This window comes from Budorcas taxicolor, chromosome 11, assembly GCF_023091745.1.
Source record: "Budorcas taxicolor isolate Tak-1 chromosome 11, Takin1.1, whole genome shotgun sequence".
Taxonomy (NCBI): domain Eukaryota; kingdom Metazoa; phylum Chordata; class Mammalia; order Artiodactyla; family Bovidae; genus Budorcas; species Budorcas taxicolor.
In genome coordinates this window covers 127,789,942-127,934,120 of record NC_068920.1, presented here as the reverse complement: position 1 = coordinate 127,934,120, position 144,179 = coordinate 127,789,942, and the positions used below count along the sequence as shown (strand labels likewise).

Sequence of the window (144,179 nt, the reverse complement as noted above, 5' to 3'; positions counted from 1 at the left end):
TTGGACCTCCCACCCTTTCCACCTCTCTAGGTCACCACAGAGCACGAGATGAGTTCCCTGTGCTATATGCAGCAGGTTCCCACTAGCTGTCTGTTTTACACATGATAGTGTATATTTGATGGCGGTTATCTGAACTGAAAAGTCTGGTCCTGACCAACCCTGCAGTGAGAAATGGCAACCCATGCCAAGATTCTTGCCTAGCAAATTGCATGGACAGAGGAGCCTGGCGGGCTGCAGTCCATGGGGTCACAAAGAATAAGGCGTGACTGAACGACTGAGCACAGTGTATGTATGTTAACCCCAGTATTCCAGTTCCCCCGCCCCCATCTCCCCGCCTCCTGTCCGCATGTCCACCCTCGACCTCTGTGTCTCTACTCCTGCCCTGCGGAGAGGCTCATCTTTGCCATGTTTCTGATTCCATATGTATATATATATATATGCATTAATAGATGATATTTGTTTTTCTGATTTACTTCACTCTGTATGATAGATTCTATGTCTGTCCATGTCTCTACAAATGATTCCGTTTTGTTCCTTTTTATGGCTGAGTAGTATTCCATTGTGCCCATCTTTGCATGAAATGTTCCTTGGTATCTCTTAATTTTCTTGAAGAGATCGCTAGTCTTTCCCATTCTATTGTTTTCCTCTATTTCTTTGCATTGATCGCTGAGGAAGTCTTTTTTATCCCTCCTTGCTATTCTTTGGAACTCTGCATTCAAATGGGTATATCTTTCCTTTTCTCCTTTGCTTTTCGCTTCCTTTCTTTTCACAGGTATTTGTAAGGCCTCCTCAGACAGCCATTTTGCTTTTTTGCATTTCTTTTTCTTGGGGATGGTCTTGATTTCTGTCTCCTGTACAGTGTCATGAACCTCCATCCATAGTTCATTAGGCACTCTGTCTATCAAATCTACTCCCTTAAATCTATTTCTCACTTCCACTGAATAGTGATAAGGGATTTGATTTAGGTCATACCTGAAAGGTCTAGTGGTTTCCCCCACTTCAATTTCAGTCTGAATTTGGCAATAAGGAGTTCATAATCCTAGCCACAGTCAGTTCCCGGTCTTGTTTTTGCTGACTGTATAGAGCCTCTCCATCTTTGACCACAAAGAATATAATCAATCTGATTTCGTTGTCAACCATCTGGTGATGTCCATGTATAGAGTCTTCTCTTGTGTTGTTGGAAGAGGATGTTTGCTATGACCAATGTGTTCTCTTGGCAGAACTCTAATAGTCTTTGCCCTGCTTCATTCCGTATTCCAAGGCCAAATTTGCCTGTTACTCCAGGTGTTTCTTGATTTCCTACTTTTGCATACCATTCCCCTATAATGAAAAGGACATCTTTTTTGGGTGTTAGTTCTAGAAGGTCTTGTAGGTCGTCATAGAACCGTTCCACTTCAGCTTCTTCAGTGTTACTGGTTGGGGCATAGACTTGGATTACCGTGATATGGAATGGTTTGCCTTGGAAACAAACAGAGATCGTTCTGTTGTTTTTTAGACTGTATCCAAGTACTGCATTTCAGACTCTTGTTGGCTGTGATGGCTACTCCATTTCTTCTAGGGGATTTCTGCCCGCAGTAGTAGATATAATGGTCATCTGAGTTAAATTCACCCATTCTCGTCCATCTTAGTTCACTGATTCCTAGAATGTTGATGTTTACTCTTGCCATCTCCTGTTTGACCACTTCCAATTTGCCTTGATTCATGGACCTAACATTCCAGGTTCCTATGCAATATTGCTCTTTACAACATCTAACCCTGCTTCCGTCACCAGTCCCATTCACAGCTGGGTGTTGTTTTTGCTTTGGCTCCATCCCTTCATTCTTTCTGGAGTTATTTCTCCACTGATCTCCAGTAGCATATTGGGCACCTACTGACCTGGGGAGTTCATCTTTCAGTGTCCTATCTTTTTTCCTTTTCATACTGTTTATGGTGTTCTCAGGGCAAGAATACTGAAGTGGTTTGCCATTCCTTTCTCCAGTGGACCACATTCTGTCAGACCTCTCCACCATGACCTTCCCGTCTTGGGTGGCCCCACATGGCATGGCTTAGTTTCATTGAGTTAGACAAGGGTGTGGTCCGTGTGATCAGATTGGCTAGTTGTCTGTGATTGTAGTTTCAGTCTGTCTGCCCTCTGATCCCTTCTGTTAGTGCCTACTGTCTTACTTGGGTTTCTCTTACCTTGGACATGGGGTCTCTCTTCACGGCTGCTCCAGCAAAGTGCAGCCACTGCTCCTACCTGTGATGCGGGGTGGCACCTCTCGGCCACCGCCCTTGCCCTCGGGCGGCCGTGCTTGTGCGCCATGGCAGCCGTCTATGTACCACATCTGCTTTATCCATTCATCTTTTGATGGACTTTTAGGTTGCTCTTTGTCCTGGCTATTGTAAATAGTGCTGCAGTGAACACTGGGGTACACATGTCTTTTTGCATTCTTGCTTTCTCAGGGTATATGCCCAGTATTAAGATTGCTAGGTCATATGGTAGTTCTATTTTTAGTTTTTTAAGAAACCTCTGTACTGTTCTCCATAGTGGCTGTACCAGCTTACATTCCCAGCAACAGACAACACTGTTTTCTGACTAAGACTCAGAGCTATAAAGTTTATCTTACTACTTGGTGCCAGAGGTGAAACTGGGACAAAAATATTGGCACTGTAAAAATGTTTTTATGACTTACAGAATAGTAGAAGTAGAAACTTGTGGTTGAGGCGAGAGCAAAGGTGGGTAGTATGAATACTAGTGTTAGTAGATAGTACCCCCAGAACACGGCTAAGAGATGTACAACAGGGCCTCAAAAGTCTACACTGACCTGTAACAACAGTCAGAGTCAGTAGTCATCTCTCTCCTCTTTGAAGCTGGGGAAACTGGTGTGGCTTAGCTGAATTGGCTTAGCTCATCTTACACACTGGCTTTACCTGTCTCCTCCTCCCCTCTGTTAATGATAAGGTTAGGGGAACTTTAAAGGACTTCTTAATTGGGGGCAGGGGGTGTAGAGATCACACTTGTGTTCTTGGCTGTCCCTCCCTGTTCTCCTGTTCCTCTCTAGGTCTGTCCTTGGGCAAGTCTCTTTCCCTCTTGGAGTTCTGGCTTCCTTTCTGTGCACAAAGGACTTGAATTGATCTCTGTTGTTCCCTCTGACATTCTGTAAAGAGATTGGGGCCCCATCATCTTAACCCAGCCTGTTCATTTGGACAGAGCTTGGTTACTTAGAGATAGTTGGGTGTCATCCTTTTCTGAACAGTGTTTTCCCTTTTTTGCTTCCTCTGCCACAGAAGAGGCAATGGGAATAAGCACAAGAGAAGTTCTGTGGGGACCTGAGAAGTGGCATCTTGCCCAGACACTAATGGGCAGTGGAGACCACCAGCTTTGTAGTCTCAGTCTGTGGTTTTGAAGAATCTTCAGATTGGTCAATAATTTCTGCATGTGGTCTGGCTTTGCCCATGAGACATGATAAACATCAAGCATACTGTTTGACCTAAAAATGGCAGCCCCCTCGCCTGTCTGAGGTACTGATCCTATGTGCACTCACTTCTTTCCACTCCCGCTGGCACTGCCTTAGTTCAGCCCATCTTCATCTCTTACCACAATGACTGCAGGTCATTATGGTCATCTGGTCTTCCTGCATGCACTTTTGTTTAGCTGTTTAGCGACTAAGTCGTGTCTGACTCTTTGCGACCCCATGGACTGTGGCCCGCCAGGCTCCTCTGTCCATGGGATTTCCCAGGCAAGAATACTGGAGTGGGTTGCTGTTTCCTTCTCCAGAATGCATACACTTTAAGCCTCTTTAAGTCTTCCGCAAATATGCCTGTCTCCTATACAGCCCTGGTCATGTTACTTCCCTGCTTAAAACCCATCAGTGGCACCTCATTGTCTTCAGATATTTATTGGCAACTAATATGTACCAGTGTCTCCAACCCCTGGGGGACACAAAGGGAGACCCAGCTCCTGCCTTTGCATGACAAGTAGGGCCTTGATCACCTGATTCTAATTTCCCCATCCATCCTCATCTCTTCCACCCCACTTTTCCCACCCTCTATTTTCAATCTACATAGCCATGGCTTCTCTCTCTCCTCTGTACCTTTGCCCATGATGCTATCACTGCCTGAACATTCTTTCCTTCCCCACTTCCCCTGACCTGGTTCTATTTACTCTTCAGGTGTGCAGCTCAGGCATTACTCTTCCCTAACTCTCTGTGTGCCACCATGTTTGAAACAAGGCAGGCACACAGCAAGAAGGGCAAGTCACACTCAACACCCACACAGTGCCTCACTGTACTTGATCTTGGCTCTCCACCTCCAACTGTGAACTTCTCAAAGGCAGGGAACTGGGTCTGATTTGCCTTTGTGTTCTCAGACCCCATAGCACAGTGCTTAAAACCTCGGCGGTATTCTATGAATGTTTGTTGAGTGGGTAAATGAATAAATGAATTAACGGATGAGTGCTCTGATCTGGAGCTTGCCATGACAAGCCTGAAGAACAGGGCCCTGGCTTACAGTTTCCTCTCCTTCTAATGGATCCTCTTTTTATTCTGCGGGCTTCCCTGGTGGCTCAGTGGTACAGGATCTGCCTGCCAGTGTAGGAGATGCAGCTTCTATCCCTGGGTCAGGAAGATCCCCTGGAGAAGAAAATGGCAACCCACTCCAGTATCCTTGCATGGGAAATCCCATGACAGCAGAGCCTGGCGGGTAGCGCACATGGCTATGTGGCGGGTCCATGGGTTGCGAAAGAGTTGGACATTATTTACTGACGAAACAACTTTTATCTTGTGGTTCTCCCAGGGAGATGGCTTATAGTGTTCAAGATACAGCCTTAGACTGTTTTGCTGAACTGAATTGTTCAATGTGGGTGGAAAACCCATGGGGCAATGGGGAATTCACAGGTGATCTTCAGAGTCACAAGTGAAACAGCACCTACCATCTTATATGGTAATGCTTAGACCCCAAGTTTGTTAAATCTTGTTGTAAATTTGGTCCAAGGCTGTTTAAGACAGGGCTCTGGGAATTCCCTGATGGTTCAGTAGTTAGGACTCCGCACTTCCACTGCAGGAGCCACAGGTTTGATCCCTGGTTCGTGGCAAATAGATGGGGAAACAGTAAAAACAGTGGCTGACTTTATTTTTGAGAGAGCTCCAAAATCACTGCAGATGGTGATTGCAGCCATGAAATTAAAAGATGCTTACTCCTTGGGAAGAAAGTTATGACCAACCTAGACAGCATATTAAAAAGCAGAAACATCACTTTGCCACCAAAGATCCGTCTAGTCAAGGCTATGGTTTTTCCTGTGGTCATGTATGGATGTGAGAGTTAGACTATAAAGAAAGCTGAGCGCCAAAGAATTGATGCTTTTGAACTGTGGGGCTGGAGAAGACTCTTGAGAGTGCCTTGGACAGCAAGGAGATCCAACCAGTCCTTCCTAAAGGAGATCAGTCCTGAATATTCACTGGAAGGACTGATGCTGAAGCTGAAAATCCAATACTTGGGCCACCTGATGTGAAGAGCTGACTCATTTGAAAAGACCCTGATGCTGGGAAAGATTGAGGGCAGGAAGAGAAGGGGATGACAGATGATGAGATGAGATGGTTGGATGGCATCACCGACTCAATGGACATGAGTTTGGGTAGGATCCGGGAGTTGGTGATGGACAGGGAGGCCTGACATGCTGCAGTCCACGGGGTTGCAAAGAGTTGGACATGACTGAGCAACTGAACTAAACTGGGGAACTAAGATCCTGGAAGCTGCACAGCATTCCCAAAAGAAAAAAAAAAAGACCTTGTCTGCTCAGAATGTGTACATAGAGTCTTCCCCAGACCCCATTCCTTGAGTCGGTTCATGCCTCCTCTTTGCCTGGAAGAAAATCTACCAGTTATTAATGGAAATAGGTGATTTTCATACCAGCTTGTAAACTCTTTTGCAAACTGACCAATTTTCTGAGATTCTCAAGGACACAATCTGGCAGTGTCCCATCTGTCAACTAGCTCAGATTTTTTCAGTGACAAAACCGTGTTTCAAGCCAGGATGTCCTGACAGGAAACCTGAGAAAGGCAACACTCCTTCTTCCTGCCGCTGTGTTTTGTATGGATCTGTGGAAGCCACAATGGTGCAGTAGCTTCTGGCTACTTCTTTCAGTCTGTGGGGTTCATGATCCTCAGCCTGGTTGGGGTTTTCCCTGCGAATAAGCCATGGCAGATGAATCTCACGGTGTCATTCCTGGGGATGCTGTGCATGTGAAATACATGTGGGCCTACAGTCTCTGTGGTGCCTTCTGCTCTGTGTTCCCAGCACATTTAGCAGCACTAGCTAAATGACAGTGTTCCAGCCCAGTACTCTGCGGGGCCGGGGCAGATTATATGGTTCTAGACGCCTGACTCGCTGCCAATCTCAATGTTGCTGAGAATGACTTGCTCTTTGACTCACATTTGATTTGAGCAGAACCTTTCATTGAACGCACCTGGCATACATCTCAAATTTCCTGCATATTAGCCAAGGAATTCTAGCTACTGAAAGCTGAACACTATGACACTGTTATAACTAATTAACACCCTGAGAGGTTAGTGAATCGTGTGTGGATTACATTACCCAGAGTTTGAACTCTTGCTATGATCTTTATAATGTAAAAGCTATTTCTCAAAAGTCTTTAAAAAGAGAGAAACTAGAGAAAACCATCCCTGTAAATCATATTTCTGAACACAGCTAATCATGAAATTGTTCACAACTTAGTGATATAGTTGATAGCTTGCAAATGGATTTAAAAGAACAAAACAAATGAGTCCAGACACATTTATGAGCTGAAGATGTCCTAACGGGGGATTAGAGATTGAGGGCCGGAGCTGGGTCTCACATTTGTTTTTGTCCCCAGCACAGGGCCTCAGACAGCCATGGATACATATTAGGTATCAATTGACAGTCACTGAATTACTAAATGGAAATTTACTGGGGCTCTCTGCTCTGCTAAACTCTACACACAATTAGTCCTGCCCCGTGGGATTCTTAGCACGAGCAGATATTTTATGAGAGTTGTCACTCCGAGTTGATTGGATAGCCAAAGTGAAACCAAGGGATTGTGTTTAAAACCAAATACATTTACTCTGCTAAATTTTTATAACTGAGATATTCTACTTTGGATGAAGCTGGACAAAATGACCCCTAGCTTGAGGTTTGTAGGTTTAGGAAAATATAGTTGTTGGTTTTGTTTTGTTTTGTTTTGTTTTTTTTGAAGACACTGAAATGAACCCAGCAGGCCAGCTGGCAGGAAGTCAGACTGCGGTCCTTGCCTCAGAGGATGACACAGGCCAAAGGAGAGAAGCAAAACAAGGCAGCCTGAGCAAGTAAGTCATTTTGCAAAACTTTGCAGAGCTTTCCAGGTTTTTCTGGAAAAAGGAAGAAAAGAAAGAGGAAAGGGCAGGAAGAGGACTGGTTAACAACTGGCTACAGAAATGCTGATGAGTAGCTTTGTGTTGGTTTTGTTTTTCTAAGTTAGGAGTACGGAAAGAGGGCGTGCTTGGCCTGGCACTGCTTCCAGGCCAGGCCATCCTCCTGATCTCTGTGCTGACACTGTTGTTCCAGCCACTGGAGAAATCCTGAGGCCTACACACTCCATGTAGCTCATTGAAAAGCAGATGCAGACTGCCTTCCAAAGACGTCTAAGGCGTGTGGAAGAGCAGAAAGGACAAAGTTTTGTTTTATTTTATTTTGCTTTTAAAATGTTTATGTGTATTTACTTTTTTGAATTGGTAATTCACATACATGGCTCAAAACTAAAATAGTATAAAAAGGTATATAACAAAAAGTTGGCACGACTGAGCGACTGAACTGACTGAATGAAAAGTCTCTCTCCTGTTCCTGTACCCCATCTGCCCATTTCCCCCATCCTAAATAGAAAACTGTTTGTTACTAGGTTTTGTTTATCCACTAGTGATGTTTCTGTGCATGTGTGTGCATGCTCAGTCCCTCAGTCATGTCTGACTCTTTGCAACCCCATGGACCATGGCCTGCCAGGATCCTTGGTCCATGGAATTTTCCAGGCAAGAATACTGGATACTGGAGTGACTTGCCATTTCCTACTCCAGGAGATATTCCCAACCCAGTGATTGAACCTGTGTCTCCTGCATTGGCAGGCAGATTCTTTACCACTGAGCCACCTGAGAAGCCTTTTATGCATATACAAGCTAAAATATATGTATTCTTTACTCCATTCTAACAAATGGTGCCATGCTATACAAACCTTTTGCACCTTGTTGGGTTCCCCATCCTCCACCCCCACTTAACACTGTATCTTGGAAACATTTCCTTCTAAGTGTACAGAGAGCATTCTCAGTTTTATTTTTGTGGCTGCAGAATTTTATACTGTATGAATGTAGTGTAATTTATCTGGTTCCCCTGAAGGAGGTTTAGGTTATTTCCAATGTTTTGGTATTATGAATAAGGGCATGGTCATTAAAAACAGATGTGACTTCAAATCCTAGTCTGATGCTTGACTTTAGGCCTTCATTTCCTAATCCGTAAAGTGGGGATTATTTTATATTTTTATTATCTGTCTCATAACATTATTGTGAAAGATTAAGTAACATATATAAAGAACTTGAGAAATAGTAGGTACCCAGTGAAACCAATATATTATACCTTGCAACCAAGCATATTAGAATTTTATCTTGAAGACGAAGATACTTTGATTATTCCTAATTTGAGTAATCACATACATTTAAATACTTTTTTTCAGAACCAATGTATATTTATTATTTTTAAAAATCCAGATAAGCAAAAAGAGGAAAATACAGATAGCCTATAGTGGCGCTAGTGGTAAAGAACCTGCCTGCCAATTCAGGAGACATAAGAGATGTGGGTTTGATCCCTGGGTTGGAAATAAGAAGATCCACTGGAAGAGGATATGGCAGCCCACTCCAGTATTCTTGCCTAGAGAATCCCCGGGGCAGAGGAGCCTGGCAGGCTACAGTCCATAGGGTCGCAAAGAGTTGGAAATGACTGAAGTGAATCAGCACATAATTGTACCACTGAAAAAAATTACTTATATGTTTTGATCTGTCTTTTGAGTTATTTCTCTAACCAAATGTGCATATAGTATAAAATTCTGAATGAAATGGTACAGTACATACTTTTTTGTAACCTGCCTTCTTCAATTAACTGTGCTTGCAATCATCTCTCCATGTCATAAAATATTTTTCTCATTGTTTTTAATGACTGCCTAGTATGTCATCCTTTGGAGTTACAATAATTTATAATTTATTAAAAATTCTCTCTGGGTAGAGAATTTACTTATATATAAGTATTTAATCTCTCTAGAATTAATGGTGATTCATGATATGAGTTAAGTAATATAAATTATTATTACTTTTTACAAATGGTTAATCAGCAACTTGCCTGACATCCTTTATTGAACAAGCCACACTTACCCTACTAGTTTGAAATGCTATCTTAATCATATTCTAAATCCTTATATAAGCATAGATAGAATTGATTTTAGATTTTATTCTATTCTGTAGATTGACTTCTCTATTCTCATGTAGTAATCACAATTTCATTAAAGCACACTTAAATATCTACTGGTATAAGTCCCTCATTACATTTTTTTTTCCCAAGAATGTTTTGGCCATTTTAATTTTCTTATTTTTCTCAAAATGTTAGAATAATTTTTACAGATTCTAGAAAAGTAGAATTGGATGAAAAATTGAATTGTGTTTAATTTAAACATCCTTTTGGGGATGTTTTTGTTTCCTATGGCTGCTATAACAAATGACCAGACTTTATAGCTTAACAACAGAAATGAATTCTTGTAGTTCTGAAGGCCAGAAGTCTGAAATCTGTGTCACTGAGTCAAACTCAAGGTGTCAGCAATGCCACGCTCCATCTGGAGGCTGGAGGGGAGAATCCATTCACTGCCTCTTCTAGTTTCTGGTGGCTACTGGCCTTCCTTGACTTTGAAGATACTTTGATTGCTCCCAGTTAAATAGGAATGCGTGTGTGCTAAGTCTTGTCCAACTATTTGCATCCAGGGATTGAACCCAGGTCTCCCTTACTGCGGGCAGATGGTTTACCATCTGAGGGGACCATTTTTCAGTTTCTCACAGGGAAAAATTGACATCTTTATAATTGAGATATTGTGATTTATTATAATAAAAAAGTATATTTTGTCTTCATCCCATTTCTAAAACTGTTGGAATTTCTAAATGATAAGAGCAGGGCTTCTCTGGTGGCTCAGTGGTAAAGAATCCACCTGCCAATGCAGGAGACATGGGTTTGATCCCTGTTCCAGGAAGGTCCCACATACCACAGAACAGCTAAGCCTCTGTGCCACAACTATTGAGCCTGTGCTCTAGAGCCCGGGAGCCACAGCTGCTGAGGCCATGTGCCACAACCACTTTGCTCCCTGTGCAGCAGTGAAGCCTGTGAGCTGTGAAGCCCATGCTCTGCAACAAGAGAAGTCGCTGCAATGAGAAGCCTATGCACCACGAGAAGAGAGTGCCCCCGGTCACCGTAACCAGCAAAAGTCTATGTAGCAATGAACACCCAGCACAGCCAAAACTAAATTAAAAAAAAAAAAAATTATTAAAAAGAAGAAACACTTTCAAGTAATAAGAGCAAAAAAGGTGTCTTGATATGCATAACAATCCCCTTTGAACCACACTGGAGTTTATGTTAATGAGGTGACTTCTGGAAAGCATCTAAAGATGAGAGCTGGTTGCCAGGGGAACAAACCATGTGATTAGAAGGTTGGCACTTTCAGTCCCAGTCACCCAGAAGGGGAGAGGGGCTGAAGGTTAAATCAGTCACCAAAGACCAATGATTTAGTCAATCATACCTATGTAATGAAGCCTCCATAAAAAGTCTGAAAGGATGAGATTTGGAGAGGTTCCAGTTTGGTTAATCAGAATTTTCTACTTGCCAGGAGGGTGGCATATGCCATACTCCATGGGGACAGAAATTACTGTGTTCTGGACCCTTCTAAGCATTGTCCCCTGCATCTCTCTCTCTCTTTTTTTTTTTGTAGTAGAGCACTTTTATTTTTTTATTATTATATATATTTTTAATTTTATCTATTTATTTTTGGCCACACTGGGTTTTCATTGCTTGTGCTTAGGCTTTCTCTAGTTGCAGTGGGCTCTGGCTCCTCTTTGTTGTGGTGCTCCAGCTTCTCATAGCAGCTTCTTTTATTGTGGAGTGTGGACTCTAGGTGTTTGCGTTTCTGTAGTTATGGCACAAGGCCTAGTTGCTCCAAGGCAAGTGGAACCTTCCTGGACTAGAAATCAAATCTGTGTCCCTTGCATTGGCAGGCAGATTCTTATTTACTATACAACAGGGAAGTTTATATTAATTCTGTTTTATGTTTTGTTTTTTTGGCCACAAGGCAGGTAAGATCTTAGCTCCCCGCCCAGGAATTGAACCCATGCCCCTGCACTGGAAGGTGCAGTTATAACCACTGGGCCAACAGGGAAGTCCCTCCCGTCTCTTCATCTGGCTGTTCATTCCTATCCTTTAAAGTCTTTCATAATAAATTAGTAATCTAATAAGTAAATTGTTTTCCTGAGTTCTGTGACCCACTGTAGTAAAGTAATTGAATCAAAGGGGCAGGTGATGAGGACCTCCAATTTATAGCTGGTCACTCAGAAGCATAGGTAAGAATCTGGACTTGGAATTGGTGTCTGAAATAGGAGCAGTCTTGTAGAAATGAGCCCTTAAACTATGGGATCTAACACCACCTCCTAGAAGATAGTGTCAGAATTATTTGTTGTCGGTATCCACTGAGAATTAAAGAAGTGTTTGGTGGCATTGGAAACACAGACATTGGAATAATCATTTTTCCATGCAAATCAGAATGTTCCTTTAAATATTCTTTTAAGTCTTTGGGTAATGTTTGAGAGTTTTCACATAGGCTCTGGATGTTTTTGAGGGTTTTTTAAAAACCATTATATTTTCTAACTCTATGTTATTGGCATATAGAAAAATCTATCATTTTTTGTACATTTATTTTGTAGCTATTTTATAACTGGGATATACATAATTAACAATTTGTCTATTAATGCTAGGTGATTTTTCAGAAAATTTTCTAGTGTTTTCAGGTAACGTAGCATATCATCTGCAAATATTGATACTTTTGTCTTTCAAATATCTAGAGCTCTTATTTCTTGTCTTACTGCAGTGGCTAGAATTTATAGAAAAATGTTTTAAAATAATGAGCATTCTTTCCTTGTTTTAGACTTTAAAGGAGTAACTCTAGAATTACTTCACTAAGTATGATCAAGGGACTTCCCTGGTGATCCAGTGGTTAAGAATCTGCCTTGGAAAAAAAAAAAAAAGAATCTGCCTTGAAAGGCAGGGAATAAGGGTTTGATCCCTGATTGGGGAACTAAGATCCCACATGCTTCGGGGCAACAAAGCCTACCCACCCCAACTAGAAGCCTGAGTGATGCAATTGTCACATGAGAGTGTGTTCCTCGGTTCTTTGTCTCGTCACAACAAAGATTTGGAGTGACGGACGTCAAAGCCCCCTCGGCGTGTCACAGCTCTCAGGTCTTGGATAGACCGTGTTATAGCTCTCAGGTCTCAAATGGACCATGTTATAGCTCTAAGACAAATCAGTGTTACAGCTCAGTGTTACAGCTCTGTTTTATTTAGAAGATAGCAGGAAAATCCATCTTCGAGGCGTGAGGGCACGTCGATCTAAAGACACGAGGAGAAGAGCGCTGGGGGAGCGCGTGGGGGAGAGAGAGAGAGAGAGAGCTGGCTTTGGCTCTTCTATTTATATGTTTATCTCTCCCTGGGCCGGTTCTATGTAAATTGGGCCAGCCTGGAGTGTTGCTTGTTTTACCTGGGGTCCTCACTCCGGTCCTCGGACCTTCTTTTGTTTCATTTTCGCAGGCTTTTCCCTTCCTTGTCTTGTAGCCACCGCCATTTTGGACTCCTTTTCCCTGTTCTACCTACCTAACACAATGAAGACCCAGTGCAGCCAAAAATAATAATAATAATAAATTGAAAGTTTTTTTTTAAAGTATAATCAAACTATTGTTTTGAAAACTTTTATAAGATTCTGTGATCTTCTAATCATAAAGAGGTCTTCTATCAATGCCTTTGCTTCTAGATTTGAAATTAATTAGATCAGTTCTAAACAAGCAAACAGGTGACACTACTGGTCAAGAACCCTCCTGCCAGTGCAGGAGACATGAGATGCAGGTTTGATCCCCGGGTTGGGAAGATTGCCTGCAGAAGGGCATGGCAATCCACTCCAGTATTCTGGCCTGGAGAATCCTATGGACAGAGGAGCCTGGTGGGCTATAGTCCATAGGGTCACAAAGCGTTGGACATGACTGAAGCAACTCAGCACACACGCAAACAAACACAACTGATTCACTCTTTTCCTGCTTTGTTTTACCCTGCTTTCAAGCAAGAAGTGCCTGCTCTGCAACCTATACTTTGTTATTGTTTTAGTCATTAAGTCACGTCTGACTCTTTTGCAACCCAATGACTGTAGCCCTCCAGGCTCCCAGGCAAGAACAGAGGAGTGAGTTGCCATTTCCTTCTCCAGGGAATCTGCCCAACCAACCGATTGAGTGGGTGTCTCCTGCGTTGGCAGGCAGATTCTTTACCACTGAGCTACAGGGCCTCATATATCACAAACATATAATAAATTATTTAAAGAACTCACAGAATCTTTGCCACTTAGTATCTTGTATTCAGTGCCAGTCCAGTCCCACTTATAACCCTAAATATCTACTCTTATTACTAACTGTATTCAAACCTTTAGAAACCCTGTTCTGCATCTGTTAACCTGTGTTCTCCAAAGGGGACTGGGACAAAATGCAATGAAGGTTGTGGGTTGACTGCCTCTATGTTGGAAGATTGCTTTGGCATTCAGGGAGGAACAGACCACGTTATTATTAAGAGAAAAAAACAAACAAATTAAGGACTTCCCTGGCTGTCCAATGGTTAGGACTTTGTGCTTCCACTGCAGGAGGCAGGGATTCAATCCCTAGTCAGGGAACTAAGATCCTTCATGCCACAAAGTGCGGCCAGATACATAAATAAACATATTGAAACTATTTTTTAAAAAAATAATTGTTGAATCCTTCTTCTCAGATGGCAGAGGTATTAGTTTCCTATTGCAGCTATAACAAATTACCACAAACTTAATGGCTTAAAATGACCCAAGTTAAAAAAAAAAGACACATGTTTATTATCTTACAGTTCTGGAGGTCAGAAGTCCTAAAACTGAGGTGTTAGCAGGTCTCTGTTTCTTCTGGAAGCTCCAAAAGAGAATCTGTTTCCTCCCCTTTTTCTAATTTCTAGAGGCCAAGTATATTTCTTGGCTATGGCCCTATTCTCCATCTTTAAAGCCAGTGATGTAGCATCTTCCAATCTCTCTATCTTTCTCTCTCTGACCATCCTGCCGTCTTCTCATATGAACCTTTGTGATTACACTGGGCCCACAAAGATAATCCCCCCCATTTCATGATCCTTACCATAATCATACCTGTAAACTCTTGCCATAAAAAGTAACATGTTCACAAGTTCTGGTGATTAGGATAAGGCCTTCTCTGAAGTGAAGTGAAGTGGCTCAGTCCTGTCCAACTTTTTGCGACCCCGTGGACTGTAGCCTGCCAGGCTCCTCTGTCCATGGGATTCTCCAGGCAAGAATACTGGAGTGGGTTACCATTTCCTTCTCCAGGGGATCTTCCCAACCCATGGATCGAACCTGGGTCTCCTGCATTAGAGGCAGACGCTTTAACCTCTGAGCCATCAAGGCCTTCTCTGCCATCAATATACCATAGTAGAGATACAACAGATTCCTGAAAAATAAAGTGTCATTTCCCAGTAGTGCAGATCATCAATTTTCTTTCTTCTTCTTGATGTACTCATAGCTTACCAAATATTCACAGCATTGCACATGACAGTTTAGGAAATGAACTTTTTCAATATTAAAAGACTCATATTACTCTTAAATTTTCATAAATGTATCTATGATGTGCATAATTCTTTGTCAAGTCAATATATATATAATCCTAGAATTATAAATAGTTCCATTTTATAGAAATTAATATGTCATTCTGTTTAAACTATTTGTTAAAAATTAAATAAAAGTTTGGATTTAAATGTTTGATATTCATTAATTATGATTTATATTTTTCCTTTTAATTTTTAAAAACCTTAAAAAAATTTTTTTGGCCACATCACGTGGGATGTGGGATCTTAGTTCCCCGACCAAGGACTGAACCCTCACCCCCTGCAGTGGAAGCTCAGAGTTGTAACCACTAGGCTGCCAAGGAAGGCCCTTAACTTTAATATTTTTCAGTGTCTTGGAAGAAATATTACTTGTGAAAACTTGAAAAATAATTTAAATTTTTATATTTTACATTCGTTGAAATTTTTGAGTTACTCAGATTTTATATACTTCAAATTCATTTTAATTTTTAATCCTTAGGTCTGCACTATGCTATAGAAATATAACGCAAGCTAAAAATATAAATAAACTTTTTTTCGTATATCTTAAAAAGTAAAAGGTATAGGTGAGATTATTTTTTTTTAAGTATTTATTTATGTTTGGCTCCGCTGGGTCTTGGTTGGTGCTTGTAGGCTTTTTCTAATTGTCACAAGCACAGGCTTCTCATTGCGGTGGCTTCTCTTGTTGGGAAGCACTGGCTATTGGTGCTCGGGCTTCAGTAGTTTGGCACACAGGCTTAGTTGCCCTGTGGTTTGTGGAATCTTCCTGGATCAAACCCGTGTCCCCTACCACCAAGGAAGTCTGGTGAAATTAATTTTAATAATACATTTTATTTACCAATGCATTCAAAATATTATCGTTTCAGTATATAATAAATATATATTTCAATGAGAAATTGTGCATTTCCTTTTTTTTTCTGCAACAAGTCTTCAAAATTCATGTGTATTTTACACTTACCACACATCATTAGCTGAAGAAGGGAAAGGCTACCCACTCCAGTATTCTGGCCTGGAGAATTCCTTGGACTATATAGTCCATGGGGTCGCAAAGAGTCGCTCAGCACAACTGAATGACTTTCACACACACATCATTAGAGGTTTTGCCAAAATAAGCACAAGAGAAATAATTTCATGGACTGTATGATAATTTAAGAATTATGTTTCTGAGGACTTCCCTGGTGGCTTAGTGGTAAAAAATCCACCTGCCAATTCAGGAGACATGAGTCCTATCCCTGGTCCAAGAAGATCCTATATGCTGAGGAGCAACTAAGCCCGTAAGCCACAACTATTGAGCTTACGTACCACAACTACTGAAGCCGGTGTGCCCTAGAGCCCATGCTCCACAACAAGAAAAACCACTGCAGTGCCCACGCACCATAACTAGGTAAAAGCCCACGCAACAACGAAAACTCAGAAGAGTCAAAAAGAAATTTTTTAAAATTATTTTTAAAAAAGAATTATGTTTATTTTATTACTTTATATTGCTGGTCTTATCAAGATATACCCCCATTTATGTAAAATTAATTAAATTCAGTCGACTTCGGTGAAACTTTCAGTTGTATAAAACCATAGTTCATATTTTGTGGTTTTGTTTTGATGCAGGTATGTGGCATTTGGTAAAGGGGCCTCCATTTACACTCTTGTCCCTGGCCCCACTCATGCTAGGACTGGGCCAGATGACTGTCTCCACCATGTGACCAGGTGCAACTGGAGGGGAGAACCTTTAGGCAACTTAGAAGAAGCCTTCTATAGCAGTGCTTACCACTGTGCTTTCTTATTCCTGAGTAGCTTCTCATGTTCCCTCTGTGATTCTCCTCAACCGTTTCCCTTTCAATGAATAAATATTATTGACTAAATAAATTCACATAGGTTGTTTTTGCTATCTGTCAAGCCTTTCACATATATATCTACTTGATATACAGTAAGCATCATGAGGAAGGAAACAGCAGATAAGGAAACAGGCTGAGAAAGATTAGGTGACCTAAGTGTGACAGTTAGTAACCAGGGCTTCTCATTCTAAGTTGTTATTTTTTCTATTTCGTTTTGTTGCGATTCCATACAAGGCTCTGTGCTAGGCCCTGGAAGATGTAGCCATGGGAAATCAACTCTTTTTGCCTCAATCTTATGCTTCATTCCCTGGAGAAAGAAATGGTCTGTGTTGATGAAAAATAGAATATGTGGCAAAGGACAGGCCTGTTTTGATGAGCCCTTAGATGTCAACTTTGGGATTCTGTATTTTATTCTGGTGATAGTGTGAATCCCTGAAGAGTTTGCATACAAGAAAAAGGCCTGCTGGGAGCTCTGCATTAAAAAGAGGAAAAGTCAGGGACTTCCCTGTTGATCCAGTGGTTAAGAATCCACATGCCAACGCAGGGGACACAGGTTCAGGTAAGCCTGTGCATCACAAATGTTGAGCCCATGTTATAGAGAAAGCCCGTATGCAGCAATGAAGACCCAGTGCAGCCATAACTAAATAAAGAGTGCTTTAAAAAGTAGTATATAAATACTCAATTTGTGTGTGTGTGCGGTCAGTCATGTCCGACTCTTTGTGACCCCATGAACTGTAGCTCGCCAGGCTCCTCTGTCCTTTTCCAGGCAAGAATACTGGAGTGGGTTGCCATTTCATACCCCAGGGGATCTTCCCGACCCAAGGATCAAACCCAAGTCTCTTGCATCTCCTGCATGGGCAGGTGGATTCTTTACCACTGCGGGACCTGGGAAAATAGTAGAATATTTTTTTAAAAAATAGGAAAAGCCAGGAGCATGGAAACCAGATAAAAGTCTTTTTAATAGTCCAAGGGAGACTCAGCCAGGGTGGAGGCAGGAATGAAAATAAAGAGACATCTGTGGGACACAGCCTGGCTGTAGAATCTGTAGAAACTGACCACTGATTGGCCGTGGAAGGTCAGGGGCATGGGTAAAGTCAAACAAACCATACTTTTTATCTTGGGAAAGAGTGTTTTTGTTCACATAAGCACTGCAGTCACAAGGATAAGGTGGTCAAGAGGGGTAAGGCAGGAGCAGGTGGGAGTGATGGAAAGTTAGAGAAGTGTTTTCTTGGATTATATTGAGATACTGTGGGACATCCAGGTACAAATAACTGGTCAGTTGTTGCTCAAATCAGTTCTGTAGCTCGTGAGAGAGTTTTCGACTGGGGGTAGGATTTAAGAGACTTTTGTGTTATAAGAGACTTTTGAGACATTGGAGTTATGAGAGTGAAGGAAGGCACGAAGGAGAAAAGAAGAAGACCAAAGGAAAAAGCCTCAGGAGAGGACATCTTTGCAAACCGAGAGGGAAAAGAGGAAGTGAGGGAGGTGGAAGAGTAGCCAGGGAAAGGGGAGGCCCTTTGTGAGTGAACCTGAAGACAGACACCAGGAGTCTCACCCTTTTGTCTCCCACATCCATCACTATGCTTGGCATACAGCAGGCACAACTGAGTGAATAAAAAATGAATGAACCAGAAGAGAGATATATTCCCCCTCCCTACCCACCCACACTACCCCCCAAAACGAAAAAAGCCTTTTCAGAAGATGGTTAATAATGTAAATGCTGCTGAGAGGAAAAGAGTAATATTGACCAATAAGAGGCTCTCGGCTTTCTCCTCTTCTTTTTCTCAAAACTCAAGTGGTCACAGGAACGTGTTCCAGGTGGGACAGGGCTGACCATAGTGACCAGACAGGAGAGAACCGTCTCTGGGAAGAGCTGAACCCTGAGGACACTGGGGACTGGGGAGCTGTTGGAAAGGACACCAAATGAGGCCCACTTGGTGCATTCCCAACCCTCCACCCCACCCTCCTCTTTGGTTCATGTAGTTGCCGGTATTTGGGTGCTGGCCCTTTCCGTCTGAGTCAGGAAAGAATCATTTCTAATCCTTTGGCTGACTAAAGTGAGGGACCTGTGTTGGCTTCTTTTAATGTTGGACTCCCAGTGAATGGGGGGGGCAGGGAACACCCACATATGGAAGCCGGTTTTACATGGAGTGAGGCACGTTGATCCCTGGACTGTAACTGAAGACATCCCCAGCCCTGGCTTCTGACATAACTATCTTTTAGAATGTTTACTGAATGTTCAGATGGTTTTTCCCTCCAAGGTGGGGCCTGGAAGTGCCTCAAGAGAGGCATTTTGTGATGCAATAAAGCAGGGTTTCAACTAACCATCCTCTCTCCTATTTGGGCCCCTGAACAGTCTAGGAACTTCCTAGAAGTGTATGAAGGGAGACAGAATAGGGTCACTGCCGAAGACTGGCCAGCCAATCCACAGAGATTCCCCATGGTGTCAACTCACCTCAGGGCTTAGTCAGACTGGCCCTCAGCCTTGCCTGGCTTGAGACCTCATGTATTAACACAGAGTGGATCAGCTCTCTGGAGGCTGATTCATTAATCCTACTTTCAGATACTCGTGTACGTGCAGGGATATTTTGACCTCCTAACCAACGTATTTTTTTTTCCTGTTTCCTGTAACCCTCCCTCCCTTTGAGATGACTGCACCATGAGGCATCTTTCACCTCAAGGCTCCTGCCATAGAGCAGAATGCAGTGACTCGAAGGTTGACTTAGTCTGAGGGAGTTTCTTCCCGCAGCCCTAGATCAAGTTTTCCCAGACTGAAAAGTGCAGGACCCCAGGCACCTGTGGAGGGTCCACACTTGCCCCTTGAATATTCTCATGCCTGAGAGTGCAACAAAAAAAAAGCAAACACCATAACAGGTTGGCAGAGACTGCAGAAGAAAAGATAAAGCTTTTTTCCTTCTTTTATGAAAAAGAGATTCCACATTTTCATTTCACACTGGGTCCCCCAAATACGTAGCTGAACCTGCTGGCAGATAGAGCATTCCTGAAGGAATTAGCCAAGGTCTAAGAATATTCTGGGGGTTTTGTGGCTTAAGTAAGAATGTCAGTTAGCCCTGCCCAAATTTGGAACAATGTTGGGACTATTTCAAGGTACATGAAATGTCAACAATAGAGGTGAAGGACTGTTACCAAAGCAAATATGTAGTGACTGCACAAGGGATAAGTAAACATAAATCAAACTTGCCAAAAAGTGTTTGTGGCTATTCAGCTTCGTTTGGAAGAGGGATGAGGTGGATAGAAAGGCTGTCTGGCTAGCTTCCCCTTGAAGCCAGAACTTTGCTTGTTTACCTGATAATCTAGGAGTATATCTGAAAATTGAAACTTCAGGAAATCTTGATTTGAATAAAGAGTTGATCTCCCCACCTCATCTTCAAAATTGGGTGCCACTGAATTCTAGTTGCCAATTTGTTACTGAGCAATGGTATCATGTGTTTATTTTCATTCAGTTCCTAGGATAGCTGAACTTATTTCAAATGGGTCTTCCTTAAAAAAAAAAATCAGATATTGGTGTCCTTTTTTGAATTCTCCACTTAAATTCTTCATATTCTTATTTATTTGCAAGCGCTTCCTACATATTAAAAGTAATATTTTGCTTATCATATATGTTGCAAATAAGTTTTCCCAGTTTGTCACTTTCTTTTAACTGTCCCTCTGGACTGTCTCCAAAGCACAACATCCAATGGGAATGAATGAAGTCACAATAACAATAATACCAAAATTCATTAATTCAAATGAGTAGTCATCTAATTTACCACTAATAATCATCTACATTTACTGAGTACATACTAAATGCTTCATGCACCGTTCAAAGTGTTGGTGAAGGTACTCAGTCCTGTTCCACTCTGTGGGACCCCATGGACTATGGCCCGCCAGGCTCCTCTGTTCATGGGATTTCCCAGGCAAGAATACTGCAGTAGGTTGCCGTTTCCTTCTCCAGGGGATCTTTCCGACCCCGAGGAGATGGAACCTGGGTCTCCTGCATGGCAGGCAGATACTTTAATGTCTGAGCCAACAGGGAAGCCCCATCTACCATTACAATGACCCCTGAGGGTGGGTACTGCTGTTAGTTCCATTTTATAGATGAAGAAACAGGTGAAAGAAGACAAGTAATTTGTGTTTACACAGCCTAGGAAGGGATGAAACATGGGTCTCGATACCTGTCTGACACCCACCCCAGGTTCCAACCCTAGACTGTCCAATACAGTAGCCATATGTGGCTATTGAGAACTTACGTGACCTCCCTAATCTTGAAGCCCAAGGATGAAAGAATGAGATATATCTCACTAACTTTTAAATTGATTATATGTTGAAATAATATTTTTACTACATTGGACTAAGTAAAATGCTTTACTGCTTTGAAATTTTTGTTAATGTGGTTACTAGAAAACTTTATTTCATTTTATTTTCTTGGCCACCCAACTTGGCTTGCAGTATCTTAGTTCCCCCAGTAGAGACTGAACCTACGCCCTAGGCAGTGAGAGCACAGAGTCCTAGCCACTGGACCACCGCCAGAGAATTCACTCTTTTATTTTACTTTTTTTGTTTGTTTTCCTTTTTTAAAAAAAATAAATATGAATCACTTAACATTTTTGTTGACAAGACAGTTCTAACTGCTTTCCTCCACTTCCATCCTTCACTTCGGTGTAGTCCCTTGATTATTTTCCAGCTGCAATCTGTTGGCTTCTCTTTATTTGATGGTGTAAACAGCGAACATTTATTTCTCACAGTTTTGGAGACTGAGAATTACAAGATCAAGGTACTAGCAGATTCAGTGTCTAGTGACAACCCTCTTCCTGGCTTGCAGATGGTAAACCATCTTCTTGCTGTGTCCTCAGATGGAGGAAAGCAAGCCTTTTTATAAATTTGTTAAATTGAAATCTCTAGGATTTTGTGTATTTTCTTCATGTTTGCCTTTTATTAATTTTTAAAATGTGCATTAAAATGGTAAATTTTAGGTTGCAAAAAAAAAAAAGAAAGTCCTCATACACAACATGAGTGAATCTTTAAAACGTTATGCAAAGCAAAATAACCTGACGCAAAAGGCCAAATATTGTGCGATTCCTGACAGGAGATATCTAGAACGGGCAAATTTGTAAAGATGGAGAAAGTAGATGAGAGGTTACCAGGAGCTGGCGGGGGGGGGGGGGGGGGGGGAGGGGGATAAAAAAGAAAAAGGGGGTGTGGAACAAAGGGCTGCTGAGCGGCCGGAGAGCGGGGCGGCGGGGCTCCGCGCCCGAGGCAGGCATCTTTGTCCGGGCGGGAGGCGGCGGCAGCCCGGCGGTGGGAGGCGCGGGGCCGAGCAGAGGAGCGGCGGCCGCGGGGGAACGCCAGCCCGGGCGCAGGGCCCGGCCGACCGGCGGCGCGACAGAGCGCGGCAGGGCCCCACCCGCGCACCCTCCCCTGCCCTTCCGCAGGGGCCGGCGGAGCACGCGCCCTGCGCTCTCCCGGTCCTCCTTAACAAAGAGCCGGGAGGAAGCCCTTAGCGAAGCCCAAGAATTGGAAATAAAGCTGCCGGGCCCTCCCTCTGCTCTGGTGCGCCTCGGCCTGCGCCCCGGGCTCCTTGGCCTCAGGGACTTTACCGCGGATCTCGGGTACTGGGTGGTGTCTGCTTCTGTTTAGCACTTGCTCCTTTTTACTGTGTAAGTAGGAAGGAGTGCCCCCTCTCCCTTCCTCATCTTCCACTATCCCAGTTTTAACCTGTATACTTCCGTGATTTTCCCCATGACCACGTAAAATCTCTCTCTCTCACTCACACACACACACGGTACTCCGTTTCACACACACACACAGATGCACGCACACACGAAACTTCCTTTTGTTTTCCAAAACGGCATCATATAATATACACCGCTCTGCATCTTTTCTGTTGCTTATGGAAACCCCAAATCCCAGTTGGGATTCACTTAATATTAATCCACGGCATGAAGGGACCTCCTGCCATGCTGGTTTACTTAACAGTTATGTCGTTCTACCACCGTCAATAGTGCTGACTTGAATTGCAGGAGCAATTCCCCTTTTCACCAGGGAGATCTGAGAGGTCGTTCTCCCCAGGTCCACGAGCGTGTTGCCGGCCCGCCGGCTGTCAGTGTCACACCCGCTTTCTGAGCAGAATCCGCAGGCAACACTCCCTCCATTTTCCTCCTGCCCACCCTGCTCTTCCTAAATGTCTTCCTCCTCCCTGGCAACCCAACTTCCTCGGGGGCCTCGGAGCTTTCTCCTCCCACTCCCGGGCCACGGTTCACTATCCCCTCCCCCTCACATTTTCAAGGTGCTCGTCTCTCCTTCCGAAGGAAAAAAGAACCATGACTCCTTTGTGTTATTTTTCTTACTTCTTTGCTTCCATTTTCTATACGACTTGAAAACCTTTTTTTCTAATTATTTTGCTATTAGATAGTACATGCCCGTGGCTCATCCAAAGGTATATCTGAAAGGGAGAGACCACAGACAGACCCCTGTCTGTTAACCACCCATTTTTCTCCCAAGGCTGAGTGATACCACTTTTTTGTGTATTTTTCCAGAACAATTACAGGAACGTATATATCTTTCACAAACTGTAGCCAGAGGTGCAGACTGCTCTGCAATGCTGCAGGATGTTTTGGAAGTCTACCTGGTCTCTCTGGCTCCTCACTGACTCCCTCCCCGCCCCCCCCGCCCCCCCCCCCCCCCCCCCCCCCCCCCCCCCCCCCCGCCTCGGCACACCATCAAGCTGCCTTCTCTGAGGGGCTGGAAACTCAGATCTCGTCCCTTCTCCATTCCCTCCCTTATCTGATCAGGTCCTGGCTCTGTGACCTTTGCAATATTTATCTCTCAATTCCTCCTCTTTGTTCCTCTGACTCCTCCTTCCTCGGACCTCCTCTGTCATCTTGCCAGGCCACTGCGGTAGCCTCCTGGCTCTCCTCCCAAGGTCTGGTGCTGATCTCTCATTTTGCTTCAGGTCCTTGATCCATTGCAAAGACTGTGCCACGGAAATGGCCCCTTAGAGTCAGGAGATCGATCAAGTTTATTGCAGGGAAGAAGCACTGGCTTGGGTGACCAGAGGCTAGGGTAGAATCAAGAACCTGCCCTTTCCTCCCCTCCTACTGCCTTCAGCAAATTCCTTCCCGTCTCTTGTTTCCTCAGCAGACGAGTTCCAAGGCCCTCTGGCTCTAACCTCTGTGAGGCTACAATTACCATTCCATTCCTCTCAGCCCCACCCCACCTACCCGTCTCTGGGCTGCTCCTTTCCGCAATCAGCCATACTTTCCTTTCGCTCTCACAGCGCCTCTGGAGAAGTCCTCCTTCTTACGCTAAATATCCAGATCCTACTCCTCTTCAAAGACCTGACTTTTAATCATTTTTCTCCAAAAACCTCCACAGTATCCCCCATGAGAGAAACTGCTTTGTCCTTGAAAGGCCCCTGTTGCTGCTACTTTACCTGTATGTCTTCAGTGGCGTGCACCACACTGCTTTGTAGAGTTACATACCTGTCCTTCTACTGCTGTCTGTCCATCTCTTCCCCCAGGACACCCTAGCCTAATACTTTGCATATTGTAGAGGATGTGGTTTTAGGAGTCCCAAGACCTGGGCCCAAGTCTGAGTTCTGACACTCAATATTGTTGTATTGAACATGTCATGTAGCCTTTCTGAGCCTCATTTCTCCAAATGTAAAATGGGAATAACAGCCTGTTTCATAGTGTTGTTGTGTCCATTAGATGACTTGGGGAAAAGATATTCATGAACTGTAGAGCTATATACAGATATAAATAATAATAGTAAAGACAAATATAACTCAGATGCTGGCGAGAGTGATTGCCCTTCCAAAGAAGAATTTTTTTTTTTTTTAAGTAGGGAAATCTTTGGAAAATAAAAGAACTTTTCCTCTTGGTTGTAGTCTCCAAATTTGGGGATTGCATTCTAATTCTTCCTTTTAGATCAGATATATGGTATTTAATATGAAGTAAAAACTAGAAATACTCTACACTTTAACAATGGAGTAGTGATTAAAGGATGGTTAGGTAACGAGAATAGCATATGTGATAATCAAAATTATATTTTTCAAGAATGTATAATGACATGGGAAAACTAGTCATAATTGGACTTGAAAGCTTATAAAGCAGGATACTAAACAGTGCGTGTGGAGCAGAGATGTAAGAGGGAAAGAGGCTTTCTCCATTTATCTTCGTAACTTTTTATTAGACCTCCAAATCAGGAGCCTGCTGCCAGAGAACTTGGGATACATTCCTGGGCCATGGCTTATACAAATAGTTCACTCCCTGCCTCCCCAGAGTTGGGGCTTCAGGACGGATGAACCAGGAGCTCAGTGCCTCAGGGGAAGCCACGGTCTACCCCAGATCCAGGGCCAGGCTTTGGCCTGCCTGTGCCCCCCTGGCTGACATTCCGGGTCTTTTCTCCACCACTTCTTCCAGCTGAACCGTGGCCTCCAGACAAATAGAACCCTCCAGGGCCTACTTTGACAGTTTCCAGACTGGGTTTATAGGACCACTCCCTCCAGTCAAAATGCAGGCTCCACACACAAAATCTGGAGAACTACACTCCAAAAATGAATAAGCAAAAGTGAGCCATCGCAGGGGCTTGGGGGAGCTAAAGGGACTCCAGAGAGGAGGTAGCATTTCTGCTAGCCATGGAAGGATGGTAGGAATTTGGCAATGGGAGATAGTAAAATAAAGCCCTGTGATTGTTATCTTACCCATATTTTATATCCCAGAGCGGGGGAGGAGAGATGTTTTGTTTAAAATGTCTTTCCCGCTGATGACAACTTTTATTATAGAAAATAAAACAAAGATTAAAGAAGAGAGTCTCCTATAATCTATGACCAATGTAGAGCTGTGGTTTTCAACCCTGGTTAGCATCTCCTTGGGAAGCTTTTAAGAAATATCATGAACTATCTGCATGCAGACAGTCTGATTCACTTGGGATGAAGTGGGGTTCCCATGTACACACACACACACACTCACACACAAAGACACATAAACCAACATCTCACCCCATCCATTAGCAAATCCTGCCAGGTTACCTTCAAAATATATCTAGGATATGAACACTTCTTACCATTTCCTCTGCCATCATCCTGGTCCAAGTTACTGTCTTCTGCCCGGGTTACTGCTGTAGCCTTCTAACTATCTCCGGGACTTCCCTGGTGGCTCAGAGGTTAAAGCGTCTGCTTGCAACGTGGAAGACCTGGGTTTGACCCCTGGGTCGGCAAGATCCCCTGGAGAAGGAAATGGCAACCCACTCCAGTATTCGTGCCTGGAGAATCCTATGGACAGAGGAGTCTGGTGGGCTATAGTCCGTGGGTCGCAAAGAGTCTGACACGACTGAGTGACTTCACTTTCACTAACTATCTCCAATTTCTATCTTCTGCCCCCATGCCCAACCCCAAATTCTGTTGTCTACATTGCACTCTGCAGAGTGATCCTTTAAAAGCATAACTCAGGTCGTGTCCCTTCTCTACTCAAAAATCCCATTATGGCTCCCTGACTCATTCAAAGTAAAAGGCAAATCCTTAGAGTGGCTATAATGGCCTACATGACCTGACCTGGCTGCTTCACTGACTTGTCATGTCTCACTCCCCTCTTTGTTCACTGCATTCCAGCCCCATGTCCTCTTTGCTGTTCCTCTAACACAGCAAGTGTGTTGATGCCTCAGGACCTTTGCACTTCCTGTCCTTTCTGCCTAGACTCCTTTGGTATTTCTCACCTTTCCTTCAGGTCTCTGCTGCTACTGCTGCTAAGTCGCTTCAGTCGTGTCCGACTCTGTGCGACCCCAGAGATGGCAGCCCACCAGGCTCCCCCGTCCCTGGGATTCTCCAGGCAAGAACACTGGAGTGGGTTGCCATTTCCTTCTCCAATGCAGGAAAGTGACAAGTGTCAATCCATTAGAGGGGTCTTCCCTAACTACCCTCGTGGAGAAGAAAATGGCACTGACTACACTAAATAAACTTGCAAAGTACCCCCCTCACCCACACTCCCTATACTCTTATCTGCTTTACTTTTCTCCAGGAGAGTTTTTACCACCACACTTATCTATATTGTTAATCCCACGTGCCAACTTAGTCTAAAAAGTCCTCATGAAAACAGCTTTTATGCTTCTGTCTCAAACCTCTCTTTCCATTTATTTTCAAAGTCCCATTGTCTGCCTTTCCCTAATCCTGTGTTCCCCAAACCTCTCCTTCCTCCTGCCTTCACCTGTCAGCTAAGGAAAATGAATTCCAGAGGAGTTATCAGCCTTCCAGCCCCACAAATGGCCCAGACTCTAAGCCCAGGCTGGACTTAGCTAGGACACTCAGCTATGCACGTTATTTATTTCAGTTTTTACACAAAGGAGATCTTAACGTTCCTATTGTTGGACAGTTAGGGTGTTTTCCAAGTTTCTACTATTGTAGCAACCTTGAACACACCCATCATTGTTTCCTTGAGATAAATTATTTGAAGAGGAATTATTGAGTCAAAGGTACATGATATTCAAAGCTTCTGGTAGGAATTGCCAATTTTTCCTCCAGTTTATCTAATTATAGTCCCACCAGCTGTATGTGATGCCTTTTATATTCTTACATCTTTGACAAAACTGGGTATTTAAAAAACACTGGGAGGTGAAAAAAATATTTTGTTTTAAATAACATTATTGGTGAAGTTGCACATCTTTGCATTTCTCTCCCTTTTTTGAACGATTTGCCTCTGCCCTTTTTCCTTCTATTGGAATATGCAGACTTTTATGTATAACCATTTAAAAAATGTATTTTATTGAAGTATAGTTGATTTACAGTGTTGTGTTAATAGTCATTTTTATATTAAGAACATTGACTCTGAAATGTGTGTGCAAGTATTTTCTTCAGTTTTTTTTTTTTACCTTTCAATTCTATTTTATACTTTTAAAAAATAATTTAATTAATTAATTTTTATTTATTTTTGGCTGTGCTGTGTCTCCACTGGTGCGGGGACTTTCCTGTAGCTGTGCTGTGCGGGCTCCTCATTGCGGTGGCTTATCTGGCCTTGGAGCACAGGCTCCAGGGCACGCAGGTTTCAGTAGCTGCCGCTCCCGGGCTCCAGAAGACAGGCTCAGTAGTTGTGGCCCACGAGCTTAGTTGCTCCACGGCATGTGACATCCTCTCTGACCAGGGATCCAACCCGTGCCTCCTGCATTGGCTGGTGGATTCTTTACCACTGAGCCACCAGGGAAACCCTCTCTTTTATACTTTTTAGGGCAGAAAATTTAGGAATATTTTTAAAACCAAGTTTCTAAATCTTTTCTTTCCAGCTTTTGGTTTTGGCTTCAGGCTTCTACATGGCAAGTTTTAAATAACCCTCATGATATTCCCTGACAGCTGAAACCTACTATAAAATGCAGAGGATTATAAACCTAGGCATTCCAGCTCTCAATCCACCTTGCCAGTGGCTTTTAAACTTTTTTTTTAAACTGACTTGTTGTTAAAAAAAAAAAAAAAAAGAGTTTTTTTACATTGCAAGCCACTACCCTCAAAAATGTTTATTTTTAAAAATTATTTTAGGGAAGTACCTGGTGGTCCAGTGGTTAGGACTTAGCACCTTCATCACTGGGGCCTGGGTTCAATCCCTGGCCAGGGAACTAAGATCCCGCATGGCATGGTCAAAAGTTTTTTAAAAATAAAAAAGTATCAGTCTTAGTAAATTGACTTAGCCCATCAGTGAAGCCTGACCAAGAGTTTGTAAAACACAGATCAGAACCATGAAGAGCCTGCTTTTCTGTCTCCCCAAATCTTACCCACTTCCATGCCACTTTCACTCATCTCCCACGCCTAGGGGTGACGGAGAGGCCAGACAATCATCAATCCATAGAGAACACTGAAGACCTTGTGTATAAGCACTGAAGCTGAACTAAGTTTTGATTGACATCTAACAGGCAAAAGCAAAAACTGGTTTTGGGTTTCAATCCTGAGGTTTAGAATAAGGTTCTCTCTAGTTCATGGTCCTGAAACCCTTACCTTAACTATACTCACTTTAACGTAGTCCTAGAAAACCCCTCTTGTCTACTGTGTAATCCAGGATTTGGCAACAAATGGTCAACAGGATCTGCTCCAGCTCAGCTGTTCTTGCAATCAGAACACAGGGAAAGGGTGGCACTGTTTTCTTGGGCAGAGAAACTAATCCGATGCAGTCTTTAAAGATACCTTTGTATGGAGAAGTCAGCCCCTCTGTGTAAAGGTAGAGAATCATTAGGTAACATACTCTGGGGTCAGAAGACTGAATTCAAGTCCCTATTCTGTCTGGGATTCCCCAAGATTCTGTTCTAGGGCCAAGTCAGAACTCCTCTGTGCCTCACTTTTCTCATCCTTCAATAGTTGTAATAACAGCTTTCTCAAGATGGTAGAGACATGCAGTTGAACCAGCAGTAAGGTGTTTTGCAAGGGTAGTGGTTGCTGCTGCAGGTTCACTCACAGGCCTTCCTGACTTTGAAAGGCTGGCCATTTAATGTAGTGATCTATGCCCATAAGCTGAACTTGAGTTAGAGTTAATGGTTCTAATAACCTTAAATGAGTTTTAGAATTTAGGCCAGGCTTGGTTATTGCTAGACGAGACTGGCTGTAGGGGCAGGTTTCTATGCAATGAGCCCAAACACACACAGCTAAATGGAGTAAAATGCATGAAATACATATTAATTGTCTTTTTCAGAGAGCCCTCCGGGGTTCCTGGAGAGTGAACACAGCCTGCCACCCAGCCAGCTCTGAGCTTTCTAGATTGTAGTAGGCCTTTATTTCTTCCTCCCCTGAGCAACCCTCTGACCCACTAAAGCCCCCAGGGTGCCTTTGGAAGGCAAACCCCAGAGGAAACACCTTGGCACAGGTGAGATGAATTTTAACAGTTTTTGAGAAGTTCGCTGAGGTTAAAATTGCAGATATGCTGCCAAAGTTTGTAACTCCGAATAATGATGAAACCATAAATGGAACAATATGCAAAGCTTAGGCTGAATTTATATAGCTCAGAGCACTTCCACGGGGGCCTCTTGGGGTGACAGGGCACTCCTAATGCCTTCTTCCCTCCCCCGGGAAATTTCCTTCTAGGGACACACCTAGAGGTCTGCCTGGCCCACAGGGACTCCCCCTACTTCTCTGAAAAGAGAGCCAGCATCCGGGATGAGCTCCAGTGGCCAAGTCTGGGGTCCAGAACTCCATTTCCCTGGCAGAGCTAATTGATAGATCTGTAGACACCTAACCGAGGCAGGAAACCAGATTCTCCTTCCTGAGAATTTGAAACCTGAATAGAGAGAGAGTCTCTGCGCTTGGCAAGCTCAAGTGTGTGTCACGTGAACTACTGCATTCTAGAGAGAAGGTCCCCTAGCCGCCTGGTTCCTGCCAGTCTGGCCCTGTTTGATAGCCGTTCCTTCAGTTCTCTGAGCCCCTAGTCTCCTTCCAGTAAAGTCCTATTTGGATCAGGCAGTCAAAGTTGTTCTGGGAAAACAAAACAAAAACCATACAAATTACTATGTAGAAAATAAATAAGCAACAAGGATATATTGTATAGGGAATGTAGCCAATATTTTACAAAAACTTTAAATGGAGTGTAATCTATAAACATTTTGAATCACTAAGTTGTACACCTGAAATGAATATAATATTGTAAATCAACTATACCTCAATAAAAATGGCACAAAATTAAATAAAAACCAAACCAAGTGATATAAGGAAGACATTATAAATATTACAGCATCCAGGAAATCAAACCATAATGAAACGGAAAGAGCATGAACTTGAAATTTTTTTTTTCTTTTAAAAATCTTTCCATACCTGAAGTAGTCTTGAATCTTGGTTCTTTAACTGGCCAGCTGTATAAATTTAGACAAGTTACCCTTTCTAAGCCTCAATTTCCTTGACCATGAAGTGGAGATTGCCGACCTCATAAAATCAGCTCTTTAATTAGTCTAGTGACACTTATTGTGGTCACTCAAGAGGATATTTTTGCTTATTTCTTAGATCTGGGCTGCATGACAGCTGAAACTTCTGGAAATTAGTGATATTAGGGTACTTAGAGTATCATTGCACTTGAACATTTTGTTAAACCAGGAATCTTCTCTTTCTCCATTTTCTTTAGGAGGCATTGTGGTAGCAACTGAACATTCAGAATGGTCCTTTTGAAAAAATGGTGGTGAAAGACACATAACATAAAATTACTGTCTTAACCATTTGTAAGCGTACAGTTCAGTGGCATTAAGTACATTCACGTTGTTATGCAACCAGAGGATTTACTAAACATTTTTATGCTTTACTAAAAATAAACAAAAACCTTTCAAACCCTTTGTCAGACCACTTGTCTCTATTTTTTCTGGATTGGAAACTGCAGTGACTGTTAGTATAAACTGGGTCAAATTCTAAGCAGGTTTGAGCTCGGCCCAGGCGAACAGTTCTCAGAAGCTAGTGCCAAAAGAGAATTTAGGAATTGTCTTGTCCAGGGGCCTTAATTTACTTGATAGCTCAGTTAGCTGGTCATTTAGGCAGCAGACCCTAACTGAGCCTGTGTCCCAAGAACCGGGATGGGTGCTGGAGGGTGGACACAGCTGGAGTGGCCCAGCCACTGTCCATCCTGCTGGAGCTCATGCTGCCCAGAGGGGAATATGACGCACGGGACAGTAGGAGGTCAACAGGTTCAATGGGCTGGAGAGAAGGAGAAAGGCACAGATCTACATGAGATGGAATAAAAAATTGTCCTTCAAAGGACATGGAGAAGAACTTAGGTTTTACTGATTTTTTTTTCTCCTGGTCATGGAGGTGGTCTGGTAGGAGTCAGGCTGGAGTCTGATTCTAAGCTAGGGAGGAACATGGTCAGATGTGCATTTCAGAGCACGCACTGGCAGCATGCAGACAGACGGTGAGCTGGAGGGCCCCAGAATGAGACTTAGGGGTTTGGAGAGACGCCTTTTGGCACCTAATGCTTGGAAACATGAAACATCGTTTCTCAAATGATACACTGAGAGAACCAAGTCCATAGCTCAGTCCCATGTTCTTTCTCAGTGACCTTGAAGTGAAGGGTTTGTCAAATCTTTGCATATCAGCAGTTGCTGATGTTTCCTTTCCAAGAAGACTCCCCCACCCTGTCCTTGTTCTTCCCTACATTCCATCACCAGTTTCCCCAGGGTCTTGTTGGAGGAAAGTCCCTGCTCTGAGAATATGGTAGGAATAAAACTTGCCAGAAAAATGTGAAGCATGCAGAGCCATGCCACCTCCACACTAGCCACAGGCTTTGCAATGCTATCTTTATGCCTCCAGATAAAGAGATCAAAGTTTCTCCAAGATCTGAGTCGAGTCCCCAGGCTAATTTACATGAGGAGGGCGGGGGTGGGAAGGGTGAGATAAGCATGATAGGATACAGAGGGAAATTCTTGTTTCACAGGTGATGTCTCCATCATGGCCAACTGCACAGGATCCGCTGCAGAGAGGGGACTTGCCCTGGGGAATCACACACAAAATTTAAGGCAGAGTCTGCCCTCAATCTAGAATTCTGGAATGGGGACTTCCCTAGCAGTCCAGTGGCTAAGATTCTGAGCTCCCAATTTGGGGACCTGGGGTTCCATCCCTGGTCAGAGAACTAGATCCCACATGCCACAGTTAAGAGTTCCCATGTCACATGGCACAGCCAAATAAATAAATAGAATTCTGGAATTTCAACACTGGAAGAGGTCTTCAGTTCAGTTCAGTTCAGTCGCTCAGTCGTGTCCGACTCTTTGCAACCCCATGGACTGCAACAGACTCCAATATTTTGGCCACCTGATGCGAAGAGCTGACTCATTTGAAAAGACCCTGATGTTGGGAATGATTGAAGGCGAGAGGAGAAGGGGACAACAGAGGATGAGATGGTTAGATGGCATCACTGGCTCAATGGACATGAGTTTGAGTAAACTCTGTAAGTTGATAATGGACAGGGAAGCCTGGTGTGCTGCGGTTCATGGGGTCACAAAGAGTTGGACCTGACTGAGCAACTGAACTGAACTAGACTGCAGCATGCCAGGCCTCCCTGTCCATCACCAACTCCCGGAGTTTACCCAAACTCACGTCCATTGAGTCAGTGATGCCATCTAACCATCTCATCCTCTGTTGTCCCCTTCTCCTCTCGCCTTCAATCTTTTCCAGCATCAGGGTCTTTTCCAATGAGTCAACTCTTCACATCAGGTGGCCAAAGTATCAAAATTTCAGCTTCAGCATCAGTCCTTCCAATGAACATTCAGGACTGATTTCCTTTACAATGGACTGGTTGGATCTCCTTGCAGTACAAGGGACTCTCAAGAGTCTTCTCCAAAACCACAGCTCGAAAGCATCAATTCTTCGGCGCTCAGCTTTCTTTATAGTCCAGCTCTCACATCCATACATGACTACTGGGAAAAGAAGAGGTCTTAGGCCTGCCTAAGCCAATTTACCCATTTTACAGATGGGGGAATTAAGATCTCTGAAGTGGCAGACTGAACTTGAAAGGAATGCTCTTGGCTTAAAAAAATTGTTTTTCCAATCGAAATATATGTGACATATAACACTGTGTGATTGTATAAATTTAAGGTGTTCAACATGTTAATTTGGTACCTTTATATATTGTAATGATTGCCATTGCAGTAATAATTAGCATCTCTGTAATGATACATAATTATCCTTTCTTTTTAGTGGTTGGACATTAAATTCTGATCTCTCATTAGATATGATGATTATAAAACAATACTGTTGTCTACTGTTTACTACACTGTGCATTAAATCTTTGGAGCTTATTTACTACTCTTTGCAAGTACTCTTGGCTTTCTGTCCAGTGTACTTTCCACAACTTCCTGCTGATTCCATCTGCAAGCATATGTGTATGTGGGTATAGATTTATAAATACGTAAAACTTGAGCAGTAAATACAGTGGAACAGTTTGCCCAAGGGTAGCTGTATTTAAAAAATACACAAGTTCAGAAAAAGTCCAAGTCAAAATGCTCAGCCTTTACAAAGCTCTAGGGCTTTGTCGCCTTTCTTGTACTGAGCTCCATTCACCCCAGCAGCCCATTGTCATGAGTTCAGGACATGGGCACACCTTCAGCTGGTCAGGTGGGCAGAATGAACCAGAAGCAAACAGATGAGAGAGCCTGGGGTTGGGAGATCCAACCTCCATAGGGACCAGTTAACTTTTTACTCCAGTGATTCTCATCCACGATTGCACATTAGAACCACCCCCTGCCTGAGCAGCTTTAAAAAAAACCCAAACCCAGACCCGAAACCAGACTAATTACATCAGAATCTCTAAGGATGGGGCCCAGGTGTCAGTCAGCATTGCCCCAAGCTCCCCAGCTTATTGCACTGGGCAGCCAAGTGGAGAACCACTATTCTTTCCTCAGTCACATCCTGAACCTCTTCCTCTGACCAGCATGTCAAAAAAGTTTGGCAATTTTTGTTTAAAAAAAAAAAGGCGGGGAAGAGAATGCAGCTAGATGGCTGTATGTTTCAATTATGTTAAAAAAAAATAACACCTAAAATGTACATGATGAGGGTAAGTTTTTAACTTGGATATTCTTGACTGTGTGACAGTCTCTTTATGATGTCAGGGCAGGCATCTGTGATGTACCCCAACTAGACCCCAAGGTCTTTACCATCAGGAAGGTAGTTTGGCCAGTTGGTTAATAATGTGGGTTCTGGAAGTCAGTGTGCTTTCTTAACTAGGGCAAGTTACTAAATCAGTGAAAAGTGCCTGGCAAGTAGTCAGCCTTGTAAAAACTGGAGCCATTATTAATATTATATGGCTTTGTACCTTCACGCTTCCTTGGGCACAGTAGGTGTCCAATAAAACTTCATTGGGTGAAGGGCATATGCCAGCACTGTCCAACAGAAATATCAGGGAAGCCACAAATGTGATTTCAACTTTGCTAATAGCTACATTTTAAAAAGTAAAATGAAACAGGTGAAATTAATTTTAATAACACAGGTTACTTACTATTTCAAATATGATTATTTCAACTGTGTAGTCAGTATAAAAAAGTATCAATAAATGATTAATGAGCTATTTTACACATTTTTCTCCCTCTGTACTACAGCTTTGAAATCTGGTGTGCATTTGACATCTAATTCAAACCAGCCACATTTCACGTGCTCACCAGCCACATACGGCAACATATGCATTGGGCAGCATAGTTCAATGTTTTCTTCATGTCTCAAAACCTGCACATTGAGAGTGTCCATTAAATGTGCTCCTCTGGGCTGTTCCTACCTCCTGACCCCTCACAGGGGCATCCATGCTAGGCAGCCCTTCTCTTGTTCCCACTGGAGCCTGTGTTGAAAAAGGTCACAGTTTCTGACCTAACGTTGTTAACCTGATCTTTGTGTGAACATCTCCAGGGCTTTGTAAGAGATATTGGCCTCATCCTTGCTTCAGCTTGTGTGCTTCCACCAGAAATTTGCAGCCGTAAGCGGAAAGTTGTATTTTTTGTCTTAATTTTTGTAAAAATATTTGCTTGACCCAAAAGGCAGCCTGCCCAAGGACAGGGTGGGAAGTTCACAGGAGCCACTGTACCTGCAGCTCTTCCTGCCCAGGCCCCGCCCACACCCCGCCCACTAGGGGTGGCAGCCTCCTGACCTCTGCAGCCAAGCAGCATGAGTCATCCTGGTCACTTGTTCAAACCTCCCTTCTGGTCTCAGAGCTGCTTTTGTTTTCCAGTTGAATAGGCAGCCTGAAACACACACACACACACACATACTCTGAGTGAGCCAGGCCGAAGGCTTGGTTCTTAAGTGGAAAAGCATATTGTTTGACGTAACTACTGTCATATTCCTCAGCCTGGCATTCTACTGCCATTCCAGGGGCCCCTGGGTCTCTCTGTCAAGGAAACTTTCTGTGTTTTAATTTAAGGCAGGAAAGGAATTCAGATTCTGACCAAAGGGCAGAACAAGGCAGGAATCTGTCCTCTTGTGACTGGGAGTATGTCCACACCTCCACAGGACACTGAGGCTTCAGTCAGAACTGCCGAGCCTCTCTTTATCCTCCCAACTAGGTCTGGGGTCTCTGTATGCAAAATGTACTTTATTTTTTGTCTTTGCAGTGTGGCTTACAGGATCTCATTTCCCTGACCAGGGTTTGAACTTGGGCCCACTGCATTGGTTAAGCATGGAATCTTAACCACTGGACTGCCAGGGAATTCCCATAAAGGTATTTTTTGACCCCAGCAATACTCAACCATGGTTGCACATTAGAATCACTGGGGCAGCTTTTTCTTTTTCTTTCATTTATACATATTTATTCATTCATTTATTTTAATTTTTAGTTTATTGATATACAGTTGATTTGCAATGTTGCATTACTTTCTGCTATGCAGCAAAGTGACTCAGTTATACATACAGATATTTTCTTTTTTATATTGTTTCCCATTATGGTTTGTCTCAGGATATTGAGCATAGTTCCTTCCCTATGCTATACAGTAGGACCTTGTTGTTTAACAAGGGGCAGCTTTTTAAATTCCTGATGCCCAAGTTAAAAACCAGACCAATTAAATTGGAATCTCTTTAGGCCTTTACTCTGACCAGGTGGGTTTATGATTTCCAGTTTCAGCTGGAAGCCTAAGTCCGGTAGCCCTTCAGGCCTCCCTATTCCGCAGGCCCAGCCTGTGATTCTGCACCCCCACTGCCGTCCAGACTCCCATCCTCCTTCCTCTGGCAGTCAGGGTCAGAAAGGACAGAGGTGGGTAGTTACTTTCTCCTGAGACACCCAGTCCTCACCCATCTTACATACTCCTTTGTACTTCAGAGAAAGTGAAGACTGAGGCCAACGGGGTCCCCAGCCCAGGAGCCCATCCTTTCCACACCCTCTGTGCTTTGTTTACCTATATTTTCCCTGTATTTCTTTCTCAAACTTTTAGTCTGTTTCATAGCCTTTTCACTTTCAACTTACAAACATTCTCAAGTCACTGCCACCTGAAAAATCGGAATCTCTTTCTCCGTTCTGTCTCCCTTTCAGTTTAGTCTTGTAACTCTTGGTTTCTCTTCCCTGTGAAGCTTAGAGTCCTTATGGTGGTCTGTACTTTCTCACCTCTCCCCAGCCTGCCGCGGGTGAGCTCAGCTCCATCACAATATGGACACTCCTGCACTCGCTAAGGTCATGGGTGACCTCCTAGACACTAAATCCTTGGCCTGCTTTCCATCTTCCTCTTCTCACTGTTTGTCTGTGTTGATCACCTCCTCTCCCTCGAAACTCATCTTTGGTCTCCTGTGACTCCTTCTTTACTGATTTCCTCTCATCTCTTTGATGGTGTCCTCTTGGCTTTATTCAGCCTTGAGACTCATGTTCCCTAGTTCTATCCTTGGCCTTCTCTCTTTGTGAATTTATCTATCCCAAGGCTTCAACTCCTACCTACATGACGTTAACTCCCAAATCTTTGTCTCCAGCCCAGATTTCTTACATGTCCAGCTGTTGCTTGGACATCTCCACACTAATACCCCTCTGAACATGTCCAGAATAGAACCATTATATTTCTTCCATCAAATTTGCTTTTACTCTAGTCATCATACTTAACAGTGAAACACTAGAAGTATTACCATAAAAGGAACACAAAAAGTTACCCACTGTCACCTCTATAATTTAGGATTGTTCTCAAAGGACAATAGAAACCTGAATAGAAAAATCTATTTAATTCAATGTCTTATGAGAAAAATCAATAAGAACAATACATATTGGCAAGAAGATAATTGTCATATTTGCAAATGTGGAAAATTCCAGAGAATCACATGAAAACAAAGCTAATCAAATTAGTAAAGTTGTCTGTTACAAATTAATGACACACTAAGACCACAGCATTGCTTTATGCTATTATCCCTTCACTCATTTAAAAATTTATATAGAGCCTACAGGGGAGCTACAGTTATGAACAAAAGGTATGTAGTCTCTGCTCTCATGAAGCCTACACTCTGGTAATAGAAGTTAGATGTTGTATCAGTAAGAAAGGTCTCACCACAAATATAAAATATCTAGGAACAAAGTTAACCAATAATGTGTAGGACTTAGAATAAAACTATTCAGAAATCTGTTAGTCACTCAGTTGTGTCCAACTCTTTGAGACCCCATGAACTGTAGCCCACCAGGTTCCTCTGTTAATGGAATTCTCCAGGCAAGAATACTGGAGTGGGGTGGCAATTTTCTTCTCCAGGAGATCTTATTGACCCAGGAATCAAACTCGGGTCTCCTGCTTTGCAGGCGGATTCTTTACTGTCTGAGCCACCAAGGACTCCTCAGAAACATAAAGGGAATCTTTAAAAATGGAAAGAAATACCATGTACCTAAATTGGGAATGAATTTTAAATTTTAATTAAAATTAATGAATTAAATAAATAAAATTTAAATGAATATGAATTTTAAGTTTTGTTAACTTATTCTGGAGGCACTTTGATTCAATAAATGTAGAAGTTTAAATGAGAGAAAATATTCAAGAATGTGTTGCAAAGTGTATAAACCTTATGCTACTAGTCATTACCATCTAGTGCATGGAAGTAATAACCAAAGAAGGTGGAGATGGCACAGGAAAAGACAGGCATATTGATAAGACAGAAAGGAAAGTCTAGAATAAAAAAGAATGTAATTTCTAGTAAAAGTCTTCTCATATCAATGGGGAAGAAGAAGGATTAGTCTCTGTTGTGCTTTGCTAAGTCGCTCAGTCCTGTCCGACTCTTTGCGACCCCGTGGACTGTAGCCGGCCAAGCTCCTCTGTCCGTGGGGATTCTCCAGGCAAGAATACTGGAGTGGGTTGCCACGGCCCCTCCAGGTGATCTTCCCAACCCAGGGATCGAACCCAGGTCTCCACATTGTAGGCGGATTCTTTAGCATCTTAGTCACCAGGGAAGCCCAAGAATATGGGTCGACTATCCCTTCTCCAGGGGGTCTTCCCTGACCCAGGAGCTGAATTGCGGACTCCTGCAATTGCAGGTGGATTCTTTACCAGCTGAGCTACCAGGGAAGCCCTAAGGATTAATCTGCTGCTGCTGCTGCTGCTGCTGCTGCTGCTGCTGCTGCTGCTGCTAAGTCGCTTCAGTCGTGTAAACGACAGAGTTTCATCTTGATACCAAGTGGCTACCTTGAAACTATCAAGTTTCATCTTGATACCAGGGCAGGAGGTGGCTGCCCTGAAGTGCTAGCAGGGCTGTGAGGCCTAGTCTAGGCTTAGCCAGGAGTTCTGCATTTGATTAGAAATGTCTTCCAGGGGCCCAGGAACAGAAAACTACACTAAGGCACATATTTGTCATTCCTGGATTATTCAAGAAATATCAATGGGATAACTAGCCAGCAATTTGGGGAAAAAACTATTAGCTTTCTCTTCCATATATACCACAATCAATTTCAGATGGATTAGATTTAAATGTAAAAGATGAAAATATAAAACACTAGAAGAAAAAACAGGATTTTTTTTTTCTAATAATTGTGGTTCGGCAAGGATTTCCCAAGCGTGACACTAAAGGCAGAAACCATAAAGTTAAAGATTGATAGATTTAGCTTCTTAGTCATTAGAAACTTGTGCTAAAGTTAAAAGGAAACTGACAACTTGAGGGAAAAAAATGCAGTATATGGATTAATATTTTATTATATAATGAGTTCCTCAATCAATATGAAAAATATGACCACTCCAATAGAAAAAAATGAAAAAGATGTTAATAGGTAATTCACCAAAAGAGAAATGCAAACAGCTGAGAAACATAATTTTTTCTTTCTTTTTTAATCACCAATAATCTAAGGAATGAAAATTCACACAATGCAATGATATTTGTTTTCACCTGCCAGATTGGCAAAGAAAAATCTCTAGTCTGCTTGAGAATATGGGAAACAATATTGGGAAAATCCCTGCTAATGCAGTTTAGCCATCTTGGCTGCAAAAATCCACTCTGTAATGGTTTCTGATTACCTTTTTCAGAGAGCAGTCAAGTTCTAGAAGGTAGCATTTAGCGGAGAGATTTGCAAAAAGTTGCAAAAGGAGAAGATCTCTGTAGCTAAGCTATAATTCTGTAAATTTGTGGTTAGCTAGAATATCCTGTCAGTCTGTTAAGTTCTAGTTTCCTTTTCTTATTTTAAAATGTCTCTTCCTAAGAAATGGGTCATGAGTGCTTAGGCTACTGACCCTAAATAAAGCTTTGACTTCTTGGAGACCCAAATCCTTTGCTAAAATTTTTGGGTAAAAATTGGCCCCACCTCAGGTACGTTGAGACAGCCACCTGCTGGGCACCAAAGTGTTGGCATGAGGCCAGGAGGACCACTCAGATGGGCTATCTCCTCCTCAGTGAGGAACAGGAGACTCACCAGTCTCCAGCCTTCTGAGCAGGTAAGATCCACCTCATCAGATACACAAAGAATAAATCCTACTTTTGTCACCTTGTTCTGAGGAGGCAGGAATTTCCCCCCCAAGGACATTTGGTTGGGTGATGTCCTGGGATAATGACATTAAAGATCTTCTTTCACTTTCATTGTGTAATACAGAATCAATAGAATGAAAATAAGAAGATATTATTGATACTATAAAAGTGCTTATCCTGTACTTCTCAATGCCTTCCTAGGCCAAACAGGCCCATTCACCTGGCGGTGGTGGGAAGTTAAATTAGAGGAAAATTTATTTGACTATAGGTAGGACAAAAGGAGAGCTTCCCTGGTGGCTCAGATGGTAAACAATCCACCTGCAATGTGGGAGGCCTAGGTTCAATCCCTGGGTCGGGAAAATCCCCTGCAGGAGGGCATGGCAACCCACCCCAGTATTCGTGCCTGAAGAATCCCCAAGGACAGAGGAGCCTGGCAGGCTACGGTCCATGGGGTCACAGAGTCGGACACGACTGAGCAATTAAGCACAGCACAGCACAGGGCAAAAGGAAAGGATACAACCATTAAAACTGCTGATAGGTTTGCCTATATAAAACAACACAAAACTCATGCACAAATATCCTTCAATTAAAAAAAAATGGAAAAAAAACTCATGCATATCAAAAAACTTCAACATTCACAACCCCTGGAATTTAGATGCACATATATTTAGGCTATAATAGATGTACACCATCACCTTACTCTAGAACAGTTTTCAAATTTTTTGGTCTTGGGATCCCTTTACATTCAAAAACTTGCGGTTCCTAACACGCTTTTCTTGTGTGGGTTATTTTTGTTCATATTAACTGCCTTAGAAATTATAGCTTATATATTTAGGGTAACTCCTAAATATATAGAATGCTCTTAGAATTATTAAGATAGAAGATATGCATCTCAGGAAGAAAATGTACAAAGGATATGAAGAGGCAATCTATAAAAGAAAAACATAAATTACAAAAATCATGAAAAAAGTTTCAACATTATGAGAAATTACAGAATGCAAATTCAAATGATAAAGATAGCCTACTTATTGCTTAACAAATTAGTAAATGTGAAAAAAAGATATAAAATCGATAACCAACAGGGAACTACTGTACAGCACAGGGAACTCTCCTCAATCTTTTGTAATAATCTCAATGGGAAAATAATTTGAAAAAGAAAAGATAAATGCATATGCATAACTGAGTTACTCTGCTATACACCTGAAACTAATCAACTATATTCCAATATAAAATAAAATTTCAAAAAAGGTAATTCCCAGTGTTGGTGGAAGTGCAGAGAAAAGGACACAGTTGTAAGGGTATACTTTGGAAAATTTTTTCTACAAAGCAGTATTTCTACAAGAGTGGTCAGGGACCCATAAGAGCTCCTTGAGACTCTTTAGGGGTCTGAGAGGTTAAAGCTATTAAAAAAAAATTTTTTTAAACAATTTCTCAGTTCTGCCAGGCAGTCTTTTAAAACTATTTTCATGATAACACTGAGATGTCATTTGCCATTTTGTTCTCTCTTATTAGTGTGGAGAGCAGTTTTTCAGAGGCTAGTTGATGTTCGGTATCTCAGCAGACTGATGCAGAAGGAGATATGACCCCTCAGAATATTCTATTAAGCCAGATATTAAAAGGCTCTGCACAAGTGTCAAACTGCCACTTTTCTCACTAAACATTTTTGTTGTGGAAAATATTGTTTTTAATAAAAATATATATAACTTATGTTAACACTTAATAGGTTCATTATATTTATTTTGAAATGAATATAAAAATATTTAATTTTTTTTAATGCTATAATTTCAAGATCCCCTGGAGAAGGGCATGGCAATTCACTCCAGTATTCTTGCCTGGAGAATCACATGGACAGAGTAGCCTGGCGGGCTATATATAGTCCATAGGGTCTCAGAGAACTGGACACGACTGAAGCGACTTAGCACAGCATAGCACATAATTTTTCAGATGGTTAATATGAATAAAAACAATCCACACAAACAAAAGCCTGTTAGGAACCACAGTGGGTTTTGAGTGTAAACGGATCCCAAGACCAAAAAGTTTGAGAACTGTTCTAGAGCAAGCTGATGGTGTGCATCTAAAGCATCAAAAATAAAGCTACCGTTTAATCCAGACTTTCCTGTTTTGATAATTTTTCATAAGAAAATAGAGATGAATCTCAAGATATTTTTCTAAGTATATTCACCATTGTATTGTTTAAGACAGTAAAATGTAAAAACAATTTAGATTCTGTAAATAGATTAGTTATATAAATTACATCAATGTGATGAAGCACATATGGCTAATAAAAATACTACTATAAGATAGTATTTATTGATTTGTTGCAGTGAAAATGTTCATAGTTGATTCTTAAAAAATAGGATATAATTAAAAAAATTTTTTTTCAACCAATAGTGCTGAGACAATTGGATATCCACATACAAAAGAAGGAATTTGGATCTGTACTCAGACCATTTACAAGAATTAGCTCAAAGTGAGTGGATCAAAGGCTTAAATCTAAGGTCATGAAGATTTATACTAATGTTTTCTTTTAAGAGTTTTATAGTGTAAGAGGTAGAACTATAAAACTCTCAGAAGAAAACATTAGTATAAATCTCCCATCCAAGTACTAACCAGGCCCAACCCTGCTTAGTTAGTATAAATCTTTATGACTGTATATTAAGCAATGGTTTCTTAGCTATGACATCCAAAGGCATTACAAAGAAAAAAATAAACTGAATTTCATCTAAATTTAAAACTTTTTGGGAATTCCTTAGTGGCCCAGTGGCTAGGACTTGGATCTCTCACTGCCGGGGCCTCGGTCCAGTCCATGGTCAGGGAACTAAGATCCTGCAAGCTGTGCGTGGTATGGCCAAAAAAAAAAAAAAATTAAACAAAATTAAAAAATTTTACACTTCAAAGAACACTATCAAGAAAGTTAAGAGACAACCCACAGAATGGGAGAAATATTTGCAGTCATCTCTCAGGTAAGATTCTATTATAGAATGTATAAAGAACTCTTACAACTCAACAGCAAGATAACCTAATTTTTTAGATGGGCAAAGTATTTGAATAAACATTTCTCCAAAGAAGATATTCAAATGACTGATAAGCACAAGAAAAAATGCTCAACGAAGGAAATGCAAACCATTAGGGAAATGCCAACCGAAACCACAGTGAGGTACTATTTCACACCCACTAGGATGACTCCAAAAAAAAAAAAAAACCAGAAAAACTAACAGGCATTAGCAAGATGGTAGAAAAATTAGAACACTTATTCCCTGCGGGTGGGAATGTAAAATGGTACAGCCACCATGTTAAACTATTTGGCAGTTCCTCAAAAGTTAAGCAGATTTACCACGTGACCCAGCAATTCTACTCCTAGGTATATACTCAAAAGAAATGAAAATATATGTCCACACAAAAACTTAGAAAGCAATGTTCCTTATAGCATCATTTATAATAGCCAAAGAGTGGAAACAGCTCAAATGTCTATTGACTGATAAATGGTTAAACAACCTGTGCTACAGCCATACAATGGAATATATTCAGCCATACAAGGGAACAAAGTATTGATATGTGTTATGGAGGAACCCTTGAAAACATTATGCTAAGTGAAAGAAACTAGACATAAAAGGTCACATATTAGATAACTCTATCTATATGAAATATCCAGACTAAGCAAATCCATAGAGTCAGGAAGTAGATTATTGGACGTAGAGTCAGGAAGGAGTTCCAGTTGCCAAGCACTAGGGTAGATGGGGTGTGTGAGGAATGATGAATGAGTGGTATGGTTTTCTTTTCAAGGTGGTGAAACGTTTGGCATAAGATAGTGGTGATGATTATACAATGCTGTGAACATACTAAAACCTACAAAATTGTATACTTTAAAATGGTGAATTTTATGGTATATGAAGGATATCTTAATTTAATAAAAAGGAAAATAGTGTACAAATTAGTGTGTAGAGTATGATCCATTTTTAAAAGGCTAATATATATATTACTTTAAAAGAGTAGTATATAAAAGACTAGAGAATGTTAAGCTCTAGTCACAATAATGTAGTAATATGGGTTTTCATATGTATTATATATTTATGTATGTTCTATAAAATATGTATTGCTGTGTTAATTGAAAAATTGGGCAATAAAAGTTATTAAAGACAAAATAAAATACATGGGATTTTGTTTAAGGTATCTTGAATATTAACTTGATACTAATTTCTCATTTAAATGCTTTATTCTCTGCAATCACCCTCTGTGTTTTTTTCAGTCTAGCTTTATGGAGGCTTTTGATGACTAAGTCAAAGATCTCTCTTGGTAAATGTTACGTTGCACTTGAAAATATGTGAGTTATTTTCAAATATCTTTTGATATTGATACCTAACATAATTCCACAGTGATAAGAGAACAGATTCTGTATGATTTCAACACCTTTATACCATGAAATTTTTGTACCTTGTTTTATGTCGCTGGATATGTTCCAATGTCTCCTAGTTTACAGTCTATGGGAACTTGAATAGAATTTGTATCCTACCATTGTGTGAAAATTTATAAATCTTAATTATGTTGAATTGGTTCACAGAGGTTTTCAGGTCTACTATATCCTTCTACTTCTCTATGTATTAATTCTATTAATTTTGGGGAGTTTGATATTAAAACTCCAACTAAAATTTTTAATTTACCTACTTAAAAATAATTGTAATATATAGTGGAACTATATAGAAACTTGTTCTGTATTTTCCAAGCCTTCTGTAAATCTGTTATCATATTTTCATAATTAAAAAAAAGACAAAATAAAACAATATGCAGACTCTCTGACCATTTAGACTCTCCTGGGGGAAAATCTGTTATCATACTTTCATAATTAAAAAAATGACAAAATAAAACAATGTGCAGACTCTCTGACCCTTTAGACTCTCATGGGGCAATTTTTCTGGCCTAGTAGGACAACCCAAAATGGTGGTTAGGGGCTTCCCTGGTGGCTTAGAGGTAAAGAATCCACCTGCCAATGCAGGAGACACGTGTTTGATCTCTGATCTGGGAAGATCCCACATGCCAAGGGGAACTAAATCCGTGTGCCACAACTACTGAGCCTGTGGTCTAGAGCCTGCGAGCCCAACTACGGAAGCCCTAACGCCCTAAAGCCCATGTTCCGCAACAAGAGAAGCCACCACAATGAGAAACCCGTACATCACAACTAGAGAAAGCCGGAGCAGCAATTAAGACACAGTATGGCCAGAAATAAGTAAATAAATAAACATTAACCCCACCCCCCAAAAAAACCCCCAAAACAAACAAAACCAAAATGGTGGTTAGAAAGCAGCTTGAGAGCCACACTGTGCTCAAATACTGGCTCTGCCTCCCATTGGCTCTGTAGCCTTGGACAAGTCATCTCATTGCTGCGTGCCTCAGTTTCCTCACCTGTAAAGTGGCATCAGAATAATATGTACCTCACAGGGCCTTGTAGATTCAAGGAGTGAATTCATTTAAAGTGCTTGGAGCAGTGCTTTGCACACACCAAGCTTTTGATAAATGTTAGCCAGTCCTGGAGATGTTGCTGGCATGGCTCAGGTTGCAGGCTGGAGAATGACCACATCTGACCTCACTGACGTCCTGTTGGGAGCCAGTAGGAGAAGGTTCTCTTGAGGACCCATTGAACAAGCCCTCAAAATGCTTTCTGAAATAGAGGTAAACTATCAAATGATGGCATGGGTTTTCATCTCCATGAAGGCAGATTTAAGAAAGTGCATCTATCTCCTTGCTGTTGCTGCATAGCTCAGGGAATAAGTGATTTGGGGTCTTCTACCACCTGAGTGAGTGACTGGGGAATGTGTTTGCTCTCACTGAAGAAGAGCTGCCTCAGTTCCCCACCAAGATGTGCTCAGCCTCGAGGCAGATGTCTGGAGTCTTAAGAGGCTGCTGGGAGGAGAAGGGGGCAGCTAGAGTTATACTCTCCTTACTTTAGTGTCCAGGGGACACTCAGGGGAGCCATAGCCACTTCATAGAGCCCTCACTGCTAGGGCCTAGAGCGGGGGAAGGAAGGTGTGGGGGCCTGGGTCTGCTGGTGGGACGGCTGACTCTGCCTGCCTGTGTGTAACCTTCCCTGGCACAGACCCCCGTGCCTTCCCCTCTCCTGCCCTCTCTGCTTCCCCATAAAGTCTAAAGGTGCCAGCACCTTCAGATGTTCAGAGCAAATGTCTCTGGTAGTTCCTTCCTTTCTGCTTTTTCCTCCATCAAGACCTGGTTGAATAGTTATCTAAAATGCCAAGCTGGGCTTGTTGCTGCCAGGTTTTTTGTTAACTTCCCTTTTTCTTAAGAGTGTTTACAGAAGGCATGTGTGTCAAAAGTTGGTCCTGTGGCCGGAAGAGAAGCAGAGGTAGGTGCCCATGAAGGCAGTATCATTTCCCCAGGCAACCATGGATATTATCTTATCCGGTTATCTCAGATGGATTGAAACCCAGAAAGGTGAGCAATTTGTCCAAAATCACCTAGAGCCAGGAATAGAACTTAGGTCTCTTGCTCATCAGTATAAATTTCCTTGCAGAATTTTCATGCTAAAAGAGCAGGAGCCCCAGAACCTAGGAAAGGAATGAAGAGGACATACAGGGACAGATTATGAAGAAACAAATGCTTTTCCAAATGCAAGGATGTCCAAACAGAATGACTTCGGAGAATTGTAAGAAGCTGGCAGGCTTTGCACTGGTGGGAACAGATCCCAAAGGGTCTGGAAACTCCACTGAGTTTGGATTTTCTTTTGAAGACCATGGGTGGAGGTAGGACTTGACGGCCTTTAAGCATGGGAGTGATGTGATCAGATTGGAATCTTCAGGTGACCAGGCCAGGCAAGGTGGCCAGAGGACTCGGCAGTGGGCAGCTCCTCTGACGATGACTGCCTATTTATATGTTTGGCTGGGTGCTGTCTTTTTGGCAGGAGGTGACAGGCCCAGCAATGCTGGACCATATGTGATTCACTTCTTGGGGTGGGGTGAGGGTGGTGGTGGTGAGGTGGATTCAGCTCACAAACCTCAAGCTCTTGGCAAACAAGTGACAGAGAATAGGTAACTGCTCTAGGGGGTGAACCCTAAAATGGTGATGCACTGCCCAGTGGTTCTGCTGGCAGGGGTGGGGTACATGGCGGTGATATACTTGTGCGGAGTGGAGCAATGGAGGGCATAGGGGTTGGGGAAAGACTAGCCTTCTAAATACAGGGGACAACTTCGGGGGTCTGACACAACAGGTGCTGGTCAAGCTGTTTGGCCTCCTCCAGACTGTGGCAGTGGCTGAGGCCTAACAGCTGGTGGCAGGAATGATGGGGCTGTGAGAAGAAACACAGCAACTGCAGAGGGTGTGCATCCATCTTCAGTCCTCAGTCCAGAAGAGGACAGGATGGGCTCAGGCTGCCCCAAAGAGAAAGGGGAGGACTCTTGAAGTGTGAGTGCCCGTAAGAGAGGGGACAAAGTGGATTCAACTGTAACAGTCAAACCAACTTGCGGGACATCTGACAGTCACTGCCCCAAGGCTCTATTTAGTCTTCTCAAACCTGCAGCTTTCATTTTCAGCTTTCTGCTGCCTCCTTATTATTCTGCCTTTAGTGAGGTTTCTTTCAAAAACAACAAAAAACCAGAAGACTTTTCCCCCAGTTTTTCCCCATCAAGTTATTGTCTTATTTCTTTTCCTCCTTTGTACCAAGCATTTGAGCCATCTACACTCCTGTCTTCACTGCTTTGGCCCCCAAGCCCTCCTCTCCTGCAGCAATCTGGCTTCTCTGCATCTCTCTTCTGAAATTCTGTTTCCTAAGGATGAGTTGGTGATGGACAGGGAGGCCTGGTGTGCTGCGATTCGTGGGGTCGCAGAGTCGGACACGACTGAGCGACTGAACTGAACTGAACTGAAGGATACCCATGACATCGAAATTATCTTCTCCAGTGTCCCCTTTAATCTCCAAAATGACTGGAGGAAAGGGGATTTAAAAAAGTTATTAAAAATTAAGACTTCAGTTTATCTTATTAACATTTATGTTTATCTTTTCTAAGACATATTTCAAATTATGCATGTATATAGTTTATAAATAAGCATAATGACTACAGACACAAGTAATTTATTGATAAATGAGCATGTAATAAGGACTTTTTATAAAAGGGGTACACTTTAAGAAAATATCTGGAGATGACTGGTTTTCAAGATAAAGCCCAAACCCTTATTTTGGCACTGAAAGCTGTTTATAATTTAGTCTCAAATGATTCCACGACTTCCTCCACCTCCCCTTCCCTCCCTTACCAGGTATCATGCTCTAACTACAATGGGCTATTACATATCTCCCAAGTGCACCAAAACTTAAAGAGTTTTAGTTCAAAATATTTTTGCACCTAGTAGATGTCCAATAAACCTTAAAACCTTGTAATTACTGCCTTATTGTCATTGCACTGGCCTTGAAACTTTCCTCCTTGACCATTTTCAAGGGTGCTATTCTGGTTTCTCTCCTGCTGCCTTTATTTCTTCTTCTTTGGCTGCATCCTTCATATTCCTTCCAAAAATACTTGCTGAGCCCTTGTTGTATGTCAGGCATGGTGACAGGCACTAGAAATATAGCAGTGAACAATTAAACTAGATCCCTTTACCACCAGGTTATACCCCAAAGCTCAGTCTCTAGCCCTTTCCTCTCCTTGTCTCCCTGTAGCTGATTCCCTTTCAGTGTCTTCTATTTCAAGCTACTTGTTGAGTATTTCTGCCTGCAAATACTCCAATTACCAGATCTGACTTCTCATTCCATATGTCTTTTTTTCTCGCCCCCTCAAGCACTTTCAATCTCTCTTGCATTGGTGGCCCCTTCTATATGAATTTCTATTGAAAACTACTTCCCCATCAATATTAGAACCTGCTTACCTGAGGCATTTTTCTAACTGCTGTTCTTGCCTTTATTCTAAGCTGCCAGTCTTTCTATCCTATCCATTCTTGCTACCTAAATCATTAGTCTACAAATTAGTGTCAGCTTTGCCTTTGAAGCAGTGGGAAGGAAAATGGTTTGAGGAAAATGAGGCCTACTTTTTATAGGGCATTGGAATCATTCCCCCAGCAAGTTTCAGGGACATCTCACAAACCATTTAGCTTGGTGTCTCAGGGTCCAGCCTAATTATCCCCTCCTATTCTACACAGACAAGAGCTCATTATTTCTAGAAGACATTGAGCCCATTTCTGGGTCTTCGCTAGGGTCTCCCTAACTTATCCTGGCCCAAGACAACTACCTTCTCTCAGCTTATCATTTAGTAAACATTGCTTTCTTTCAGTATTTCTCGGCCCATAGGGCCTTTGGCTTTTCACAATCTATGTTGAAGTTTACTGTCTTGTAAGCACTGTTCTGTTTTACGCATGCTTGCCCCACCCTCCCCCCAACCCCAAACCCAGGAGACACTGATTTCAACAGCTCCATCTTATACAGAGCTTAAGTAATTCGCTCATGGCCAGTGGCAGAATGCAAATTTAAATTCAGGTTTGACTCCAGGATTTGTGCTCCTTGTGACCACCTGCCTGACTTCACTCTACTGTGAAGTACATAATAGACCCCAATCTTACCTCGAGGGACCCTGGGAACTAGGTCTGTACCTCTGAAAAAAGATGCCCTGCAGAGAAGAAACCTCAACAGGTATTTATGGTGGCTAATACTCCCCTCCCACAGGGATTTCTCTGTGATCTCCCACATTGCCTGGTTTGAACTACACACTTTGGCACCTAATTGTGTTTTCCTAATCTGTTTCTTGTGTGTTTTTGCCTACTAGTAGAAAAATTTCATCAGGTTCAGCCTAGATATACTGGCTGACAGGAGGCTGCTAGGCCTTTACAGCAAAATCTTCCTTCTCCACCGGTGAAGAGAATTAGCGGCACTAATTCCGAACCTTTCCGAGTCTTGTTAAAAATGCGGTCTTCTGATGAGATTTGGGGTGGGACCCAGGAATCTGCATTTTTAACATTAAAGTCATTCTTCGGCGGTTGTCAACGGATCAGCCTACATTCCTGCCAGTGTGGACTGCCCCATTTAGGCAGAATTATTTCCTGGTACAATGATTTCTCTAAACATTGCACACAGTTGAAGAATTATAAGCTGGGCCTCCTTTGTTTCTGGATACACCACTTGGCAGGTGTGACATCCTCTGACAGGCTACTTGCCACAGGTGCTGTGCTCGACACGTGCGCCCCGCTGGTACCATCCCCCTTCAGTCCTGCTGCCCAAACACCACCCTCTATGCCTACCACCACCCTGCGGCACCTACCCTCTCCCAAGCCCTTAGACCCACCCTAGCCCCCTTCCCTTCCCTCCCCCACAGCCCCTCCCTTCACCCCCAGCCAGCCCTTCCCTCCCCCACCTCTTCTCTGGGCCCCCCAGGCTCCTCCCACCTCAGAACATTTTTTTGTTCCTGGCTAAGAGTTTTGCACATGGGATTGGGGGTGGGGCTGGGGCCGGCTGGACTAGAGGACACACTACCATTCATCAGAGGTCCTACAGAATGGGCATACTCTTCCAATCTGAGAAAACCCTCATGTTTTCTCTACCAGAGAAATGTGCAGAGGCCTCTCTCTGGAACCTAGCTGGAGGGATGTCACTCTCCAAGAGAGCCTTCCATCTCTGCAAACACCCCAAAGCAGGCCCAGCCTGCCGGGTTCCTTTGTTGGGATGAGAGGGAATGGAATCTTACCAACAAGATGAAAAGGGCTGGAGAAAATACCAGGAACGGGCCCACCTTTCTTCCTACCAAGGCCTAACGCTAAAAGGGGAGGAAAAAAAAGGCACCAACAAAGAGTTTAAGATAGCAGTTCCCAGCTTTTTCAAATATGAAGCATTTTTTAACCAATCCATTTTTTAATTCTTAAATTCTTGACATTACAGAACTAAACTGAAATTTATTAACATTCCACTCTTACATTTCTTATCGACAAACAGAAATAAAATTCATGAGCCAAAAACCCAAAACAAAACTAAAAACAGGGAAAAGCTTATAAAACTAAATATGGATCCCAGCATTAACAGCTGAACAGAGAATGTGATTTTTAAATTCTTAGCGGATGATAAAGTTGTGGAGAAACTGAACACTTACAAATTATTTAAAACCTGGAATCACTGACCAGAAATTACACAGTTGGATCATGGGAAAACAGCAGAAAGGGTTATGAGAGAACCTACACTGTTCTAGCTGCACCCCATGCCCTTCTCAGAAGAAAGCCTGGCATTGATTAGATATTGGGCCAGACTAATACTGGCAGCAGAACCAGTGATAGTAACCTGCCTACCAGAAGAGCCTTCCACTGGGTTGGCAATTTTGATCTGGGCCCCGGACATCTGGCGGATCTCATTAATGTTGGCGCCTTGGCGCCCGATTATGCAGCCAATTAAGTTATTTGGAATGGTGAGTTCATGGGTGGTTTGAGTAGATGCATCCAAACTTGCCCAATAGCCTTTCACCTCTGGAGAGCTGGAGTCAATTCCGGCGAATCCGGTCCCGCCGTGCATCATGGCAAAGTGAGACTGTTGTCTTGCCACCTGGTTCAGCTTGGCCAGATCGAGCGGAGAAATGGTGTGTTGTCCTTGAATCGAGTAGGCATCTAGAGGTGGTCCCTCCAGGTCATGAGTGGCGTGGGGGTAGCCCGCAGCGTCGCTGCACCGATCTTGGCCGCCCGCGCAGATGACTGGGGAGCTGGCCGGCATGGGCTGGTACGGAATGGTCATGACTCTCCCTTGCGGAGACTGGGAGAGCGTCTCCAGCATGACCAGGCAGATCTGCTTGACACACTCGGTGACAGACTGCGGCACGCCAGCAATGGTGATGGCCCGCTCGGTGGAGTTGGGCAGCATATCCCCCGCCACCTGGACCTGGGCCCCGGTACTCTCGCGGATCTCTTTGATCTTACACCCGCCTTTCCCAATCAGGGAGCCGCACTGGGTGGCCGGCACCACCAGCCTCAGGGTGACCGGGGGCCTGCTGGCCGCCGTGCTGTTGGTCATGGAGCTGTTGATATCTTCTTCCAGCTTGTCGATGATCATAGCGAAGGCCTTAAAGATGGCATTGGTGGGGCCGGTCAGAGTGATGATTCTCTCCGGGCAATTCCCCTCCGAGATGTTGATCCGCGCGCCACTCTCCTCGCGGATCCTCTTAACCGACTCCCCTTTCTTCCCAATGATGCTTCCTACTTCCTTTCCGTGCATAAGCAGCCGAATGGTGAGAGTCACATTTAGTCCACTTTCAGTCACACCGGCATCCATGGCGAGCGGCGGGCGGCGTTCGGGGGAGTTGGGCTCGTTACGTGGTCAAGTCTTTGGTGGCTGGCGGGGGGAGGGGAGGTGTAGGCCCAAAACTGCCGGCGCGAGGCGAGCGAGGGCCGCGGGAGCGAGCGGGCGCGGGCGGGAGGCCGCGGCGTCGTCGCAGGGGCGGGCGGCGGCGGCGGAGGGGGCGAGCGGGGCCGGGAGCGGCGGGCGGGCGGGTGGGCGAGGGCGCGGCGGTGGCGACTCCGGCGGCAGCCTCGGCGGTCTGGGCGGGGCGGGAAGCCCGCTTTCAACCCCGCGTACCCTCTGACCCCGGAAGTGCTTGCTGCGCAGGACCCCTTGAAAAAAAATGAGGACCCATCCTTTTTAGGTCACAAGATTGCGCCAACCCCAATAGAGTAGTTTTTCAAAAACTCTCTAAATAGGCTAGCATTGAAAATAAAGCACCGGTGGGCAGAAGCTGTGATTCCGGCAAAATTTTAAGACGAACACGTATTTTATTAACCCCAGAAGGCGCCGGCAGACGTTTGGAAATGGCAGTGTTGTGCTTGGGAGCGACACATTATTTCCCGCCGTACAAAAGCGGTTTGAGTGAGGAGCGACACGGGCAGCCCTGGCCGTAACTGCAGGCGGCTGCTAGGACGCCGCGGGTTTAAAACGTGCGCGTGAGGAGACCAGAGCGCATGCGCAAGGGTGTGGGGAGGACGGGAGGGGCAGCCGCGGTCTTCCGGGGGGGAGGGGAGGCGAGACGAAGCCTTTGGGGCGGGCGCCCGCTTGGACGGGCACGTGGGGCCCCTTCGTCCTCAGCGTCCGGGCGCCCCGCACCAGTCCCCACCCCCGCCCCGGCCCTGTGGCGGCAGCCGGTGGGGAGAAAGACCAAAATCATCCCGCGCCGCCGCCATCAGAGTCGCGGCTGTGCTGATGGTTTCTGGGAAGTGCTAGAAACGGGGCCATAAAGAGAATGGCGTCCATTTACATAATGCTTTGTCTGCATTTTGCAACTCTTCCTTAAGCCCGCAGAAACCCCACCTCCTACGCTGGTGTCGTTTTAGTCGCTGCCGCCTCGTCACACGTTTAAGACAATGGCGTGCATTTATCCGGGCTCTTGGGGGGGGTTCCTGCGGTTTCCCCCTCGAGGGTTACGCTCTCGCGGCTGCTTTTCGGCACCTTCCCTGCTCAGCGCAGCCATCGCGCCCGCGCTGTCCGGGGGCGGCCCCTAACTGGGCCCGCCATCTTGGAGGACCTTTCCTGAGGGTGTGGAGCCGAGCGGCCCTCCCGCTAATAAAAGGTCGCTGGGGCCGTTGGTGCGCCAGTTGTGATTTCTGCCGGTTCCCTTCTCCTTCGGTTGAGCCTGACAGAACAGGCCGAGTGCGCGGTGTGCTTTAGGATCCCTTAGGGAAAGCGGCTAACGTGGCGGTCCCTCAGTCCCCCGCCCCCTTCCCCGCGGGGGTGGCCGCCATATTTGCTGAACACAAAATGGCGACACGTGTCCTGGATTCGTCGCCAACGAGAAATTGGGGTCGCCCTGAATACTTTAGAATGCGCCCCTCTCCCACCCCACCCACGGTATGGGGCCTTCTCCGCGCAACGAGTGCTGTGACCAGAGTGGGTTGAAACCGCGTAGCCTGGTCCCAACCTCAGCGGGGAATTTTTTTGTTTTTTAATACTTATTTGGCCGCGCCAGGTCGTAATTGCGCCATGTGGGATCTTCAGTCTTCATTGCAGCATACAGGCTCTTTTAGTTGCAGCATGTGGAACTCTTTATTTCCCTGACCAGGGCTGGAACCTGGGGCCCCCTACATTATGAGCAGAGTCTTAGCCACTGGACCACCAGGGAAGTTCCATCAGCGGGCGAATTTTAATACATGTCTCATTAATTTGCAACAGGACCGCGATTAATTGTAGAAAGTAGGCATCATATCCAGTCCCTAGCTCGTTATGTTTAATAATGAATGGATAAATGGGGGCGCAGTACCAAAACATTTAGCAATCACTAAGGAATGAGATGAGAAATTACTGCTTCCCTAGACTTATAAGATAGGCTGTTGTGCTGGAGAGAGAAATAAATGGTATTATAAAATTCCTTTTTTAAAAGCAATTTCCATGAAGCGTCTAGGTTACCTATGACCTTTTTCATAGGCCGGCTTGGCCAGTGAACCTCAGTTTACCTCAACTGTTAACTTGTAGACTAGAAGGGAAGGACATTCCTTGCGTATTTACCAGTGCTAGATCCTTGGCTAACAGTTTTCCTGCATACTGTTTTTAATTTTTACGATGAGTCTCTGAAGTACGTGTTTTCTCTTTTTTTTAACAGATGAATTCATTTAGGGCCAGAGAGATGAAGTGACTAATTGAAGGTCACACAGTATCCAGGATGGATTCCAGACCATCTGATAAACTTATTGGTGAGCACATTTTCAAATTTTTCTCTAAGTCAGGGTTTTAGAGTTTAAATACTACTTGGACGTTTAGGTGATCTTGTCATTTAAAGGAATCCCTCAGGTAATTTCTTGATGCATAGTCATCCCCTGTATGTATCTGTTTGGGAATTCCCAGTTTTTCCTGGTGTGAGCTATGCCTGTAAGGGGCTCAGATGCCTTTTTTTTTTTTTTTTTTTAATGTGTCTGGATGAGGCTAGAGAGAAGGAAGTGATTCAGCCCTGCATGAAGGCTCAAGTATCTGTCAGTCCCGCCTGCTCTGTGGCACATTTGAACTTACCTGGCTCTGTGGGAGCAGTTTCTCTGTATGACTCATTTGCTTCCTTCAGCTACACATGGGCATGACTTCCCCCTTCCCCACCCCAACCTCCACCCAGGTGAAAATAAATAAACTTAACTCTGGCGCCAGGCCTCCATTTCTTCACAGATACTGACTGAGCGTGACAATGTTAGATAAATTGCGGTCTGTGGACTTTTCAGTTCATTGTAACAACTTGTGGACCAAGCAACAAATATGTGCCTAAATAGGGCTGTGTTGTATTGGTGGAGAGAAGGGCTTTTTACTTCTTTTCACTTACACTGATCTTGTGTATTAGACTCTCCAAAGGGCCTTCACATTACCCTAGAGAGTCCCACAGACAACTTTAATAGATAGGCACATAACAGTAACAATGACAGTCATAGCACTAAGTGCTTACTGTGTGCCGGGCACTATTTGAACTTTTATTTTGTTATTTCAGTGGTTCTTACATTTTTAAAAGCAAACCACTATGAAAAATATGTTTTACATAATAACTGAAACATATACACACTTATATGAAGAAATGAAAATATTGCAAAAACTACTTATACTACATGCAGTGTACTCTGGTAATTTCTGTTCTCTACTTTTTAAAGAAGGAGATGCACGTCAAACTAAAGAGGTGAAAACCTTGTTAAAACTTAGGAGACAACAAAAGGAGTAAATTACAATTTACAAAGTAATTATAATCAAGAATTATCCTAAAAAAAAAAAACTAACGTGATTCAAAGCATTCTGGTCCTCTGCCACCTGTTTCTTTTCTCTAAAGAAAATTTTATCCACTGGGTCTTTCTTCCCAAGACTGCATAGTGAAATTGCTCAGTCATGTCCGACTCTTTGTGACCGCATGGACTGTAGCCTACCAGGTTCCTCCGTCCATGGGATTTTCCAGGCAAGAATACTGGAGTTGGTTGCCATTTTCTTCTCCAGGAGATCTTTGCGACTCGGATTGAACCCAGGTCTCCTGCATTGTAGGCAGACGCATTACCGTCTGAGCCACCAGGAAAGTCATAAACATTTTCTTCCAGATGTATTTATTTAATCTCTTTATGTCTGAATATGTCTGGGACTTTAGTCACCTTCCCAACAAAGCCTTCCCTTTCCCAGCTCTCAGCACCGACCTCTTCAGAGTCTTATAGCCCTTCCCTTGGGTAGGCCACATTTCGCTGTTGATGAAATTGTAGCGTGTCTTGCTGTTGGTAATGTGTTGTAAGGGCCTCAGGTGTTTTACCTGACCACAAAAAGGGCACTGGGAATTGGTCGCTCTGGCCCCTAGCTCCAGCTCTGCCACTGGCTAGCTTTTAGACTTCTACAATCAAGTTCATTTATCTGAGCCTCAGTTTTCCCATCTGTAAAACAGGAGAGTAAATGCTCTCTAAGGCCCCTTCTGTCCAGATGATCTGGGTTATTTATTCCTGGGAGGGAGGGTTGTGTAAATGTTTTACTCATGTACAGTAAATTCTCCACTTTCTTCCTCAGACCTGCACTATCTTGTGGATATGTGAATGAATTCCACACCTCCCATTTTACAGATGAAGCCACTGAGATACAGAGTAACTGACTAAATAGTCACCACCCCACCCCTGGAGCCTCACATGACTCTTCCAGATTGGTTAAAGGGTTTAACAAGGTTGGGAAGGTGAGTCAGGCTTTCGCTTTGGAAATTGAAACATAGAATTTTTACTTCCTTTGACCTCACATAGATACGTTATATAAAACTTTTCAAAGTGTTATTTAATCATCACAGTCACTTTTGCCAGTGAAAGACCCATCTTTGGATCACAGTAGTCAAGCGACTTGCCCAAGGTTACACAGCTTGTTAGGACCTCACCTGGGGATCTTGACTCCTAATTGTGGATTATTCCTTTTCTTGGCTTCTCATACTGTGTCACTGACTTTAACACATGGGATAACTTTGTCTTAAATTCAAAATGTTTTCTATCCAGTCATTATTTTTCTGTCCCAGAACATCCAATTTGTTTATGTTAGGTTCCTGACACTTTTGGTTCAAGAGGCTCTCCTCTCTCTGGTTCTCTAATGTTTACATTTGTGGATTTGGGAAGTGGTGGGAATAAGACTTCAGTTCTCTTGGGGCAGGGACCACTTTTTTTCCCCCTCTCCCCAACCTTCCTGGCCCAGCAGCTATTCTGTAGCTTTTAATATTTGCCCTGTCAACACACAGCATTTTCCCCCAAAACATGGCTTCTTTTTCTCTTTCTCCTTCATATTTAGCTTTCTGTTTCTCTTTTATTTAAAATTACTGTAAATTAAGAAGGCCTTTCCCGTTACTTTTCAGGATACTATACAGTCCAGTTTAGAAACTTGTCTTACCCACTGTGGGTAGTAACAATTTGACCTCATATGCTGGTAATCCTACATTGGTGTTAGGGAATCAGTGCTTGATTTCTCAGAAATAGGAGAAATCTTGTCAGTGTGCAGATTTACAGAAGTGACCAGAATTGGCCTAAGTTCTTCCAATTGGACAAAACATTGCCCAAGGATTCCCCAGGGTCACTCTAACCGAAATGCAGCCTGGAGAACAGAGTGCAGAGAAAAGTTAAAGGGGAAATGAGAACAAATGCAAATACGAAGTGTAGGATATGAGGAAGGAAAAAAAGGTAGGAGAAAGAAAGAGAGAAAAGAATAGGGCAGAGAAAAGAGAAGGATACAGAATCAGTGGAAAGGAGGTGAGAAGAGCGATCCAGAGGTCTGTTAACTTCTCCTGTGGCGTGGGACAAATCAAGGAAGAGCAGCTAGTATAACTCTTCATCAGTATTCTCTATTTCCAGTGTCAGGGGAAGTTACTTTGTTGCTGCTATCAGTTGGGAATGTGATTAGATGCTGGTAATTTTATATTTTATATTATTTTATTGAAATACAGTTGATTTACAATGCTGTGTCAGTAAGAAACTGTTATATATATATATGTGTGTGTATTCTTTTTTTATTCTTTTCTATTCTATTATGGCTTATCACTGGATATTGAATATAGTTCCCTGGGCTATATAGTAGGACCTTGTTTATCCATTCTGTATATAATAGTTTGCATCTGTGAACCCCAAACTCTTTAATTCATCTCTCACCTACCCTGCCTCCCTCTTGACAACCACAAGTCTGTCTACTGTGCCTGTGAGTCTGTTTCTGTTTTGTAGATAGGTTTATTTTGTCATATTTTAAATTCCACATATAAGTGATGTCATATTGTGTTTGTGTTTCTCCTTCTGACTTACTTCACTTGTATGATAATCTCTTAAGTCCATCCATGTTGCAAATGGCATTATTTCATTCTGCTTTATGGCTGAGTAATACTCCATTGTATATGTGTACCACCTGTTCTTTATCCGTTCAGCTGTCAGTGGACATGTAGGTTGATTCCATGTTTTGGCTATTGTGAATAGCACTGCTGAGAAGTTAGGGATGTATGTGTCTCTTCAGATCACACTTTTGTCCAGTTATATGCCCAGGAGTAGGGCTGCTGCACCGTATAGGTGCCAGTAATTTTAACATTAGCCTCAGTTCACCTGGGTTACTAAGGAAACGTGCTACAAAATCATGTAACGTATTTGAGGTAAAATTTCATGTTCTTTCATTAGGCAGATACTTACTGATTGCTTGAGATGTCCCAAACACTGAGGCTATAAAAATGAATGAGATATTGTCCCTGCCCTCAGGATGTTTATGGTTTGAAGAGGTAGACAGATGAGTAAACAGATTCATAGTGTAATGTCTTAAAGTATTGGGATATGAGTAAGCTTTGGTGCTTACCAAGCTATGGTGTTCAGAGGAGGCCCTTGATTCAAGCCTTGGAGAGGGAATTTGGGAAGGCAGCTTGGAGAAGTTGTCATTCACTCTGAGTCCCAAGTTGGTAAATTGCATAGTGAAGGGCAGGGAATGGTATTCCAGGCAGACGGAGCAAGAGCCCAAAGGCATAGAGTTCAGTCCATTCAGAAGTGTAACCATTTCACAGAGACATGAAAGATATTTGCATGATTCAGTTTGTGGTAATTATTGTTCTGCTGTTTCAGGAATGTAGATATTGAGACTTGTCTATGTTCATAGAGCACAGTTAAAAATTTTTATTTTGTAGTAATAATTCTCTTTTAAGATGAAGACACTAGAAGTCACATTTCCTATCCAGAGATATTAAGGACAAAATGTAGGTAAAGCAGAGCTTTTGAATTAGCAAATAATGATTAACCCTTTGTACAGTAAAAGAAAGCAGCTGCAGTGGACAGCATATCCCTTTCTCATCCAACTTTTGGATTTCTGTTTTCTTTTGTTTTTAAAGGGGAGTGTGTGGACATTTAGGGTCTTTGTTGAGCTGCTTAGGATGTTTGGGGTAGAAAGTAGAGAAATGAGTTCAGGAATAATTGCTACTTATGGCAGAACAAAAGAAATTTGTTTGAGTAGCTCATTTGTCTGATAACATCTACTGAGCACAGGCAAGACTTGGTTAAGGACATTGTTTCAGAGAGACAGTTACTTCAACCAGATAAAACATTTATTCACCATTATTCACTGTGTAAAGTGTGTGGTGTCCATACTAAGAGCATGTAAGAGTTTTTTGAGATGTGGATAAAGCTGCATTAAATAGAAACCTTATGTGAATTCATTGCACAATACTGGGATTTAACATAGATTAAAAGAAAAAAAAACAAAACGTGTTATGTGTGGTTTAGAGAAGAATGCTTAGAATATAGTACGTATGTCCGTGGTCATTTCTCAGTTCTCTTAATCTCTCAGCAGTATTTGACCCTCCTTCCTCACTAGTTTCATTTTGCTTTTAGGATGCCACTCCCTTGGTTCTCTTTCTACCTCTCTAGCCCCTTCTTCTCAAATTCCTATGCAACATCGCCCTCCCACCCCCACCCCCACCCCCCCCACACACATTCACACACTTTTGGGCTGATTTCTTCTCATCTCATCAGCCTCCAATGATGGAGTACTCACATCACTCCTTGGATCCCTCCTCTGTGTACTCTCATTTCCTAGGTTCTCTCTTTTAGGAACTTAAATACCATTTATACCTTGAGAATTATAAAGTATATATTACTAGCTTGAATATCTTTCTGTGAACTCGAAGAGTCTAATGTCAGCTGCCTACAGGATAATAGCTTCTTGAACTTGAAGTGAAGTCGCTCAGTAGTGTCCGACTCTTTGCCACCCCGTGGACTGTAGCCCACCAGGCTCCTCCATCCATGGGATTCTCCAGGCAAGAACACTGGAGTGGGTTGCCATTTCCTTCTCCAAGGGATCTTCCCAACCCAGGGACTGAACCCGGGTCTACCACATTGTAGCCAGACACTTTACCCTCTGAGCCACCAGGGAAGTCCTTCTTGAACTTAGCGTATTCAAAACATTAACCCTGGAACTTCTCCTCTCAAACCTGTACCTATGTCAGTTTCTCCTCACCTCAGTTTCAGTTTTATAGAGGACTCTTCCTTGACTCTATTCTCTCCCCCCCCCCCCCCCCCCTTTCTGGGGGAGCTGTGTCACATGGCATGCAGGATCTTAGTTCTCCAACCAGGGATTGAACCCACACGCCTGCAGTGGAAGCATGGTGTCTTAACTACTGGACCACGAGGGACGTCCCTCTTGACTCTGTTTTTTCTCTTTCTTTCATCATCCAATCCACCAACAGGTCCTATGAGCTTTACCTTAAAATATATCCAGAGTTTGAACACTTCTCACCCCCTTCCCTGTTACTATTGGAATATAGTCTTCCTCCTCTTGCTCTCGGTCCCCCAGTCTAATCTTAACAGTGACCAGAGTAATTTTGTTAAGTGTATATCAAATCATGCCACTCCTCTGCTGAATACTGTCCACTGAGTCCCACCCAGAATAAACACTAAAGTCCTTAAAGTGCTCTACATGGTCGCGTGGGATCTTCAGTATCACCTCTCCCAGCTGCTCTGACTTCGTCTTCTACCACTCTCCCCTTGTGCTCTGGCCATACTGGTCTCTTTGCAGTTGCTCCAGCAAGCCAAGGCGTGGGACCATGGTAGTTTCTTTTTCTGGAACACTTCTTCCAGATGTCATATGGCTTCCTCCCTTGCCTCCTTCAGGTTCCTGCTCAACTGTCACCTAATCTATGAAGCTTTCCTTGGCCATCTTACCTATAGTAAAAACCATCTCTACTCTCTGCCTTTCTTGTTTCCTTTCCTGCTTTGTTTTCCTCCTTAGAAACTTATTTCTGTTTGATATACTGTTCATGCGTTCATTATTTCGATATTTTGAATGCTACCTACTGTGTGCCAGGCACTGTTTCAGGAACTCTCTTCTATAGTTTAATATTTGCCACCCATGAACAGAATGTAAATATCACCCACTTTTTTTGTTCTTTGCTGTATTCCCACCTTCTAGAACAGTAGCTACCACATAGCAGTTGAATGAATAAATTTATTCATTTTTAAACAGAAATGTATTGAATAAATATTAGTAGAAGGTTGTGTACCAGATAATGAGGGGAAAGATCTGTATGAACAAGACATTGTTCCTGCCTCAAATTGCTCACTCTAAAAAATACTTATTTTGAACTGTGCTTTCTAGTGGGATAAAATGATAAATCATTTTAGAATTGGGGTGGTAAGAATGGGTGTGCAGTGATATGGTTATCTTCAGAGCCTGCCTTGTTAGGCTGATCAATAATTAGCACTGTTTTGGGGAGGGTAGGATTGATTATACCTCACTGCATGACTGGCTTTTGGGGTTACAACGTCTCTTTGATCTTGCCTTGTTACAGCAAGAGTTTCTTAAAAATCCTATTAATCAGTCTTGGTTCTTTTTAGGTACCTTCTAGGAACCTTTTATCGTAACCACTTCCTCTCAGGATTAGAGAAGGAGTTTACTATCTTTACCTTCCTGCATGTCTGAAAATTCTTCTCCAGAGGCCCTGGCCAGACACTAGCTATGTGGTTGTGAACCTCTCTGAACCTCAGTTTCTCTGCCTGTCAAATGGAGATAATGATAAATGACACTAATCTTCTTGTGAGGATTAAGTGACTAAATAATATACTAGTTTTGAGGACAGGAAAGTGGAAAGGGGAAGGACCTAGGGAACAATTGTTTTAAAAAGTAAATACTGTATATCTGTGCTTTATTTTGAAAAACTTAATAAGCATATGTTTCTTTTCTAATGAGAGTAGTGAAGATTTTATTTTTAAAAACAAAGGCTTCAATATATTGTTTTCGTTTTTAAAAACAGACAACTTTTAAAAATAACATTTACAAAAAAAATAAAAATAAAAATAACGTTTACTTATTTTTGGCTGTACTACATCTCTGCTGCTCTGTGTGGGCCTTCTGTAGCTGGAGCAAGTGGGGCCTCCTCTTGGTCAGGGTGTGAGGGCTTCTCACTGTGGTGGCTTCTCTTGTTTCAGAGCACAGGCTCTAGGGGTGCGGGCTTTAGTAGTTGTGGCACACAGGCTCAGTAGTTGTGGCTCCTGGGCTTAGTTGTACATGGCATGTGTGATCTTTCTGTACCAGCAATTGAACCTGTGTCCCCTTCATTGGCAGGTGGATTCTTACTGTTAAAATAGCCTTATCTAATCTTTGCTGTAACCCTTATCCCTATTTTATAGAAACAGAGAGATTAGGAAACTTGCTTAAGGTCACACAGTAAGTGGCAGAGCTGGGATCTGAGGAAGCATTCTGGCTCGGGAGCCCCTGCTCCCAGCCTCTACACTCTACTGCTTCTGTTCCTCTTTTACCTGTTTAAAGTACGTAGTATGGATCAGTAGTGCGGGACTTAGTAGGGCCAGTCCTACTGAAAAATGGGAATAAAGAATAAAGAGACCTGGGATCTTGTCTTGACTCTGTCGTCAGCTTGCCACATCTAGAACTTTACTTTTCTCAGCCTGTTGTCCGCATTTATTAAACAAAGGAGTCTCTCTGGATGGTCTCTGAGATAGTCCTTCTAGCTCTGATGTTCTATGGTTGGTCATATGAAGTGAGGAGGGTCATGCTTGCTCAGCTCCTTGATTTGGCACATTGGTATTTGTGAGATTTGAGGGAGTTTGCTTTGTGCAAATGGAGATGCTAGATTTCAGGGCAAAGAATGAGCTGCCTTTCTGAGGAAGGTAGATCGGAGCTCCTTTTTTGAGGCTGGTTGCCAAGGGAACCTAGCCTCTGGCCAGCGACAAGCAGGAATTCTTCCGTTGAGAGTGGGGAGCAGATAACTAAAACAAGCAGCACATTTAGGTTTCACTTTCCACCCCCTACCCCCACTCCCCACAGCTAGCTGCTAGTTTCATACAGTTTCTACGTTAGGCATTGTTTTAAGTGCTTTATAAAGTATGGTATTATTTAATCTTCTTAGTAATCTTATGAGATGGGTACTATTATTTGGGTTCTAAATTTATAGACAATAAGAGTGAAGTAAATAGAGTTAAATAATTTGTCCACTTTTACTTAAGTGAAAAGTGGTACCACATCCACGAAATTAAACTGGCTTCTTGGTCGGTTGGAGCTTGAAAAAAAATGCAAAGGAAAAATTCTTTAGTTGTTTATCAGTGGTTTTTGTTTTATTTATTTGCTTTATTTAGAATGATAGACTCTTGGCATGGGAAAGGGTCTTTGAGGTAATATAGTCAGTCTCCTTGTCTCCAGTCTCCCATTCAGTTACAGGATTGCTTTCTATAGTCCCATGACAGATATGATCATTTAAACTATTTTTGAATAGTTCCGTTGCTGGGAAGCTCATCACTTCTCAAGGAATCTAATTATATATGTGTGTGTGTGTGTATATATATATATTTTTAATTTTCCATTAGTTATTACAGGATATTGAGTATGTCCTACGCTATACAGTAGGACCACTTTGTTTATCTGTTTTATATATAGTTGTTTGTGTCTGCTAGTCCCAAACTCTTTATTTATCCTTCCTGTACCCGTTTTCTCTTTCGGTAACTATAAGTTTGTTTTCTATGTCTGTGAGTCTGTTCTTGTTTTGTGAATAAATTCATTGGTATCTATTTTAGATTCCACATGTAAGTGATATCATGTGGTATTTGTCTTTTTCTTTCTGACTTCACTTAGTACGATAGTCTCCAGGTCCATCCATGTTGCTGCAAATGGCATTATTTTGTTATTTTTAATGACTAATATTTCATTGTGTATATATATTGCTTACATATATGCATTTATTGATGGCCATTTAGGTTGTTTCCATGTCTTGGCTATTGTACAGAGTACTGCTGTGAACATTGAGGTGCCTGTATCTTTTATTTTTTTCATTGTCCAAAGAAATTTAACAGGTTTATTTATAATTGTTATAAAGTTGAACTGCTGAAACTTGTTCACTGAAACATTTTGACTTGCATTAATGCCTTTATGTCCCTGCATTTGTATTAAAAATTCACACACAAATGAAAATGGAAAAACTGCCAATACCTGATTTCTGTATTCTGTTTTTCCATATGCAAACATATATTTAGGTATGTTTTGACCCTATGGGGAAAAAAAAAATCTAATGTTCAGAACTTCCAATAATAGGAAGAAGAGAAAAAAATATTTTTAAAGAATGAAATATTTCCCATCAGAGTGGATTCTTAAGCATGTTTTCCATGTATGTGGCGTGCTAGCTGGATGTCACTTGGCATAATTGTTGCATGTTTGGCATGGATAACACACAGGTTGGTGTCTTCAAAACAGCTGACCACAGATAGATTTCACTTGCCTCTTTCGAAGGACCAATAGCTGCACTCTAGAAGTGCAAATCTGTTTTGAAGTCCCGAGCAACTTCCCACACTGGAAGGAAAGTTGGTGAATCAGGAATTCAGTGGACTTCTGATAATTCTAATTTCATGGAGTGCTGCAATACCAGGCCTGTAATTATGAGATTTCTTCACCCTTGCAATAGAGGGCATACTCTTTGTGAGAGGCTTTTGTAGCCATTTGGTTCCTTAGTGCTTTACCACAAGTGAATTTGCAGGCTGTCTGCTTTGTATGAGCCATGGTATAGAGACCTTCTTACTTAACCTTATTCCCTTCAGCTGGAACTCAGTTGCCTGTATACTTTTGAATTAGAGTTTTCTCTGAATATATGTCCACTAGTAGGATTGCTGAATAATATGGCAACTCTGTAGTTTTTTAAGGAACCTCCAGTTGTTTCCATTGTGGCTGCACCAATTTACATTCCCATTCACAGTGTAGGAAGTTTCCCTTTTCTCCATACCCTCTCCAGCATTTGTTATTTGTAGACCTTTTTAGTGATGGCACATTCTGTGAGGTAATTCTTCATCGTAGTTTTTAAGTAAAAGCATTTATTTATTTGGCCGCCCTGGGTCGTAGTTGCGGCACACGTGATCTTTGTTGTGTCATGTGGGATCGTTTGGTGCAGTGTATGGACTCTTCTGGTTGTGGTGTGTGGGCTCAGTAGTTGTGGCTCACAGGCTTTCTAGTTGCAGCACACAGACTTAGTTTCTCTGGGGCATGTGGGATTTTAGTTCTCCAACCAGGGATTGAACTGGTGTCTCCTGCATAGCAAGGCAGATTCTTAACCACTGGACCACCAGGGAAGTCCCTTCATTGTAGTTCTGATTTGTATTTCTCTAATATTTGGGCTTCCCTTGTGGCTCAGCTGGTAAAGAATCCGCCTGCAATGTGGGAGACCTGGGTTTGATCCCTGGGTTGGGAAGATCCCCTGGAGAAGGGAAAGGCTACTCACTCCAGTATTCTGGCCTGGAGAATTCCATGGACTGTATAGTCCATGGGGTCGCAAAGAGTATTTCTCTAATAATTAGCAGTGTTGAACATCTTTTCATGTGCCTATTGGCCATCTGTATATTTTCTTTGGACAAATGTCTGTTTAGGTCTGCCCATTTTTTGATTGGGTTGTTTGATTTTTTGTTATTGAGTTGTGTGAGCTGTTTGTATATTTTGCCAATAAAGCCCTTGTCAAGTGTGTTATTTGCAAATATTTTCTCTCATTCTGTAGATTATCTTTTCATTTTGTTTATGGTTTCTTCCATTATATTGTTGAGTAGCTCTTTTTGATAGAAAATTATTTCTTGTTTTGAATTGAAATCTAATTGTGATCTGTTCTCATCAGTTATAGCCTGTATCTTTCATATCCAATTGTGAGAATGTTTGAAGACACTTTTCCTATTTATAAGGAATATTTGCAGTTTTCTCATAGCATCTAAGCTTGCAGTTCAGATTGGTCAGCACAAAAGCAATCTGTCTCTCTCACTGTTTGCAAGTGCAGCCTTGCACTTCTTGTGATTAGTTAGCACAAGATGTGGGCCGTTCCCACATTCTTAGAGAACGAATGGATAGTGAACTGAATCTGTTCAATTCGCTGCGAGTCTGGCAGATTTGCAGTTCTCTGCTCAGAATCTCTAGGCCATCAGGCTGTAGCCCCCGTATATACTGCCAGAGATCACAAAATGTCGGGAAGTTTATCCGGGCACTTGATGAAACTGCATTTACTTCATCAGGCCACTAGGTGATGAGCAACTCACAAACCCGACTGTCAGGGAGGGTTGTGAATAGGACAGTTTCTCTTTGTACTTGGAAACACTGTCTGAAGTCACCTAGTAAATTTCATTAAATGGTTTTTCTTGGGGGGAGGAGAAACATGTCTCACGTATTCTTTGTCTTTCTCAGCTTTGATTCAATTTTAAGTATTAATTGGAGGGGGGATGGCTGCGCTCCGCAGCATTCCTGTATCAGGGATCAAATCTGCCCCCTGCAGTGGAAGCACGGAGTCTTAACCTCTGGACCACCAGGGAAGAAGTTCCTTAAATATTAATTTGACTAGGACACTTTGAGTGATTTTTTTTTTTTTTAAGAAAAGGGGCTTAGATGCTACTTTCAGGGTCCATTTATTTATTTACTTTGTGTGTGTGTATCTTGTATCTTCATGTGTGAATGATGTCAGCTAGGTTTAAGATTCTTGAATAGTAGTCCTAGTCTCTACGAAGTGTGGCTTCCCAGATGGTGCAGTGGTAAGGAATCTGCCTGCCAATGCAGGAGATGCAAGAGACGTGGATTCGACTTTTGGGTCAGGAATATGCCCTGGAGTAGGAAGTGGCAAGCCACTACAGTATTCTTGCCTGGAAAATTCCATGTGCAAAGGAGCATGGTGGGCTACAGTACAATGGGTCGCAAAGGGTTGGATAAGACTGAGTAACTGAGCACACACACTACAAAGTATATAGCTTTCTATTGTCTAATTTCTAGTGACTAAGATTAAAAGTCCAGTGTCAATAGGATTCTTTTCCCTTTGTAAGTAATAGCTACTTGTCTTTGAAAGTTTGTTAAGTTTTTTCTTCATGCTTAGTGTTTTATCATGATAGATTTAGATATGATATTTAAAAGAAACTCTGCTTGCCACTTGATGAACCTTTTAGACTTAAAAACCTAAGTTTTTTCTCAGTTAAGGGAAGTTTTATTGCTTTCCTTATGTCTGTTTCCAACCCCCTTACTTTGTAGATGAAGAAACTGAGCCCAGAAAGGTTAAGTGATTTACCTAAGGGTCACTCAGGTAGTTAAAATGAATCCCAAGAAAATAAACTGACTCTTGTAATGAGGTACACTTTCATTGTATTGACTATTGCTGTAGTGAGAGAGCCATCATGAACTGATTGGTGATTTTTTAGTGGGACAAGAGTTTTTCCAAGGGTTCATGAGAAGATGAAGACAGAACAGGGGGTGATAGAATTCGTTACTATTACAATGTGGCCCATGTGAATGACTGCAGAATTAAGAAATCCCCCCAATACCCCAGCTATTGGAGATACCCCAAAGCTCTAAAATTTAATAAAGCCAAGAAGTTTTTTGAGTATTTGGAGAATTATATTTTTAGTTGTCAGCAGTAGGATTATCATGATCATTCTCTGTTGTAAATATTGGGAAATGTATAAATGGCATCTGAAGGCTTGGAGACAGACATCATTAACTGCCTTATCAGTGGTCTGGTTTCTGTTTTGAATTCCAGCATGGGACCCTTTTCTCCTGGGAACCACCTGTTCTTGGGCTCTGTTGATCTTTGGATTTCCCCAGCCCTTCAGTCCCTTTCAGTTTTGAAATGAAACCTACCCCAGAGGGTGAGGTCAGGTACCGAGAGGACTTTGACAGCTCACACCAGATTGTTTTCTTTTCAGAGCTGTTCGGTATGTGACTATGTGATGCGTGAGGCACAGCAGGCTGTGATAGAGACTAATTGGCGGTGAGTCAGCTATTGGGTAAGACCTAGGCAGTGTCATCTCTTTGGGTAGCCAGGAAAACATGTAGACCAAATATATCGTCTTTCATCCTCAGGAGGTTAAGAGCACAATCACCAGAGATCTGTCATGATTTCTCTGCCTTTGGTTTATTGACGAAGGAAAGGCTTTATTTCAGTGTCCTTGCTCCTCATTTGTAGAACCTTCTTTCTTTTCAGGAAGGAGCCAAGTCCCTGGTCTCTTTCTGCTGTTCCAGAAATTTTCTAAACTTTCACGCTGTGCCTCCTGCAGTTGCTGCTTTGATCTGCAGTGACTCTTGTAGATATGCCTAGACAACCTTCCACCATGCCCCAGCCCCTTCATAGGATGCAGCTTCCCCTCTTCCTTTTGCTGTGAATGTGGTTTCCACCATATTGTCTCACTGTATCTTCATGAGTGGGGCTGACGATCTCTTCAGCTTGTCCCACACTGCATCCCCTGATTTTGTCTGACTGTCCCCCAGCCTCATCCCCCAGCACTGCAGAGCTGCTTACAGATCTTCAAGTACTTTTTCCCTTTTGAGATTGCTGCTGGCCAGCAAGGCCACCTGATTCTTGTCTTTGAAGCTGGCATCTTCACACTCATTCTCTCATATTTGTTTAGGACTTAGGCATTTCACCCTCCTCCAGGGGTTCTGGCCCAGTCTAGGGGATCTGTGGCCAGACTTGGTCTGGGGCCAAGGATTCAGGCTAGAGCGTAGAATTAGGGGGTTTGGTATTGACTTCTCAGACATGGAGAGATGGCAAGCCGGAAGATTTAAACATCAAGGCCAGTCGAGGGTGGAAGAAACAGAAAGTTTAGTATTTGAAGTAAAGGATGTCCTTTGTAGGCTCCCTCTTTTCCAGCGTTTCAAAACTGAGTTATTTTTTTAGAACAGTTTTAGGTTCATAGCAAAATTGAGAAGAAGGTGCAGGAATTCTCATTATTTTTTGAAAAACTGATCTTTAATTTTATAGACAATATAATAATATAGTCTAAAAAAATCAAAACATGTAGGTTTTTAAAAAGGTTTTTGAAAGTATTTTTACTTCAGATTGAAAAATGAACAGCTTCCACACTGTCCATTGGAAGATACACAGTATTCATGAATACAGTGCTGGTCAGTTGAGGAAAGGTACAGGCTTCAATTTCTCCTTTACGCTTTTCTTTTAGAAAGATACTATACCAAAAAGAAACTTCAGCAGTACAAGGAAAACTATTTTCCCAAAAGTTTATGAAAACCTAAGTTTCCCAGTGGAATCAATATTATCCTCCAGCTGCCACCACCTTAATATAACCTCATGCTTATTAGAACACTAATAGCTGCGCCAAGACAAAGAGTACATTTGCTTTCAACCGTGAGGGTTATTCTTTAAAAAATGTAACATAGATCTCTGCAAGTAGTGTCTGAAATAGACAGCTAATACTGGATTTAATATTATTTTACAAATAATTGTTCTCTTAGCAGTAAATTTAAGTCTACACACTCACAGTAGTGTTAGAAAATAAATACTATGATTATGTGCTATATGTTATGACAAACTACTTTCAAAAAACAAAAGCTCAACATCTTGATAAAAATTCTCATCAGAATAAAATGTAACTAAAATTTAAAACATTGCCGAAATCACACCACATTTAAAATCTTCCACAATTTACACAAGTATGAATTTCCAGTTTTGGAGCACCTTTTTCTGTTGTGAATTAAAATATGAATACATTAAAAACTGTTAATCTCAAAACCTTATAGGTGTCTTAAATACTCCTGCTCTCCTATTTCAATTATTTCTATATTCCCATAGTGAAGTTGCTCAGCCGTGTCCGACTCTTTGCAACCCCATGGACTGTAGCCCACCAGGCTCCTCCATCCATGGAATTTTCTAGGCAAGAGTACTGGAGTGGGTTGCCATTTCCTTCTCCAGAGGCAACCTGTTAAGTTTAGAATGTACCTCCCAGACTTTGTGTTTTCATACATACGTATGAACCCAGAAAAAATTTAAAGTGCTATTTTTGTGTTTTATTTATTTACACAAATGGGGTCACATTTTATGTATCATTCATGTATTTCTTTCTTTGATTCAGTAATGTGCCTTGACAGTATTCCATATTGGTACATGAAGTAGGTCTCATTCTTTTTGGCTACCGTATAGTGTTTCATAGACTAGATGTATTATGTTTTATTTACCTTTTTTCCTATTGAGGGACATTAAGGTATTTCTAATTTTCTGTTGTCAGTGATTCTTATTGTGCTTTTTAAAACTTTTTTTGGTTTCTCTTTTTTTCTTATGTAGTTTAAAATTTTTTATTTTTTTATTTTTTATTGAACTTTTTGTGGTTTAAAAGTCATCATTCTGTTTTTAGGCCTTTTTTTTCCCTTTTCTTTTCTTCTTATACCCCCTAGGTGGTCTCAGCCTCTCTGACCACTTCAGTTACCGTCTGCACGTGGATGATGCCCAGATCTCTCTCCAGACCAGACAATCCAATTGTTCACATGGACAACTTCACTGGGACGTTTTGAAGACTCAGCAGAATGCAGCTCCTGCTCTGCCCCTCTTGCTTCTCCTCCAGTGTCCTGTCACTTGGTAAATAGCACCACCACCCATGCAGTTGCTGGGCCCAAAGCCTAGTGGTCATTCCAAGTCCTCTCTCCGCTTTTCCCAGCTGACAGCCAGCCTGTCATAGGACTTGTCCTCCCCACTATTTCTTGGATCCAGTTGCTTTCTTCTTCCTTGCTGCTGTCCTGTACCTTAGTTTTCTAATTTATAAAATATAGTATTTGTGAGGATTTAAATGAATAAATGTATGTAAAATGCTTAGAACAATGGATAGGCATCTAGAATGTGCTGTGTGAGTATTAGCTATTATCATCATTGTTATTGTCTGCTTTTTGTTCCTCTTAATGTTCCGTTCAGTTCAGTCGCTCAGTTGTGTCCGACTCTTTGCGAACCCATGACCTCCCTGTCCATCACCAACTCCCGGAGTCCACCCAAACCCATGTCCATCCACTTTCATTTCTGTCTCCAGTCTTGATTTTATTCTCCTCTACCTTGATTCCGTTCTCCACACTGCAGCCAGAGTGATCTTTATAAAATGTAAGAATGATCATGATCTAACTCCTCTGCATGTATGTACTCTTACCACACTTAGAATGCTTTTACCCTTGATTTTTGAATGGTTCATTCCTTTTTATTTAGATATACCTACTTTTATTTTTTTATTATTTAAAATTTTTTTTGACTGTGCCATGTGGCATATGGGATCTTAGTTCAACTAGATATTGAACCTACACCCCCTGGATTGAAAGTGCAGAGTCTTAACCACTGGACCACCTGGAAGTCCCTGGATACTTACTTCTAAATGTCATCTCCTCAGAGAGGCTTTCCCCGACCACCTAATGATTATGAAGTAGCCCCTTATATGTGTATATTCCAGGACATCACCTATTTATTTCTTTACATAGCACTTGCTCATAAGTGATATTTGTCTAGTTTAGCCACATATTTGTTTATAGTTTCCACCAATTGGAATGTAAATTCTCTGAGAGTAGGGATATTGTCTGTTTTATTTACAGCAGTAAAACAGGACAATGCCTGGCACATTGTAAGCATTCAGTGAATACTTGTTAAGAGAATGATAAAACAGCTTCATATGTCTTACAAGACCCTCCTTCTTGGTCTCTCCAGCATCATCTGCCATGGTGTACTCTCTACCTTGACCTCCCCAGGTCATCCCCAGGTCTCTTCAGTTAAGCTTTCTTGCTGGAGGGACTTTACATAGGCTGTTTAATCTGCTCAGAACATGCTTCCTTAAATGCCCCGCCACTGCTTGGGTATCTCCTATCGATCCTTGGCCATGGCCACGGGGACTTGGCCATGAAAGGGGCATGAGTACCTAGGATCACGGTTGAGGATCTGAATAGGCGGATTGTTTGAGTGTTTGATGGCAGAGTAGCTGAGAGTGGAGTGCAATCCTAAGCAAGCAAGGAAAGAAGCAAAAGGCTTAGGGATAATAAGATGAGGCAAGGATGAAGTTGGAAGCTGAATCATTAGGTGAAAAACCTAGAGAATCAGGATCATGGGTGGAGTATAAGAAGGGATAGGGCAAGCAGTTCAGGATTAAAGCCATAAATAATCTTTGGAATTACTAAAATTATCTTCTAGCATTGTTACTTCTTTAGTGTAAAACCAGCTGTTGGATTATAGGAAGGATCAGGTAGTTAACACATAAAAGTTTGAACTAAATTTTGTGTTGCTTTGTGTTTTATATGCTACTTAAAGTCAAATCCCCAGAAATCCTATCTTACCTCACCCTGCCCCTGCTTTAATTTCTGCTCCTAGGAGCTTACCTTCCCTCCTTTTAAATGTATTAGGCTCAACTCGCTCATATTTTTAGTAAGTTTCCTGTACAGAAGCCTTCAGCAGTCTCCGTGCTCCCTTCTGGTAGGCTGAGGGTTCTCCCTTCAGGTATGGTGAGCACTCCTTCAGGCTATCTCCTCCCTCCAAATTAAGCATAGGAGCTAGCCTCAGGAGTTCAGGACTTCCTGCCTAACCTGAATCTGTGGAATTTCTCTCTGAAGTTTGAGGGACATGGGAGTGTAGAATATAGGGTGGGACTCTTTTGGTGAGGCCTAGTAAAGAGTAGTGAAAGGCTGGCTGGGTGTGCATGGATGGTAGGATCTGAAGGTTGAAGGCAGTGGGCTTCAAAGTTTCTTACCTGGAGTTGTCCTAGAGTTTATGGCAATGTTAGAGGGCTCTGATGTGCCAAGTAAGGAATCTTGGTGAGTAGGGCTAAGTCATTACCCTTTAGAGGTGTTCTGTATGTTTTTCTGGTAGCCTGGTGCTCTTCTACAGCCTGACCAATAACTGGCATCGTGGTGGATGCTAAAGGGGAATCACTGGGATAGAAACAGTACTTACTGATTAGTGGTGTTGTCCCCCTTATGATGGTTGGATGGAGTGCTTGTCTGCACATACTGGACATCCAAGGCCCAGTCAGCTGGTCTGTGTGAGATGAATCCTCTGCACTCCCCTCCTAGTGCTTCCTGGGAAAACCCAACGTAAGGCAGCTGGAGATCATGGCCATCGTTAGTGATTGCCCCAAAAGTGCTACCCGTCTTTAATTCCTCTGCTCTCTAATCCCCATGCTCTGATGTCCTGCCTTCTATTTTCTGCTTTGGGGGCCTTCAAATTTCATAAGCCCTTCTGACTCCTTTTTTAGTTTATTTCCTGCCCAGCTTGAGTCTTGGCTCTATGCAGTCCCCTGGTTTTGACATTGCCATTCAGCTTTCCTCCATTAGCCCTATTCCTAGAGCTACGGTTTTGAGGCTTTAATATATCAGAATAACCCATGGAGGCAAGTGTTGAAGAGTTGGATACTTATCTAAAATGCAGATTCCTGGGAGAATGGACACATGTATATATATAGCTGAGTCCCACTGTTATGCACCTGGAACTGTCACAACATTGTTAATCGGCTGGCTATACTCCAGTATAAAATAAAAAAGGCAAATTCCTGGTCTTTACTCCTGCTATCCTGTTTAAATTGGTATGGGTGGTAAGCAGGAATCTGTATTTTGATTGGCCTTCTAGGTGACTCTCACACCAGTCATCATCTACAGACCATATTTGGAGAAACTCTGACTTAGAGGACTCTTTTGACCACCTTCCCCTTATCCCTCCCCTAAAGGGGAGGGAAAAGGATTTGAACTCTTTACTTGGATCCTGAGGTCCCAGGAAACTTAGACTGTCACTGGTCCTCCAGTGGGGACTGTGGATAACTATCTGTGTGTACCTCATCTTCTCATTGCTGGTGGTAGGCACACATTCCCAGTGAGGCAGACTCTACCTGGTAAGAGGGCCTTAATGACCCGGTAGACTGCTGGTCAGTAGCTCTGGAATATACTGGGGACTTAGGCTTTGGACTGAGAAAGCAGAATGGAACATAGACTTTGAAGGCTGTCAACTGCACTTCAGATTTGCCTCTGGGATGCTTGTCTCTCTGTACACAGTGACCGTGCCCTAATGTAGGCTGTCTTTTGGTCTCCAAGCTATTGTCACTCCCTATTGCAGCCATCCTCTAAAAAGCTTCTACTGTCCTTAAAAAACAACCCAGCCTCGTCTCTCCTTTTAAAGTCCTGTGTTGCATTTGTGTTACCTATACAGTCAGGTCCAGATGTCTCAGGTTGGAACAAAGTCTTGCACATTTTGGCTCCAATTGTGGCCTACAAGGCCTAGTAAGATCTGGTCCCTCCCTGTATTTCAAGTCTCATTTCAAGTCCCTCTTCCCCTTATCTCCTGCATGCATCATCACCTGCTTTCAGTTCTCTGGCTTCAGGCCTTTGCCTAGAATACTGTTTACCCTGTTCTTCACCTCATTACCCTTTGCCTTTAGGTTTCAGTTGAGCATTACCTCATTTTGGAGGTCTTTTTGGGCCTCTCTATGTACAGCACACCACATTGTTATAGCACCCTGTTTGCTTCCACTAGACCACTTACTGCTTTTTACTCTTTCTCTCTTACTACACTGTAAGCTCCATGAGGACAGGGACCTTCTTGCTCATGATTCTGTCTTCAGCGCCTAGTGTGTAGAGGTACTCAGTAAGGACTTGTTGATTAAGTTGCCTTTCACCTTCTTATTAGTACCTGCGATGGCACTTTGTGGCTCTGCGCAGTTCTTACCATGGGCATGTGTGTTGTTACCTCTGCCAGAGGCAGCCTTTCTCTCGTTGACTGATCAGATTCCTTCTTGTTGTTTACCACTTCTCTGAGCAATTTCTGGACTTCCCCAGGCAGTTCTAATTCAATAGAGAAAGTACTTTGGTCCTCTTGAATGGACTTTTCACCCTGTATGGCAATTTTCCTTATGTGGGAGATACATGGCATTGCCCTTGGTCTACAGATGACAAGCCAGAGGCTCTGAGAAGTGGATTAACTTGGAATAACTGAGATTCAAACCCTGTGAGTCTATAGAGCCCTCAGTCGTTCTGTCTCACTGTGCTTTCTCTAAAAGACACCAAATAGCAGACTCAGAGACTCTGAAGTGAAGGAGGTGTTTTTAGAAAAAATTACTTACGTAATGAATGTGTGTGTGTATGTATGTATGTATATTTTTAATTTTCTGAGCATTAAACACAGTAAAGGGTAGAAGTAGTTCCCCCTCATCAGAGGTTTTGCTTTTGGCAGTTTCAGATGCTTCAGGTCTGAGAATATTAAATGGAAAATTCCAGGAATAAACAATTCGTAAGTTTTTAATTGCATGTTGTTCTCAGTAATGTGATGAAATCTTGTGCTATCCTTCCCCTTCCTGTCCAGGATGTGAATCATCCTTTAGTTCAGCATACCTACGCTATGTATGCTATAGGAAAAAACATAGTATATGTAGGGTTTGGTATTGTCCATGGTTCCAAGATTTGGAATGTATCCCACACAGATAAGGGAGGACTGCTATATCATTGAGAAACCATTTATAAAGATAGATGATAGAATGAAGGATGAACAAATTATTCAGAGGATGGTGTGTGTATTCCGTTTCTTCATCAGTCGTACCTTTGGTGATTCCTTGTGACAGCCACAACATAGAGCCTAGTAGAGATGAGCCTAAGTGAAGCACTGTTAAATTCAAACTAAAGCAAATGTCAGTTATCGTTCATAGTTGGGTTTCCCAGGTGGCGCTAGTAGTAAAGAACCCGATTGCCAATGCAGGAGACATAAAAGATGTGGGTTCAATTCCTGGGTTGGAAAGATCCCCTGGAGAAGGGCATGGCAACCCACTCCAGTATTCTTGCCTGGAGAATCCTGTGGACAGAGGAGCCTGGCAGGCTAAAGTCCCTAGCATCGCAGCGTTGGACATGACTTAGCTCACAGCACAGTTGCTTGGAAGTATTATGAAGGGTAAAATCTGAACATTTTTGTTGCGGGGGAAAAATGTGCAAAAATTGGTGCGCAAAGCCGTTAACACATTTGGATAAAAAATAACTTACTGTATGTTGATAAGGGACTAGTTGATATGGTGGATAGCACCATATTATATAGCACTTAAAAAGATATACCCACCTTTTCACACACATGTGCACACACACACAATACACAGATACGGAGCAATCTCTAAGGTCTATTGTTAAGAGAAAACTAAAGCAAGCAAGATAAGAGTTTATGGCATGCTGGTATTAGCATTTGTATGAAAAAAGGAGAGGACTCTATATACTGGCCAGAAAAAGACTACTTCTGGAGGTTTGTTTCTGTGTTTTTTTTTAATCTTCCTGTGTTGCTGAAATTTTTAACCCCTATGTACATTGGCTTTTAAAAAAATTGTGATAAAAACACATAAAATTTACTATCTTATCTGTCTTAAACTTTACAGCAAAGAAATCCTTTTTTCTAGTGAATGATTCCCAATTTTATGTCTTGGATTTTTGTATGTTCAGATTTTTCTTGAAGTGAGACACATTTCTACTAAGAATAGGACAAAAGGGAGATTGTGCTTGAAATTGAAGATACCTATGTGTACCATTTGTCTAACATCATTTACCCCTCCATTTGTGTTACTTGCAGCACTCTTGCACTGGAAATCTTATTGCTCCTCCCCTCTTTATTGGAGAGTAGTTGATTTACAATATTATAAAGTGTCAGGTGTACAGCATGGTGTACATCTGCAAATTATACTCCATTTTAAGATAGCTGTTATAATGGCTGCAATTCCATGTGCCATGCAATGGATCCTTTTTGCTCATCTACTTTATACGTAGTAGTTTGTATCTATAATCCCTAATTTGTCCCTCTCCTCTTTGGTAACCACTAGTTTGTCTTCTGTATCTGTCAGTCTACCTCAGTTTTACATATACATTGGAGTTGCCTTTTTCAGTGACAGGTTTCTTGTGTGTTGATTTTGTCTTTCTCAATAGAGTAAAATTCTTGCAAGCAGGAGGCATGTCTTATGATTATATCCTATAGTGATAAGCATAATAGAAGCTGCTCAATAACTGCATATTCAGAAAAGACTAGAGGGAGGTAGATAAAGAAAGAGACTGTTCTGCTGAAGAGATGATTGCTTTGGTTTTTCTCTGATTCACCTTACACTCTTAACTAGTGAAGAATTTCTTCTACTTACAGACTAAATGTGTTTAAGATTTGTGTATGTGTGTGTGTGTGTGATGTTACCTTCTGAAAGCCGTGTGTGTGTGTGTCTGTGTGTGTGTCTGTGTGTGTGTGTGTCTGTGTGTGTGTCTGTGTGTGTGTGTGTGATGTTACCTTCTGAAAGCCCAGGGGAGAGAGCAGAAGCTGGAATGGGGCCTTGAGGCTGTGGCCTGATAGTAGTAATATAGTGATTCTTCTGTGTTGTAGCCTGGAGGAGAGTCTCAGATTTTTACCCTCAACCTAATTTTAAGCCTGGATATTCAGCTATCACCTGGGTAGTTGGACCTGCATGAGCTTTAAGTGTCTAAATTTAGTAGCATATAATAGGAATGTTTGATAAGAGTAATTTGTCATTTTTGGTGTAAGTATATGAAAGCTCTTAACATAGGGCCTAGCATAGAGTAGGTATCCAAAAGGCAACAGATAGTGTTTGAGAAATATTTTGAAATAGTCAAATCTTTCCCTAGGTTCCCTATCTCTATTCATGTGCCTCATGGTTACCCTCAGGCTAAAGAAATAGGGAATAGCAACATGGATTCCACCTTTAGGAAGTTGCCAGTTTCTTGTTTGTGGCTTTATGCTCAAACCAGAAGTATATTCTGCTTCCACATATTTGAGAGCAAAATATCTGGATCTAGGGATATACTCGAAACTGCATCCCAGCTGAAAATGTTCCTATCAAACTGGCATGGCTGGTCACCTCGGGAAGCTTTCTTGGTGGAGACCTGGCCTGAGAAACTTAGTGGGGAAGTCTTTATCTCTAGGGTGTCATGGCATAGCCAGGGTAGCTTGTTGGGTCCAGGCATGGAGGGAGGGATAAGTAGGGGGCAAAAAGGGCTCAGCTCTGTGTCATTTTCTGCTCCAAGGAAGATGTGGGCACTGGTATGCCAGGGGCAGTGTTCTGGCCTGCTGTCACCGCCCTATGAATGAGTCAGTCTTGCTCTTGGCTGCCCTGCAAGGCCGTTGGGGTATAGTAGGAGCTGGACTAGAGAATCTAAATCAGATAGACTTGCTTCAAATCCTAGAGATTTTCAGGGAGGAAATACACCTCCCAGGATGTTTCCCGTGTGCTGAGGTAGAGGAATCTGAATCTCTGGGGGCTTCCCTCCATCCATGTTATGACCTCTCAGCTTTTCTTCATCTTAAGCTTTTATTCCTTTCACACTATCACTGTCCTGGCTTCTGGGAAGAGCAGGAGGATGGGGAGAGTTAATGAACTTGTGGGGCTCTGTGGATTCGCTGTCCTTATAATCCTTTCTGGATCAAAGCGTAGGTGTGCAGAGGAGGATGAATGAGTAGGTGGAAGAACAAACATGTGCTGCCTGTACCACTTATCTGGCACTCAGCCTAAACCCTTGCTTGGTATTATCAACCTTTCTGTGTTGTTTTCTTTCCCATTTAGAGCATAACCATGTGCACACATGTATTAATAATTTCACATGAATGGATCCATACCTTAATACTGTTTTTCTTCTTTAAAACTGTCCTGTAATCCTTTTCTCCTTTTCCCCCCTAGTTTCACTGAGATATAATTGACATGTAACATTGTGTATGTTTAAGGTGTGCAGTGTGATGATTTGATATGATTACCACAATATGGTTAACACATTCATTACCTTCCATAATTACCTATTTTTTGTGTGTAGTGAGAATCTTTTTTTGTTGGATTGTGTGTTATAGACATCTTTTCATGTCAGTAAACATAGAATTAATAGCTGAATTATATTTCCAAGTATGGATATACCATAATGCATATTACATAGTATTTAATCTGTTTATCTCATCTCTAATCAGCAGGGCCTTCCCTGATGCTCTTACTTCAAGTTGTAACAATCCCCCTTCCTTTACCTTCTCCCTTCTCTCCTTTACTTTTCTTTATAGTGTTTACCCCAACATGCTATACTACTTTTTTTTCTTATTTATTGCCTAACACCCTTCATTAGAATGTAGACTCCCTGAAAACAGGGATTTTTTTTTTTTTTTTAATCTACTTTTTCTGTGCCTATAGCTTAGTACCAGCTCCAGGTATACAGGTGGTGCTCAATAAATATTTGCTGAATGAATGAATTTGTTGGATTTTTGGTATGCCCATTGAGGTTTATATCTGCGATATTATATACATTCTTTAGAAAATACTTCGGTATGTAATCTTTATACTCTTGTCTATGTATCTCCTTTGGATAAATTTCAAGAAATGGAATGCCTGAATTAAAGGATATGCACAAAAAAAAATTAAAAAATAAAGGATATGCACAGTTAAAATGTTGGTTCATGGGGCCAAACTACACTTAAGAATGTTAACACCAGCAGTGCATGGGATTGCCTGTTTCTCCATATCATCAGTAACTCTGGCTTGTGTGTTTTTTGTCTTCCTCACCTGACAGATGACATGTGGTCTTATCACTGTAATGTGGTAGTTGAGGCTGTGACTCTGGAGCTAGCCTGATGGGGACTGAATTCTGACTCAGCCACTTATTATGTGACCTTGGGTAAGTCATTTAACTTCTCTAAAGTAGGGTTAATGATAGCACCTGTTTCATGAGAAATAAATCAGTTAGTCCAAGTAAAATGCTTTGAATAGTAACTGAAACATGGCAATAAATATGATTTAGTGTACATTTCTGTGAATATTAAAGATTAAACATCTTTTATAAATATAAATCCAGTATCTTTGGGGCAGATGTATATATTTTTTAAATCACTCATTCATGTCACGTCCTTTGCACATTTTCCTACTAGTATTTTTTAAAATAATTTGTAAGAGCGGAAGTGTTCACAGTTGTATATGGTGCAGATATTGTTCCCAGTTTGTCTTTTGTTTTTCACCTTTGTGAAGTTTTTATCTGTTTATAAGAGTTTGACATTTTCAGGTAGTCAGAGATCATCTTTTCCCTTATATTTGCTGCTAGGCCAATGTTTAGAAAAGGCATTCTTTCCGACTTCAAAATTATAAAAAGTTATTGTCTTTGAGTACATTGTATGGATATGTATTTTTAAATCTTTGATCCATCTGAAATTTATTTTGATATGAAGATAGCAGTTGATCTGGCTCTGTTTCTTTGCAGTAGTGTCCCAAACCCCTTTACTGAAGGAGTAAGAACAGGAGCCTTTAATCTATTCTCCCCTCCCCTAATTTTGAAAGTAAGGTATTCTAGCTATAGCAAATAGCAAAGCTCCATTTTCTTTTATTTTGTTTCAGCTCGTTTCACTTTGGTTCATTGTATATCATTTCAGCCACACCACATGACATGCATGGGATCTCAGTTCCCTGACCAGGGATTGAACCTATGCCCCTTGCAGTAGTGGCACAGAGTCTTAACCATTGGACTGCCAGGGAAGTTCCTGGACTGCATTACTCTGGGATGAATATGCTGTATAAAGCAGTTTGGGATCAGAACTCAGTTGACTGTGTGATGAAGCTGCTGGGCTCACTGGTGTAGCACCTCTCCTGGCTCTGGAAGCTCCTCCTAAGTGGGTCCTTATTTGGAGACTGCTTTGATAGGGCTATCGTTAGTTTGGAGTGATAAGTTCTGTTCAAAAAACATGTGACTGTAGCAGGTGTTTCCTCCGTCCAGCCTAGGTATATTGATAGGGTGTTGGTGGGTATATTGCGGGGGTTGTTGAGTGGTAATACACCCATCATGTTCTACCTCTGTCCTCATCTGCTCTTTTTGGAACTCTAGTCCCATCCAGTTTCTTGCCTTTGACTCAAAATGGAAGGAGGGTGATTCATATACAACAGAGCATCCACATATTTCATGGCAGCTACTGTCTGCCGGAAATGATGACAAAAGGTAGCTAACTCATACATGGCATTTACCAGGAACTGTTCTATGTACCTTACATATATAAATTCTTTATGTGGAAGGGTTATATGCTGTTCCCCTAAAAATTCATATCCACCCAGAATGTGATTTTATTTGGAAATAGGGTCTTTGTAAGATATAATCAAGTTATGAAGTCTTTCCTTGATTGGGCCATAATCCAGTGCCTGGTATTCTTATAATAAGTGGGAGACAACACAGAAGACAACCATGTTGAGATGTAGGTGGGGTTTACTGGCACCTGCTGGAAGCTGGAAGAGGCAAGGAAGGTTTCTTCCCTAGAGCCTTTAGAGGGAGCGTGGCCCTGCTGACCCCTATATTTTGGACTTCTAGGCTCTAGAACCAGAGAAGGCAATGGCAACCCACTCCAGTACTCTTGCCTGGAAAATCCCATGGTCGGCGGAGCCTGGTGGGCTGCCGTCTATGGGGTCGCACAGAGGTGGGCACGACTGAAGTGACTTAGCAGCAGCAGCAGCCTCTGGAAATGTGAGAGGATAAACTTCTATTGTTTAAAGCCACCCAGTTTGTAGTATTTGTTACGACAACTCTAGGAAACCAGTGCATGCTCTTACTGTCATCTCTGTTTTCAGATAAGAAACTGAGGCCCGGAGAGGTCAAATACTTGGAAATCTCTTTAGGCCACTGCTCTGATGCCTGGGCATTCACTTTGCATCTTTTGCTATTGTTCTTATCAGCTCTGCACCTTCACTACAGCCTTCCTCTTATGGCAGTGCTGGGGCTGAGCTACTCAGAGGTCTCCTTTCCTGTAACATAGCAGGCTGCAGCATTTTCCCCTCCTTGCCCTTTTCCCACTCTAAAGCAGAAATGCATACCTCTTAAGAGGCTATTGGTTGAAGCCTGATGATTTCAGCAGGTCTCTTCCTGGCCATACCCCTGCAGGTGAAATCAGACTTTTTTTTTCATTTCCTTGCAGTGTCAGGGAAGTATCAGTGACAGGTCAGGGGAGGGTCACCAAGCTTCTTCTGGCAAGTGTTTTTATGTTTCCCATTTCTGGCTTGCCGTATTTCCTAGAATTCCTGCCAGCAGACAGCTCAAGTCTTGTTTTTCTTTCGCGCTTTCAGGATCTCACACATAGTTTATATGCCACGTCTCACAGTCTATGGCCGTGAGCAGAGAAGGAGCAGCTTCTTGGTAGCACTGTGAGGACCCTGGTCACTTGTTCTTGATTAACTCAACCCACTGCAGTGGCTCTCTCCCTTGATAAAAGGAATGGGAGGATAAGGGCATTGTTTGACCCTGCTCATCTCCCTGAACAGCACCTTGTCTGCCATGGTCTCTTCTGCTGGCATCCCAGAAGAGGTTTCCTCCCCTTGCATCCCAATGCTGGCCACAGAATCCTACCTGTTTCTCGTATAGACCTTTTCCTTTGGATCCTAATCCTTTTCTCAGCTCCTCTTACGAGACTGTGTATCTGTTTTGTTTGCTGCTGTATCCCAGGACTGAGTAAAGACTTGGCACTTATTAGCCCATCAAGAAATGTTTATTGAATGAAGGAGTGAATATTGACCACAAAGTTTTGGAATCCTGCTTTTTCTTGCTTCATATTGAAGCCAGGGACCAGATTTAGAATTTTAGAGGTCTAAGCAATGGGAAGATTATTGTTGTTACTGTTGTTATTCATTTGCTAAGTCATGTCTGATTCTTTGGGACCCCATGGACTGCAGCATGCCAGTCTTCCCTGTCTTTTCACTTTCCCTTGGAGTTTGCTCAGATTCATGTTCATTGGAAGATTATGACGTTCCTCATAATTTCAGCCCTGAGTATATATTTCAGAAACAATATTAAACACAAGTATAAGGAAGTCTAGCAAAGTATAAGGAAAATCCAGCAAAATTTTGATATTTACCAGAATGACTACCTGGATGAATAGAAAATAATTTAAAACATTGATTATTGTTGTTTCTGCTTTCCTAGTTCCCTGAGCATGCGCTGTCAGGTAATACTGCCTGAACCAGCCCTTCCCTGGCCTTGAATTTCACCTTCATTTCCTCGTAATTCCATCTGCTGAACCTGCCAGCCAGCCCTTTTCATCCCCCAGTGGTGTCCAGACCACTGACAGCCCAGCCTGGGCTAGTGCTCTGGGCTCCCTGGGGCCTTGCCAAGAAAGTCACATAGAACGTGTACACTGCTACAGGGCTCCTCACAGTGAGAATTCCCATGCTGAATTGGGATTTAGAGCCAGCATAGCATTTTAAAAGTTCTCTTTATTTCATTTTTGGTTGCACTGGGCCTTTGTTGCTGCACATGGGCTTTCTCTAGTTGCGGTGAGTGGGCTGTCTCTCTGTTGCATTGCCTGGGCTTCTCATTGCGGTGGTTTCTCTTTTTGTGGAGCACAGGCTCTAGGGTGCAAGGGCTTTAGTAGTTGCCACGCACGGGCTCAGTAGTTGTGGTTCACAGGCCTTAGAGTGCATGGGTTTCAGTAGTTGCGGCTTGCAGGCTCTAGAGCGATGGCTCAGAAGGTGCGATCCACAGGCTTCCTTGCTGTGTGGCATGTAGAATCTTCCTAGGCCAGGGATTGAACCCATGTCCCCTGCATTGGCAGGCAGATTCTTACCTATTTTGCTATCAGGGAAGTCCTTACTTTAGCATTGCCAAGTGATCACAGTTAGGCCAATTTTTCATTGTAGTAAATTAAATCAGGAATAAATGTAATCTACTTTCATGATTCTGGATGTGGAAAGTCCAGAAATTTCCCTTTGTTCTTCCTTCCTAGATCACTGAGAAAGAAGTCAAGATGCAGGCCCACTTTGCCCCTATATTAATATGGATCTTGTTGAGACCATTTGGAAGTGGAGCTCAGGCCTCAAACAGGCTGTTCCAAGGTTATAAATGTAATCACATCCTGTTACTGCTTGATTCCATAGAGTTTAAAATAGCGTTGGAAACCTCCTAGGAAAAAACGCTCCACCGTAACTTCTTGGCTAAGGAAGTAGTATGTGCTGGCCAGAGCAGAAGGAGTAGCCAGGGCTCCCAAGTTCTATTCTGGACCTGTTGATTCGAGGTGTGATGTTCAGCAATCTGAGATGGTGTTCTGTAGTGCTGAGGTTTCTCATCCTTAGCACAGAGTTTGTGCTTGCAGGGAAAGAGGCCAACATACTGGTTTCCTGTCCTCTAGGAGAGTCTCATTATTAGAAGTCCTCCCTTTCATTTGAATTTCCGTGTCCCTACTTTTTTTTAAATGAAGAAACATCCCCCTTGGAGTTAATATAGGAACCCTAGCAGTATCATCCGTGTTTTACTTGACTTCATTTTATCAGAATTGCTTTCCTTTTAGCAGTGTGATTTAGATCAGCTCTTGTGAGGAATGGAAACTTTGATAGGATTTAGGAAAAGGAAGGGAAAGTTTGTGTGGGGCACACACCTTGGACAACCAGAAAGGAACATTAAGAGAACAGGTGCCATAGATGTCACGCGAGAGTATGTTCCTTGGTTCTTTGTCTCGTTACAACAAAGATTTGGAGTGACAGACGTTAAAGCCCCCTTGGCGTGTCACAGCTCTCAGGTCTTGGATAGACCGTGTTATAGCTCTCAGGTCTCAAATGGACCATGTTATAGCTCTAAGACAAATCAGTGTTACAGCTCAGTGTTACAGCTCTATTTTATTTAGAAGATAGCAGGAAAATCCATCTTCGAGGCATGAGGGCACGTCGATCCAAAGACACGAGGAGAAGAGCACCCCAGTGCGCGGGAGAGAGAGAGAGCTAGCTTTGGCTCCTCTCTTTATATGTTTATCTCCCTGGGCCTGTCCTGTGTAAATTGGGCAAGCCAGGAGTGTTGTTTGTTTTACCTGAGGTCCTCACTCCGGTCCTCGGACCTTCTTTTGTTCTATTTTTGTGGGCTTTTCCCTTGTCTTTTCAGTTCAGTTCAGTTCAGTCGCTCAGTCGTGTCCGACTCTTTGCGACCCCATGAATCGCAGCACGCCAGGCCTCCCTGTCCATCACCAACTCCCGGAGTTCACTCAGACTCACATCCATCAAGTCAGTGATGCCATCCACCCATCTCATCCTCTGTCGTCCCCTTCTCCTCCTGCCTCCAATCCCTCCCAGCATCAAAGTCTTTTCCAGTGAGTCAGTTCTTCGCATGAGGTGGTCAAAGTACCGGAGTTTCAGCTTCAGCATCATTCCTTCCAAAGAAATCCCAAGGCTGACCTCCTTCAGAATGGACTGGTTGGATCTCCTTGCAGTCCAAGGGACTCTCAAGAGTCTTCTCCAACACTACAGTTCAAAAGCATCAATTCTTCGGTGCTCAGCTTTCTTCGCAGTCCAACTCTCACATCCATACATGACCACAGGAAAAACCATAGCCTTGACTAGATGGACCTTTGTTGGCAAAGTAATGTCTCTGCTTTTCAATATGCTGTCTAGGTTGGTCATAACTTTTCTTCCACGGAGTAAGCGTCTTTTAATTTCATGGCTGCAGTTACCATCTGCAGTGATTTTGGAGCCCCCCAAAAATAAAGTCTGAGCCCCCAAAAATAACAGTCTGTTTCCACTGTTTCCCCATCTATTTCCCATGAAATGATGGGACCAGATGCCATGATCTTTGTTTTCTGAATGTTGAGCTTTAAGCCAACTTTTTCACTCTCCTCTTTCACTTTGATCAAGAGGCTTTTTAGTTCCTCTTCACTTTTTGCCATAAGGGTGGTGTCATCTGCATATCTGAGGTGATTGATATTTCTCCCAGCAATCTTGATTCCAGCTTGTGCTACTTGCAACCCAGCGTTTCTCACGATGTACTCTGCATGTCCACTGCCATTTTGGACTCCTTTTCCCTATTCTACCTACCTAACAACTTCATTTTATCAGAATTGCTTTCCTTTTAGCAGTGTGATTTAGATCAGCTCTTGTGAGGAATGGGAACTTTGATAGGGTTTAGGAAAAGGAAGGGAAAGTTCGGGGCACACACCTTGGACAACCAGAAAGGAATGTGAAGGGACCAGGTACGTACTGAGCCAGATTGGGAAGCACAAACATATCTCTGGAGAGCCAGACATAAATTAGATGTTTTTGTATATTTTTTCATTTAGTTATCATAATGCAAATCAATGAAATATTATCTCCATTTTTGCACATGGGCAAACTGAAAGTCAAAGAAGTTAGGTAACTTGCCCAAGGTCAGACAGCTAATAAAAGGCTGAGTTAGGATTTATTTCTCCTCAGGTCTGTCCAGTTCCAAAGCTCACGCTGTTTTCATAGAACTCTTCTATCTCTGACAAGATTTGAGAAAGGATGGTGGGGAAAGAAGAGAAGATGGGGAGATGCCACCTTTCTTTACTTCACAGTTCTGCTTGTTTAGACGTGCTTAGCCAGAGTACCCTGTTGGTAGAATAGGAGTGGGTTCTGTATATAGGTGTGCTGCAACAACTTATGTGGGAAAGTCAACAGTTGACTGTAGGGAAGGATTAAAAAAAGCCTTTGTTCTTTACCTTTAGGTCTTCATTGTAGTGTAACTTATACTGTCAAAACACCACTGGTAACACTGGTGTACAGTTTAAGAGGGCCTTCCTATTATCCAAATAAAATCTGTTGATGTGTTCTAGGGAATAAGCCATGATGGCAGCAGAGATGAGGGTGTGGTGTGGCCTTACTGCATGTATTGGGAGCTGGTGGCACCTGTTACATGACTATTACAGTGAGTTATTACTGAGTAAACAAGAGGTGTCTCTCTTTTGCCTTTCCAAGGGAGACCAGATGGCGGTGAGTGTTGGCCCAGATCCAGGGGAGCCTGGCCTCTGGGCTGGCAGAGGAGACAGCTTTAGTGTCAGGTGATGAAATAAGAAGAGACAGGGCTGGTCTGTCAAGTGATACAATTTCAGGGGGCACCAAGAATACATCTTGCCCCTCAAAGACTTTTCTCAACTATTTGTTATTGCTTGGAATTCTACCAGTGACATTTTCTCCCCTTGATGTAAGCTTTTTGAGACCCTATTAAAAATGAAAAGACTCCAGGAAAGGGTTTGATTATGAAACATCTTGGTCATGTAAGTGGAAGTATGAATGAGTTCTTAAAATTGATTTCTTAGAACTAGACTAAGGCAGGGACAGAGGGGAGAAAGCATTTTGCCCCTAGTCATAGTGATGGTGAATCAAAGGATTCACCACTGAAATTGGGATTAGGGCCCTGAAAGGAGAAGTTGGGTCCCCAAGAACCGTTTTGTGTTCTTTAGAGTTGCCTGAGGAAAGACAGGATGCTGAGAGTGGTGAGAATGGAGGCTCCCGTGCTCGAGGAGGAGCTGGGTTTGAGCTTTCCCCACCAGTGTGCTGCCTGTGCGGTCATGATGATGTCTGGAGAACAGCTGATGAGCAGAATGTGACAAGCAGTGTAGGGCCTTTGAGTCTGTGGTTTTCTCTGATGTCCTCAGACAAGGCCATCACAGATCTTAGGAAGCAGGAGGCAGCTTCCCAGAAATGGTGTAAAATGGTGGTGCAAAAGAAACCACTGATGATGACATGGGTAGGCGCTTCCTCTGTGGCCGCTGGTCATAGACAGCTTCTGGTCTGGATTTCCCAATGAGCTATGCTGAGATCAGGCTTTACCAGGAAGTAAAATAAGCCACGTCCAAAGCAGTGACAAAGCATTTGAGGTATCAATACAAAGGTACAGTTCCCCCTTGTTCACTAATTTGTGGAGCCAAATAACTAAGCCAGAGATGCCAGCATAACACCTAGGAGTCAGATCTTTAACCGTTTTGGATTGAATTCACTCCTGGTTGACTGTTCATTTTTCATTTACCATTTACAAAGGCTCTCAAAATGCTTTTGTAATTGAAATCCACACATCCCAGGGAGTCTTTGACAGCTCACATCTCAGTGCTTTTCTCAACTCCTCACAATTGAATTCGTGGATGCTGGTCACCCTCAGGCTTCAATTTTACTCTGTCCACATTTCTACCCACATTTCCAGAGGATTTTCTTTGGATCAGACTTTTGGCTTCATTCAGGCCTCTGAGGTTCTTACTTCTTTTGGCACATTTCCCTAGACCCCTTACCTCCTAAAGTTTGATATGGAATGGATCATGTTCCTTACTGGAATCAACACAACTTTTTGGAAGTTTCTGGTTACACCACACGTCTACCTCTCTCTCCAGCCGCCTCAGCCTCACATCCAAGATCCAGTCGTGTAGTTGGGTCTGCTGACCATGAGAATTGTGAAGCCAGTGCCCCCCTAGGGAGGGACTCCTGGCCGTGTTCCCTGAGTGACAGGTCTGGTCTACTAGTCTCTGCCTCTCCTGCGTTTCACCTGTATTTTGGCTTTTCCCTGGAGGAGCCCCTAGCCCTGACCAGGACTATTAACGCAGGGACTGTGGCCTTTGCTTTCTCTTTCAGGCCAGGTCCCTTCTCCTTTTCTTACAGGTAGGCTTCGCAGGTAGAGTTCTGCCCATGCACTGATCTCCTCGTGTTGACTCTGAACTTCGTCTGCTGCTATTTGGGCTAACTGGACGTCTTGCTGGTTGGTTTATCTGTGCTGCTGGAACAAAGCTCTTAGGTGTAGCCAAGCCCTTGTCCTGAATTTCATGTTAGCTCTCCAGCTGCCTCTGCCTCAGGAAGAGCTTTTAATATTCATTTACAAAGCTCTAAAAGGAAGATAGAGAATACAGCATTTTCTAGACTGACTTAAAAGAGGCCAAACTGCAGTACTTGGATGCAGTCTCAAAAACGACAGAATGATCTCTGTTCGTCTCCAAGGCAAACCATTCAATATCACAGTTATCCAAGTCTATGCCCCAATCAGTAATGCTGAAGAAACTGAAGTTGAACGGTTTTATGAAGACCTACAAGATCTTTTAGAACTAACACCCCAAAAAGATGTCCTTTTCATTATAGGGGACGGGAATGCAAAAGTAGGAAGTCAAGAAACACCTGGAGTAACAGGCAAATTTGGCCTTGGAATGCAGAATGAAGCAGGGCAAAGACTAATAGAGTTCTGCCAAGAAAATGCACTGGTCATAGCAAACACCCTCTTCCAACAACACAAGCGAAGACTCTACACATGGACATCACCAGATGGTCAACACCGAAATCAGATTGATTATATTCTTCGCAGCCAAAGATGGAGAAGCTCTATACAGTCAACAAAAACAAGACCGGGAGCTGACTGTGGCTCAGATCATGAACGCCTTATTGCCAAATTCAGACTTAAATTGAAGAAAGCAGGGAAAACCGCTAGACCATTCAGGTATAACCTAAATCAAATGCCTTATGATTATACAGTGGAAGTGAGAAATAGATTTAAGGGCCTAGATCTGATAGATAGAGTGCCTGATGAACTATGGACGGAGGTTTGTGACATTGTACAGGAGACAGGGATCAAGACCATTCCCATGGGAAAGAAAGGCAAAAAAGCAAAATGGCTGTCTGGGGAGGCCTTACAAATAGCTGTGAAAAGAAGAGAGGCAAAAAGCAAAGGAGAAAAGGAAAGATATAAGCATCTGAATGCAGAGTTCCAAAGAATAGCAAGAAGAGATAAGAAAGCCTTCTTCAGCGATCAATGCAAAGAAATAGAGGAAAACAACAGAATGGGAAAGACTAGAGATCTCTTCAAGAAAATTAGAGATACCAAGGGAACATTTCATGCAAAGGTGGGCTCGATAAAGGACAGAAATGGTATGGACCTAACAGAAGCAGAAGATATTAAGAAGAGGTGGCAAGAATACACAGAAGAACTGTGCAAAAAAGATCTTCACAACCCAGATAATCATGATGATGTGATCACTAATCTAGAGCCAGACATCTTGGAATGTGAAGTCAAGTGGGCCTTAGAAAGCATCACTACAAACAAACCTAGTGGCGGTGATGAAATTCCAGTTGAGCTGTTTCAAATCCTGAAAGATGATGCTGTGAAAGTGCTGCACTCAATATGCCAGCAAGTTTGAAAAACTCAGCAGTGGCCACAGGACTGGAAAAGGTCAGTTTTCATTCCAATTCCAAAGAAAGGCAATGCCAAAGAATGCTCAAACTACCACACAGTTGCACTCATCTCACATGCTAGTAAAGTAATGCTCAGAATTCTCCAAGCCAGACTTAAGCAAAAAGTGAACCGTGAACTCCCTGACGTTCAAGCTGGTTTTAGAAAAGGCAGAGGAATCAGAGATCAAATTGCCAACATCCGCTGGATCATGGAAAAAGGAGGAGAGTTCCAGAAAAACATCTATTTCTGCTTTATTGACTATGCCAAAACCTTTGACTTTGTGGATCACAATAAACTGTGGAAAATTCTGAAAGAGATGGGAATACCAGACCACCTAACCTGCCTCTTGAGAAATCTGTATGCAGGTCAGGAAGCAACAGTTAGAACTGGACATGGAACAACAGACTGGTTCCAAATAGGAAAAGGAGTGCGTCAAGGCTGTATATTGTCACCCTGCTTATTTAACTTCTATGCAGAGTACATCATGAGAAACGCTGGACTGGAAGAAACACAAGCTGGACTCAAGATTGCTGGGAGAAATATCAATCACCTCAGATATGCAGATGACACCACCCTTATGGCAGAAAGTGAAGAGGAACTAAAAAGCCTCTTGATGAAAGTGAAAGAGGAGAATGAAAAAGTTGGCTTAAAGCTCAACATTCAGAATACGAAGATCATGGCATCTGGTCCCATCACTTCATGGGAAATAGATGGGGAAACAGTAGAAACAGTGTCAGACTTTATTTTGGGGGGCTCCAAAATCACTGCAGATGGTGACTACAGCCATGAAATTAAAAGACGCTTACTCCTTGGAAGGAAAGTTATGACCAACCTAGATAGTATATTCAAAAGCAGAGACATTACTTTGCCGACTAAGGTCCGTCTAGTCAAGGCTATGGTTTTTCCAGTGGTCATGTATGGATGTGAGAGTTGGACTGTGAAGAAAGCTGAGTGCCGAAGAATTGACGCTTTTGAACTGTGGTGTTGGAGAAGACTCTTGAGAGTCCTTTGGAGATCCAACCAGTCCATTCTGAAGGAAATCAAGCCTGGGATTTCTTTGGAAGGAATGATGCTAAAGCTGAAGCTCCAGTACTTTGGACACCTCATGCGAACAGTTGACTCATTGGAAAAGACTCAGATGCTGGGAGGGATTGGAGGCAGGAGGAGAAGGGGACGACCCAGGATGAGATGTCTGGATGGCATCCCGGATTCGATGGTCGTCAGTCTGAATGAACTCCGGGAGTTGGTGATGGACAGGGAGGCCTGGTGTGCTGCGATTCATGGGGTGGCAAAGAGTCGGACACGACTGAGCGACTGAACTGAACTGAACTGAACTGAGACTGACTTAACTAAAGAACCTTTTTTTTTTCTTTGACTGAAGGAATGTTTGTTAAAATTTGACAGAATATAGTGTTTGGTGGGGCACAGTTTCTGAAAGTGCAAGGCTTTATCCCAAACCAGTGGACGTCAAATGAAGGAATTCTAGGTGAAGGTAATGTGACAGTCAGTGAGAAAAATTCTCTTGGGTAGGGAAATCTCTCCTGGAGCTCCTTTCTCAACAGATGTCCTCTGAGCACCTGCCACTCATCCGTCTCTCTGCTGGAATCACATCATGTGTTTGATTGCTTTCTGTGTGTCTGCATAAGGGCAGCTCTGAACTGGAGTGGAGCCCCAGGTGGAGAAGAAGGAAGGGATGCTACATTATTTTTCACACTTCTACATCCTCTTCTCCTTTCCTCCATTTGAAATGGGTGATGCCATCATGGCCACAGAAACCATTGGCTTCTAGATCCAAGGAAAGAGGGCTTCTCTGAGGCTTTTTCCCTGGCTTTGACCTCTTGCGGGATTTCTGTAGCACTTTTGAGCACCCCATCTCTCCCACTCTGGGAATAGTTCATCTCTGCACTAGTCTCCAGTCTCACTGCTAGTTCAGGATTTTACTTTACATATGGGCATCAGTGCTAAGTGGGACGGAGCTCATTCTTATGGAATGGATATGACATTATAAATTTTCTACTTTGCCTATGAAATCTTTCTTCTTTTATAGCTCATGGTCAGTCCAGACTGTAATAATTGTCTTCACCCCTTTGGTGAAGATAAACCCATGTTCTGGGCAGGGCAGTCTTGCAGGTGAAGACTCATTTAAATCTACCAGGGTGGGTGACTGAGTGTGAAGGACATAGCTGGAAAAGGAAGCCAGTTACTCCCTCTGAATATTACTCTCAGCCAGGATAGGAAAAGACCACTTGAAGCAGGTAGAAGTCACTAAGACTCTTGATTCAGGCCTTTTGAGATCCTGGTATATATGTCTTTACTGTCATCAGTGAGATCTTTGGTTGGCTGGCCTTATTAACTCAGTTGGCTGAGCTAATCATAAACTAGATGGAAAGGCTCAGTGTTGAACCTTCCCTTAGGTTTGGTGTTCTCTGAACAGCAACAGATAGCATCTTCCACCCACAAAGCCCCACCTTAGAGGACTTGAAGGCTTTTTGTGACTTGTCCATTTCTGTCGCATCCTGTGAAAGACCATGGTTTTAACTGTGAAGATCAGGGAGTGAGTTTACTTGCAGGAAGGGGGAAAGGGCTTGTAATAGACATTTAGAGATCTTAAGTAGAGTCAGTCAGTTATTTGGTCAGTCTGTTCAGTTCAGTTGCTCAGTCGTGTCCAACTGTTTGTGACCCCGTGAATTGCAGCACTCCAGGCCTCCCTGTCCATCACCAACTCCTGGAGTTCACTCAAACTCATGTCCATCGAGTTGGTGATGCCAACCACCCATCTCATCCTCTGTTGTCCCCTTCTCCTCCTGCCCCCAATCCCTCCCAGCATCAGAGTCTTTTCCAATGAGTCAACTCTTCACATCAGGTGGCTAAAGTATTAGAGTTTCAGCTTTAGCATCATTCCTTCCGAAGAACACCCAGGACTGATCTCCTTTAGAATGGACTGGTTGGATCTCCTTGCAGTCCAAAGGACTCTCGAGTCTTCTCCAACACCACAGTTCAAAAGCATCAATTCTTCGGTGCTCAGCTTTCTTCGCAGTTCAACTCTCACATCCATACATGACCTCTGGAAAAACCATAGCCTTGACTAGAGAGACATTTGTTGGCAAAGTAATGTCTCTGCTTTTTAATATGCTCTCTAGGTTTGGTCATAACTTTCCTTCCAAGGAGTAAGCGGTCAGTCTGTAGGTATTTATAATTATTAGTTGGTCTATAATTGCAGAAGGCTTACTTTCCCCAACTAGTCTTTCCTGTGATGAAGACATTTCCTAAGATTCTTTCCTTAGTCCCTTTCTCTGCTGCCTTCACAAACTATCCCTGGTTGATGTCATCTCTGCTTATCAAAAACTTGCAGATCTCTATCTCCAACATAAGTCTCTCTTCTTAGTTCCTGACTCATGATGACCAAACACTATTGATACCATAACCTGGATGAGTCTTAGCCTTTTTAAACTCTACATGTCCCAAGTCAAATTACATTGTTCATCAAAGCATCCTCTTTTCTCTATTCCCTCATTTCTTCTTATCCCTATTCCTCTTCCTTTGTTCCTTGATTTGGGAGCATCGCCATCCAGGGTGATTAGTAAACTTGCTTCTGAATCACTGTTTTGCTCTGTTCCCCCACCAGGAATTTAATAGGCTCTGAGTATAATGTAAGATGTTTAGGATGTGTCTAGATGGTTTATTTTTTCTTTTCCTTTTCTTAAATTTCTTGTCTGCAAGGCATGTATAGTTGAATTCCATAGAGAAGTTAACAGAAAAGATAATTAAAGGTTAATGTGAGGTTTAGATTTTAAGTAAAATGGAAGTTCTGGAAAGGAAGCGTCTGAGGGCTATAACACTTTGAGAGGAAGCTTTGTGAAAGAGGTGAGAGTTGACTAAGGACACCTGAGGTGGGATAGGGACCGGAAGACCTCTTTGGAAGCATGTGCAATGGTGAAAGGATGGGGCAAATAATTCGCAGCTTGTTTCTTGTGCAGGTTGAGTATGAAGGTCCCCCATGAACTGCTTCTGCTCAGCACTAATGTACCTTGTGCACTTTGATTCTGTTCAGAAGGTTCTGAGGACTTGAGTATCCTAGTGTAATCTGTTAGTTAGGTTGGAACTGTCTCTTCCTTTAAAATTTTGGCTCAAAGCATCATTGTGCAACTTGTGGGAACTCTTGATTCCTTTACCCATAATTCACCATGTTCCTGGGAACTCGTACGTTTATGGTCACTCTGATTTTGAGTTCTTGCTTCCGTTAAATTTGTTCAGATTGAAGATGGTCTTTGTGTCTCAAGTTGCTGTTCCTATTTCCATCCACATTGACTCAGATGGTAGAACTCAGATATCTCCCAGCTCAAAGCCTTTGTTTGTGTGTGTAGCAGACTGTTAAAGTTTGGCGTAGTGGAGAGTATTTTACGTTGCAGCAAAGTAAGCAACTTGAATTCTAACACTGGCTCTCCCTGTCCCTTAAAGTACTTTGCCCACCTTTGCATTAGAGATCCATCACTGTTACTGTATGTGGCCTTGGTGTCTCTTACAATCTTCTCTCTCTTTCCTTTGCAGACCATCCTTACTCTGTTACTACTAAGCACTGCAGATATTTCTTACTCCTATTATGCAAAGCAATTGAACTCTTAACTCTCCCTCCCAAGTTCACCTTGAATAGCCAAGATCCACTGAAGGACTCCACTGAATAAAAAGCTCATCTGCTTAGCCACACAATGGATTTGTAGAACCTCTTATGTGTACATTATCTTCTCTCATTTGGAAGTATTTCTTGTTTTAAATAGCATTTACTTCTTCTTAACCCAGAAATGGTTTTGCTTTGAAGGATCTGTGCAGAGGAGGTATAAGAGAAAAGGGCAACAATGTGAATATAAGCAGGAACCTACATAAAACCTATTGTGGGCAATGAAAGAACTCAGATCTAACTGAAAAGAAGAATTCTTGTTAGGGAGTAGTGCTCAGCATAGATTAGGAAGTCCAGAGATGGACCTACATTCAGTGGGAAAGGATAGTGTTTAGGACAAATATCTAACCATTTAAAAGAAAATCTCTGCCACCTTCTAGTAAAATAAATTCCATATAAATACTTTTATTTATTTTTATTTCTTCTTACTGGGTTGGCCAAAAAGTTTGTTCATAAAATCTTATGGAAATACCCAAAAGAACTTTTTGGCCAACCTGATACTTATTTTTATTTTATTTTTAAAAGTAATTTTTACTGGAGTATAGTTGATTTGCAGTGTTGTGTTAGTTTAAATATTTTTACATAAAGTGATAAGTGTACTTGAAAATCGTTTTTTTAGTGTGGTGCCAAAGGCAGAAACCATAAAGGAAAAAATGTGGTGGATTAGTTTTTTAAAAATCACAACAAACACCATAAGCAAAATAAAAAGTAGATGTCAACTGGTTAAAAAGAGTTTTCAGCATATCTCTAATGTGTGCAAAATTCTTAATTTGTAAACTCTTACAAATTAATAGAAAAAAACAAGAAAATGAGAAAAGCATAGAAAAATAAGTACAAGTGATTAATAAAGAATATAGAAAACGGCTGTTTCATTTATAATCCAGAAAACACAAACAGAAATGAGATACCATTTTTCAATATCAGTCTATATTTAGACTGATAAGTTTAAAAAGAAGAAAATATTTATTGCTGGTGAGGGCTGGAGTAAAAGAACTTTTATCTTGCTGGGAATGAATATTAATACATTTTCTCTGAAGTTCAGTTTGGTGATATGTATCAGATTTAAGGTACACATGGTCTTAAACCAGCAATTCAACTCTAGGTATTCATCCCGATGGTAAATGTGTAGAGATACATATTTGAGGATGTTTACTATTACAGAGTCTACAAAGCAGTCAAAATAGCCATTGGTAAGGGACTGGTCAAATAAATTGTGGTATGTCCATACAATGATACATGAAGTAAATCTTTCATTATTGACACAGAAAGATGGCTATAACAGATGCATGGAAAATATGTAGCATATGAACCTATTTCAGTTGAGATATAGTCATAACTATCTTCAGTTCAGTTCAGTCGCTCCATCGTGTCCAACTCTTTGCGACCCCGTGAATCGCAGCACACCAGGCCTCCCTGTCCATCACCAGCTCCCGGAGTTTACTCAAACTCATGTCCATCGAGTCGGTGATGCCATCCAGCCATCTCATCCTCTGTCATTCCCTTCTCCTCCTGCCCCCAATCCCTCCCAGCATCAGAGTCTTTTCCAGTGAGTCAACTCTTCGCATGAGGTGGCCAAAGTACTGGAGTTGCAGCTTCAGCATCATTCCCTCCAAAGAACAACCAGGGCTGATCTCCTTTAGAATGAACTGGTTGGATCTCCTTGCAGTCCAAGGGACTCTCAAGAGTCTTCTCCAACTATGTAGATATATTTTAAAAATCATGCAGTGCATTAACAAATTATCTTTTCTGATTCAGAAAAAAATAGCCACTTTAAAAAAACTAGGAAATAACGAGTTGAAAGAGTAGCATTGAAATATATACATTACTGTATGTAAAATAGATAACTAGTGGTAAATTGCAGTGTAACACAGGGAATTCAACCTAGCTCTGTGGCAGCCTCGAGGATGGGGTGGGAGGGTGGGGGGCAGTTCAAAGAGGGAACATAAGTATACTTACGGCTGATTCATGTTGTTTTATGGCAGAGACCAGTACAACATTGTAAACCAATTATCCTCCAATTAAAAATAAAATTTAAAAATAGAATAATTCTAACAATATCTGAAATTAAATAGTAAATACATTCTGACTTGTGATGGGTGGGCTGAAACCAGGCTTTTTTTTTTTTTTTAACCTTGTTGAGCTAGATAATGAATAGTGGTGATAAAAGCAGAAAGTTTTATAGTGTGAATGTATGAAATGAATGAAGTGAAAAATGAGGTTAGAGAAACAAGTTAGGAAGCTATAGTGGCAGTGTAGGCCTGAAATATGAACTAATAAGGCATCAACTGGGGTAAGCAGTAGGATTATAAGGAAAAGAACTAATCTGAAGGGCACTTCATAGAAGAAACCACTGATCTGATCATCTCTCAGGCAGGAAGAGGATAAAGAAGAAAAATCAAGTCACTGATAATGCCAAGGTGTCTGTTTACCCTGTGAGGTTGGACAGCTACTTGTCGTGACAGATATAGTGGTAACTGGAAAGGAGAAGCACTCTCTAGAAGAGGAGACAAACTTGTTTCTTGGGGTTGAACTTGAAGGGCTAGAGGTACATCTGAAAGGAAATGTTCTTTAGGCTGGGGATTCCCATTTAAAGAAAAAATTACATGTGAAAAGAGAGGTAATAGGTGAACATGGGGGCTCTAAATCTGACACCCTTGAAATTCTTGGGGATGGGATGGGTCGTACTTGGTTCTCCCTTTCCTATCAGCAGTCTTGACAGACTGCAGAGAGGAATGTGGCATTGGTCTCATTTGGAACCTGAGAACAGAGCTTGAGAGGTAGGATTGGGCAGTAATCATCGTTATTTTAAAATCTCTCTGCCATTTACAAAGGCCATTATGTGCAGCAGTTTATTTAACACAATCCTGTATACTATGTGTTATTTTTTTTTACACCTTTATAGAACTGAAGTTCAGTTAGTAAAATTAGGACTCAAACTAAGGTATGCATGCGTGCTCAGTCACTTGAGTTGTGTCTGACTCTTTGTGACCTTATGGCTCCTCCTTTCCGTCAGGCTCCACTGGCCATGGGGATTCTCCAGGCAAGGATACTGGGTTGGGTTGCCATACCCTCCTCAGAAGATCTTCCTGACCCAGGGGTTGAACCCATGTCTCTTATTTCTCTTGCATTGGCAGGCAGGTTCTTTATCACTGGCACCACCTGTAAAGCCCAAACTAAGGTATGCGAAGTGAAAGTCGCTCAGACGTGTCCAACTCTTTGTGACCCCTTGGACTATACGATCCATGAAATTCTCTAGGCCGGAGTCCTGGATTGGGTAGCGTTTCCCTTCTCCAGGGGATCTTGCCAACCCAGGGATCGAACCCAGCTCTCCCGCATTGTAGGTGGATTCTTTACCTGCTGAGCCACAAGGGAAGCCAAAGGATACTGGAGTGGGTAGCCTATCCTTCCTTTCTCCAGCAGATCTTCCTGGCCCAGGAATAGAACCAGGGTCTCCTGCATTGCAGGTGGATTCTTTACCAACTGAGCTATCACTGAAGCCCAAAGATCTAGTATGTGTGTGCTCACTCATATCTGACTCTTTGCAACCTTTGGATGCAGCCTGCCAGGCTCCTCTGAACTATGGGATTTTTCAGGCAAGAATGCTGGAGTGGGTTGCCATTTCCTCCTGCAGGGGATCTTCCTGACTCAGGGGTCAAACCTGCATCTCCTGTGTCTCCCGCATTGCAGGCAGATTCTTTACCCGCTGAGCCATAGGATACAGGCCTCAAATTCTGTTTCTCATGTCTTCATTCTCTGTCACTTAGAGACGAATTTTCCAAAGAGGGAAAAACTAGAGCAAAAGCTGTAGCCTGGGTATAGTGGTACCTACAATTAAGAGGTAGGAGGAAGATGAGAGCTGGGCAAGACACCATGGTATTCACAGTCACTGCCCTGTCCCCTGTCCCTTGTAGGCCCTGACATTCCTCTAACCAGAGACTGTTGGATGTTCCATTGAATTCAAGGGGGAGAAGTCCTAATCTATGCATAAATAGCTTGAAGTATTTTAAGTAAGGTTGGACAGTTTTGTTACAGCAGAGTTTGTGTGGTAACTTGGTAGTTCATGAGATTCTGGCTTCATTCATTTGAGAGCATTGCAATAAAAGCGTATTTACTTAGACCCATGAAGGAAGGGCTTAACTAGTTACATGAAAAAAGAGTTTCTTTGTGTGTATGTGACGTCATTAGGTTTGTTTACTTTTGGAATGACATGGTAACTTACTTATGTATGCACTAGCTGGTAGAGAGCCAAAGACGACCGGCTTCGATGAGTAGAAAAGCCTTCAATGAGTAGAAAATCAGACGTCTCTTAAGTCACTTCAGATTCCCAACTGACAATCATATTTATGGGATGAAATTGTTTAACTGGTCCTGATAGCATAGACACAAAAAGCAGTTGTCTCCTGTCAGAAGTTCTGGGTCACAGGGTCCGCTTTAGAGGTGTCTTAGGCAGCTGACAGACTGCTGTCTGCTAAGGGTCCTGTAGGGCACCCTTGCAGCTGAGTGCTTGGAGCATAGTGGGCAGTCATAGTGCTTGGAGACAGTGCGTGATTGAGTGGGTGAGTGAGTGAGAGAGCGATCGTGTGAAGGACTGAAGGGATCTCTCGCCCAAGGCATGCTGAGTTGTGTAGAGCATTCTTCCCACAGCCTCCCATTATAACTTGGCTAGGTGGTTTGGGGACAAGTCTTAAGACTCAAGGTGTTGTAGCAGGGAGGGAGGAAATGGCACCATGGGAAGTTTCTGCTTTGAGCTGGTGACTCCACAGAGAGGGGACATTCCCAAAGTCAGTATGCTCGTGTGACTTGAGTCACAGTCACATGATCTCTCCTCCTAAAGAGAACAGGCTGCTGAGACGGTCTGTGGGGCAAGTGAGAGGCCCATGGAGGTAGGAGAGTTCCTGTTGGCAACCTGGATCTTTCTCAAAGAAGGCAGCTACTTTATAAGTCATCTGTAGGAGGCTCTCCACCACCCTTCCTCCTCATTGCTTGGATTCTAAATCAGGAGCCTTTCAGGCTCATCCCCGGCTTTTGCTTACCCAGCCTGGCCCTGCCCTCTGGCTGTGTGCCCCTGGTGATTATTAGCCTGGCTGGAAATTATGCCCTCTACAAGGTTAAAGCAAATTGGGAGGTTCTGGCTCTGGCTCCAGGGGGACCAGGGTCTGTCACCTGGCTCTGCCCTGTGTTTCGTGGCATGCTTTCCTGGCCACCTTTTCACCTTTACACAGTCCTCCAAGCCCATATTTCTGCCTGGGTGAGGATTAAAGCCTGGCTTTTTCAGAGGGACTGTGGGTGCAGGAATGTCAGTACTTTAGAAGTATCTGATGCCAGTCCCTGTGTTGTGCTTTAGGAGAATTACCAATTTCATACAGATGATCTCATGTTGAGGGTGGTTGGGAGACAAGGACATGGAGATTTTTCATATTCACAAAAGGATTTACCGCTTTTTTTTTTTTAGCATTAAACCTGCTTTTCAGAATCAGATTTAATTTCCATACTTTAAATAATGTGCAGTTATTTGCATCAGAAAAAACTTTGGAGATTTTTTTTAGACAAATTTCCTTGTTTCAGAAATGAACAAAACTACGGGAGGTCTAGGAATGGTGAAGTGGCACCTGTGCTTCGAATGCTCAGATTATGTGAAAGGAATTGAAGCAGACACTGTGCGAGGGGAAGTCTCAGTCCCTCCTTAAGGAGCCTTTCTTGGACCATGTTTCAGGTAAGAGAGGGAAAAATGCGTTGCTTCCCCTGGAATGCTCTGCTCACCCTCCTGGTTACCTCAGATTGGGTAATTCCTGCTCCCATTGACTTTTACCTTAGTCTTTTCAGTCTGAACACCAAATGACATGGTAACGTCTTAGTATTTGGTATTCTTAAGCCGGCTTTAAATAAGTGAAAACTTTTATTACAGGTTGTGAATGACTGAATGCAACTTTACTAAGTTAGCAAAATGTCATGGAGGATCTTCAAGGATCCTGAGTTAATTGATTGAGTAGATTGATTTATTGTTAAAATTATCCAGTCTGTAATAGGTACTTGTAAAGTCTGTGCATTTGTTTATCAATTACTTATTAACTGTAGAGTTATGTAATAATTTGATATAAAGTGATAAGGTATGACAGGTGTAAGACTAATGTTGTGGGAACTCAGAGAGGAAAGATTATTTTTAGCTTTTGGATCTAAAGAATCAGGGAAGTTTTGTGAAAACCGGTTTGTCTAACACTAAATAAACTTGCTTGCACCCTAGTCAGAGGTGGTGTTGATTACAAAGGGAAATCTATTCTCCTCATTCATATATTAAAATTCGGAATTTATAGCAACACAGTGTATTTATTTTCATGGTTTCTTTGCTAATCTCTAAAGCAGTTTTCCAAAGAACAGACGTTTGGTAAATAAGAGGAGTCCACTCTTTTATTAGATAGTCTCTCTGCAGCTGGCAGCTGGGGGCAAGGGTGGACCCTGTCAGGGAGGCTGCTCTTTTGAAAGGCTTGTTTGAAGAGAGGAGTGTTAGTGAAGAGGGGACACAGGATCTAGGGAGGTCTATTTATTTTTTGAGACCCAAGCATGATTTTGCGCTGTGGGGAAAAAGTAGAGAAGGAGAAGTTGAAGACAGAAAAGAGAATAACAATTGTTGAGCAAGTCTCCTGGGGAGGAGGGTCTGCTGTATCCAAAGCACCGGTAGAGAGATTAAACTTGAACAAAAGACAAGGCCGTCGCTGATTTTAACTGTATCACCACCACACCACCGTCTATTGCTCTCCTACCTTTCGCTAGCACTCTGTTGAGCACTGTCAAGTCTCATGTGATCAGGGCGAGGGGCATGGTGTCGGGGTGAGGGTTGTGATGGGCAGAAGGGTTTGATAAGATTTTGGAGAGACGTTTTCCTTCTGTTGGGCTATGTGTTCTCTGGGCAGCAGAAATTGAGGTCATCTGCCAGGATGGGAGAGTGGGGATAGTGGCATGCCTTTTAAAAGCTGTTGTGCTCATGGAGTGATCTGGAGACACATGGGAGGATAACTGAACAGTGCTGAAGACCCAACTAATATTGGAAGCAGCAGCTTCCTGGAGGGAGCAGCCCTCATGACTAATGATTGCTTTAGCAGTGCCCACTCAACAGCTTGGGGGTTAAAGCAGAGTATATTCATACTCAGATAGGAGCTGTGTTCTGTGGGCAAATGGAAGACTTGGAGTAGGAGGAATCTGGGATATTAGTAGCAGAGTGGTCATCTAGTTGGCTAGAGAAAGAAGTGAATTGAGGAGAGGACTGATAGGCAGCAAAGTGATGAGGGAGGTGGTATCGAGAGGCTGGAAGCCTCAGTGAAGTTGAAGAAGCAGCTGTAGATGAGATGAGGAGAGGCCCTGTATATAGGAGGGTATAGGAGATCGTGAGCAGGCAGCAGGTCTGACTTGAAGTGGAAAGGCAGACTGATCAAGGAGGCAAAGTCCCTGATGAGCGAGAGGTTAGTTAGTAACTTAACAGCAATGAGGAGGAGGCGCATAGTTGTTTGGTATAGACCTCGGCCAAGGGAGGGTTTTTTTTTTTGTTTTGTTTTTTTAAGGTTATAGGAATAAAACAACACGGAGATAGACCATCTGTTTCTCCTTTGGATACCACTGGGTACTGAAGGATGATTTTTATGGCAGAATCTTCATTGTCCAGAAACCAAGTTCCTTAAGGAGTGTCAGGTTTCAACTAGGGAAAAGATGTCCAGAAGCATCTTTTAGTCCTGCCTTCTGCACAGCTGGCTGAATACCATAGAGTTTTAGCACTGGGGAGGCAGGTTGCTGCTGCTGCTAAGTCGCTTCAGTTTTGTCCAACTCTGTGCGACCCCATAGACGGCAGCCCGCCAGGCTCCCCTGTCCCTGGGATTCTCCAGGCAAGAACACTGGAGTGGGTTGTCATCTCCTTCTCCAATGCATGAAAGTGAAAAGTGAAAGTGAAGTCACTCAGTCGTGTCTGACTCTTCGCAACCCCATGGACTACAGCCCACCAGGCTCCTCTGTCCATGGGATTTTCCAGGCAAGAGTACTGGAGTGGGTTGCCATTGGGTAGTTCTGGCCAAATGGGACAGCCTCCACAGAGTACTGGGTCCGTAGGCAGAGTTTGCAGCAACAAGGACTAAGTACTCTTGCAGGGAAAATCCCATCTGGCCACTAGGGTTTTTTAACTGTTCGGGATCAGAGTGGGGCCAATGCTTATCTTCTGTGAAAGGCTGAGGGGAAACTTTAACAATTTCTTGGTTGAAATACTAAGAGTTATTGGACTCTTGAGCCTTCTATTCCTGTGGGGTTTGGAATGTATTTTTTCCCTCTGCAGTGACAGCAAATAATGCCCTAAAGCCCACAGTTTGAAAGGGTCTGGAAATACTCAGATTATTGTTTATAAAGATGTTTTTGGATTTTCAGTGGCTCAGGATTTCTTTGACATTGTTAGTACATTACTCAAACATTTAGGAAAGAAGCCTCCTAGTAGATGCAAACAAGCAAGCAACTAAAATTTTCACATTTCTCTTGCTTTTTTCTTGATTAATTTACACCACCACCGTGGCTGTAAAACCAGATATGAACAGCTCAGAAAATGATTGCTTACTCAGCCATTTCACCACAGGAACCTACTAAGCACAGCTCTGTGGTCCCCAGCAGAAGAGGCTGTGTGGCTCAGAGCTTCAAGTGCATGGCACCCATGACAGTACTTTCTAAATTGTTCATAATTGCTTTTGCCACATAAAGATGAGAAACTACTGTGTGACATAGCCAACATAAACAACGATAGAAGACAGTCAACAGGCTGGGAGAAATTTGGGGGATGTAGGCGATAGTGGATTAATTTCTACAGTATGTAAAGGGTTTCTAAAAATCAATAATGATAAGACAACAGACTGTAGAAAATGGGCAAAGAATACAAGCAGACAAGTCACAGCAGGGCAAGCTAGGTTGCGTTTGAAGAAGTGCTTAGTCTTGAGCACAGTGTTCTCTGGATGGGAATGTTCCTTGCATTGGTAAATATCCATGAGTAGGACTGTGAAATGCTGTGTGGCTATGAAAACATAACAATAGCTTCTGTATCAGTGAAAAAAGCAAGTATACCCCACAGAACTGTGAAAAGAGGGGTCAGTGAAAGTACAGGTCCTGAGTTTTCTGGGGACAGTTGCAACTTTGTTTTCATTTTAAATTTGTCACAAAATGTGACTTTTATACCTGTGTAAGGCTTTAATGTAAATAAATTCATATCCACCCCCCTAAACAAGAAAAAAGCAAGTACAGAGCAATATGACCAGAATGTTCCTATTTATGTATTTATTTTTTTAAAGACCTACTTACTTATCTTGCTTTGGGGCTGTAGTGGGTCTGTTTGCTGCACACAGGCTTTCTCTGGTTGCAGCGAGCAGGGCCACTCTTCATTGCAGTGCATGGACTTCTCATGGTGGTGGCTTCTCTTGTGGCACACGGGCTCTAGGCGTGCGGGCTCAGTAGTTGTAGTGTACAGGCTCAACAGCTGTAGCTCTTAGGCTTAGTTGCTCCACAGTATGTGGGGTCATCCCGAACCAGGGTTTGAACCAGTATCCCTTGCATTGCAAAGTGGATTCTTAACCATGGGGCTGCCAGGGAAGACCCCTACTTATTTATTATTTTTAATGTTCTCACTTATTTGATTTGGACTGTATTCATCTTGTCTTAAATTTTATTAGAGGATTCCTTTAGGTTAAACAATGTTTAAGGCTGTGGTTTTTTTCTAATGTATTTATTTTGGGCTTTACTGAATCTTCATTGCTACACATGGGCTATTCTTTGTTGAGGGACATGGGCTTCTCATCACGATGGCTTCTCTTGTTGTTGTTCAGTTGCTCAGTTGTGTCCGACTCTATGCGACCCCATGGACTGCAGCAGGCCAGGCTTTCCTGTCCTTCACCATCTCCTGGAGCTTGTTCAAACTCATGTTCATCGAGTTGGTGATGCCATCAAACCATCTCATCCTCTGTCATCCCCTTCTCCTGTCCTCCAATCTTTCCCAGCATCAAGGTCTTTTCTAATGAGTCGGCTCTTTGCATCAGGTGGCCAAAGTACTGGAGCTTCAGTTTCAGCATTAGTCCTTCCAGTGAATATTCAGGGTTGATTTCCTTTCAGTTCAGTTCAGTTCAGTCTCTCAGTCATGTCCGACTCTTTGGGACCCCATGAATCACAGCACACCAGGCCTCCCTGTCCATCACCAACTCCTAGAGTTTACTCAAACTCATGTCCATCGAGTCGGTGATGCCAACCACCCATCTCATCCTCTGTCGTCCCCTTCTCCTCCTGCCCCCAATCCCTCCCAACATCAGAGTCTTTTCCAGTGAGTCAACTCTTCGCATCAGGTGGCCAAAGTATTGGAGTTTCAGCTTTAGCATCAGTTCTTCCAATGGACGCCCAGGACTGATTTCCTTTAGAATGGACTGGTTGGATCTCCTTGCAGTTCAAGGGACTTTCAAGAGTCTTCTCCAACACCACAGTTCAAAAGCATCAGTTCCTTGGCACTCAGCTTTCTTTATGGTCCAACTGTCACATCCATACATGACTACTGGAAAAACCATAGCTGTTACTAGATGGACCTTTGTTGGCAAAGTAATGTCTCTGCGTTTTAATATGCAGTCTAGGTTTGTCATAGCTTTTCTTCCAAGGAGCAAGCGTCTTTTTAATTTCATGGCTGCAGTCACCATCTGCAGTGATTTCGGAGCCCATGGCGGGGGAAAAAAGCATTAGTTGCTGGGAATTTGCAGAAATTGTGGGAGGGTATTGGATAGGGGGGTCCAGGCAGCTTTTATAAGGACATGGACAGGGTGGTTGCAGCTGACATATGATTGCTGTAGTGCTGTGTAACTTGTAGAATGTTTGACAGTGATCCACCCGCCCCTGACACCCCCCAAAATCTTTTCTATGGAGGTCTATTGGTTGCATGCTCCAGAAACTATCTTGATACTCCCCTTCCTGCCCAGCGGAAGCCATTTTCAATTCAGACTCCAAAAGGGAAGCAAAACTTCCCAACAAAGGGCTTGTCATTCCCTTTCTTTCATGTAATTTACACAGACCCTGAGGACAATTAACAAAGCCAAAGAGAGCTGTGGCCTTCGCAGCCTTGCCAGCACTGAGTAGGGAGTGAAGGGAGGAGAAGGAGAAGTCTTTCACGAGGTGTGAGACTTGAAGACTTCTCTGAGCAAGTACATCAACGAATATTAAGACTCCACTGAGTGCCCTAAAGATGCCAAGGTCTCCATGTAGCTGGATTGGGAACAGGGCAGATCCAGTCAGTGCCACACTAAATAAGCACTCTTGCTCATTCTTCAGGAAGAAAGACCCAGTTGATGGAAGAACCTGTTGTTTCTTCTTAACATCCGCTTAATTAGAAACTTCGAGGACAGTAGAGATCATGGGCTTTGACTGCCCAGCGTCATTCTCCCTTCTTAGATAAGAGCACCTCGATTTTCCTTTGAGGGATCACCTCCTTCCTATTCTCAGATCAGTTATGGTGGAGTTGAGTCCATTCTTTGGCTCTAGGTGGAGGACACCTGACTGTGCCAGTCAGAGAAGGGCATGGTCTCAAATTCAGGCCAGCTGGGACTCTGGATTTTCATTGAAACTGTTAAATGAATTCTCATTTATTTTCCAACTGGGTTGCTAAGCCTCTAGAATGTATGTGACCCTGAGGTTGTTGGTGACCATCTTGGTACCTCAGGGGGAATTCTGAAGACAACACAAGTGAAAGCTGACCTGCAAGATCTAGGAATGGAGACTAACGACATTTTTCGAGCACCAGAGATCTAAACATGCCTGAAGCTTGTCTAAGTCTGGATGTCTCATTTACATGGGTCTAGGCTTCCCCCCACCCCTTTTTTTCCATTTTGAAACTTTGATTTGGATTTTTGACACCTGCGGCCGATTGAGTCTTAATTCGTGTCATGAATTATGTGTAGTTCTCATTGTAAAGTGTGGTTTGGCTTTTCGTAACATGACCTTTTGTCTTACAGTGCTGAATTTTTAGTTTGCTATGTGAATCGAGTGAGACCATAAGGAAACTAGCATTATCTTCTCTATATGGAAAAAAACGGGAAGGAAGGAGGGAATGGGAAGGAAGATGGGATGCTGAATTTAAAGAACCCTGAAGTCCCTAGGTACCTAGGAACCCTCAGACCCTATCCGATCTTTCTGTTCTAAGTGCCCCAGCTGTTCTGTGCTCTTCCCGTGTAATACATCGTCATAGTTAGTAATGATATGCTCATGCAGTATTTTGATTAATGTCTCTGTCTCCCTCATTGACCTGGCAGTTCTATGAGGGCAATGATGTTGCTAAATGTTATATCCCCAACAACTAGTCCAGCGTGTGGCATTCAGCAAATGTTTATGGAATGAATTGACATGAATAGTTATACAGATTGGACTGATCCTCCTTGATTATTGGGGTTAGGATTGTGGCAGAATTGGCAAAAGCAGGGAAAGCGGTTCCCATCCCCTTTGTATTTCCTACACTACCCACACCACCAACACACAGAGAATGTTTGTCTTAAATGAGATAGTTAATTTCAATTTGACTGGGAAATCGTTTATCAAACCTTCAGTGCTTATGTTGTTATTAGAGCATTTTATTGAGGAATTAGTGTGGTGGTTGACTTAATCTGTGGAAAGCCTTGCAGAGGAGTGGGTCAGATCTGTGTGATAAACAAGCAGTCTTGCTTGCTCCTTTGTCTTTATGAAATCGTCTGTTTAACTGGGATAGTCCACCCTCACTCAGGCTTGCCCAGAAATGTGTTGGAGACTGTAAGAAGACCCAGGCAGTCAATGAGGGAGAGGTTGGGGATGTTGGAGACTTGACTGTCTTAACCAGAAACAAAAGCAGTAAAAGGTGGCCCTGGGAGGAGGGGACGGGTATCCTGAAGCTCACTCCTTCCCCGCTCCCCTCTGGACCAGGCCCACCCCCTCTTCGCCACACAAAGCCTCCCCCTCCCAGCCGAGGCTGTGGTTCCCTTCCCCCAGCCTGCTTTCCCTGAGATGAGGCGAGTGTTTCCCAAGGCCCATGTGACTTACACTGGCAAGTGACGACTACAGACAGTTTACCAGTCAGTAAAACTGCCAAAGGCTTTTGTGCTGTAATAATCCTTTTCCTGTTTAAAACTCGGGGGATTTTCTACTGTTGCCAGTACTTTTTCAAGTCAGCAATTACAGTGTGGATTATGTAATGGCTAGGTATTAAAAATAGAAAAGACCAGAGTTTGCATCTATTTTAACCAAATGAAAACAGAGCAGAGGGAGGGGAAAGGAGCAGAGGGAGAGACCAGAGGAGGAGGGGGACAGAATTACAGAGGAGAAGCAGTGAGATCGCATCACGTGACCAGACAGCCCAGCCCACAGTCCACTCTGCCCTTCTGTCCCGCACTTGTATTCTAGGCCTTCTCCAGGGAGCAGACCCTGCAGAGAATTCTGAGGACTCAAGACCCTCCTGGGTATTCATCAGCTGAGCCTTGGGGTGTTTGCCTGCCTCTGACAAGGAAAGTGACCAAGATTGGGAGGGATTGGATTTGGTGTTCTCTTCCAACCGTGCCCCCTTCCCTCCCTACCCACTCACCCCCTGCCCCCAAGTCCAGGACTCCTGTGTCTTGATTTCCAAGGTCTTAGAGCTCTGCTTGTTTCTCTTGTTGCAGTGTTAGCATCACGGGATGGTTTATGGAGGAGTCTTTAGCATCCCAGGTCTCTTATCAGTCCTTTGCCAAAGCCACCCCGAATAAATATATGATGTAATTGAAACCCCTGTATTCACTATGAAAAATGGCTTCAGACCCTCCAGCCCTCCTGCTTCCCCACCCCAACTCCTCTTCCCACACTGGATTGCTACCTCTAAACCCTTCAGGTGGTGCTTAGGAATTCAGAGGCTACCACTGATTTGTTCTTATGTGACTTCTCCTTGCTAATCCCCTACCCCTACCCTGAATCAGGAAATCTTTTTGTTTTCCAAGAGACCTACTGAATTACTTTTAAGTACCTCTAATGGTGAAATTTTAGGTGCCAGGTGGGTCTGGAGCAAGGAGGATATTTTTGGAAGGAGGACTACTAAGAGTCTGACAGATCACATCAAAATACACCAGGCTTTCTACTATGTCACCATTTATACAGAAGAACCCACAGAGGGAGGTTTTGAGTTAATCACTTATACATAGTCTTTGAGCCTACATAGAGCCTATCCTGAAAGTATCCTGCCTCGTAGGGCTTGGGTGGCAGGAAGTGATGGGTACTTTGAAGAAGCAGCTCACTGTTTCTAAAGAGTGAACCCAGATGTGTTTGGTGGGGTTAGGGAGAGAGACCTAAAAGTCTGGATTGTCAATAGAATCAGTTGCAGGCATTATTAGAAAGTTACTTCCTCGTCATTACTTCTGTCCACTCTTGCACCTGCCCCATCACATTTCATTCTCAGAGCCTTCATCTGCACTGGGGGTGGAAGAAAGTGTCAGCAACTCACAATAACACTGGTCCTAGCTCATCCAACTCCACCCAGCCCTGCCCAAAGTAGAGGGAGTGCAGGGAAAGGAAGAGGGATCTAATTTGTGAATTTTAGGCATCATTTCACTAGATAGGAAGGGGAACCTGGGGACCTTCCTTAGGGCCTTTCAAATCATAATACCAACCTGCACTGGAAATGTCCATGGGTGGCACGTCTCTTGTTGGTTTTTAGGTCTTTGATTCTGGATTCCTGTTCACATTCTCACCAGAGGCTGACTTTGGTAAAGACTGCCCAATATGATATGGTCCAGATTTTAATTCTTCCAACCCACTGTGTCCAGTAATGCACTTGAACATGCCTGATCAAGTTCCTGGCCTTGGGTGTGGTCACGGTCAGTGCTGCATCAGTCGTCTGTTATCTGGACAGGCTGGTCACTCCAGACCAGGCAGTCAGCAGAAGCTGGAGGTCACAGTGAGTATCTGCCTTCCACATCCCATCCCACTCCTGAGATTTTAGCAAGGCAAGGAGTTCACTGACACACCTGCCTTAGGGGCTGCCAGGGGCTCGAGTCAGTCCAGGACTAAATCGTTAGCAGGGTTCACAAAGGAGCCCTTTCTGCCTAAACTCAACTCTGTGCTGTGGCCTTCTTCCCATTCCCACCCCCATGGAGAAGACCATAAGGATACATGGTAACTTGGCCACAGCACCTGCCCCATCACACTTCATTCTTAGAGCCTTCATCTTCACTGGGGGTGGAAGAGAGTGTCAGCAACAGAATAACTGGTCCCAGCTAGTTGGGTATACTGGTCATTCCTATCCTTTTTCTGAAAGGGGTCACCTTTCTTCTCATTAAAATATCCAAGGTATTTTCACCCCTCCACACACAAACACACACAGACATGTGTGCGCACACAGAGGGGGTGTTTCTGGTGTCTGTTGCTTAAGATAGTACTAGTAGTCATAAGCTGGTATGGACTGGGTAACACTTCAGTTCAGTTCAGTCACTCAGTCATGTCCGACTCTTTGTGACCCCATGGACTGCAGCACGCCAGGCTTCCCTGTCCATCACCAACTCCTGGAGCTTGCTCAGACTCATGTCCATTGAGTTGGTGATGCCATCCGACCATCTCATCCTCTGTTGTCCCCTTCTCCTGCCTTCTTCAGTCTTTCCCAGCATCAGGGTCTTTTCCAGTGAATCAGTTCTTTGCATCAGGTGGTCAAAGTATTGGAGCTTCAGCTTCAGCATTAGTCCTTCCAATAAATATTCAGGACTGATTTCCTTTAGGATTGACTGGTTTGATCTCCTTGCTATCCAAGTGACTCTCAAGAGTCTTCTCCAACACCACAGTTCAGAAGCATCAATTCTTCAGTGCTCAGCTTTCTTTATGGTCCAGCTCTCATATCCATGCATGACTACTGGAGAAACCATAGTTTTTGATTATATGTACCTTTGTTGGCAAAGTAATGTCTCTACTTTTTAATATGCTGCCTAGGTTTGTCATAGCTTTTCTTCCAAGGAGCAAGTGTCTTTTATGGCTGCAGTCACAAGGCAGGGGGAGCGTTTAAATAGATTTAATCTTTATTTATCTGGCTGCATCGACAAATTTGAGACACAGTAGTGCTTCTGTTGGAGAAGGCAATGGCACCCCACTCCAGTACTCTTGCCTGGAAAATCCCATGGACGGAGGAGCCTGGTAGGCTGCAGTCCATGGGGTCGCTAGGAGTCGGACACGACTGAGCGACTTCACTTTCACTTTTCACTTTCATGCACTGGAGAAGGAAATGGCAACCCACTCCAGTGTTCTTGCCTGGAGAATCCCAGGGATGGGGGAGCCTGGTGGGCTGCCGTCTATGGGGTCGCACAGAGTCGGACATGACTGAAGCGACTTAGCAGCAGCAGCAGCAGCAGCAGTGCTTCTGTAACATGGGACATTCATACGGGCCACAGAGCAAGGTGTAAATGGTAGATCTCTTGCAGTAACTCCATGACCGGGGTCAGAGCTCAACAACTATCTCCCTTTGCCGCACATAGTACCACACCCCTCAGACCTCTTCTTGGTCTGATTCTGACGTCAGATTCAGAAATAAGTTTGGGAAATGAGCCAAGACAGGCTGAGGGTTGGGCCTCAGGACTCCACCTATTTGTCACAGCTCCTCTGGCTGGAAGTACCAGGAGGCAGGAGTGAGGAGAGGTGGTGAAGCACCTGATATGACTGCAGCCACACCTGAGCTCCTCTGTCACCCAGCAGAGCATGGGGGTGGGGGGAGGGAGAAAGAAGGGGAGGAAGGAGAGAGGGAGGAGGGACGGGAGGGAAGGGGACAGGGTGAGGGGCTTGGAGCCAGGGCCTTGGAGCTGGGCAGGGCCAGATTGACAGGGATGTCTCTGTTTCCACCAGGAACTGAGACTCTGTTTCCTTCTGGGACTGAGATTCAACTGTTGGGGGTGCTAGTCTTGGGAAAGTCAGCAGGCGGTGTGCTGGCAGCCAGCGTTGGCCTTGGGATAATCTGAGTCCAGGCTGACCAGGGTTGCTAAACACAGAGCCGTGCCAGCCCCTCCTCTGTACCCTCTTGCCTTCCAACCAGACAGACAGGCCTAGGCTCCAAAAACAGTTTCGTCACAAAAGGAAAGATGAGGAACAACTCACTAGCACTTCCTGCCCTGAGGGGTTTGCGTTTTAATTTTGTTTTTTGGTAAAGTTTTTATTTAATTATCTGGCTGCACTGGGTCTTAGCTGTGGCATGTGGGATCAAGTTCCCTGACCAGGGATCAAACCCAGGGCCCCTGCATTGGGAGCATGGAGTCTCAGCCACTGGACCACCAGGGAAGTCCCAGGGGTTTGCATTTTAAAAGGACACTTTGAGAGTATTATTACTATTAGTATCACTAAAAATGTTAACTTCTTCTCTAGTCAGTTTTGGTCATTAAAAATTTTTTATAAAAAGTAAAAAAAAACCCTTAAAATTATTAGCATAAAATTTACAGTCTTTTTTCCATATATACTGTATTTAATCTTCCTTTCTTCATTCCCAGAATTTTTTTTTTTTTTTTTTTGGCCACGATGTGCCCTGTATGGGATCTTAGTTTCCTACCCAGGGATGGATCTCACACCCCCTGCAGTGGAAGCATGAAATCATAACCACTGGACTGCCAGGGAAGTCCCTCATGCCTTTTGTATATGATTAGTTTTGTTAGAGGGCCATTTTCTAATAACCAGCTTTTGTGTTATCTCTTATTTTTTTGTCTTCTATTTCATTGTTTTACTTTTTAATCAGTTTTAAACTAGTTTTGTAGTTGAAAAATAATACAAAGGATCATTTTCATCTTATTAAAAAGACCAGCTACCCAAAAGAATGGACAAAAGATTAAAAAAAGAGAATTTTATGTGACTTAAAAGACCTTACTTACAGGTAAAATGATGGATCTTAATGGTGGGCCTCTGGGCTTGAGTGGGGATGGGAGGCATCTTAGAGTCGGTGCCCCGTGGAGGGAAACCTGGGTTGCACCCTGGAGGCTGCTGCCCCCACCTGTGATTTAGTTACTGCTATTAGTCAAGGCACAGACCTCTGCTTCCTCCCTGGTAAATCGTGACTAATAAAAAATGGCCCCACCTGTCTTAATCATTCGCTACATCAGTTCAGTTTCTGAGTGTGAGGGAGATAAAGCACCTGAACTTGCCCTTTTCGCTCTGCTCCCATCTGTCTGCTACCGCAGGCAGCAGGGAGGGGCGAACCCTGCCTCGCCTGGAGGACTGCCTCACCAAGCTCTGGTGTGTAGCCTTAAAGGAACATTATACTGAAGGGAAGGAAAGTATCTTATTCTCCCTTTAGCTTTTGCCTGCTCCCTTATCTCTTCTTCAGCTAGGTTTTGTTATTGACTTTATTTTTAGGTGTTTTATAATTCTTTTTCTGTGGAGAAGTGAGTGGGAGGGGTAGGTGTTCTGGAAACAAGTCCAAAGAACTGGGAGTCAGGAACTAGGTGGTCTGTATCTACAGTTCTCAAATGTTTTGGTCTTGGGACCCTTTTTATGTTCTTTAAAATTATTGAGGACTTTAAATACTTTTGTTTATGTGGATTGTAGCTATAGATATTACCATAGTACAAATATGAAAAAAACTAAAAACAGAGGCTTTAAAATTAGTTGTTTATTATTTTAAAATAACAGTAACAAATCTTTTACATGTTAGCATACTTCTTATAAAAAGAACAGTTGTATTGTTTTATAGTTTTGCAAATATCTCTTTTTTTCTTCCCCCCAGGCTGCTCCACGTAGCATGTGGGATCTTAGTTTCTAGACCAGGGATCGAACCCGCACCCCCTTCATTGGAAGCATGGATCACTGGACCATCAAGGAAGTCCCAGCAAATCTGTTTAATGAATAGCCTAATAGAAGACAGCTGGATTCTCATGCCTGCTTTTGTATTCAGTGATATATTGCTTTCCTTGAAGTAGATGAATGAAAGTGAACTTCATACAGATTTGTATTTGGAAAAAGTAAAAGTATTTTAAGAGCCTTTTCAGATAATTGTGGATATCTTTTTATTCAAAGTCATAATATTTTGATAAAGACATTTATTTACATAGCAGTAAAAATTATATATTATACATCGTGTGTGTGTGGGCTCAGTCACTAACTCATGTCCGACTCTTTTGTGGACCCCTGGACTGTAGTCTGCCAGGTTCCTCTGCCCATGTAATTTTCCAGGCAAGAATACTGGAGTGGGTTGCCATTTCCTACTCCTTGGATATCTTTTTTGATATGTCACCAGAATTGGACAGGTGGCATATTCTGAAAGGTTAGTTGCAGTGTGAGATCTGAAGCCATATCAGTGAAGTTCTCATACTCAGTTATGTTAGGGCTTCCTTGTGGCTCTGCTGTTGCTGCTGCGAAGTTGCTTCAGTCATGTCCCACTCTGCGACCCCATAGACGGCAGCCCACCAGGCTCCCCCATCCCTGGGATTCTCCAGGCAAGAACACTGGAGTGGCTTGCCATTTCCTTCTCCAATGCGTGAAAGTGAAAAGTGAAAGGGAAGTCGCTCAGTCGTGTCCGACTCTTCGCGACCCCATGGACTGCAGCCCACCAGGCTCCTCCATCCATGGGATTTTCCAGGCAAGAGTACTAGAGTGGGGTGCCATTGCCTTCTCTGGCTCATCAGTAAAGAATCCGCCTGCAGTGCAGGAGACCTGAGTTCGATCCCTGGGTCAGGAGAATGCCCTGGAGAAGGAAATGACAGTCCACACCAGTGTTTTTGCCTGGAAAATCTCATGGACAGAGGAGCCTGGCAGGCTATAGTTCATATGGTTGCAAAGAGTCAGACACTTCTTTGTGACTAAAAAGCAGCTATGTTAAAGCTGTTGGTCTGTCTTGTTCGTTGAATGGGTCTTTTATTCATGCCTGATTTTCTAACATGGTGCATTGGTGGTCATTGGAAAATAATGGCTCAGTGATTTATGCAAATCTTCCAAATGTAGACACATTTCAGTTCGTAATACCACATTTGTTATTATTACCACTAATTTCATCACCAAGTCTAGATATTGGGAAGCTGTCAAGCTCATTTTGTCAACAGTTTTCACTTGACAGCTCGAATTTTATCGGCAAAAAATACTAGCGGTTTCTTGATTTGACAAGCTCACTTCATTTGTTTTTGAGAACACGTCTTCTAGTACCCGTCGGAATTATCAAAGTTTGTCAATTGTTCTTTCTAATAAAAATGATGTTCCCCCCAAAAGCAGGTAGTTTAGCTCTCCATGCAAACAATGACATAAACTCATTCAGTACTTCAGCACAAGTGATTTGTGCATAGACTCATAACAAGATGTATACTCAAGGGTCATGTTTTAATAAGATTAATAATTATTGCTCCATTGTAGACATTCTTAGGTGAAGTTGACCTTTTTATTAAAACATAAGTGCTTGGGAATGAAGAATATGACTTTGTTGATTTGCATTAGGGCCGCAGCAGTTTTATCTCCTGTTGCTTTTGTGTTAATACAAATGTCAACAAAGTGAACACTGCAAAAAAATCCTGGTAGTAGTTAAAAAAAAAGTCTTGGTATTATTATGGACTCCCCCGCACCCCCAAGCCACCGCCCCCAGGGGTCCAGAGATCATAATACAGTAGCCATTGATCTACGCGATCTCGGGCAGTGATGACTTGGGGGCTCCAACACCTCAGTCAGCCTTCCTGGGTCTCAAGTTTCTTCAGCTGCATGAGGGGCCTGGTTGGGTTCTTAGTCTCTCCATACTGTTGAACCCTATTTGCTAGTCCTTGGAGCCACTTCTCCCCCAACAGCTGTGCTACAACTTTCTTCTCTCTCCCTCTCATGTCTGATTTTCTCTCCATAGCTCCCCTCAGCACACCTCTTACAGGTGGGTGTCCTTGTTTCATGTGCTCCTTCACTCCCTGGGTGATCTTATCCCTTCCCTGGTCTTTAATCATCATCTGCAGGCTGACAGCTTCCAAATCTCTATCGTTAGCCCAGCTGTCTGTCCTGGGCTCCAGTTCTATGATTCCAGCTTCCCTTTGTACCTCTTCACCAGTATGCTTATAGGCATGTCACAGGCAGATTTCATCATCCTTCTCCACACATTGCCTTCTCTTCCAGAATAGCCAGTCTTGGTTAATCCGTCATCCACCTAACCACTTAAACCAGAAGCCCAGGAGCTCTTCCTGCCTTATCCAGTTCCGTTACTTCTATCATCTAATCACCTATTGGTTCTGCTCCCTAAATATTTCTCCAGTCACTCCCTGCTCCCCAGTTCTTCCACTACTGCCTTGGACAGGCCCTCATCATTTCTTAAACTATAGCAAGAACCCTCTCCCTGGTCCCCTGTCCTCCCTTTCAAACCCATACTCTAGCTTAGGCTGGAAACCATAAAAGTTTTTATTTTCCCATTAAATTCATATTGTGTACTTACATGTCAGGGATTGTGCCAGATCCTGGGGCTACAATGTAGAAAAGAAACACAGAAGGCACAATCTGTTGCGTTCAGCACTCACAGTGTATGAGGGGAGAGAAAAAAATAGAGGACACAGAAAGCATGACACAGTGTTTAGAGATTGGGGGGTGCTTGGGAACAGCTGGCAGCTTTCATTGAGGGTTCAGTTCAGTCGCTCAGTCGTGCCCGACTCTTTGCAACCCCGTGAATCACAGCACGCCACACCTCCCTGTCCATCACCAACTCTGGAGTTCACTCAAACTCATGTCCATTGAGTCAGTGATGCCATCCAGCCATCTCATCCTCTGTCGTCCCCTTCTCCTGCTGCCCTCAATCCCTCCCAGCGTCAGGGTCTTTTCCAGTGAGTCAACTCTTCGCATCAGGTGGTCAAAGTACTGGAGTTTCAGCTTTAGCATCAGTCCTTTCAATGAACACCCAGGACTGATCTTTAGGATGGACTGGTTGGATCTCCTTGCAGTCCAAGGCACTCTGAAGAGTCTTCCCCAAAACCACAGTTCAAGGCGTGGCCAAAGAACAAACTTCCTGGAGGAAGCAACACCCAGACTGCACAGCTGGGTGGGAGTTAGCTAGGAGTGGTGGGACTGTGGCGGTGGAAAAGCTTTCCTAGTGACTCGGTATCTCATTTCCCTGCTTAAAGTGCCCTTCTGAGCGTCACCACTGCCTGTAGGATAAAGTTCAAATTCCTTACCATGGAACACAAACTTTGTGGCCTCTTAACCATTATCCTGTATTTACCCTGAGCTGCTTTCAGTTCCCCTAAACCCTGGCTCATTCCCTCACAGTTCCTGGGAATGAATGTTCCTTTGCATACAGGATTCCTCACATCCTCCACCCTTCCCACCCACTCTGAGTTACCTGTGTCAGCTGACTCAGGAGACCTTCCCTGACCTCTCCCGTATAGACACTGTGGCTCCGTCGCCTGTGCTCCCCACCTGTGCACACACCTGGACTTGTGTTCATTTATCACGTCATTAGAGCCCAGCTGATTGTTTCTGACTCTTGCTCCTGCTTGCCAGTGCGAGATCCTAGGTCTTGCCTGGTTCCCACTCACTCACCCCATGATCATTTTGGGGATCCTCAGGGTGTGTGTCTCCCATGTGCTGATGGATAAGGTTAGTTTAACCCCCTACCCCCACTCCCACTATCTTTTCCCTTTGTCCAGCTCTGCAACCTCCCTTTGCCCCTGCCACACCCCATGGAGCTATCAGATCTGCTTGACATTACCACACCCATCAGGCACACACACTGCACCTGCTAAGAGCCGCTGACAGTCCTGTTGGCATGAGGTCAGCCAGCTCTCTCGTGTCAGACAAGGCCATGGGGCCTCTGGTATCCCTGTTGCCTTACAGAGCCATCAGTTTCAGCTCCACATATATGTCTACATCACAACTACCACCCTAGCTTAGAGTTACCTCCTGCATTCCACGGAGCGAAGCTTTTGTCTCTGGGTCAGTTCATTGTACCTATCTCCTCCTTCCTTTAGAAAGAGTTATTTCCCAACAGGCGCCTCAACCCATCATGCAAATAGCTTCTGAGGCACCAGTGGGCCAGACAGGTGTCACATCCTCCCCTTCCAGCCCCAGCCTGAAGGTAAAAAAATGTATGGATATTATTTATTTAAAATAGTAGATTATATAAATAGTACTGAACATAGCTTAATCACTACAAATCCAAGCAGGTTAGAGATTCATAGACTAACACTGATAAAGCTCCTCTTCCATCCCTACCCCTGTCTTAAAGTTTACATTCCTGGTAGGTACTGGTGGGTTAATTATTTGCTGGAAATGTTCAGACTTTCTGCTTTGCATTGACACATATGTGTGGCTTGCATACAACTTGAGAAAGGGTTCTTTTTTCCTCCCTGGATTTTCCCCCTTTCTACTCTCACATTCATGGAGCTGATTTCCTTGAGTCAGCTCTCCAGATTAGAAAAAGGAATCATCCTTCGGGTGTCTCTGGCTTTTGTGTGTCAAAAGCTTACACACTTAGGGAAACTTTAAGATGTGTAGAATAGCTCATGGAAGAAAAAGGATTCTCTTCCTCAGGATGAATGCTTTGACTAGAAACAAGATGGAAGAATGAGTTCACCCAAGTGGCAAGACCCCAACGCTTTGCAGCCTTACCCTCTGCAGATCAGATGCGGGCAGGAGACAGGGGAGAAAGATCTGAGGTGTCTGGAGCCTTGCCCCGCCTTCTAGCAGCTCACCTGGGCAGGCAGGAGTGAGGTCCCAGAGAGTGATGGCCACGTGGTGGGGCCAAGCTGGGGGGACACAGGCAGCCTGGTCCAAGATTCCTGGCTGCCCATAGCGGCCCAGAGCAGCAGAGGTTACTAGATCTGGCCTCAGCCTGCTTCACAGCTGCCTCCTGTGTCCCATGTCTGGCACTTCTCAGTGTTCAGACGTAGCTAGCATTAAGCTTCCCATTGACTGGATGGAAACTCACCATAAACACTGTGTTGTGTTATAGAAACTAAAGTTTGTTTTCTTGCACATCTGAGTTCGTGAACTGAGATTTGTTCCTGTGGCTTGTACCATTCATATTTTGCCACTTGTGAAGATGATTTCACAATATATCTTGAAAATGTTTCCACAGAAGTAGATATATATTTATCCTTTAAAAAAAAATTAAAAACTATAATTTTTTAAAAATACAGGCTCATAGTAAGAAATTCTAACAATACTGCAGGAGAAAGCAAAAATTCCCCAGTCATCTATTCCCACTGCCTAGATATAACTACTGCTAACAGCTTCTTGAGTGTTCTAGAAGTTTCCCATGAAGATAAAGACATGTCCGTTTCTATATAGCTCTTTTTATATACAAATAATCTCAAGCTACAGGCACTTATCTGCAACTCTTTTGATTCTTTAATAATTTGATCTTTATTGTTAAATAAGTTCTATTATTTAAATAGATACAGTTTAACTTTCTTTCAGTGATGCCCAGTATTCCGTAGAATGGATGTGCCACATGTTTTTAACCAGTTGATTCATAAATTTCCAGATTATCACAATAGCTGGCATTTATTGATCACAGATACCGTTCTTAGCATATGGAAAGGCATAACCCTTATAACAGCCCATTGAGATATAGGCCCTGTTATTGCCCTGCTTCACAAATAAAGGGACTAACCCGCAAAAGAGGTCAATAGCTTTCTTTCGGTCACAGATCTGGTGGTGCTGAGTCTGGAATTTGAACCAGGCATCAGGTCCCAAGCTCAGACTTTAGTATACCACAGCCCCGTGTGAATGCTGTACAGCTGTGCTAGTATCTCCATAGCCGGGTTTGTAGCAGTTGCAAATGCTGGGTCAAAATAAATGCACAATAAACTTCAACAGTGCTAAGTGCTTAGAAGTCTACTTTATGAAGAGAGCAATGTGCTTCTTTTCAGAATCAAGTGCAGAGGCCACTTGTTTCCTGAGAAGAGAAGGGGCTACACCTCTTGTGCCCAGATACCTCACTCTAGGGAAGGGTGTTTTCTTTGCCGTGGTGAGGGCTTCAGTTCTGCCCCCTAATCTGGCCTTCTCTCTGGGCTAGACTATGCTCCCAGGATCCTTGGTAGCCATGCCTATGCCCTTCAACCTAGCCCACAGCCACAGGTTGCCAGAGAAGTCAGCCCCTGGACTCATTTCCTCCCTGTGCCCCCTCGGTCTCTCAAGGGCGAGGGTACCTCCCAGCTAGGAGATGGCCCAGACTCCAGTCTCCTGTTTATCTGAAAGAAGAGAAGACGGTAGCCATCTAGAGAAACAAGTTGGCCACTGTTTACTTCCCCGCCCGAAGCTCCTAGATCTGACTACAAGGGGCCTCACCAAGGGCCTTGTAGGGCTGGCTCCACACTGGACCTGCACAGAGGTGTGAGACCAGAGTATGTGGTGTGGCTGCTCCTCGGCAGTGGTTTCTATAGGACTGTGTCATGAATGTTTAGTCACTCAGCCATGTCTGACTCTGCGACACCATGGGCTGTAGCCCACCAGGCTCCTCTATCCATGGGATTTCCCAGGCAAGGATACTGCAGTGGATTGCCATTTCCTACTCCAGGGGATCTTCCTGACCCAGGGATTCAACCTGAATCTCCACCATTGCAGGTGGATTCTTTACCACTGAGGCAGCAGGGAAGCCCTAGGACTGTTCTGTCAGCAGTTCTCAAGTGGGGGCCGTTTTGCCCTCACCGGCACCAGCAGGGGATATTTACCGATGTTTGGGGACGTTTTCCATTGTCACAACTTGGTGAGGGGGTGAGGTGGGGTGTGCTGCTGGCATCCAGCGAATAGAGAGAGGCCACAGATGCTGCTAGACATCCTCGCAATGAAGGCACAGGACAGCTGTTCACGACAAAGAGTTATCCAGCCCAAAATGTCAGCAGTGTTGAGGCGAGAAATCCTGGGCTACAGAAGGGCAGACAGGGCCCAGCACATGGCTGTCACCATGACGTTATCAGTGGCAAACACTTAACATCTTGCTCACCTGTAGCTTGCTACTGTTTTAAAGTGGATCATACCCATGAACTCACTTAATCCCCACAACAAGTCTATGAAACAAGTCCCACTGTTATCAACCCATTTACAGATGAGGAACTGAGGCATGGGGCTGTGAACTGTTAGCTCAAGGTTCCCATGGTGGCATCTAAGCTTGGCCTCTCACAAGTGCTCAGGGCAAGTGCTCCAGGACTTCCCTTCTCTCTCTGCTTCTTCCAGAACCTTGGGAGCACCCGGGATTGTTTATATCTGTACAAAGAGGGAGTAGAAAAGCAGTCAACTGGTCATCTCTTTGACTCTGACACCTCTGTTTCCAATGGCATTTGTATTTTTTTTTCTGCAGAGTTTAACTGAAATGAGTACTGAGGGCAGAAATTATGGACAACCATGATGAGTTTACATGAAAAAAATTCCTCATGTCACTCCTGCAGTGGTCTCGTAGGACTCTTTCAACTTCTGGGCTTACTGCTTGGAAGGCTGAGCTGCTTGGGAAGTAGATTTGCTTAAACACAAGAGCAAACTTTATCATCTAGGAGGACAAGGAGCAGCTGGTGAGTCAGGTTAGGGACACCAGGGATGCCGGGCTGTTCTGGTGAGGCCCATAGTTTGGATAAAGGGGGTGCTTCTCCAGATGAGGCCTCCAACGGCCAAGATAGGAAGTTGTAAATAGGATGAGGATGACGGAAGGAGTGGGAAGGGATCTGTTGGATCAAAGCCAACTTTTCACCATAGGGAATACTTATTAATTATAGGATGCCACAGGATTGGCTATGCCTCTGAGTGTGGGAGCAGTAACCTTTGCTTTAAACAAACAGCCCCGTCACTCAACAGTAATTAGCAGCAACAATAGGCATCTTCACAAGACCAGATTGACAGGTGGCCCACAACACACAGCTCAAGCCTGGCCGGGAACCGGGCTTGGATGCTACACCTATGGAGTCAATCAGCCCATGCTCGGGCAGCCCAAGAAGTACTGACACAGAAATGACATATTCATCCTTGGGCTGTTTGCTGGAAACTTGCTGTGTACTAGGTATGGAGAAGGGGCTTCCCTCATGGCTTGGATGGTAAAGAATGTGCCTGCATTGTGGAAGACCCAGGTTTGATCCCTGGGCCAAGAAGACCCCCTGGAGAAAGGAGCAGCTACCCGTTTCCAGTATTCTTGCTGGAGAATTCCATGGACAGAGAGGAGCCTGGTGGGCTACAGTCCGTGGGGTCACAAAGAGTCCAACACGACTGAGCGACTAACAGTGTCACAGTTTTTCTTTCAGGCATTTAGAGGAACACAAAAGAAATGTAAGACACAGACCATACCCACAGTCAAGAGAATTGAGTAGACAATATTGTTTGAAAAGTTGTAATAGCACAGAAATATACAGAGTTGTCCCTCCATGTCCAGGCCTTGGTTCCAGGAGCTCTCCCCTCATCCCTGGAGTTACCAAAATTCATGGATGCTCAAGTCCCCTGTATAAAATGGTGTAGTATTTGTGTATAACCTATGCACATCTTCCCACATACTTTTTGTCTTTTTTTTTTTTTGGCCATACTGTGTGGCTTGTGAGATCTTAGTTCCCCAAGTAGGGATTGAACCCAGGCCTCGACAGTGAAAACATAGAGTCCTAACCACTGGACCTCCAGGAATTCCAGTATACTTTAAAGCATCTCTAGAGTACTTACAATAACTAATACAATGGAAATGCTATTTAAGTAGTTGTAAATACAGTATAAGTGCTGTGTAAATGATTGCCAGTGCGAGGACAAATTCAAGTTTTGCTTTTTGGAACTTTATGGATTTCCACCCCCCCTCGAATATTTTCAATCCTTGGCTTGTTGGGTTTTCAGATAAGAAGGGCAGTATATTACATATATGGACCCTCAGAGCCAAATGGGAATTCTAGACCAGGTGATGGGAGAGGTCTGTATCACACTGGTGTGTTTCTTGTAAAAGAAGTAGGAAACACAAAGAAGAAAACAAATCATACTAATTAATGCTTGTCAGAGAAATATATTGTAAACTATTTTGGCTATATCCTTTAAGATCTTTTTTCTGTGCACATACGTGGATATAAATACACATACACATTACTACACAAATGGGTTCATATACTCATATGTTACATACTGTTCTGTGATTTACTTTTTATACTTAGCAATACGTTGTTGACAGTTTTCCTTGTCAATAAATTGATGACTCTGGTATTTCACTATATACCTACCACGATTTAACCAATTCCTTATTATTGTCCCTTTAGGTTACCAACAGTGGTGGCCTATATATAATACTGACTCTGTGCATGTCCTTATTTTTAATCCTTAGGTTATAGTCTTTAAGTAGAATTGTTAGATCAAAGGAGATGCACACTTCAGTGATTTTGATACATTGCCCGGTAGCCTTCAGAAAGTTTATATCAACTTAAGCTCTGTAGTCAGTCCTATGAGACTATCTCTTTCACTACATCTCTCCCAACGTTAGAAATTATTATTTTTAATTGCAAATTTGATAAGCAAAATAGTGTTTTGCTGTTACTGCTTTATTTTTACTTATTATTTTATTACTTGGACTTTGTTTTGGACTTTTTTTAATAGGTCAGTTAGTCATTGGTGATTCTCTTGACAAATTGTTTGATTATATACTCAATCTAGCTTTCTATTGGTATATCCTTTTTTAAAATTTCATTTTTATTTTATTATTATTTAGTGTTACTAGGGTCTTCCCTGGTGGCTCAAATGGTAAAGAATCTACCTGCAATGCTAGAGACCCAGGTTTGATCCCTGGGTCAAGAAGGTCCCCTGGAGAAGGGAATGGAGACCCACTCTGGTATTCTTGCCTGGAGAATTCCATGGACAGGGGAGCCTGGTGGGCTACAGTCCATGAGGTTGCATTTAAAAAATTTTTTAATGTAGTTTATTCTTTTTGTCTTATCGATTGAAAAGAGTACTCAATGTATATTCAGACTATTAACTCTTTGTCTATTTTATATTACAAATATTTTATCCTAGATTGTCATTTGCCATTTAGTTTTGTTCACTCTTTAAGCATTTGTAAAACTAAAATGTCCATGCCATCAAGGTAGTCTGTATAGGTTCTCCAAGCCACTAGGTGGAGGTGGCCATGGCTGGGAGCAGGGAGGCCCATTGGTGGCCCTTGCACTGGTACCAAGGTGGCAAGACAAGGCCCACAGCGAGGCTGCCTGGAGAGAACTGAGTTGTGCAGTTACAGAGTAGAGGTGGCCAAGATACGGTGGTCCTGGTGAGGGAGTGAAGAGGGAGGGAGAGGCGTCTGGTGGCCCACAAGGTGCTGATGGAGGGCAGAGCCAGCAGGTGGAGGATGAGCCGGAATGGGGACTGCAGGAAGAGGAGGGGCCGGGGGCGAGGGGGAGGGGCTGGAGCGAGGGGGAGGGGCCGGGGGCGAGGGGGAGGGGCCGGGGGCGAGGGGGAGGGGCTGGGGCGAGGGGGAGGGGCTGGGGCCAGGGGGAGGGGCTGGGGCCAGGGGGAGGGGCTGGGGCCAGGGGGAGGGGCTGTTGACGGAGTCTCCGGATCTCTAGGCCTGGCCTGGCTTCTGTCTTTGTGTCAAACTCAGAGAGGCTTTCTGCTACAGAATTATAGATTTAGTTAAATTCTCTCTTAATACTTTTAATTTCATCTTTTTTGGATTTTTTTTTTACATTAAAATCTGGATGAATTTGTTGTATTTTCCTGAGTTGTGAGTTAAAGATTTAACTTGCTTTTCCTTAAGGATAGATAGATAATCCTATTTATCCTTGCCCTCCTGATCCGAAATACCATCTGGATCTTACAGTAGATTTCCATGTATATCCCTGAGTCTGCTCCAGGATTCTCTGGTGTGTCCCAGTGAATTGTTTTGTACTGTACCAGCACCATATATCCTGATCACATTTTCTTTAAATATTGGGTTGGCCAAAAAATTCATTTAGGTTTTCCTGTATGATGTTACAGAAAAACCCAAGTGAACTTTTTGGCCAATACAATATATCTAATCGGTGTTAGTGATAAGGTATACTTCATACTTGTTTTTTTTCCTCTCGAAAGAATTTCCTTTGCTCTTTAGGATGGACTTCAAAATCATTGTGTCAGGCCCTGCTCCCTTGGACTGCACAGTGGGAGCTGGAAACACTGGTGACTCCAGTGGGACCCTTTGTATTCATCAGCACCAAATATACCAGGAACTGGGGTTGATGAGGCTGGACTTCCCTATCGGTACAGAAATCACATGAGGTTTCTTTAGGAAGAAGTCCCTCACTGCTATTGACTTGGGGGCACCCCCCATTCTCTGGCCCAAGGACACTCCTGTGGATTCTCAGAGCCCCTGTGTCCTTGCTGCTGTGGCTGCTACAGCTCCCAGCTATATGCTCCCCACTGTAGGTAAGTCAGCCTATACTGGGGTTTTTTATTCTTCATCGTGCAGGGAATCCTGTCTTCAGTCGTTGCCTCCTCCAAGCCTTCTCTTCTCTAATGATTTCCTGTAGGTTAGCTCTGGGGATCTTTCCTTAATTGGTTCTTAAATGTGTTTTTCTTCTAGAGAATTCTTCGTAATTGCCAGCATTGTGATGGCTTCTTCCTAGTTTCTTCTGTGCATGCAAGTTCCCTCCTCTTTCACATTTGCTAGTTTTTTGTGTTTTTTTCTTATCTAAGTGACTTTTCCAGGGTCCATTTTTATTGAGGAATAATCGGAGAAGGCGATAGCACTCCACTCCAGTACCCTTGCCTGGAAAATCCCGTGGACGGAGGAGCCTGGTAGGCGGCAGTCCATGGGGTTGTGAAGAGTCAGATACAACTGAGCGACTTCACTTTCACTTTTCACTTTCATGCATTGGAGAAGGAAATGGCAACCCACTCCAGCGTTCTTGCCTGGAGAATCCCAGGGACGGGGAAGCCTGGTGGGCTGCCGTCTATGGGGTCACACAGAGTCGGACACGACTGAAGCGACTTAGCAGCAGCAGCAGCAATGAACATAAAGTCACAAATTCTAAGCGTACATCTCGGTGAGTTTTTTTCATATCTGTAAACCGTGGAACTACCACACTGATCAAGATAATTCTTTCAGAGTTCAGAAGCTGTTGGTGGGAGGTTGCATGGAGAGGGAAATCATGAGTGTGTCCCCAAGATGCCATCTTTTTCTAGAACTGTCTTTAAAGAGGTTTAAGGAGGGAGCCTCACACCAAGTCTATATAATAGTGTGGAGAGCAGAATGGTTAGGAGTGATGGGTTATGGTTTGGTCATCCCCCTTACCAGCCATGGGACTCATGTACCTCAGTGTCAATAACTGTAAAATGGGAGTAGGTGATAGCTCTTACCTAACCAGCTTGTCATGAAGATTACACAAGGGTGTACCTGTCAGTGCCCCAAAAAATGTTAATTGTTGTTTTTGTTGTTATTAATAACAAGGAGGAGGAGGCAGTGGTTCTTAATGAAGGGTACACATCAGAATCACCTGGGAGCGCTTTTGCAAAAATATACATGCTCAATCTGGCCAGATGTATTGAGTCAGAGTCTAGATTTTGAATACCTCCCCAGTCCTTCTGTTGCTTATCTTGGTTAAGAACCATTTGGCTGGAGGCGGCCGTGACAGGACGCAGGAAGATCAGTGGGTGGCTGCTGCAATAGTGAGGGCAGGTGAGGGCTGAGCTGGACAGATTCAAGACTGAGTGGAGAGGTCGCCAGGATGATGACCTTGGGTGGGGAGCAAGGAGGGAGGGGAAGGAGTCTGGGGTGACTCACAGGGTGCTGACCTGGATGATGGCTTGAGTAGGTGGAGGATGAGCCAGAATCCGGAATACAGGAAGGGGGGTGGGGAGTGGGCCAGAGATTGTTATAATTCTTCTTGGGATTGTTGAATGGAGGCTTCTGGTGGGAACACCAAGCAAGTATGTGGATCTCTAGGCCTGGACCAGTGGTGTTTTCAGGGAGTCACTGGTGGGAAGGAGATAGATCAAGCCATGTGCATGGTCGCAGAGTGAATGTCGAAGGCAAAAGAGGGTCAAGTTCACAATCATTCACCTCTGGGAAGGCGTGGGTCTATCCACTTCTTCCTCCCTCCCTCGAAACAGAAATGCTTATTTCTCATGTAACCGTCCCGTTGCTGAGGACTGCTGGGAAATAAAATCAGTCTTTTCACTTGAGGATGAGTAATCACTGTGGGTCACTTCCTTTCCTCACAGGTCTCAAGGTTTTCCTCATCTGCTGATGGAAGAGCTTAATCCTCCACCAGCATCCTCAGATAGCACATTCTCTGGCTTTCTTCAGACCCTTGATATCAATCAGTTATGCTTTAGTAAGAGTTTAAGCCATTCCAGGATTAGTTTCTTGATTAAATATGTGTGTGATTTTTTTAAAAAGGAAAGAAAATGGGTCTTTGAAATCAAACGGGCTCTCTTTTCCCACCTCTCCAAGGGAGCAGACTGTCCCTTCAGGTCTCTCTGGGGCCTAGTTCACCTCACTCATTACCGTAGGACGCTGCACATACCTTTCCTTCTGCCCTGCCACCCCTCTGTATTCATGCTTGTGCAATGGCAAGCCCTGCCTCCTCCAAGGAGACTTCCCTGACTCTCGTCCCTTCCAGGTGAAGCCAGATGTGGGGCTCTGAATAGATTCCCACTGGCTTCCCAGTTGGGCATGGGGGTGGCAGGGATGAATCTCAGGAAGATGGGTCTCAGGATGGATGTGCACAAGGTCACTGCCTTTCAAACTTGCTTGATCACCACCTACAAACAGATATATAAAACTGAAGCAAAAGTTTTGTAAAAATAACACTCACTCTGTGTGATCCATTTGGGTATTTTCTGTTCCATTTATTTTTTTAAAGAAAAATGCAGCCCCTTAAACTAATTTCACAACCCAGTCATGGGTCCCAGCCCAACAGGGTGAAAGACGCAGAGTAAGATCATTAGTGCTCAGCACAACTCCAAACACAGCCAAGAGGCCCTCTCCAAACATTGTGGGCAGCCGGTGGCACCCGCAGCCGTGTGCGCCTGGTGGCGGTCCAGTGGGCAGTGCTCTGCTTTCTCCGTGGAGTCTCCTTTCAGGGCCCCTGTTGGCTGTGCCATAAAGTGGCCATGGGCACACATACTTTGGCAGTGCTGAGAGGTGGAAGTCTAAGAAGCACTCCAGACGCCTGATAGCAAGATGCCAGCTCAGTGTGAAGTGTCACAGGGCTGTGTATCTCATCCATTAGATGAGGCTCCTCGTGGAGGCGAAGCTTCCAGCCCCTCTGGCGCTCATGGTGCTGCTCACCTGGCTCAGTTGCTCAGTCGTGTCTGACTCTTTGTGACCCCATGGACTATAGCCCACCAGGCTCCTCTGTCCATGGAATTTTCTAGGCAAGAATACTACAGCAGGTTGCCATTTCCTCCTCAAGGGCATCTTCCCTACCCAGGGATCAAACCTACTTCTCTTGCATCGTCTCCTTTGGCAGACGGATTCTTTACCAGTAGTGCCAGCCAGGAAGCTCTACTCACCTAACAGGGCTACAAATAACAAGTAGAATAAGAGCAAAACATGGGGCTCTGGCATGCAGCGTTAATAACAACGACAGAAGTGATGGCTCTTACTGGCCAGAGGATGGATAATAAATCCATCAATATACATGGAACATTCCAGGTGCAGTGAATCTTGGAGCCCCCACTCCCCCTGGAATTGGAGGTTAGTGAAAACAGAACCCGTAGGAGTAACTACCTCAAAACTCCTGCATTTAAGCCTGGTGCTTTATCTGTCTGAGAGCCTCAAAGTCTGTTGACATTTACTTAGTACACTTTTTTAAGAAAAGCAGCTATCTGATTTCTCAACCCACTGAAGAAGAAAATGAATTGCCCAGAAAGGTGTTGGTGGTAGGTCTTTTCTAGAGAGAGAGAGATGTGTAGGTAACAGGAAAGTAAAAGCCGTGGGGAGGGAGAAGAAACAGTAAACAGTAACCACAACCATGTGCTTATCTTGTTCCTTAGGGAAAGCTCCTAATGATGACCACTTCAGTGGGAAAAGGGTATTTTTTTAAAGCATTAGAAAACTGTGGGCCACATTTGAGCAACCACTTTAAAGTGGTTAAAATAGTGTTTTTCCCACTGAAGTTTCATTTTTCAGAAAACATATTCATGGGAACCTCAGTTATTCTGGAAATTAGGTGCTGTTGAACTGCCCCTGATCAGGGCTAGTTAGGAGTTTGAGGCATGCTGTGAGCTTGGGTTCATGGGCAAGTCCTCCCCACCCAGCCCTAGTCAGCCCTGTAGCCTGAAACCCCTCTATTACTGTTATGTCAGGCTCCTTTTTTCACTGGTGTGAATTTGTGAAGAAACTCTTTCCATTCTGAAAGCTTCTCGATACAATTGTGGCTCACTGATATTCTGAAGGGAGATGTACAGAGGGGACTGAACGGGACACTTCCCTGAGGATGGGGTGGGGCAGGACCCGATGGAGTGGCCTGAAGGACTAGTTGTTGTTAAGTCCTGTTACGTCTGCCTCTTTGTGGCCCCATGGACTGTAGCACACCAGGCTCCTCTGTCCTCCACTATCTCCCAGAGTTTGCTCAAGTTCATGTCCATTGAGTTGGTGATGCTGTCTAACCATCTCATCCTCTGCTGCCCCCTTCTCCTTTCATCTTCTATCTTTCCCAGTATCAGGGTCTTTTCCAGTGAGTTGGCTCTTGGCATCAGATGGCCAAAGTATTGGAGCTTCAGTTTTAGCATCAGTTCTTCCAGTGAATGTTCAGGGTTGATTTCCTTTAGGATTGACCAGAGGGTGGGACAAAACTCCTGGGATTGGGGCTGGGATGAGTTTTTAGGGAGCAGTGCGGGGCGGGGCGGGGCAAGTTCTACCCTTTTCACTGCTTTGCTTGAAGACAGCCTGCTCACTGAGACAGAGCCAGGTTCCTGCTTCTCCCATAACCTGTCCATTTGAGGCTCGCTGGCCACCTTATCCCCAAATCTGCTTCTGTGAGTCACTCTGAGTGACTGCAGGAGTGCCCCAAGGAGTAAGGGGACTTAAAGAAAAGCCAGGTTATTTCTGAGACAAAGATCCCTTATTCTACACCATTTGAGAAAGCTACCTTTGAGTAGAAAGCAGTGGAGTTGGTGGTTTGTCACACCCCTAGGAGGTTTCTGTCTTATTTACTTATTTGTTATTTCTGCCTGTGCTGGGTCTTCATTGCTATGTGCAGGCTTTTCTCTAGTTGCAATGAGTGGGGGCTCCTCTGCATGGCCGTGCACAGGCTTCTCATTGAGGTGGCTTCCCTTGTTGTGGAACACTGGCTCTAGGGCACTCAAGCTCAGTAGCTGTGACATATGGGCTTAGTTGCCCTGTGGCATGTGAAATGTTGCTGGACCAGGGATCGAACCTGTGTCCCCTGCACTGGCAGGCGGATTCTTAACCACTGGACCACCAAGGAAGTCTGAGGTTTCTGTCTTAACAATAGATTATACATAGTATGCATGCATAATGCAATTTTATTATTGATATTTGCAAATGCTGTCTGACTATAAAATGATGATACCATGGCTCCCCATGGGGAAAATAACAATAAACTTAAAATGACAATATCACAAATCTTTGAAAAGATTTCAGGAGTTGGCAAAGTCATTTGCTGATGTGTCCCCAAGGCCTGAAATGAATCTGCGCTTGGTCAGGTGGTGGTTCTGAGATTGCTGCCTAATGGAATTCTTTTATTTTTTTTTAATTAGGAATATAATGTGAAGGATAGAGAAAAAACCACTTAAGCTTAAGCACTCGAACTAGTGGAAATTAGATTCTGATGATGAAATCACAAATGATTTTAACAGGGAAAAGAAGGGGCATCAGCAAAAGAAGACCCAGGAGCTTAGATTTTCAATGAACCCACTGTTTTTGCACATGTATGGGGTACTTGGTGTGTGGTACACACATGTGAGAATGTCCAGAAGGAGCCAAGTCCAGAATTAGAAGAGATTGTACAGGAATCCCAACCAGCACAAAAGTTGCCTGTCTGCTTCCTTATTGAAGTCAAGAGGAGGAATAAGGCAAAGACAGGCCCTCTGCTGGGGGGGATGGGCAGAGTATTCATGTCACAGAGAAAAAAAAAAAAATCTGCCAATTCCCATTTACTCCCAACTCTGCCTCCCTTGAGAACAGTCCCCAGGCTGGGGAGAAAAAGTAACAAACATCATATGGAATGAAATGAGGCTTCCAACAGTAAAGGAGATGGTAATGGAACCCGCTTCCCCAGAGCAAAGTCCACCCGTCACATTTCCCCATCTCGGTTGACTCATGTTCCTGAAATAGTACTTCCACGGAGAGGCAGTCTATCCAGAGACAGATCCATTTATTAGTCCTAGATTGGAACACAGATAAGGGAAACTGAAAGCTGTCCTGAAAAGGATTTTTAAATCAGCAATTTTAAATCAATAAAGACCCACTGGGTAGGGTCTGCTCTAAGCTAAAGATGACAGCTCTGGTAAATGGCTTTGGGGTAACAAAGTGAGGGTTTGAAACAGTCTTATCAGGGTGGAAAAAGAGGAAGGAATTTTGTAAGGGAAAAGGTAGTATTTTATATTTGGGTTCAACGAATTTAGTCATCCAAGTAGGTAATGGGGGAGCCTGAGATGGGCTTGTGGAGGGGCATGAAGAGGATGGTTTTGCATCGACTCCCTGTAGACCAGGAGTGCGCACCGAGAAGGAAACATCTGGGGCAGGTCATCAGGATGGAGAGGTCTGGGGACCTGGGAGCCCGGGGTGTTGAGCCCAGGACCGTCAGCTTGGGGAAGAGTCCAAATACTTGAGAGTCACCTGAGAATGAAGGAGGGACAAAGCTTATGTCCAGAGGGTGGGCCAAGTGAGAGGGAAGCAGGCCTAGGCTCTGTCTGAGGAGGTTGTGTCTTCCCTGTCGATGAAAGCTTTGTGCAGCCTTGGGATGGATGTGCAGGGACATCTCGGCGCGGATGCCTCTCCAGGTGGCCTGCAGATTCTCTTTGCCATGGATGAAGAGTCTGCAGAGAGCACCTTGGCCCAGGCACTTTGGAGCAAGGGGCAAACTGAGGCTTCAGGTTCAAGTCCTTCTTCTGCCACTCTGCCTGTTACTCTCTGCACCTTGGTCCCTTCATTAAACACATGGATCATGGCAATAGTACACGCCTGCTAGGACTCTTGTGAAGTTTATGTGAGTGAAAGCAAGGCCCTTAGAACCACGCCACAGCCTTGCTAAGGGCTGAGTACCAGATAACCTCTGTGATTGTCATCTACCCGATGTCACTGCCCCCCTCCCCGCCCCCCCCAATCTGTCACACAATTACTAATCTACTGATCTCTGGGCTGGGGGAATAGAGGCAAGTACTTTGGGTACCTGCCTTCCAGAACTCAAAGCTCAGTGTGGAAGGTGGAGACCCATCACGTGTGGAGAGGGGGTTCGGGCAGTACAGGGCAAGGCTTGGGCGGGGCTATGTATGGCAGGTCGGGGCCTCCTTCTTCTGAAACTAGCTTCTGAAACCCTGACTTGGCTGCGGAGCATTTTCAGGTGTCCCAGGGCTGCTGTCTTATCAATCTGGCGCTCTCCCTGGCTGCTGGCTCTGGGGTGGTGGCTGTGCATGAGGGCCCCTTCTGCATCCCATCAGTGCTGGGACTGGCCAGGCTGGCTTGGCAGGTCCAAGGATCTAGGGGTGCCCCAGGGCCCCCCAGCACAGCCGGGACCCACAGACCCTCTTCCTGAACTGTAGGGCCCCAAATGCTAAGCCCCCTGGGCGCCTCCCCAGGCAGTGGTGGCACACCATATCCTGGGAGACGGGTGGTATTGGTATCAGTCATCCCCATTTTACAGCTAAGCAAACAGGCTGGGACCTTAAGTCTCTTATAAAGGGTGGGGCCACGACTTAGACCCAAGGTTTCCAAGGCCAAAATTGGGTGCCATTTCCATACCTCACCCTGGGCAAGACCCGAGGTGACTCAGCCAGGAACCCTGCCCTCCAGAGGAGCTGGAGCCAGACGTCTGATAACTGACTACTGCAGCCAGGGGAGGGGCCAGAGGGCTCTGAGAGCCCCACCCTGCCAGGCCTGTCTCCTGCTCCCCGGATCCCTGCCTCGTCATGGGATCCCCCCACAAAGCCAGTGCCTGTCTGGGAACCCCGGTTCAGGGGACCCTCCTGCCAAGTTGTCCTGCCCGCTCACTCTTCAAGGAAACATCTCTCAACTAGTGGTCATTTTAGAGAAAGAAGGCAGCAGGTTAGGAAAAGACCTGTTTTTAAGCAGTGGTGGCCTTTTGTTTTCCCTACAGACATTTTAAAAAGAAACAGTTTTAGGTTCACAACAAAATTAAGAGGAAGGTCGAATTTTCCCATATATGCCCTGACTCCACACATACACAGCCTCCCCCTGCACCAACATTTCCTACTGGATCCATGTATTTGTTACAACTGATGAATCTATGTGGTGGTCTTACTTCCCCCAGAGTTTTATCTGAACAGATTGACATTGAAAACAGATATTCTGTGTGAAGAGGACATGTGGGAAACTGTGCCTGCCCTCCTCTCTCTTGACCCTCTTCTACTGCCCCACCCAGATTCTGAAGAACCCGGAGGTAGTTTATGCCCCTGATCTGAGATGGGGACAGTTAGCGCTACCCTTTGTTAATGAGCTCTGCTCCAGGTTGTGCCTCTAGAACCTGAGCTCTATGTGCCAGGTTTTAAAATATATATATTGTAAAGCATACACAACACAGAATTTGCCATTTTAACCATTTTTTGAGTGTACAGCTCAGTGGCATTAAAGTACATTCACACTGTTCAGCAACTATCACCACCATCCATTTCCAGAACTTTTTCATCATCCCAAACAGAACCTCTCCACCCATGAAACAATAACTCCCATCTTCCCTCCCCCTAGGTTCTGGCAGACACCATTCTACTCTGTCTCTGTGAATCTGTCTATTCTAGGTGCCTCATAATTGGAGTCATGCAGTATTTGTCTTTTTGAGTTTGGCTTATCTTACTTAGCGTAGCATCTTCAAGGTTGAGGCCTGTGGCAGCGTGTGTCGGATTTCCTTCCTTTTTAAGGTTGAATAATATTCCACTCCATGGTATGTATGTGCCGCATGATTCTATGTTTAATTGTTTGAGGAAACGCCATGCCATTTTCCACAAAGGCCATCCCATCTTACATTCCTACTGGCAATGTACAAAGGTTCCAGTTTCTCCATGTTCTTGCCATCATGGCAGGGTTTTTAATCTCTCGTTCATGATTGTGTCCCCAGAGACGAGGACAGTGCCCAGCACATAGTTCAGTTCAGTTCAGTTGCTCAGTCGCGTCTGACTCTTTGTGACCCCGTGGACTGCAGCACGCCAGGCTTCCTTGTCCATCACCAACTCCCAGAGCTTACTCAAACTCATGTCCATCACGTTGGTGATCACATCCAACAGTCTCATCCTCTGTCGTCCCCTTCTCTCCTGCCTTCAGTCTTTCCCAGTATCAGGGTTTTTTCCAATGAGTCAGTTCTTCACATCAGATGGCCAAAGTATTGGAGCTTCAGCATCAGTCCTTCCAATGAATATTCAGGACTGATTTCCTTTAGGATTGACTGCACATAGTAGGTACTCAATAAATATTTGTTGAGTTGGATGAACGGGAGGCTTTGGTCTCTAGGCACCTGTGGAGAGCCCTTGTACTTGTCAACAGAATCTTCCCCTTCTAGTCCCTAAACTCCATGTGCAGAACTGTGTACCTGCTGCTTGCCCTCTCCTCCTCCACTCTCTGAATTCCTCCACTAATTTTTTTATTGGCGTGTAATTGCTTTACAATGTTGCACTAGTTTCTGCTGTACAACGAAGTAAATCAGCTCTGTGTATACATAGATCCCCTCCCTCTTGGGCCTCCCTCCAACCGCACCCCATATCCCACTCTATGTCACCACAGAGCACAGAGCTGAGTTCCTTGTGCTGTACGGCAGGTTCCGACTAGCTGTCTGTTTTACACATGACAGTGTATATATGTCAAAACCCATCTCCCAATTCTTCACTCTCCCCTAGCTCCCTGTGTCCATATGTCTGTTCTTTATGTCTGGATTTCTGTTCCTGCCCTGCAAATAGGTTCATCTGTGCCATTTTTCTAGATTGTACATATATGCGTTAATGTACAATAAAAAACTAAAAAGAAAACTACCATATAACCCAGCAATCCCACTCCTGGGTATATGCCCTGAGAAAACCATAGTGCAAAAAGACATGTGTACGCCAGTGTTCATTGCAGCACTGTTTACAATAGCCAGGACATGGATGCAACCTAAACGTCCATCAATAAACGAACAGATAAAGAAGACGTGGTACATACTTACAATGGAATATTACTCAGCCATGAAAAGAAATGAAACTGGGTCATTTGTAGAGATGTGGATGGACGTAGAGTCCGTCATACTGAGTGAGGTTAAGTCCTCCACCAGTTTTTCATTTCAACACACTATCTGCCCAACCCAGGCCAGCCTGGCCCCAAGCAGGAGCAGAGCATCTTTACTCAAAGGGCGACACTGCTCAGGACCTCCCATCTCTGCCCCATCCTCCGCAAGGGTTCCAGCCCACATACTCACCTGCTCTTTGCTAAGTTCTGTACACCCTGCAGAAAAAACCTCAGGCCACTTTTTATTTATTTATTTTCTAATTAAAAATTTTTGTTTTGGCTGTACCAGACAGCCTGCGAGCTCTTAGCTTCCTGACTAGGGATGGAGCCCATGCCCACTGTGGTGGGAATGGAGTGTTAACCACTGAACCACCAGGGACGTCGTCAGGCCAGTTTTTAAACTTTCAAGTATGCCTTTTTTTGAAACTGACTCTTTTTACTTTACTCTTGGCCCTGTCTTATGTTCTTGGGAAGGCTGTGGGAGACTTGGCCTTCCAACTGAACAAGAGGCTCAACTGAGACAAATTGAGAAGACAAGTACTGAGATCGCCAAGTGTCCTTAGGCGCCAAGCCTTCCATGGGGCTATGGGAGGGGAGGGCCTGGGGGAGAGGCCCGCCACCGGCTTTGCCAGCCCTTTCTGCTCCTCTTCACTTTTAAGGCCTCCAGGCCTGAATAGGTTGAGAAGCACATTTAGCTGCTCAGGACTGGGAAGTTGGTGTGCTTGCCTTGATGCCCTTGTCCTCATTCCCTCTTCGAAGGCTCCTAGCACCAGTGCCCTCGCGCCCACCAAGACTTTTCCATCCCAGGAGGCCCTGCTGCTGTGAACCTCGGCAAACCCTCGGTGAAGTTCTCTCTCCTGGGTTGCCTTCCCTTTCAGCCAACTGTATGTTGGGAGGTCTCATCAGTTAATTCCCACACAGGTGGTGCATTTAAAATCTCAGAACACTTGTACTTTATAGGGGAGATTTAATAGAGAATGTCAATCTCGAAGGGTAACTTGAAGGATTAGCTCCTTATTGTGGGGTTCCCTGGGCAGGGTGGTTCTAGTGCCTGAGGGATGGAGAGAGGGAGAGAGGGAGGGGGGTAGGGAGCAAGCACTAACTGGTTCAAGGAATGAACTGACGGGGAGTGATTTCTTGTTACTTTCTCAGAATTCCATTCACCCCATAAACAGATGGCCACCTGCTCTGCCTACAAAGGCTTGGCATTTTGAGGGCAGCTGGGCTCTACCGTCTTGAGTTTTCTTTGAAAAGTAAGGAAAATAAATTGTTGAATTCCTGAGAAGCAGTGAAATGTAGCATTTGGATAGGGGAATTTTTTTTTTCTTTTTCTTTCTCTCTCTCTTTTTTTTTTTTTTTTTGAGATATAATAATCCACAAACCACAACGTTTACTCTTTAAAGTGTATAATTTAGTGGGTTTTAGTATATTCATAAAGTAGCAGAACCATCATCACTATTTAATTCCAAACCATTTTCTTCACCTCGCCCATTAGCAGTCACTCCCTACGCCCCACTGCCAACCACTAACCTACTTTCTGTTGCTATGGATTTACTTATTCTGGACATTTCATGTGAACAGAATCATACAATCTGTGTCATTTTGTGTCTGGTGTCTTTCGCTTAACACAGTGTTTTCAAGGTTCACCCATGTTATGCATGTCAGTAATTCATTGTTTATTGCTGGGAAATATCCCATTGGCTGGACATACCACATTTCATTTGTCATGAGGGATGCGTGGCTTGTTTCCATTCTTTTGGCTATTATAAATAATATTGCTGTGTACAGTCACATAGAAGTTATTCTTTGTGGATATATGTTTCCAGTTCTCTTGAGTACCTATCTCACAGTGGAGTTGCTCAGTCATTTGGTAACTCTGTGTTTAAATTTTTGAGGAACTGCCATGGGTTGGGGATTTTTGATAGCTTTTTCCCCTGATTATAAATGTAATATACATTCATTGTAGAAAATTTATAATATACATAAATGTATTTAAGAAGCAGCTTAAGTGAAGTGAAAGTCGCTCAGTTGTGTCTGACTCTTCGTGACCCTGTGGACTACACAGTCTGTGGAATTCTCCAGGCCAGAATACTGGAATGGGTAGCCATTCCCTTCTCCAGGGGCTCTTCCTGACCCAGGGATCGAACCCAGGTCTCCCACATTGCAGGCGAGTTCTTTGCTAGCTGAGCTACCAGAGAAGTCCAAGAAGCAGCTTAGGTCCACTCTAATTATATTAATAACCTATTAATATATTAACATGTTATATTAACTATGTTAATAACCTATTAATATATTAACATGATGTTATATAACTTTAACATCAATATGTTGGTGTGTTTGCTTATGTACATCATTTAAAAATTGTACTGCGCTTAAAATATATATAGTTTTGTGTCCTAATTCTTTCACTTTACCTTCTATTATAAGCATTTTCAATGTCAATACATATTATTATAGTGTGATTCTTTCTGACCACATTCTATCATCATTGGATGCACCATAACTTATTTACTCAACATGCTGTTCTTGGGGGTATTCTTTTCCATATTTCTGTGATTATCACAATTGGTGCAACATCCTGGTACGTAAATGTCCATCCACATCTCTGATAAGTTTTGAGATAAAGTCTTAGAAGTGAAATTCTGGGTAAAAGAATGTGAGCGTTAAAAAAAAAAACTTTCACTTTGAAATAATTTTAGATTTGCAGAAAATTTGCAAAGATAGTACAGCAAGTTCCCATATTCCCTTCACCCAGCTTCCTCCATGTTAGTATCTTACCAGCCAGAGTATATTTGTTGAAACTAATCAGTTAACACTGGTATGCTACTATTAACTAAACTCCAGACTTTATTTGGCTTTGACCAGTTTTCTCACCAATGTTCTTTTTTTAAAAAATTCATTTATTTTTAAATTGAAGGATAATTGCTTTACAGAATTTTATTGTTTTCTGTCAAACAGCAATATGAATCAGCCATAGGTATATATAGCTTACTAATGTTCTTTTTCCATTCCATGGAAAATTCAAATTCCTATTGTATTTAGGAAATGAATACTTTTAAGGCTTTGGGTGTGTGTGTGTGTGTGTGCTTGTGTGTGTATGTAGAAAAGATGTATCCATTTTTATTCTCATGAATAGTATAGAAGGAAAAAGACTTTGCCAGTCTAATGACATAAGAGTAAAACTAGGAATGTGACTTTAACAGGCTTTTTTCTGACCTTGCCACACGGCTTGTGGGCTCTTAGTTCCCTGACCAGGGACTGAACCCAGGCCCTTGGTAATGAAAGTGAAGAATCCTAACTGCTGGACTGCCACGGAATTTCCCTAACATGCATTTCTTAATTGTTATTGGGTTTACAGATTTGCTCATATTTGGTGGCCAGTTGTACTTTTTGTTTTTGGTTTCCAGTCACCTGTAGGGGTTTTTGTCCATGTCTAGGCCTTTAGCTTCCACCCAAGCTGACATCGTACCAGTGTCAGATGTTTCTAGAAAGTCATCATTGCATCCTGCCAAGTCACCAAGGCAGGGGTCCCCAGGAAGGGTGGGCCCCCCAGATTCCCCCCTACAGGCCTGTTTCTCCCACAGAGGCCTGGCCTGGGTCGTGGAACCAGGTGACATGAGGTGTGCTCTCCGAGACTGGGCTCAACCAGCAGCCAGGAGACCAGCTGTATGCAAAGAGCAGGACAGGACAGGCAGCGACGTGTTGTCAAGAGCTCTGTCTTGGGGTCAGGAGAACTGGGTTTTGTCCTGCTTCTCTTACTACTTATGTGACCTTGAGCGAGCGCAATCCATTTACCGAGCTCCGGTTTTTTCCCTCTGGTTAATGGGCAGAATCTCAGGGACTGAATGGACAGTTGTGAAGGCACTTGGTCAAGCGCTGTACAAATGGGTGATGTGGTCAGAGAGAACCATGTAGTGAAGGGGACTGAGCAGGGCCTTGTGTAGACAGTGTGGCTCTCAACCCACCACCCTCCCAAGATCAACTCATTCCACACCTGAGCTCCCATCAGGTCTGATGGGGGAGGAAATTGCACTGTGGTCATTCTAGGGCCCTTCCCAGTGAGGGTCACCCTGGAATCCAGGAGGCTTGTGGTGCCGCAGGAAGTGGCCTCCTGTGGGCTGTCCACTCGCTTGGGCCCTGGTGCCCTGTGAGGCTCTGCCTCTGCCTCCAGGTCATAAGTCAGGCTCCTGTGCCCAGGATCAGGTGTCTGGTCCTGAAGCTCAAAGAAGACAGATCCAAGACCTTCCTGGAATGGCAAGAGAGAGGAAGAACACAACCATTGAAACACAAGTTAATCTCTGAGAAGGTAATCTGGCCATGCTGAGAAGACACTGGAAGATATGTTCTCTTGCCCAAATGCAGTCACAAACTTATAGCGTGGCCTCTGGCACGTCACCCATAGTCTCTGAGAATGTCTCCTTGGCTGTGCAATGAGCGCGTGGTTTCATAACCTCTACAGCAGCCGTGGACACTTGCCGTCCTGGAGTCTGCCAGCCCTGGGAGGGGCACGTTCTCCTTTTTTGTGATGTTCCTGGCCTGTCCCAGTCCCTGTCCCGTGACCTGACCAGGAGTCCTTTAGCAGCATGGCTGACAGCCTTCCTGAGGCCTGCTGTTGGTCTAATCTGTGAGGGGTGTGCAGCTCTGAGTAATCCTCACGGTAAATATGCTCTAGCTCTGGGTTGGCCAGTGCTCTCAGTACACTATCATTTAATTCTCATTAATGTGTGTTGGGTTGGTCCTATCTTTCATGTTATAGGAGAGGAGACAGAGGCCAGGTAGCTTTCCCACAGCTGAATGGTGACTGAGGGGCAGTACTGGCTGACTCTGAGGATTCTAGGCTAAGAATTCTAGATTCTGTGCTGGGGATTCCAGCTGACTGGGTTGTGTCCCCTCTGGGGCAGAGGGAACCTGAGGGCAAATGTCCTGGGAGGCACGTGTGACCATCCCGAGAACCAGTCTAGGACAATCCTCCCGAGGAGACTCCCGGGTCTCACGTCCCGCTGCGTCCTGAACAGACAGGGAGAGAGTACTGGGAGGAGAGTCAGGACTCCTGGGGAGAAGGGCTCTCTGAGGGTGACAGCGAGCATCTCTCAGGGTTCTGGGGTCTCTGCCTGGACAGAAGGCCCAGGACCTGCCTGCACACCCGTCCTGCAGAGGGCTCTCCTCGTTGCTCCTGTGTTTCTGCAGATGGGGTCCAGGGTAGCTCCCCTGCTTCCTCCTTAGGCCAGAGTGGGGGTTACCTCTGGACTTGCACCCAGTCAGTGGGCAGACACACGCATTGTCATCCTGTACCCATCACGGGCAGTGACCACATCTGGGGCTCACCACCTAGAGACAGGTGCAGGCCAGCCTGCAGTGGTGCGGTGACACAGCAAGACCCCGCTTGGCGGCTCTGGCACGGGAGTGCCTCCACTGCCCCCACAGAGTTCCTCCTCCTGATCGCAGCCTCTCTCCCCTTCACCCCAGGGGCTGAAAAATTGGTTGTCAAAAAAGAGAAGATCTCTTATGATCCTCCAAAGATGCACTCTATCCAGCTTTCCTGAAGAATTTGTTGGGAAATGGTACCTTCATCCAAATCTTAATTCAGATTTGGGGTTATATTGACTCATAAATCGTCTTGGACCATTTCTTTCCATTTGTATTTATTAGGAGCCCTTCCAAGGTGGTACCGGGACAGGCGCTGTGAGTACAACAGAAGTTCTAAAGGCCAGCCTTTATTTTACAGGTGGAAAGAGGACAGCCCAGAAACACTAAGGAGCTCAGCCAAGGTCACACAGCCATTTAGGTTCCTGCCTTTTGGCCCCGTTGCTCTTTCGACAGCATCTTACGCAACTTACACCCTGGTTGGAGATGCAGGAAAGGCACCTGTGGAACAATTACAGAACTCTCATGGGGAGGAGACTTCCCCTTGCTGGTGATTTCCCACCCACAGTGGGCTTGTTGCCAGTGTTTTTATGCTGTTTACTTATATATGCTTGTCTGGGGGGAGGGGTTGTAATTTTCTTTTGAGACACTGGAAAATCCCACAATTTAAAAAAATTCAGTGAAATCTAATTCCTATATTTTTGTCCAGCTTGTGCTTCTTCAGTGTGTGTCTGTGTGTTTGTTTTGTATTCTAGCACTTTCTATCCCCAGACGATTTCACATAGGCTGATCTGGGTGAGGGCTCTCTATGTGTGCTTTACACGGGGCACAATGACAGAGACAGAGTGGGCATGAAATGTGGGGAAGAGGCAGCCAGCGTCCATGAGGAAAGGAGGCCTCATGCCATCTTCCTCTCTGGGATGCTCCAGACCTGAGGGAGAAGGGTGTCTGTCTGCCATGGGTGTGCCCTGGTCGGGTGAGGGGGAGTCTCTGGAAAAAAACAAAGAGGGCTGGTAAAAAGTTTCCTTAAGCCAGAGACGTATAGGTTTCTGAAGGAGCCTGACAGTGTCGCTGTCATTCATTCATTCATTCAAGTAATTCTGGAGACGATTCAACAAATAATGATATAAAATCACCTCTGGGCAAAGACCCAGGGTCAAGTTCCAGAAGGGATGTGTTTCATATCTGAGGGTATGCCTTGGTTCTGTTTTGTCCTCCCTACGAAAGAATCAGTCTGCTCTGGGCCCATGGCCTGCCTGAGGGCTCCCACTCTGCCTCAAGGCCCCAGAGAGACTCCTGGCTGGGGCCTGGCCTCTTGGGGCCGGGGTAGGGGTGAAGGCCGCCCTGCACACCGCTGCCTCCTCAAGATCAGATTGGAGGGAGTGACGTGCCATGGGGCTGGCCTGCTGCTGCTGCTGCTAAGTCGCTTCAGTCGTGTCCGACTCTGTGCGACCCCATAGACGGCAGCCCACCAGGCTCCCCCATCCCTGGGATTCTCCAGGCAAGAACACTGGAGTGGGTTGCCATTTCCTTCTCCAGTGCATGAAAGTGAAAAGTGAAAGTGAAGTCGCTCAGTTGTGTCCGACTCTTAGCGACCCCACAGACTGCAGCCCACCAGGCTCCTCTGTCCACGGGATTTTCCAGGCAAGAGTACTGGAGTGGGGTGCCATTGCCTTCGGGGGCTGGCTTGGCTCCCAAGAAAAAGCATCACTGAAGCTCGTCTGAGAAGCCAGTGGGCTGGGAGCAGGGCTTGGAGGATTGTGGGCCCCCAGTCCTCCCTGACGTACCCTCGACCCTCTGTCAGAGAAGATGAAAGCAATCAGGCCCACTGTCCAGAAATGAAACCAGGTCTGGCTCTCACGAGAGACCAGAATAGAGTGTAAAGACGGAGACCCGGGAACCCTGGCACAGCTGGGGCGGCCGCCTCAGGGGTCTCTGTCCTGGTTGGGCCGCTCTTGGCCACATGGTGGAGTTAGACGGGGACGGGTGGGTCACATTTCTGACTCCTGTCTCTTTGGAGCTGTGAATTAGACAGATTTTATCTTGCTTGTTTTGACCTTTCATGAAGCAACAGCTAGAGGTGGGGCATCGAGTGTGCAGGTTCTTCTTTTGGCCCATTTAGCAACTTCCTGTAATTTTTGAGCAAGGACAGGTATAACCCCCTGTGTCCTGAGGCACACAGGCTCCAACATATGCTCTGGCCTCAGGGCATCTACTGACCCTGGCTCAGTCCAGTCAAAGGGGAACTCATTATTCGTGGGGAAGCATGGACATTAAATATGCCACTGAGGCCGGGCCCTGCCATCTCCTGTTTGACCACTTCCAATTTACTTTGATTCATGGACCTAACATTCCAGGTTCCTATGCAATATTGTTCTTTACAGCATCGGACTTTACTTCCATCACCAGTCACATCCACAACTGGGTGTTGTTTTTGCTTTGGCTCTATCTCTTCATTCTTTCTGGAGTTATTTCTCCACTGATCTCCAGTATCATAGTGGGCACCTCCCAACCTAGGGAGTTCATCTTCCAGTGTCCTATCTTTTTGCCTTTCATATGGTCCATGGGGTTCTCAAGGCAAGAATATTGAAGTGCTTTGCCATTCCCTTCTCCAGTGGACCACGTTTTGTCAGAACTCTCCAGCATGACCCATCCGTCTTGGGTGGCCCTACACAGCATGGCTCATAGTTTCATTGAGTTAGACAAGACTGTGGTCCATGTGATAAGATTGGTTAGCTTTCTTTGATTGTGGTTTTCATTCTGTCTGCTCTCTGATGGATAAGGATAAGAGGCTTATGGAAGCTTCCTGATGGGAGAGACTGACTGAGGGGGAAACTGGATCTTGTTCTGATGGGGCATGTTCAGTAAATCTTTAATCCAATTTTCTGTTGATGGGTGGGGCTGTATTTCCTCCCTGTTGTTTGACCTGAGGCCAAACTATGGTGGAGGTAATGAAGATAATGGCGACCTCCTTCAGAAGGTCCCATGCACGCACTGCTGCACTCAGTGCCCCTGACCCAGTAGCAGGCCACCATCAACCCACACCTCCACCGGAGACTCCTGGATACTCACAGGCAAGTCTGGGTCAGTCTCTTGTGGGGTCACTGCTCCTTTCTCCTGGGTCCTGGTGCACACAAGGTTTTGTTTGTGCCATCGAAGAGTCTGTTTCCCCAGTCCTGTGTAAGTTCTGGCGGCTCTATGGTGGGGTTGATGGCGACCTCCTCCAAGAGGGTTTATGCCATACCCACGTCTGCTGCACCCAGAGCCCCTGCCCCAGAGGCAGGCCACTGCTGACCTGCACCTCCACAGGAGACACTCAAACACTCAAACGCAGGTCTGGCTCAGTCTCTGTGGTGTCTCCTGCTATGCATAAGGTTTTGTTTGAGCCCTCTGAGTGTCTCTGGAAGGTATGGGGTTTGATTCTAAATGTGATTTCACCCCTCCTAGCATCTTGCTGGGACTTCTCCTTTGCCCTTGGATGTGGGGTATATTTTTTTGGTGGAATGCAACCTTCTCCTGTTGATGGTTGTTCAGCAGTGAGCTGTAATTTTGGGGTTCTCACAGGAGAAGATGAGCACATGTCCTTCTACTCTGCCATCTTAAAAATAAATGTTAGGTCTGAACTGAACTGAGGCCGGGCCCAACTGATCAGTTATTCAGCAAATAATTCGGGGGATCTACTTTGTGCTTGTCACAGTGAGGGGCCTCCAGGCTCATGTCTCCTTCAAGCTTCACTCTTTTCCCCTTTATCACTCAGCAAGGCCCACACTTTCCCA

At 43.7% G+C, this 144,179-nt stretch overlaps 1 protein-coding gene and 1 long non-coding RNA gene across 7 annotated transcripts; one reads left to right on the top strand and one right to left on the bottom strand.

Annotated features, from left to right (window-relative positions):
- Positions 1–50,935: 50,935 nt before the first annotated feature.
- On the bottom strand, positions 50,936–52,480 carry PCBP1 (poly(rC) binding protein 1). Its single transcript, XM_052647550.1, has one exon. The coding sequence runs from the start codon at positions 52,310–52,312 to the stop codon at positions 51,242–51,244; it is 1,071 nt and encodes a 356-aa protein (XP_052503510.1). The 5' UTR covers positions 52,313–52,480; the 3' UTR covers positions 50,936–51,241.
- Positions 52,481–53,828: 1,348 nt separating this feature from the next.
- LOC128055972 (uncharacterized) lies at positions 53,829–114,006 on the top strand. Of its 6 annotated transcripts, XR_008200131.1 has the most exons (7): positions 53,829–53,878; positions 54,627–54,717; positions 56,531–56,690; positions 70,637–70,817; positions 79,751–79,855; positions 100,359–100,506; positions 113,506–114,006. It is a non-coding gene; the product is annotated as an uncharacterized LOC128055972 (long non-coding RNA). The 6 variants fall into 6 exon arrangements; XR_008200132.1 differs by lacking the exons at positions 53,829–53,878; positions 54,627–54,717; positions 56,531–56,690; positions 70,637–70,817; positions 79,751–79,855 and adding an exon at positions 99,581–99,676 and having other exon boundaries at positions 113,506–113,991; XR_008200130.1 differs by lacking the exons at positions 53,829–53,878; positions 54,627–54,717; positions 56,531–56,690; positions 70,637–70,817; positions 79,751–79,855 and adding an exon at positions 99,660–99,741 and having other exon boundaries at positions 113,506–113,992.
- The last annotated feature ends 30,173 nt before the right edge of the window (positions 114,007–144,179 follow it).

Coding starts and splice junctions, on each gene's coding strand:
- PCBP1 (XM_052647550.1), bottom strand. CDS start 52,312: ATGGATGCCGGTGTGACTGAAAGTGGACTAAATGTGACTCTCACCATT.